This window comes from Zeus faber (genome assembly GCF_960531495.2).
Source record: "Zeus faber genome assembly, chromosome: 2".
NCBI classification, from domain to species: Eukaryota; Metazoa; Chordata; class Actinopteri; order Zeiformes; family Zeidae; genus Zeus; species Zeus faber.
The window spans coordinates 15,824,116-15,968,294 of NC_137189.1; the positions used below are offsets into that span (position 1 = coordinate 15,824,116).

At 42.9% G+C, this 144,179-nt stretch overlaps 3 protein-coding genes across 3 annotated transcripts in view; 2 read left to right on the forward strand and 1 right to left on the reverse strand.

The window, feature by feature from the left end:
* Positions 1-1,399: 1,399 nt before the first annotated feature.
* Positions 1,400-64,403, forward strand: usta (uronyl 2-sulfotransferase a). Its single transcript, XM_080019391.1, has 8 exons — positions 1,400-1,884; positions 36,130-36,173; positions 47,133-47,288; positions 52,183-52,262; positions 52,510-52,663; positions 61,787-61,884; positions 62,017-62,174; positions 62,551-64,403. The coding sequence occupies exons 1-8, from the start codon at positions 1,590-1,592 to the stop codon at positions 62,841-62,843; spliced, it is 1,278 nt and encodes a 425-aa protein (XP_079875517.1). The 5' UTR covers positions 1,400-1,589; the 3' UTR covers positions 62,844-64,403.
* Positions 64,404-88,354: 23,951 nt separating this feature from the next.
* slc22a16 (solute carrier family 22 member 16) lies at positions 88,355-104,431 on the reverse strand. The gene is made up of 8 exons (XM_079996842.1): positions 104,357-104,431; positions 102,475-102,951; positions 99,091-99,208; positions 95,879-96,440; positions 94,722-94,849; positions 89,925-90,034; positions 89,355-89,454; positions 88,355-89,258 (listed from the first exon to the last, which is right to left on the reverse strand). Exons 1-8 carry the CDS (start codon positions 104,398-104,400, stop codon positions 89,028-89,030), a joined length of 1,770 nt encoding a protein of 589 aa, XP_079852968.1. The 5' UTR covers positions 104,401-104,431; the 3' UTR covers positions 88,355-89,027.
* Positions 104,432-140,094: 35,663 nt separating this feature from the next.
* The window catches only part of mettl24 (methyltransferase like 24), a gene marked incomplete at its 5' end in the record, with an annotated part of 29,679 nt that continues 25,594 nt past the window's right edge, over positions 140,095-144,179 (forward strand). The window contains one exon of the mRNA XM_080023078.1: positions 140,095-140,475. Coding sequence (XP_079879204.1) covers positions 140,095-140,475 — 381 coding nt within the window. The remainder of the gene's footprint in view (positions 140,476-144,179) is intronic.

Consider the following 144,179-nt stretch of genomic DNA (forward strand, 5'->3'; position numbering starts at 1 on the left):
TGGGGGGGCCTCGTGAATCTGTGTGAATTATTTTCTTTCATGAAAACTCTGTTTTCCTTTGTTACGCAATGCGATTGGTGCTGTGCGTCACTCACATTCCATGAGTATCCCAATAATTAGATTTAGGAAAAAAGACCCTTAGAGGACGTACAGAGTGGACACGGAAATGGTGGGCGGAGGAGAGTAGTGTTGGGACTTCAGTGATGAAAAGTTAATGTAAATGGAACTCTCGCAGGCTGCTGGGCTTATCGTCCGAATTCATTACATGAGATAAATCAACCAGGTGAATAAGCAAAAGCAACAATAAACTCGCTACATGGCACTACAAGGATTATCATCTGTACAAAATCTAGTCTTACAAATTACATTATTATACGGTTCAAATTGGATATTATGAAATATTCCTTCCTTACGTCCCTTACCCATAATTGCTGTGGTAAAATATATTCCTCCATATCTAGTCCTAAAACAGCCATAACGAACACAATACCCAAAATGGGTTTTAAACAGGTCTGAAACGGTCACAGGTTCAAGTGCTGATTTTCCATCCAAGTCCTGCTCCTTGAACCAAACGATTGGAGAACATGTTCAGGCTTCATGAGACTCAGTGGCTCAAGGAAATAGGTCATTGGATGAGAACGTTCGTGTTGGAGGTCTTAAGGGTTTGATACCAGGTGATCGTTTGTAAGGCAGCAACACAAGAGATCACAGTTGATCACAAGGGCGACTTGGTTGCCTGATGGTGTTGTCACTCATCCACGGATGTCAGGAGGGCAACCGGTTCGATTCCCTCCCTGCCCCAGTAGCCGCTGGGGGGGGGGGGGGGACTTGGTGCTTCTGCCAATGGCAGCCCTAGAGGGATTGGCTGAGTGTGGCTGAAGCGTTGAAACACCTCAGAACTCCCTGTGTACAATCTTGAACAAAAAGGCCTTAATTGGAATTATACTGTATGTTTATGAGGTAAAACAAAAATGGTGTTCCAATGTTTTCTGTTCAAATAAATCCATTTGTATTTTCATGTAGGAGTACGAACAGGATCAACATTTTTTAATAAAAGGGTTTGAACCCTTTCGGTGCAGTTTAGAGAGCCCATCAGCAGCTCTTGGTTCGGGTGTCATGTCACACTTCTGGATTTCATGACATTTAATTGTCAATTGTGACACACAATTGCTTCCGAGTCGGGAACCAGGAAAAGAGCCAACCTCGCCTCACCCCAGCGGCTGTCCCCCCGCCGTGGCCGCAGGGCGACGCTGTTTCGCACGTTGACCTCGTACAACAACAGCGAAAGAATCTCGTGAGGTGGAAGTTTTTCCTCCGCGTTCAGTAACCCGACACCGCGGCCAACCGCCCCCGGTATATAAGCATGTATTTATAAAGCTCCGTATCACAGCGATGGACTCCTCTTGGCCCCATTCGTAGAAGTTCACCCGGCGAGCGCGGACGAGCGGGAGCGAAGCGGATCACAAACGCAACTCGTGGCGGCGGAGGGAGCAGAGGGAGTCCGGTCGGGTCCGGTCCGCTCGGAGCTCCACATGAAGTTCCGCTCTCCCCAGGCGGATGGCTGACTACGGGCTCCGTGTGAGGAGGAGATGATGATGAAGACTCTCGGCGGAGCGCCCCTTCACCACCACCACCACCACCACCACCACCACAACAACAACAGCAGCAGCACCGGCGGCAGCGGCGGCGGCGGCGGCACCCACCAGGGTCAGCCCCAGACCCACGGCAGGAAGCCCGGCTGGCTCCGGGCCGCTCCGCTCAGACCTCCCCTCCGGGGGTACGCCGCCTGCATGGCCGCGCTGCTGCTCTTCTGCCTCGGCTCGCTCTTTTACCAGCTCGAGGGAGGACCCCCCAAAATCCTGCTGGAGATCCGACAGTACCTGGGTGAGAGGCTTTGTAAATCTACATGTTCATCTACGTTTTCCATGCTTTAGTGGACCGGTGGTGGTGGAAACATCTCCTTTAAACTCCCATTCACAACTCAGCTGTACAACCAGCCGAAGTGGTTTATTTATGGACACGTTACTGCTTTATTATTGCTTGTAGGTTGTGTAGGCTACTGTGATCTCTGGTTTATAGTGGTTAATATATATATATATATATATATATATATATATATATATATATATATATATATATATATATATATATACATACACAAACACACACACACACACACACACACACACACACACACATAGTATATGTAGTACTATCAGTCATAAATGTATTATAAAGATATTTTCTTGATTAGTTGTTATCTTTTCAATGTTGAATTATTAGTTATAATATTATTTTTTATTATAAGTAGAATTAAATTATAATTTTATTATACATGATTTTATTTTATTATTATATATATATTATATTTATTATTATATTTTATTATTTGTGATAATACTATTATAAATCATTATACACATTACTATTTTATATTCACAAGATAAGAGAAAAAATATCTATGAATATTCATATATACAGATCATTATCAATAATATTTGTTTCATTATGAATAATGATATTATGATATATAATATCAATATTATTTTCTCATTATAAATAGCAGCGGCCCATTGTACCATTTGTCAGCGCCAAGTGACATGTCAGAGCAGGACTGCGGTCTTATTATGGTAACACAAAGTTATAACAACTGCTGGGACTGATGTGTTGGGATGATGGATGACATCTCTACTGTGCAGCGAGCTGCTGAGCTCCGGGCTCCAGGCCGGAGTCCTAGGGCTCAATGAGCGTCTATTATGCAGATGGATTTAAGTTCACGCTGGTTGGTAACAATGAGGGTTGTGGCTGATGCTCAGTTTCTAGTCAGGGCACGTCCGATCGCATTTTGGGGTTAAACAAACGTTTGGAAAGATGAGTTTGAACAATGAGTTGAAGCTCATCTGAAGGTGAGATGTGGCATCTTTTGGATGCTGTCACTACTTGGAGGATATTTGTAATTATAGGAACACTAGACATAAATTACAGAATTGGACCTTTAGAAGTACAATGGCTTGTCACTCTGGCAGTACCCTGTAAAGGCCAAATACCATTTTTTGTAAGGGTAGACTAGACTGTACTGCTGCCGGTGTGACAAGCCATTGTACTCCTATTAAGAGGTGTAACTCTGCCACAAGGGACCCGGGTGCAAGAAATGCTGGGGCTGGGCCCCTAGTCTGTCTATGGAAAATCGTTTTATAATCCGTATAATGATAACATTGATAATTAATCTAGGTTTGAGGGGTGGGATGCGTGACCGCTGTGAACCCGGGTGCTGCCTCAGGATTTACGCCGACATACTTTATTTCTCAGCGTGCAGCAGTGCTCTTGAGTCAGGCCAACGTGGGTGCATGTTTTGGGCATGTGTCTTGTCTGTGTGTTGGGTGTGCACGTGAAATCCTCTCGTGTCACACTCATACTTATATACATAGGCAGTACCAAAAGCTAAAGCTGATTTCCGATCATGTTTGACACAACCTTTGTCAGCAGCTGGAAATCGTGTGTGTGTGTGTGTGTGTGTGTGTGTGTGTGTGTGTGTGTGTGTGTGTGTGTGTGTGTGTGTGTGTGTGTGTGTGTGTGTGTGTGTGTTTGTGTGTGTTGAAAGGAGGCTGTGTTCCTACCTACTCCCGACAAGGGGATTGGGGCCTTTATGACGTGATAAACATCTGGAACAGAATGAGAGTCACTCACCAAATTGGCCTCTAATCCCCTGGGTCAGATTGGTTTCCTCCAGGAACATACACACACACACACCCTGTAAAGTATTGACAAAAATTCATATTGTGATTCAATTCTCTTAAAGTTGCCATAAATATGGACACCTCTTGATGACTCAGAAATCAATCATAAGCCCCTTTGACCCATAATTCCCAGGAAAATAACTTACTGGGATTACCTTTTTGGCACTGCTAGTGAGTGTCACTATTCACGTATGCAGCTATATTCCAGAACATTGCACCTTTCCACACATACCATGATAATGCCAGAATGGATGGGGCTGGGGACAGTCCAGCAGAAGTCAACCCCCCCCCTGCCGGAAAGCGATGGACAGCGCAGCAGAGCGCATGGAGCAGCAGAGCGCATGGAGCAGCGCATTCACAAAGAGGATGTATGTGAACATATGCGTGCAAATTTTTTATAAAAAATAATACATTTCTGCTGAACCACTGCACAAAAATTGGTGATTGGAATCGGCCATGAAAAATCATCAGATCAAATCGGTGCATCCCTAATATATGCGAGAAAAACAATGTTTTTTCGTGATTTACGTGAGTCAGAAACACACATTGGATACATTAAAAGGAACATTAAAAGAGTGTTGGATGCTGAACTCGACAGAGACAGGGACAGCTGATTGTGATTGGTTCACTCGTTCCATGTGAAAGCGTCTTACGTCAGACGGACGTGCTTGTCCCGGCAATGTTACTGCTTCTATTCACAACACAGCCGTCTATGGCCCTGCTGGCATTTTCCTGGAAATTATACTAGGTCGCGAGTGGGGAAATCTATGGAACGACTTTTACGTGACATCGACACCAGCTTGTGTTCCCACATGACGCCAATATGGAAGATTGCCAGTGGATTTTCAGCTTTCAGTGCAAGTGGGAAAGGGGATATATATTTTCTCAAACTCCATTTGATATGGTATTCTAGAAGGCCATTTGATGGATAATTCTTCAGTCTCGCGGTGAAGTCTCAAGTTGTTTTTGATTAATTGACGGCCCTAATCTATGCACCGTCAGGCTGCCAAGCGCACACACACACTCGCTCTGTCAGTCTATGATTCCGATTGTCAGTTTTTCACACTCAGGCTTTTACTCAGCCGCACTCTGCACCTCAAAAGTACTCAGTAACTTCAACATACACAACTTCTAACCATTCTGGGCCACATACATCCTTTGCAGTCCCATAGTCCAATGATACCTCACTTATAGGTTCCAGGGCTCCCCAGCAATATGATTAATAGTTCAACTTCACAGTTATTTACATTTACAATGTTAGGGTCTTGATATCAGAACGGTTGAGAATCACTGGTCTAGAAAACTAGGTGTTGGAATCCACGCGATGGCTGGCGTGGCTGCTGGGATCCTCCCTGCACTTCTGGCTAAACAGTCGTGAAGGGCCTGGGGGCCTTCTCCAACCCCACTTCCTCTACACAGAGTCTTAAGGAGGGGGAAACGGGGAACCTTCCCGCCAGCCCCAGTTTGATCCTCCTGCTGGGGTTTGATTCAGAGTTCTCTGGTCGATACGGAAATGCACCCGGAGGCAGGAGTATTAAAATGTCGGTCACCGAGGTGCAACCAGAGACAGGTGGCTTTGACTGTGTGCCGAAAGAAAAGTGTGATTTTAAAATTAGACCATACATCCATTCATGCATCCCTCCACTCATTCCTGTTTAGGATTGAGGCTGGCACCTTGAAACAGTTTTCTTGACACTTCGAACGAGTGTCAAATCCATGGCTGGGAAGTTATGGTCACTTTTTTGTATATAATGATTTGAATTATTGAATTAGGGTTATGTCCTCTCCAAAAATAAATGAATACCTTGAGTTTGGGAAAAGGCTTGTAAAGGTAGGAAGGCTCAGGAGGAAAGGGGGATTGAGAAAGGTTGAAGGGTATGCAGCTTTTTGCTTTGCCTTTTTGAAGGACGTCTTTGAAAAAGGGAGACCTCAGCACTCCCTCTCTCCCAGCCGCTCGCAATCCCATCGCTGTCACTACTTCACTAAAGCGTTCAGTCAAAGAAACTCTAGCTCTTGCTCTCATTTCGTTTCTCTTCGCTCTGTCAGTCTTCCTGTCTGTCAACGTCCATTTGCCCCCCCTCCACTCTCTGCCTCTTTTGGTGGATTGGATTAGCGCAGTAGTCGCTCTTGTGAAGTTGCAGGAAACTCAGAGCAACTTTAGAAAAACTCTTTCTCAGCCAACCCTGTCCCTCCCATTGGAAAAGAAAAAGTGGAACCTCTGCGCGCGCATGTATGCGTGTGTGTGTGTGATAGGCCGGCCAGTGGGCCTTTCGGAGAGGTGATCAGTGCATTTATTTACCTTCAGTGGCCCATGTTACTTTTGGCTTCTCTGTGCTGAAAAGACGGTGAGGATTCCTGGGATATGTGTGTGTGTGTGTGTGTGTGTGTGTGTGTGTGTGTGTGTGTGTGTGTGTGTGTGTGTGTGTGTGTGTGTGTGTGTGTGTGTGTGTGTGTGTGTGTGTGTGTGTGTGTGTGTGTGTGTGTGTGTGTTTCCTCAGATCAGAATGTACTGTGGGGGGAACAGAGGCTGTTTTGTCTGGGCCGGCAGGGAGGTTGGTGTTTGAGGGTGTCACTCAACGCATCCGTGCGGTAACCAGAACTGTTACAGTTCACGAGGCCTTTCGAACCTGGTACATTTACAGCCACCTCACCTCTCCGGACCCTCATATTAACACCCCCCCCCCCCCCCCCCCATTATTTATTACAGGGTAGATTGGCGGAGCATTCATTCACTTGCACCACACACAACACACAGCAGACAAAGACTTCCATAAAATCAATGTGGGTTATGGTAAATTACGTTTAAAAACAATAACGGTGACCAATAGTATTTAACTCCTTGCTCTTGACAAAAGATTTAAATTCCCCTGAATTTCCCTCTGTAGGCCCTTCCAAGTCGAGGGTGCAGAGAATTAGTGTGAGAACTCATGTGCTTAACCTTTGCTACTAGAGAAATTGATTGTGTAGCGGCATGTGGGTTTGTGTGTGAGAGTTTTTGAGTGTGTGTGTCTGTGTTTCCAACTTATCATTTCTGTTTAGGAAAAAACATTCAGTATTAGATAGCATATGCAGTATGCTGAATATCCCTGGCGTTTAAATGAGGTAAATGGTCCTTTTAAGAGTCTATTCAATGTATTTGACTGACTGCTTTTTGTTTTATGGGTGTATATGTACTTATGTGGATGTACCAACCATACCTAAGCCCTAAGAGTACAAGCAACACTCTCTTCTTCTCTAGACTACTGTGACCTCAACACACACAGAAGCACATACATACCTTTTAACATTTACACATAACATCTCGCTCTCTCTCTCTCTCTCTCTCTCTCTCTCTCTCTCTCTCTCTCTCTCCAAACTAAAAATGTGCCCGATAGGCACACGACACATTGCAGCACCTGTTGGTAAAAACCTTTGTCAACTTCTGAGAAATATTGAAACACTAACTCGAAATTTGTCATATTTTGCATATAATTGGGATTGAAACACAATAAACTCTAGGGCTCGGCGATATCGACAGAATCAAATAACCCAATTTTTGACAGAATACCTCAATATTGGTAAGATGACTTTATTGTAGGGGAGACAGTTAGGGCTTTAATAAAATAGTTACACACAGGAGAAACAATCATGGTGATGTGGATATTGTATAACCAAGCAGCTCGAGGCGTTCAACAACTAGAACAGTCTAGAAGTCCCGGAAATTGCATTACTTTACTTTAATGCAGCCTTTAAGGGGACCTATTATACTTTTCCTTATTTTCTGTCATATATACAGTGTATGTTATGTGTCATATGTTACAGTGTCGGCTGTTCATATTAGACATGGCCAAAGTGTGGCCAAATAATGAGGCAACCTAATGACAAAGTAATAGCTATGACCAAAAGGCTCAGGCGCTGCTCGGTTTTCAAAGGTTTTTTCTACTCTCTGCACGAGCTGACATCAGCTCGTCACAGATTTCTTTATATGGTCCTCTGCTCCATTGGATCCACTGTGGCTTTCTCCAAACAAAACCAATAAAAATTGTGTGTTTTTATTGTATATGTATTTATTTATTTGTTTATCCCCCCCCCCACCCACCCATGAAACAAAAAATCCCTGCGTGCGAGAGTCCTGGTGCATCACAGTGCGGTGTCAGTGATTCCCACAAGTCTGGAGCACAGCAACCAAAGTCGGAACAAACATTTAAATGAGGCCTTGTAGATCTAATATGAGTGAAGATTCAACAACTGGATTGCTTATTTCTCGCATCAAATCTTTTCAGAAACAGATTGAGGTGGACTAACAAGGTGAAATCAGTGAAAGTTTACAGAATAAATAAAACGGACCCCGGAGTAAAACTCAAACCCCATTGGCTCACAGAACCCGGAACTTGTGCTCAAACCCCATTGGCTCAGAGCTAGGGGTTTGGCTGCTCATTCACAATCAAAGCTTCACACACTGAAACAGCCCGTTTTGGAACAATCCTATTTTAAAGGCATGTCACAATGGCTCAAATGCATAATCGGAGTGATATTTTCAGCAAAAAACTTCAAAAACATGTTTTTGGGACCTCAGAGACCTATATTAACATGTGTAAAAAGGAGCACAACAGGTCCCTTTTAAAGACAAAATTTAACGATATCACAATATCACAACAAAAATGATATGTAGATGATATCTAGCCTCGTCGCACAATATTACCCTAATAAATCCACACAAATAAAAGCTTACAGACTTTCACATTCACACACAAACAATAACATAAAGTAGTAGGCATTGGCACAAAAATCGACATACATGCCTTTGATGAGGCCAATCATGCACGTGTGATTTCTGGCACACACTTGCCCGCCTCCTCACATATGAGCTGGTGAACCCATTCCAAGCTTCCTGTTAAAAGATGTTAAACAGCACATGCTTCTTTTTAATCCAGTTGTATTTAATGAATCGCATGGACACATTTCCTAGTACTTAACTTTAGGCCAGAGGGACTCTGTCCAGTCCTTAGTGCGCAAGGTTACCATGGAAATAAGGCGGGTCTTGGACTAGTCATTTCGGAAAATGGAAAAATACCACTGACATTCTGTCCAATACCTCCTTATACCTTCTGTCCTTACCTCCGTATTTCTTAACGAGCTGGGAAAATCAATTTGAATAGAAATAGGTTTTGCTCCCAGAGAACCACATTTCTCTTTGAAATAATGACATCTCCCCTTAGCGATAACTGTCCTCTAAAAACGAAACCTGGAAGGTAAAACGCATCTATTAGTTTTTATGTAGAAGTTTGTTTCAAGTCCATCAGCCTCGACAGGCTCGGCTTCGAGCTGACATCACATCCAGCCCGAAAGCCAAAAACAATCATTCAGTTGGTAATTTTCTACTTTTCCTACTGTGCAGAAGCACTTTGTTTGTTTACCTGCTTCAAAACACACGTGCCAGTTAGTTAATTGAGTTTTGGGGTCATAAAGTAATAATACTGTAATAATATGATGTAGAAAAAAATGCAAGCCAGAGAACATGAGGTTTGTGGTTCTTCGATCGTAAAAGATGTTTTTTTTTTTGACACACCACCGTGGCAAAAGAGTGTAGTGAATTGAAGGAAAACGTATTCTAAAAATTATAAATGGCCATTATTTGTGATTTATATTTGATCATATTTACTAATAAGTAGATCATAAGCTTGACCTTGATATTTACTTTTTGAAAACAATGTAAAATGTATATTGTAGAATTTATGTTTAAGTCATATTTTTTGTCTAGAAAGTATTTTACCTTTGATTGTTTGAGATAAAGATATTCAAGCGATTGTTTTTTAGTAAACTGTAAGCTTATTTAGAAGTAGGGGAGGGCCTCTTTTTTGTTGGTGTGCTTTCCTTCAACAACTCATCTGCACAATTTTGAAACGTGCTGGAATTGTTTCATTTTACGACAACCACTTATTAGGTAATAGCTGTGATTAGCATCACCAGTTAACATCTACATGCCTGAGAGATCCCTAATGCCCCCCCAGAGAAAAGCCTAAAAGCCAGCACTGAAATACTGCAAGGCAATTATCTCCATGTAGCTCACTTGATTTCTCCACGCTTTCGTGCATGAAGGGAACAAAAATGATAATAATAACAAAAATAAAAAACAGCCAGTTGTCCTAATTGGCAACACTGGTCGGAAACTCACGAATGATCTTACAGGAATTGTGGGAAATAGATGGAGACAGGCACTGTGTCTAGAACAGCATATACACATACTACTTACTACATGATTGTATCATTCTCCACCGTTCTTTATTGTTTTTCATCGCCATGTAGCCGCGCCGCTTCCTTTCCTTCCTTCCTTTTCTCCCCTTTAATGCTAATATGCAATTCCGGACCTTGCGCAGGCATTCTATCTGCTGCCTGTTCATTGGAGAGGAAAGCCTCAAATCAAACATATCAAATGAAAATAATATATGGTATAATAATAACATTTGTATCACAGAAAGTACAATGTTCACGTGAAGGGAATAATATGAACTCAATCCATGACATGAAAGTGTATATCAGACCACCCTATTGAGGCTTTAACAACCACACGTGACTGGAGTGAAATCACTTTGTGTGATTTGACTTTAAAGTGATGTATGCTTGGTATTTTGTATCCTTCTACACATCTGGGGTCTGCATTTCCTATGCAGAGTACCCCCCCCCCCCCCCCCCCATGGAAATCAGTTTTCTTATTAAATGCCACCTTTTGTCAGCCATGACACCCTCACCAGAAGCCATGACGTTAAATCTGGACTTTCTTGTGGAGGTGGTAGAAAATTCTTCAGCTCAATAGCAGTGCAAAGTGCTCACTTGATCCTCCAGCCAAAATGTAAAAATACTAGTTCCTAAATGCATTACAGCCTAATGTTATGGTTTCAAGAAAAGGTTACACACAGTCTTGAGTGTGATTTTAAAAAGGTGGCTGTTTCTTTTCCAGCATGTAGTCATTCATACAGTATACTTGAACCCAGATGTGGCTGTGAATTGCCTCAAAGGCCTCTTAGTGTGTTTCTGTATTTAAAATTGGTTACTAAGACACAGATGATGGCTGGTTGCAGTGACTTCTACATCAATGCTGGTGGCAGTGAATGAGAGGAGGGTGGCACAGGTCCCGTTGCCACTGGGTGGTGTCCCGACAGATGGTAGAAAATGGAAAATAGGGATGAAACACTTATCCCATCATTTGAGAAATCTGTGCCAGGATACTGTTCTCTATGAAAAAGAAAGTTACATGTACAACATAACATATATATTTTATTTCTGTTCAGTCCTATTGGTGCCGAAACAATACCATGTTAACATTGAAAGGAAAGTTCTTATCAACGTCCATGTCTATGGCTTCTATGAGGATCTTTTTCCTTGTCCTCCTAAGAAAGTGATGGCACAAGAGAACATGCAGCTCAGAAGGACGCCACTGTTGGTCGTCGGCCCCCCTTCGTTTCAAACAAGCTCCTCATATTCTGGAGCCCGGGTGCTTTTTGGAATTTGGGTAACTTTGTTTACTTTGGCCACGGTTAAAACGCTGCACATTCCTCTGTTTACTGCCACAAATACTCTCACATGTTGAGCGTGGTTCCTTGCCATAGGCTGCAAACCCTACACGAGTCATCAAACAGTTGCTCTGTCCATGCAATAGCTGATGTCAAGCCAGTGGTTTCTATTTGGATTTAACTTTTAACGATGGATGGGTAGGGGATCTTTCTGTCATGATGGAAGGTGGCCCTGATATCATAACACAGAAACCTAATAATTGGTTGTTAAGGGGCTTGTTTAAATGTAGCCCAGTGGTCAGTACTTACCCTGTTTGAGGGTCTTAGCCTATCTTTATCCTGAGCAATGCACCACAACCGTGTCTGCTAACCTCATTAAATGGCTATGAAAAATATATAGTGGTTTAAAATAGGACCCTTAAATATATAGCAGAGTAGATAGAGCTGTGATGCCCAGCCCATGTCATTAAAACCACTAGTTGCTAGGTTGGGTAAATGTATTGCTGTGCACTTTAAAGTTTTATATAGCCTATGCCCGCTCTGGGCTCAGCTGTGCTGAATTTGAGAGCATGTTGTTGGTGAGATTGTTAAGGAGAAAGTTTTTCCAACCCATCTTTGATTTTTCTTCTATCATCTTTCTTCTATCTGCCATCTTTCATTTGGACATTATGTGGCTATACATACCCATTACTCTGTCCTTTGCCTTTCAAAAGCCTCCCGTTGAACACAAGTTGTTTTTTAAAGAAGACCTCCCAAAATCTTCTTGAGAGTCGCTTCCATCCAACGCCAAGGCTTTGGGGGCAAGACTGACATTAAAGTTTATGAGGTGGAAATCAATTCTGAGACTCAAAGGTGGTGTGTCCAACTGAAGACCAATGGGGCAAAGACCAATAGCAGACCATTACAGCTCAAAATGCAATTACTGCAGTGGTCTATTATTTAATTAAGAGTGTTTTTCTTTGCTTCACTCATTTAAAGTTTCATGAGTGGCAAATGGCAGTTTACCCATTCAAATAGAAATTGGTGTAGATATCTCTTTAACCTAAGTCTAAGATGAGACTTAGGCCCTTTCTCAATCTGCATTCTTGTCTGTACTTCTGTTCTTGTGGACTTGTGAAACGTCATCAGTCGCAGCCCAAGTCCAGTCCAAATGCCCGGAGGTGGACTTGCTCCACCCATTTTATCAAGGATGCATCGGTGGTGACTGGTGTGGACTTGGGACAGCCAAGTATCCCAGAATGCATTTCGCATAATGACCGTCCTGCGTCCTCCCGTCCCCAGGAGTCTGTACTCCCGAGTCAAACTTGCCAAGTCTGAACTACCAAGTCCGCAAGTCCGGACTTTGCGTTCATGGTATTGAGAAACAGCTTTACTCTCACCAGAGTCTTCAAAACCAAGACCATATTCAAGTACTACAACCTTTATCTATATTTTGAATGCGAGACGGACTTTGTGGGATCATACAGACAGTATTAAAAAAACAGGTGTGAAAGGTTATTTTGCCTTGGATCACGGCGGGGGCCTAAAGACCAGGTTTAGGTGTTTTGAGAGCGAGATTTAGGAAAAGAGTTTACTGTCTAAACATAACCACATTCCATAACCCCCCGACTGATCTCATGATTATGGGAGTCTTTTATGTTCTATGTTGATGCTCCAAATCTTTGAACAAAAAATTTGATGAACCGTTTCTTTGTGTGTGTGTATGAGAGATCATATGTGTGTAGTTGTGTTTATGTGCATGTACATGCATACACACCAGCACATACCTTCGAAGGATCCTAGTTCTCCCAAATGAAATATAATCAGGCTCAGATTAAGAAAACACCATTACACAGCTATGATGCAACATTTCCATGAGGTCAGTCACTGCAAGAAAACCAGGAAAATTTAACAAAAAGCAGGTTAGCCAGGAATCCCTCTGGATGCCCCCCTACACACACATACACACGCGCACGCAGGCGCGCACTTACAGAGTTTGCAAGCATTGGTAGTATGCAACGGCTTCAAAACCCCCATACACGTACACATTTTTACCGTGGACTGTTCATCTATTCAGTCTGTGCTGAGCGTCTCTGAAATGCTCTATAACTTTCTGTGCATTGCAAGACACACTCATGCACTTGAGTAAGAAAGAATGTATATATTTTTATTTCGAAGCGGGTTGTTTCACAGCGCCTTTTCATAACTCCGTTTGCCAAGCAAAATAAAGAGCAACGCTGACCGCTGTTCCGCTGTCCCCTCCCCCTTCACCTCTAAACTCTTATATAACTCAGCAGCGCTTTATTTCTGCGTGCCACTCGGAAACTCATAACTGTAACTGTGCGAATGGCCTCAAGTGGAGAGGGGCCCTTACAAGTGATAGCTGAAGGTGTTAAGACTGACACATGAACCATCTGGGAACACAGGGGGAGCCGCTAATTCACTGGTAATTCATTCAATTCTTGCTGTAGGCCCGTTAGCATTGCATTACACAAATATTAGTCATATAGCTCGACATGCCATAAGAGGGAATAATTAACCCTGATGGGTTTATTTTGTAATTCATTTAAAGTCTGAACTAACTGCGGTTAAAAAAAAAAAAAAAAAAAGGTCAAGTGAAAACATGTACAGTATTTAACATGAATCTATTTCCGTGTCTTAATACATCTTGAACTACAAATAGCTCTCAGCCCCACACCATTTCAAAGCCTACCCCTGAAGGCTTCCACATTGCAGTGCACCAACAGGAAAAGCCCCTTTCGCTACGGTTTAGATTGTCAATAGTGCAGGGAGACACGTGCAGCTATAGAAAGCACAGCTGTCAGGAACCAAGCAGCGCACTCCTTTCCCTCAGTAAAATACTATCAGTAGAAACTAAGGTAAGCACAGGCCTGACAAACCAGCCCCTGTTTGAAATGGGCGGAGCATTGGTTGAAAGTGGTAATCTGTTCGATTATTTTGTGAAAAAAATAAAAATAAAACAATAAGAATTTCACATTTTATACTTTCTTTAGCTGGAACTTTATTTTCTAATCCTAACCCTAACGCAGCTGGATGGATTTGATGTCCACAGCTCAAAGTTCGAAACTATACATCACAATTATAAAAGCAGCTAAAATCATTCACAATATGGTCATACTGCTAGATGTTGTTCAGCCTCGCTCAGAAGCAAATGATCCTGACAGACGGATGAACTGAGCAGCAGGAGTGGAAGGGTCCTCGGTGGCCTTTCAAATGCCAGCTCAAAAAGAGGATTTTGTAAGCTTCAAATGGAATGTGGTTCTTTCCTGTGGAAAGCAAACTTCACATTAGCCAAATCTCACACCTCATTCTGAAGAAAATGTGCCCCTTGAACGAAGCCCACCTTTATCCACCAGCGCCTCTTCCACTCTCAATGTCTCTCTCTTGCTCTGTCTTTTACGTAGACACATACACAAATGCATAGCACACACACCTCTCTATCCACCTCTCTTTCAGTCTCCCTTATTCTCTCCCCCAGGCTCTCAATTCTCCAATTTTCCTTTCCCATCTCTTAGTGACTGACAGGAGTACACAGTGTGACTGACAGTACACTTTTCTTCCAGAAACCTTTCACCAATGGCTACCGTCAAACCAACACACACCATGGCTGGGGTGTCATTGACTTTTTTTTGCTTCCTCATTTTAAATCGTCCAAACAAAAGATTCCCCAACTGCTATAAACTCTAATTCAGACATCTTGGCAAAGCTTGAAGCTTCAACTATAACCCTTAAACCCCCTTTTCTATCAGACAAACCGCATTTTTCCAGATGTTCTGACTAGACCTCCTTAGGGGAATCTGCACAGTCCAAAGTTAGCAAAGCTTATCCAAAGACACACAAACAGCCGACTGCAAAGAAGCTGCACCTTTCCGGTAGGCTGTGGCTAAGTTGGAATCCTTATTCTTGTGGGCGGCTTTAAGGAGAGTTCAAAGGGTGTGGCTAGCGTCCATTGATTCGACGGCGAGCTTTATATCCCTGTGACTACTTTAATTTAAATAAAGTCAAGAATAATCAAAGTTAGGGAGGTTATCTGATCGGAATTATATCGTAGCACTTCTAAGCATCGGAAAAGGCCCACAGCGACCCCTGAGTCCCACAGCCGTATAAACCCTCCACGACCGCAGGAAAGCTCCGAGCACCCTGCCCTGCAGCCACAGAAGATCCCCCAACCCCTAGAGAAGCTGGGACCCCACAGAGCAACACCCACGCACGGCGTGGAGCATAAACCAGTCCCCCAGAGCGCGAAAAGACCCTGCACCCCTGAAGCGCACACATACAACCCACCCCCACGTGCAGGCAAAAGATGCAAGAGCAGGACCCGCGGCGTGGGCACAAGGCGCGGACCACAGACCCAGAGCCAGGTTCCATGACAACTGACTGGCGAGCTGATGGGGCCCCCATGCCCACCAACACCCTGCGCAAACGCGGGGCCCGCCATACCGCAACCGGCAACGCAGTTGATCTGGTTGTGCAGTCGGCCGGCAGCGGCCAAACATTCCACTCCAATTACTTTGGGACCTGCCAGAGGAGTTCAGGAATGTAACAAGGTTGTCTCCATGGGCAAAATGAGCTAGAAAGGCTTGCTGGCCTCGAACCAAGGGTCAAAGGTCATGACTGAACCAAGGGTGAAGCCAGCTGTAAGTGAGCTGTTTAGTGCTGAGGTTAAGGTTGTCCTACTTGCAGGTGCTGACCCACCACACCCCCCAACCATCACTAACACACACCCTAGAAAGCTTTTAAAGCACCCTGTGTGCTTTCTTGGCCCACCAACATCTGCATGCTGTACCTGGGCTGGTTTAGGACCGGACAGATGTGCAAATTTAGTGGGAATAAAACACTGAACCACACTTTTTGAGGTGACATGTTTATATACTATATTACTTATCCCCTAATTTGGATCTCTCTCTCTCTCTCTTTCATTTTTCTTTCTTTCCTCTGTAATGGGTGGAAACTTCCACGTTCAACAGATGCAGTCCCTGTTGTCCTCAGTCAGCAAAGCTGCATTGTAACTGCATGTGCATGCAAACACACACACACACACACACACACACACACACACACACACACACACACACACACACACACACTTTGTGCCATGAGTTGCATTTACTATATGCTGTTGCCAGCTGGAAGGTAGTTGCTAATCACTAGGTGTTGTTCCATTACACACTTAGCCGCAGGATTACAAACCTCTGTCTGTAGCTGCGCTCCTGCATCGTTGTTTCTGGCAAAAAAATCTTAAAATAAGTGTGAGTAAACTAATTCTTGCTGCTGGGAGTAATGGACACACAAGACTTGTGAACAATTTGTTCTTGGCCAACAAATCTCAAAAGTGGTCACTCCGGCAAGAGTGAGCGAGCGAGTGAATCCCAGACTCACAAATTGAAACTAATTACTGAAGACTAAATGAAAGTCCAAGGTATTTGGCATAACTCATATGCGTAACAAACATATCTCAAATGAGTCTTGCATAACTATTAGTGGGGCATAATAATAAGTACAGTTATTTCTGTCTGTCTGTCTGTCTGTCTGTCTGTCTGTCTGTCTGTCTGTCTGTCTATGAACCTATATTTGTCAGTGCTCACATATTTTTCTGTACGTCTTCATGGCTGTATGATTTTCAAAGTATGTTTGGAATGTAAAGTGTCTGATTACCACTGTCTATTTGAAAATCATAAGTTATGATAACCGCGAGCAATGCTTCTGAGATCTTTGTTGTTGGTTGATGGGATTGGAACAGTTTGTTGGTGATGATGAAATTTGCTATGGGGAAGCAATAGTTAACTCCAAAGTAATTATAACGTAAAGACAGAAGCTGAGACACTTTTATGGTCTGTGTCTCTATAGGGAAAGGATAGAGGACACGAGGGGATGAGATACAAGAGAATTCAAAAACATTGTGAAATTGCTAGAGATACAAAAAAAACCCAACTTTTTTATTCGCCAGACATGTTTGTTGACTTTCCGCCGGCTGAAATATTGGGGTCACAGCCTTCGGGGATTATCAGCAAACTTTACCACTGAGCGAGAATTAATGGAAAACCCAGATCTGCCGGTCTGTCTGTCTCGGACATTCTCCATCTATTGCGACGTGTCTCTGAAGACACTAGGTTCTTATGGTTAGGTCGCTAATGAATCGAAGGACAATTTTCCTCAAGCAAACCCAATCCAATGTACCTAATAATCCTCTCTCTCTCTCTCTCTCCCTCCCTCCTACTCTCTCCTGCAAGCATGTTTCGTAACAGGATGTACCATGTAGCCCCACGTTAGCCCTGTCTATAATTAGGCGTTCTGATTCCGAGGCGAGTCGCCGACCACTAGCCAGCCCATCCTGCATCGCTAAATTACAGGGAGGCCTGATGTTCAGAGTTGCATTGGTCTGGATTAGTCAGTGCACACAAACACCACCACGAGCGTCTCAGAGTTACCAAGCACACAAACTTCCTAAGGATGAAATTGGTACTGGCGGTTTTTTGTGTCCTTTATGTTAACTCACATTGACCCAAATCATCGTTGGCACATCATTCAGTCACATCTACGACACACAGAGTGAAGACATGGAGTAAGGATAGGGTGTGTTACTTACTGCCTCTCTATTTATAGGTGTAACACATCCCAGTAGGGCTGTCCAAATGAGGGGGTTTGAGAATTCTGTCCTATGTGGCAACAAATGTTTCCCGAAACAATTTCTGGCTTTCCCTGGCGGAGCAGCGTTCCAGCCCGGAAATTCAAACCAATCATCTCGGGATTTGGACCTGCACGTCAGTGTGTGTTGGTCTGAAGCTTTTTTTTTTTTTTTGTGTGCTGCTTAGGTTGATACTTACTTATACTTCTACTGTTTCATTCTCAACAGTGACAGCACATGTGCTGTATGACCCCCCTTTCACCCCATTCTCACCTGGTATTCACAAAATCTGTCACATAATGGAACAACTGATCTGAATAGTCCAAGCAAGGTGTGAACTCACGCAGCACTAGCCCCCTGATTGGAATGTGACCGGATCGGCCGGACCACCCGAGGGAAGTTACCCAAGGTGTAAACACACTTCATTGCTACTATACCTCATGGCTACTGTTAGCAATACTTAAACTGTGAGACTATCTGATACATTTTCTATAGACCATGGGAAATGTGGGAAAACACAATATCCTTTGTTTTTAAAGATAGATAGATAGATAGATATGGAATTTGTAAAATGTTGATAGCAAGTTAATTTCAGCTCCAAATATGATACGCTCTCCTCACTAATAGTTGTGTAATGGAACATAGTTGTTCCATGATCCGTACGCCCCCCCCCCCCCCGCATGTGAACCGCGGATCAATTGCGAAATTGAACCGTCATAGTAAAATACAGTTTTACTGCCGCTGTTACTTTTTAAAGTAATAATTCCATAAATCTCGACGCAGAGTTGCAGTGAAACGAAGAGACAAGACAGGTGCGTGTTGTGTTTTACTCTGAAGCGCAGTGATTGGTTCACGGTACGTCGTGCTGTGTTGCTGCTACTTTTCAACATCGTGAAGCAAATGTCGCCGCTGTGCGTCTGCTCCTCGGCCATGGGAGTGGTCAAGAGCCGCTGGTAAACAACATACCAACATACAATGTGTTTTGAGAGATGCACGCTTCTCTACTAAATAGACTGTAATTCGCATGCGTTCACATGAGTTCATGCGTGCCTCATATAGCAATTTAATTTAAGTATTGGACATCTTGACAAATGTTGACAAATTTCCTTTTTTAAGTGTTTGACAGAATAAATGGAATGCAAAGTTATTTGTCTCCCTTTTTGAAAATTGTTTTGTTTCTGATGCGAAAATGATCCGATCCATGGCTCAAAATCATGATATGATCCAAACTGTGAGTTTTGTGATCTGTTGCACCCCCTACTAATAATTAGTATTGGTCCTGAAAAACCATTTCAGTGGACCCCTACCGCACGCACGCACGCACGCACGCACGCACGCACGCACGCAGGCACGCACACACACACACACACACACACACACACACACACACACACACACACACACACACACACACACACACACACACACACACACACACACACACACACACACACACACACATCAGGCAAACCGATTACAGTCCAAGACTGACTGTCTGTAATATACCGTGATCTTATGGCCAGAAAATACCATGAAGTCACCACAAATACATTTGTACAAATGCTGCAGATGCTTTTATTGACTCTGAGGATAGTGCTGTGCAGCGGTTTAGTTTTGACTTTGTCGCCTATAGGCCACATGTGCCTCGCCTTGTGGAAGGGATACACCAAGAGACTTTCGAAAGACAGACATCTTACATTTGAAGACTTTTTTTTCCCCCGTCACAGTAGTGCACACACTATAAGATTTATCAGGGGATCCCACATCTTGTGATTCCAGGACACACTGTAGGAGCCAAGACTTAGGATTTCAAATAATAACAAACCTTGCTGATATTCTCACAAGTTCCAGACTAGTCTGGGACTGATCACAAGAGTTTCGGACCATTTCAAATCAACGGACTGCTGGCGCTTTTAACAAACCTCAAGTCAAGAGATTTCATCCTGATTTTCTTAAGATCTTGGTTTTCTTGAAAATTTGTCTTGGAGTTGAAAATCCCAGCGAATGTTCTTTTACACTCTGCATTCGGGAAGCTTCCAACCCCACGAATCACTAAATTCATAATGCAACAATATCCAATGGAAAATGACCATTTGCAGCATCTTGTTTATTTGTTTTCACTAGTTCACCAAGTAGCTGTCTATGCAGGTGATGTACCAATATTGGGAAATCTTCAGAATCATTTTAGTCATCAAGCATAATAGCCATGAACAAATTTGTAGCATATCTTTGTACGGACGGCACATACTGACAAGATGAATCTGCACGCACTTATAATCCACAGTCTGGTCGACCAGACCAGTACGACCAGGTCTGGTCTTCCGGACTGCCAGACCAGAATGGACAGTCGGTCACCATAACGGACCTAAGAACAACGATAGCCAACCTTCACTTCCTGCGTATGAAGGAAAAATGGGTTATTTCTGACCGCTTGCATTTCAGTGTGCCCGTGTTTGGTCCGGGAGTTGAAGGGTTGAAGCAGAGCCCATGTTTCCAGAGACCGGTGGAGGGTGAGCGAGTTTCCCTCGGTCGAACACTGCGCAGCTCCACTTCCCCTGCCTCATTTACATGAATCAACAGCGCTGGCGCTTGGATGCCATGTTTGTTTGTTGTGCCTGCACTTGTACAGTGTGTGTGTGTGTGTGTGTGTGTGTGTGTGTGTGGGTGTGTGTGTGGTTGTGTGTGTGTGTGTGTGTGTGTGTGGTTGTGAGTGTTGCGTCCCACTCAGGCTGATTTCGAGAGCGCTGTGTGGGGGGGGCTTTCCACGGTAAAGGGAACCAGTGTACTCCCACGTAACACCCAACCTCTTGAAACGACGCCTTTATAATCCCGCTCCGCTGTGGCCAAGGAGACAGATTTAGCACCTTTGGTCTCCCTCTCAGTCTTTCGGGACCCCCCCCCCCCCCCGCCTTTCCCCTAAACTCCATCCCTCCCTCGGCCTCTTCCTCTATCCTAGATGCAGGAAGGGGATGGGGGGGGGGTCAAAGAGCTTGGTAGTGGAGTACTCCACCCAATGGGGAATGTGAGCCTGTCCACTGTGCCCATAATCTGCGGGTATTCTTTCTTCCTACTATAGACCTTGTGGTTGTCGTGTCACCACTGGAGGAGTGTGAGAAGAAAAGCATGGGAGCAGGGCTCGACAACAACAGTTGCCCAGGGCTCATTCTCAACCATCTTGTGTGGTCTGGTTTCCTCGTTGTCAACCTACGCCGTATACCTTGCCATCTGTTTAGAAATCGATCCATCGACCCATCTATTGATCTCGCTCAGTTATTAAATTATTACAATTTGGCAGCCAAGAGCCGATGCATGGTTGCCAACCCCGGCAACAACAGAGAACAGAGATGCCACAAGGACGCCACACTAGTTAGCACTCAACATAGCCTTTGGTGTGTGCATAGTTGTGAACCTTGTCTCTATTATGAAGGGAGCAGGCATTCAGATATTCCTTCACTTTTTTTTCGTACCAATCTCTTCCCGGTCTTGTTTGATTCTCTCTGTTCTCCTCATCGCTGCTTTTCTTTCCTCTCCTTTTTTTTCACTTTTAATCCATTTGCCTTCCCACTCATCACCTCCTCACTTTTCCTCTCCTCATTCCTCTAGCCTTAAAAATGAATTCTATCTTTAAAATTGTAATCCTCCCCCCCCCCCCGCCAGTTTTATGAGGGCTACCTCAGACAGGGTTTGATTCAGACAGAAAGCTTCCTTGTCGAAGCCAAAACTGTTAAATTCTTGATTTTACAGACGAAGGTGGATTGGATCATCATTTCCAATCCAATTATTTATTTTTTGCAGAAGCTCCCCCCCCTTAGACCCATCAAATATAAGACCAGCGATCAAGTCAGCGATGAATGCATTGGTATTTTTGGATAAGCTCCACTGTGTTCTTCCACCGCACGCCGGTTTTTTTTTCGACCAGCCAACGTGCGCACGTCACACCTCTCTTCATCTCTCTCCACTGGCTCCTGGACCTGCTCTTTCAGGAACACCTGATCTTAGCTGTGACTCACTATTCTTGTTGATGTTGACTAGTTCTCTGTTGTTCTATTGACATATGCACTAACAACAAATTAGTACTTTTGCACTAACATGTAAAAAAAGAGAAAAACATGAAGGTAATAACTAATTACTTTAATTCTGATTCCTTATAGCTGTGTTGCGCTTGTATCAGGATGCATTTAGAAACAGGTGCTCAGCCACTTAAATTCCAGGTTGCGCCAATGGTCGATATGATGTTTTTTTTGTTTTGGACAAAAGTGTCTGCTAAATGAATGTAAAGGAATAAATGTGAATTTAAAGAGGCCATTGCAAAAGACAAAGTGAAGTGGTTGATTCTGCCTCTTCATTTTCTGGTAACTAGCCGTTTGGAGGTTTCTAGCTAGAGATAAGGCAGGATAATGGGAAATGAAGCCATTTCAGGCCAGAGGCAGTCATGGAGTCCAAGGTTGTTGCTCTGCTTCTTTTAAATTTTTTTATTTTTTTTATCTCTCCTCGTTCATTCACCTCTCGTCTCTCTCCTCCCTCGCTGTTCTTATCAGCAGTCTGTGGCTTACGTGGCCTCAAGAGTGTAGTAGAAGGAGAATGGGCGCAAATGTACACTAGGTATCCCCGAGTGTATGCAGGTGACGGTGCTGTTTGAAGATGTGTGTTGTCAATGTTGTTTGTTAACGTTTAGTGTGAAATTGAAATACATGCTGCTTGAAGGTTTCACTTTTGGACATCAGAGTACAGCCTACCTCTTAAGTCTTTCTAAGCTGCTTTCTCAAAGTGCTGTTGTTGTGATGTGTTGAAGCTTTTTGTATTCACGCCTGGGTCCCTTGTAGTCAGTATAGTGCCAAGAAAGTCACATGATTTCACATTTGAAATCCAGATGTGACATTTCACATCTTACCATAAATTGCACGTGATGACATGTAATTCACATGTGATCACATGAATCCGATGTGTAGCGCATGTGAATGAATGGTGATAACTGATGCACTGTAAAACTCTTACTAATGTGACGCACACGTGTTAGGGTTAGCTGTTTTTTTTTGTTTTTTTAAGATATTAATTTATGTTATTAAAAAAAAACTGTAAATAAAATCTAACAAATAAAGGAATTTCCATTCAAAACTAATGATCTCAATATTATTATAAGCATTGGTTTGGTAGTTTAGTATTACAGTTGTTACTGTACTATTATGTGTTCTCTTTCTTTGTGGCAGGATAACCTCGCCAACATGTGTTTAGCACATGGTCGATGAACTGTATTTAGGGAGGGAAAAAATAATGTTTAGTGAAGTGTGTGTGTGTGTGTGTGTGTGTGTGTGTGTGTGTGTGTGTGTGTGTGTGTGTGTGTGTGTGTGTGTGTGTGTGTGTGTGTGTGTGTGTGTGTGTGTGTGCGTGTGTCTGCTATAGTTACCATGATGTCACAGGGTGTATATATGTTAGGCTGCAACAGTTGGCACATCCCGTGACTACCGGAACAGCTCTGTGATATTTCCCTGCACACACACACCACTTCACTTTATTGTCAGTCATGCAATGGGATCAAACAGGCACATACGTAGATGCAGGACACTCACCAGCCAGTGGATATGTTTGTGTGTGTGTGTGTGTGTGTGTGTGTGTGTGTGTGTGTGTGTGTGTGTGTGTGTGTGTGTGTGTGTGTGTGTGTGTGTGTGTGTGTGTGTGTGTGTGTGTGTGTGTGTGAAGCAGATGGAGCTGGTGAATGAAGTCTGAGCACAATTAACTTTTTCCTCGTGCTCATTCCAGTCCAGTCTGCTCCTGGCTCTGCTTTGTTTCCATACAGTAAGTCTCAATGTTTGAAACAACATCAGTTGCATTTGCGCTTATTAACAATGAGTCGATGACATGCTGCCAGTTTTTCGGAAAGGTTAGCTGTCATGTTATCCTCTACTAGTCCGGTGCTCATCCAGTCTGTAGCGGTCAACATTGTGTTTCCCCAGGATATAAACTAAGTACTTTGTTACTGGACTTAAGTACATTTTTGGAGTATCTGTACAAAGTAAGCACCAAGTACATTCCGTTTCTAAGTATATTCAGAGTCTTTTGACTTTTACGCCACTACATTTCAAATAATATAATTTACACTCTCCTCCATTTCTAAGACAGTCATAACTTTAGTTCATTAATCATCAGGATTTATATCTATCGATACACTATATCTTGTATATCTTAGTTTTTCTTTTGGAAATTGTTATCAGGACATGCACACACACTCATCTGCTGAAAGAAGAGGAGGAGGAGGACAGGATCAGAGGACAGGATCACAGAATGGTCTGGAGCCAACACGCAGTCAGTCTTTCTTGCTCATGTAGTCTCTATGTCCCCGAAAAGGCACTGACCACCAAACGAGGGGGTGGTATTGTTCAGGTGCGGTGCGGTAGCGCTGTCACGAGCTGGTGGCCGGGGCTGCAGATCACTGTGGTGTCCTGACGGCCACTTCCCGGCAGATGAGTATTTTTATGAAACAGAACAGATCTCCAACCGCCTCCACTTTGTAATTAGGGAACAGTTCGGTGGGGAGATCCGTGAAACATGCACATGTGAAAATGTGTAGTCATGCATCTGATATAGCAACACCTATCAATGTTTTTTTCTTAATCCGTAAGATTATTTTGATGGAAAAAAAACATATTTGATACCTAATTGAGCTGGAGCTCATTGAGACACTCAAGAAACGGTCAAAAACAAATTTGCATTACACTTGTGCTCCTCTATATTCTGTTTGCAGCCACCTTTCCCGGCTGCAAAATGCAAACATCGTGATCATGTGATAAAAACAAAACAAATCAATCTTTTAGATAAAGTGGCAATTCGACGACTTGTAGTCCCCCCAACACAGATGATCTTATGGATTTCCATTTTAAACTTGTGCCCCGGCTGTGTCAGTCAGATTAATTTAGACAGAACTGCTGTGTGTGGAAACCGCGGCCGATGGAGAGCCCGAGTCATGGTTTGGAAGACTAAAACTATTCCCGAGTAGAAATTAGTTAGAATAAATACTGGCTTTAACATGATCATAATGATGATATATTAGGCAAATTAGAGTGAAGCGATTATCTCATTGGAATAAACTAGAATTCCGACATTTGCAGAAAGATTTGTTGGCATTTGAGCCACTTAGGGTCTGAAGCCATTTAAACAACAGCGTTTCTATGACAACCGCCCTTCAGCCCTACTTAAACCTTATATTCATTCCCAACAACAAGTAGTGGTGTTTTCAGTCCAGCATGCAGATGCTGTTTGCACTAGTTGACTCACGCTGTGGCTTTACGGTCAAATTTATCTCCCTGTGACGCAGAGCCCGGGGCTGGCTGTGCAATTACCCTTCCCCATCGTTAGTATTAGGTTTAAGAAGGGACCTGCGGTTCCTGAACGAGCGGGTCACTGAACTTGTGTGTGTATTGCTTTAGAGATCTCTTCCTTTCAATTATGAAATGTGTCATGAGTTATGAGCATCTATACTTGTGGTCCTCGAGTTTTCTATTTTGTCTTATTTGTTTTACACTTTGACAGCCTGCAGATGGTCAGCAATCGTTGGATACTATCAGGTCAGATAAAAAATGATTAGAAAATAAAATAAAAGTGAAAACAAAGTGCTTGTCAGTTTGCAGCATTTACCCAATATCTTCAAGGTTATATTTGCTTATACTGCTTTTCTTGATCAGCTATATATTGTTGTAATTGTTTGCAAAAAAAAAATACAAATGCTGACAATTTTACTAAAGTAATACAACACAGTCTTATTAAGGCTTGATAATTTATATCCTAAAGTAATTGCGACTTTTAAAGAACATTAAACTCAGACCTCATTCGAAGTGAGATAACGCGCTGCTTCTATATATGAAAAGTTAATGGATGTGTGACAACAGGGAACAACCAGTTAAAGACGTACTGGTTGCATCTGGTTGACCGGTGCAACTCTTGTTGGCCTGTCCTCAGTTTCTGTTCCTGGTTTTCAAACTGGAAAAACGTTGAAGAGCTTGTTAACTTCCTCTGATTTCACTTTAACGCTCCAACAAAATCTATGGAAATGCAATTTCTTTATTTTGTCCCATAACTTTTTTTCTATTCTACAGAGGGCTAGGCGATATACCGATTTAATATCGATACTGTGATGCGAGACTAGATGTCATTTGGGATTTTTGTTATCCTAATATCGTGATATTGTTAAAGCAGTTGCAAGTATACAAGTAATGCAATTTTCCGAACCTCATAGACTGTTCTAGCTGTTCTAATCATTGCCTCTGATTGGTTGTAATATCCACATTACTGATCATTTTCTAAAACATATCTTGTTTGTCAAGCCTATGAAAACACCAATAGTCATCCCCCAAAATGTCGATATTGAGGTATTCATCCAATAATACTGTGTTCTATCTTTGATTTTATACGGTTTCCATCTGTCTCCTGTTTTTCCCGCCTATCCTAGACCTTGTTTTTTTCCCTGTCCTTTCTGACTTCCTCCCCTAAACCTCCTCTCTCTCTCTCTCTCTGTGGTTTCTCTTGTTCTGCTGAGGTTTGGCCGCCACGCTGACCCCACTGCGCTTGTTGTCTAGTTAAGTTTTGACGAGCGGCATTGCTGCGCGGGGCCTTGGGAGGGAGACGGAGACAGAGGGGGGTGAGAAGTTGAGCGAGGAGGCAGAGTTGCATCATAGGCAGGTGCATCGTAAACAATCAAGCTTCCCCTTTGTGTGGGTATGGCTCGTGGTGTGCTCGTACTGGCGCACGCCATGCCTTAGTGGGTGAATTTCAACACGTACTTGCACGGTAGCTGAAGATGCTGTTCTCAACACACACACACACAACCACAATTGCGTTCTGTAGGCAGTTGAATTCCAGTATCTACCTACAGTATCTGGCCACTTCCGGAAGAACTCTGTGTTTTCGTAATGATCAGTGCATCACATTGAGACCACACTCTGTGTCGGGAAGCAATAAATTCTCTTCAAAAGCCCAAAGCCGATGTGCTGAAAACCATAACACCCCATTACACCTCTGTCATAGTTTTGCCACACAAGTTCACTCTTTTCTTTATCATCGCCCCGCTGTGCGCGTTCAATAATATAATACACCAGAGTACATGTTGAGAGAGAGAGAGAGAGAGAGAGAGAGACTAGATAAATCTGTGGCTTTGTAGGCATCCATAACTGTGTGCTTCATGGCAGAATCATCGTCTTTTTGTCTGCAAAAGGAATTTCGGGCCATTGAGAAAAAGCTCACTGCCAGATTTTGCAATTCATCACATTGTCTCACACTCCACCCAGAGTTGACAAAAACTGATTTAATATCAGTTGGTCCCCCCCCCCCCTTCTTCTCTCTCTTCCTCCTACCTCTCTCCCTCCATGTCTTTCCTTTTTTCATTTCCTTCCTGCAAGTGTACAGCAGATGTAGAGCAGATTTTTTTTCTGAACCTTCTTCTTAGTCATCACATGACAACCTGAGGGAATTCTGCCGCCCCCCCCTCGCCACTTTCCTTCATCTGGTGAACTTTTCTTCCCTCACCCTTCCTTCCCTTCTCCATTCAGGAGATTACTGCGCTCCTGCATCCGAGGGTCCCACAGGGGATACGGGCAGTTTGTGGTTCTTTGGTTAGCTGCGTGTACAAAGTCAATGTGGGAGCCTTTCTCATAGGTATGGTAATATTTTGACTAATTTCTCCCTGTCCTCTTTTGAGCCCTGTCCCAAAGTGATTGAGGAAGCTCCAAGTCCTTCCTGATTTTAGGCCCCATTTGGAGCTGTATGTACATCAAAGTATCAGATCTACCGTAAGCAGAGTGTTCTCTGGGGGATAGTGTTGAATCCCCACGCAGCAGTAAGTGTGTGACCTGAGTGTGTGATGGAAACGTCAGATTTTCAAAACTCATGACACAATTATACTATTACCTACATGAGCAAAGAAAATATATTTGCAGCCTTTTGTGACAGTGCATTTAAGTTAGTATTAACATGGCCTGCATGAAATATTGTTGCAATGTAGTTAAATGTCTTGTATAGCACCATCTTTTACTTTATCTATCTGTACCAAACTCATATAAGACCAACAGTATTTTAAGGATTGGAGAAGACCTATTGGTTTTCATTTGGTTGTTGATGCTATCTTCTTCTTCGTCTTCATATTTTTTCTCCATCGCCATTGATAGCAGAATTCCAGGCAAGAGCAGTGTGCTTTTAACATCGAGGCTTCTCACTATGACTTCACCTGACTCGCAAAACGTAATAAATCTTGACAGAGGAAAAAAAGACTGGATTTAAGCCCAGTCAAGTATGGATTTCTGCTTAGCTGTAGTATTGGTCGCAAAGAAAAAGGTCCATTGTGCCTTATAGAGCAAAATAGACCATGTGTGCTCGAAGAGTACAGTTAATAAAGACTATAGCAGTGCTACTTATTTCTCTATATAGTGGTGGGGGGGGGGGGTGGTGGGGGGTAGGCTTCGGCCTCAGTTTGGTGTTGGGGGTATGTGGTGTGGGGATGGTGTGGTTTGAGCAGCCACACCTGACCTGGATCTAGATAACTGGGGATCCAAGATGAGTGTGGCTGCATCTGTTGCTTGTTGGTTTGTCCCCCATCCCCACACGCACTCAGGAGAGGAGCCCCTGTCATGACCCATGTCAATCTGCCGCTGGGCCAATTCCAACTGGCCCACTCTCTACAATAAACTGGTGTCTACAACCCCATCTTCTGTGTCTCTGCACCGGAGCTCCCTGAAAACGCCACTTGGAAGGCACGTGGTAGGCGAAACTGCCACAAGAACAATTCAAAATTGTAAATCATTAGAAATACTAATTACTAATACGATTATCTAATGTTATGACAGGCCAAGTGCAAAGGAGATTAACTTTGTGCCAAAATGAGCGTGAGATAGTTCATCAAAGTCTTTTGCTCCCTCAGATGTCCCTGGATGCTTATCATTGCTTCTCCTCAGCGCCCAAACAAAATGTGTAGGATGGATGGGAGGGAGGCCTCCCACAACCGGCGTCTATTTCATATCCAAATCAACATGATGAAAGGAACTGTTCTGACATGTTAGAATTCCTTTTTATTTCATTCTTGACCCCTTATCTTATTGTTTTTGAAAACTAGACATCGGAAATCTAACACAACACACGGGAGGGAAAGGAGACTTTGGGGAATCATATCGTCTCAGCTGGTGTTTACTCAAGCATAAGTTCATAACATACAGGTGTGACATTTCACAGTTAACCCCCGCTTCCCTGGAACGTTTTCAAAAAACGGCTCTTATCATAATAGGCAGACGTAATGGAATGCCACAGCCACTGCAGCGTAGGGCAAGAGTCTTAAAGCTGTCACAAAACAGAGCTTGTGTTACAAAAAATATTCTTTCAAAAAGCAAATTAGTGAGGATAAGGCTCATGGCCAAGGTAGCTGAACTGTACACAAATAAGTACAGCGGTCTGTTGATGGAACCTCCTTACTAAGTGAAAGCTTTCTATCCTGCCTTTTCCAGTCAAGTCACATACTGTATATGCCACTATAACGTTTAGGCTGCTGTTGGAGTTATAGAGACTATAGCGGGCAGGTAAAGCTTGGTCGTCCCCAGGGCAGCAGTCGTGGGGGCTCGCTGAAGAATTGATACCCTGGCAAGGACAGTTCCTGGCTATTCCTGAAAGACACATTCTTTCAAGTTCTCGGTGCTGCCATGCGAGACCAAGCCAGGAGAGCCTTAAGAGTGAAACTTATGGGAAATATAACCACTTTCTATTTAAAACTGGTGCTTATTGAACTACATTTAGCCTACTACAACTACTAGCCCATTACTAATACAGCCTGTTTTGTAAGACATTGAAAATCAGGTGCACAGCCAATCTGCGGACGACAGAAATCAAGTACACATTTTCTTGAAGGCTCCATTACAACCATTATCTACCAGAAAGAAAGATAAAATGATTTGGAGCAATAGTCTGCTGAGTCAAATGGAATATGAGCACACGCAGAAACAGGGAGCGTAGCACACACTTTTATTGTGTTCCTTTGTGTTCAAATGTGTTAATTAATTAACTTAAATGATTGATAACGAGGCAGCAGTGCATTATAAGAGCGGATAAAGAACAATTGAGTTTAAGGCTACCACATAATTCTATATATTATTGATAGAAGTTATGCTGCATCATTGCGCAACGACTTCATCCACAGTTAGTAGTCAAAATGCCGGCGTCGGTGCACCGATAATAAACACAACAATGCAAACGTCACCAAAAGACAAGTAGTAGGCTGGTGTAGAGGTCTTCACACTTCACCTGACCATCCGAGGCCCGACCTAGGACCCGCACCGGTCCAACTTTTATCATCGCCTTGGGAATACATCAGGTTAGTTCCGTAATATCTGGGGAATTGCAGGTTCGGGGACAATGTCGGGTCCAGGTCTGAATTTTGGATGGATGGATGGCTGCTGTTATTGTAGCGAATGTAGGTGCGCTAGGTCTTCCCTTATGCATTTTATTCTTGCTGGTCTTTCCTGATGTCTTCAGAGTTTACTCCCAGGAGTATAATACCTGCTGCGTTTGCTCTTTCCATTTATAGCAACGTTTATAAGCAAACCTTGGCTGATATACATGTTATGTGTATTGATTTTTAGAAGACTTCAAGGATACCCACGATTTGGCTTCTTTTGTAGGGGTTTATGGGGAAAATCACTGGTCAGTCAAAATGCCCACCGGCAAGCACTTAACCGATAAAACCAGGCTAGCCAGTGTAGACAGGCACGTACCACAATGTGCAGCTTTAAGTTCTGTTTTCTAAAACAGACACGTCACCAAAGTTAGCTGACAAAGCATGTTACTTAATAGAATTCCATGGAAGTCCCACATCCTCTGAGTAACCGTTTCCATTCCTGACCTGTGGGCGACACTCATTAATGTGATAATGGAGGTGAGTTCACCCGCAGGATAGAGGAAGGCATGGTTCGTACATAGCACTTCCCTCACCTGTTGTGTCTATTTTTCCAATGACGCTGACGCTACACTGTGTTGCATTGGGCCTCTATTCATACCTCAATCCAGTTAACCCAATTATCTACTTCACGGCTCATTCCTTCTTTTCAAAGCTACCTGTTTTCAAAGACGAATTGGAATTTATGACAGATTAGTGAATCGCAAGGTCTCATGAGGTTGAGATTCTTACTTCTGTGGAAAGGTCTGAGCAAAGGGAGAAAAGGAAGTTAGGTTAAAACTCCACCAAAAGCAGAACTCAGTGTACCTCTAGAGTAAATAGATCTAAAAAAATAAATAAAAAGAAAGCTCATAATATGCGCCTTCTCAAAGAGCCGAGACTGGAGTCTGGGCAGACTGGTGCTCTGTAACTAACTGCTTCGCAAAGCCGCTCGTCCCAACGATGAGAATCCCCCTGTCCGTGAATTTATTTAGTTTATGAACTCTTGGGACTGGCCATGGGCTGGGTTATGGGGTTTACTGGACCTCACGTGGCTTCTCTGTCTGGCTTAACCTGACTCACTCGATTAAATTCACTCAACTTGGCTTGATGAATATCCATCGACTGCTAATTCTCTTCCTAGCAGCTTCTGCTCATATATGGAAGCACCGAATGACTGATTGGGGTGAAAGCTTTAGTTTTTCAACTTTGATTCAATTCAATTATAATTAAATGCTACGGTTATGTTACTAAAACCATTATTCTGTTTTCCAACACCTAAACCCACTGTGGATAACTAATAGGTAATCAACTGTTAATCTCGTTTAAATCGGAAATAAGCCACTCTATTGTTATTTAATACCAGAACAATAAGAATCAGAGGCACTACCCTTAAACGTTTGCCTGTCATGTGCCACAACTTTAAACCCTGTGACTCAGTTGACTCATTCCTATTTCATCTTTTCTGAACACGTTCAAACCTGTCCAATCATTGATGATATTTTTCTTGCTCCTCCAAATATGTCTCTTGTTTAGATTTCAATACCAAAAGAGCTAAATTTGAGAGGAGCGTAGAATCCGTCTCGCCCTACGTTGATTTGGCCCGCAGGCACCTGCAATAACAAAGCGCCCTGCGCAGCGACTATATTTATATCCCGATGACGGCCGGCCATCGCTCCCATTCCACAAGATTGGCTGCGGGGAGATGTGGAGCAGAACACAGTGGGTGGAGACCCTGACCCTTAGCCTCGCTCCCCTCTGTAATTAGCAAGATGGTTCAGGCCGCCAGTCTTAATAGAGGGGCCACTCCTACACTTCAAATCAAAGGGTTTGGTGGCCACACACATACACACAAACACGCACACCCAGACACAAAAACACACAAAGGTACACACAAAAACCACATTTACACACACCGACTGGAGCTTATTTGCATATGCCCTCTATTTTGGATGGTGGGACCGCCTTGTAATATAGCACACATGCTGTAACTACAAGCTTGGGTTCATCTCTAACTGGGTGTGTTTTACACTGGGTCCGACTGGAGTTATGTAATTTATAACTGCAGCGTCAACTCCCCATCTGAACCGTGTTCAACTGATAGGCCAGTGTCTAGACATATTTCTGTCTGTCTGCGTGTGAACATTTCCACATTTCTTTCACTTTCTGTCGTTCTGTGTTTCCGCCTCTTTTCTTCATGCACACATGCGTACGGTAGAAAATCAGTTTGATGCATAAACCGTCTTGTCACGTGATGAGACGTGTAAACTTTTATACGCTTACAGTAGCACTTGGCAGAAATTGATGGGATAATCTTTGTTTACGTCTTTCCAAATTCTCCTCCAGAAATTCCAGAATCTTCTTCATCCGTGTAAGTCAGGGTCTCACAGTGAATAAAACTTAAACTCTAACTTTAAACTTTAACTTCGAGAAGTTTCTTCAACCACTTGTTCCTTCTTGGTGTTGCCGCAGCAGCTGTTCCTATGTGGTTTTCCGCACCCACATCAGCCTATTATGAGATGTGCTCCTCTCTAAGCCCTACTTAGCTAAGTTACCAATTTCATAAAGCAAATGAAATGCTCCTTGCTATAAATACATGTTTATGAAATTCCCCAAGCTACTGTAACATTCCTGACAGGGGCCAACACCAAAGGGAAAATTCTATCGGATGAAGGAACTGTTTTGGGCTTGTTTTGTCTTCAACGGAGGTGTATAAATAACAACTCTGAATTAAATATTACTTATCAGATATTAAGAATGTCAAAACAAGTTCTGCCAAGTTTGCCAAGGGAAATACTTCATCTCTCTGTCTCTCACTTCACTAGACTTTTTATTTAATTCTATTTATTTCCACTAAATGTCTAATCGCTTTTTCTGGCTTTTACTGTAAGCCATGATCACCCTTGTATTTTAAAACCTATTTTTACTGTTGTCTTTTCTTTACTGAAAAGACAAGCGATGGGCTCAGCCTGCAGTGTGGCAAATTGACAATTGATTGAGATATATATACAGTATCTCTCTCTCTCTCTCTCTCTCTCTCTCTCTCTCTCTCTCTCTCTCTCTCTCTCTCTCTCTCTCTCTCTCTCTCTCTCTATATATATATATATATATATATATATATATATATATATATATATATATATATATACACACACACACACACACACACAGTTTATACAGTATTGTGTAAAGACAGGCCCTACATATGTCAGTGCAATTTAATATATTTTAAGGTAGAAAGATGAATTGAGATTTAGAACATGTGTTTTTGTAATGTGCCTGTTCTTACATTTAGAGAAAAGCAAATCAATTGTGTCAAAATGAATCCTTAAACCTTGGCACCGCTACTGATTATAATTGTCTTTTGCTGATGTATTCATCAGGTAACTCCAATCAGCAGCAGGAATGCTGCCGTGGCAGGTCCATAGATCTTGTGACACAGTAATCCAATTAACAATTGGACTACATGCTTATGCTTTCCCATCACTCCAATTTGCCTTCCTCTCACACACAAAGATGCACAACTCACCCCTGAACAAACACACATGAATGCTGCTTACACACACAAACACATTTTTGAACATGCAAAAAATGTCAATGCATTCTCTTGCGCACAAGAATATTTTAACACAGTGTCTTGCACCTCTGAATATTATTTTTGAAAGGCCTTCCCTGGCCCTTTGCCCCAATAATGTTGTGCTTTTGTAAACACTTTGAAATACTGATACATTTTGAATATATCTCATATATACCTAAAACTGTGACATCACTTCCAAGCCATGACGGTCAGCCCTAGATCCTATACAGTACATATGTAACGATACACATATTTGCACCAGCTGTTGGTTTGTAACAAACTGAACAATTATACAATAGCCGTCAAAACAGTCATTATGCGAACTGTGACTGCAAAACCGAGTCACATATCAAACTGTGGTATTTGTGTGCTGTTGCATCCTCATAGCTCCACATCACCCCAAGCCAACACTGCTGCCATTCAGAGATACATTCATTCTCGATATTGTATCTGTGTACATCTATCCATGCGCATGCAATACAGACTCCAATTCTTGTTATGTCCATTTCTAAACCACAATAAACAGCTGACGGCAGCATTGTAAAAACAGAGAAAAGAAATGTGCTTTAACTGTCATGGGCTGTTGCCTATTGCATCCCGTTCGTGGATTCTTGCAGTATTGAACTTGGGGAAGCCCCCCTGGATCACTCTTCCTCATTCCTACCATAGAATAGTAGTCACAACACGGAATCTTTCTACTATACATCCTCCTCGTGGCTCTTCAAGTCTATTTTCTCTCTCTCTCTCTCTCTCTCTCTCTCTCTCTCTCTCTCTCTCTCTGTGGGTGGTGGAGTTGGATGGCAGCTGTCAGCTTTTATGAGCCTCACACCCTGGAAAAAATGAGTCGCAGTTCCAGATCCAAATCCAAAAGGCTAAGGAGAAGCACACACGTGGGGTTGTGGGGGGTTGGCGGCGGCGGCGGCGGCGGCGGCGGCGGCGGCGGCGGCGGTGGTCGTCGTTGTCGTCCGTGAGGGATGACAGCGACAGGCGTCAAGGAGGTGTCTGCCTGGATGTGTCCCCGCCCTGCCACGACCCCAAATGCCTCGGCACAATCTGCAAATCAGGAATTCTTTGCATTCCTCACGGCCACTGCCCAAGATCATAGCGTGCGTGCGTGCGTGTGTGTGTGTGTGGGTGTGTGTCACACACCTGGGGGAGGGGTCGTGTGCAGTGCAGCTGTCTCACTCACACTGTGTTTATGCACTCCTAGCACCTGATGAATTAAAGCGCTACCACACTAATGCAGGAAGACAATTAGGCTATGTAGGAACCTTGGCCTCAGTCTGTGTGTGTGTGTGTGCCCGTGTGTACATTCTTGTGAGTGTATGTTTTTGCATACGTGTGAGGTTGGACGCCAGGCAAACCACAGCTTATTGGATCGCAGTCTGAGGCTAATTGCCTGAAGCCTCTGCGCCGCTATCTGAAGCATAAACAGTACTTACAGAGTCGCACACAATGCGCTTCCACCACAAGCTCAAAACAGTTTCTCTCAGTGTGTGCCACAGGGAAAGCTTTTTCCGTGCCAGAGGAAAAGTAAGGTATCAGCTCATGATTGTTATCTTGCACCAGTTTCCTTGGCACGACATATTTCCAGCAACGTTTTTAACTCATCTTCTTCAGAAAGATTGTGTTAATTCTCCAGTTTGAAGTCTTTCTTCCTCTTTCCACGCTCCGTGTGAATGTTGTAGTGGCGATGAGAAGTATAGCGTCTCGGTGTCTCTGGACACTCTTTGGCGTGCCGGAGAAGAAAAGGCCGCTGTCTCAAAGCCAGGGTCTGAATTTGGAGAGTGGGCTGAAAGGAGAGGCATAGATCCTCAGTGTGCACGCCAGCCTTGTGAAAGGAGCCCATTGTTCTCACATGAAACAGTGTCGCAGCGCGTTCAATATACTGTATAAATGGGCCATAACTCACTCTTCATCGACATCCGCAACACTTGCAATGCCGTGTGTTTCATGGGGTGATGGTGACAGAAAGCATGGGTGAGTGCCTGCGTGGGTGGGTCTGGTTGCCAAGGTGGGTATATCAGTTTTCAATCATTGTGCTCGTGTTGAGGTAATAAATGAAATTGCCGCCTGTGTATTTTACTTTGTACATTTTACCCGATTCACCTGGCTGAGTTTGAGTCCCAAACTGTGAATGGCTTTCATGTGCTCAAATGTGTGGCATCCAGCCAGTTTGGCGGCTGAGCACCTCAGACGAGTGGTGAGGATTTGAGGACATCGAGGAGTCACTTTATGAGCCTGATTGTTTTTTACTTGTGGGTTGAAAACATACTTTTTTTTTTTTTTTTTTGTTGTTGTAGGTGAATCTACGTTTATGGATGACCACGGCCCCGCTGTTCCAAAAGTAAGTCTGTCTTCCTCTCTCTAATACAGAATACAGTTTGTGCTGCAGTCCCAAATCTTATCTCCCTCTTTAGTTCCCTTCTCTTTTGCTCCTACTTTCACCCCCCCACTCCCGCTCTCTCTCCGATGTGCTGCGCTATGTTTGCAAGCCGGGCCAGTTCTGTCCAGTCGGGATAAGGGTTCAGTCTATCTGAGGGAGCTGCGTGCGAACTTGCTCTCGGTCCCAACGAGAACGGGCTTCATCGCTACAGTAACGCTCTAAACACACACACACAAACACACACACACGCACACACACAGGCCACTGACACAGGAGCCTCTATGCATCCAGCTGCACGCCTGCATGGCTGCCTCTCCTCTATGCCTCCTTTTCTTCTACTTCTGCTGAGCTCTTTCTTCTTTGGACTCTTTTCCGCACTCCCATCCGTTCCCTCTGCTCTATTAAAACCCAATTTCTGCCTCTATTTGCAAATTTCTTTTTTCCATTTTGCCCCTCTCACATTCCATCGTTCTGTGTTTTGATAGATGTCCCATTCCAAATGACTGACCCAATACTTATGATGTGATTACAGTGTGTTTCCCATTATTGATCCACATTTGTTTCGACAGCGAGTTTATGTTGCGTAGAGTTTAATCTTTGAGTCAGGTTGTGGCCGTTGTGAGCGTCTGCATGGATTAAATCTCTTCACATCTGGCCCTTGTTTGTATGTTATGTGTTACTCACTAGGAAAGGCTTGTTACGGACCCCCACCACTAATCCAGGTTATATCTAGGTTTTAGTGTTGTCTATTTTAAAACATTGGCCATGGTTTATGCCAATGCTATTGAGAAGGAAAAGAGAAATTATCTGGCACCATTTGATATAAATTTTCTTTTTTTGGAGGAGATGCTGTTCTGAAAAATCAGGAGGAAAGCCCTATGGCCAGTATATCTATACTATTCCATTCGATCATATTGTAAATCTGTGCACTCCCAGGCTTTGGTGCCGGGGTCAAATGTAAGAAATATATCAGAAATAAGTCCAGGTACTGCTCACTTAACAACCATTCAGTTTCTACAACCAGGTCGTCAAAGGAATTGGTGGATAAGCGAGGAGCCATGTTATTTCACAGTAAGGGGGCGTGGCCATTGTGAACGCTTGTGTAGTGAACACTGACAGACTGCGGGAACGACACTGAGACTGAGAAAGGGTGACGCACGACGAGATGCTTGACACTGAGACGCCGCGCACACAGCGGGCATGCTGCCGTATTGTACGCAGCGCACAATACCGACTGGTCAGAGAGCTGGTCGTAAGTCTGAACAGGTAGGACGTTCAGTGAGAAGTACCTGTATTACCTTTTTCTGTATTTCAAATATAGAAAAAAGCCGAAGCTTTGCAGTTTAGTCTGACATTTGTTACAGTGGAAAGTGGAAGTGTATGCAAAACGATTATCTATATATTAAACATTTGAGTTAAAAGTCAAATATCAATTGGAAAATTTAAAAAGTTATTATCATGTTGGCTTCTTATGGTCTGTGATACTAAGCTTAGTCTGGCTGGTGGGATAAAGTGTGACATGTGTAAACAACATTTTCAAAGCACGGTCCAGACAGAGTAGATTACATCACATTATGGATAAGTAGGTATGATCTTCAGAAAATACAAATATGTTTATTATAATAAACAGCAACAGTTGTCTGTAAAGCAGCAATGTGGTGCTCAATCGATAAACAGTCTATGATACATATACAGTATGCAATTTATGACGCTAAAACCTTCTAAATACATTTTCTGGCTGTGATAGCTGCCTCCACCAGCCAAGACTAAAAGACTTCTCTGTGTGCACAAAATGAGTTTTCTCCCTCTCTGGATGTCGTCATGTGGGAGTCACAGTTGGAACAACTTGGAAGTGTTAGCATTTTAGCTCGGCTAAACCCGTTTTACGCCAAGATGGAGGTTTGCTGGAAAGGTGTGTTCATATCATGATTAACTGTCACATGATTTGAGACCAACTAATTACTTTTCTACTCTTTGGTAAAAGGCAATGAGGAAAAGCAGAAGCAAGTAAGGTAAATAATGCTTAAACTAATGAATTAGGTGATGTTCAGACATGTGACCAACACTTCTTATCCATGTCACAATTAAGTCTCAAGTAATTTGGTCCAAGTCTCAATTAAGTCCCAAGTAATTTTTCCTTGGTCAAGTCGAGTCAATTCCTCATTTAAAGCAAGTCAAGTACCAAGTCAAGTCACTTTTTGCGCTTACCTGCAGTATCCGCTCTTTATATAGAGAAAGATAAGGTATTAGTACCTGTCTAATAATTATGTTATTGGCCATTCTATCTGAGCTGTTCAAAAAGTATGACAATAATTTGAATTAGTATTATAATTATTGACATTCGGTGAAATAAATGTAATCAAACAAAAAACAAATACTTTATAAAAGCTTATATTTCTTCTCAGTCAAAAAAATATTCCCTCCCCATCACTTTTAAACAGTGAAATACTGACAGCCAGACCACACATCAAACTTTGCGAAATTGAGCCTCTGTCCGTCTGTCTGCCTGTTTGCACAATATCTCAAAAGGTTATGAACAGATTTGCAAAAATTTATTTTCTTGAAAACGATTGAAGGAAATTTTTGGAACTGAAAGTGATGACTCTTGGCCATGTTGTGTGTTGTGTGTGTGTGTGTGTGTGTTCGTGTGTGTGTGTGTGTGTGTGTGTGTGTGTGTGTGTGTGTGTGTGTGTGTGTGTGTGTGTGTGTGTGTGTGTGTGTGTGTGTGTGTGTGTGTGTGTGTCCGTAACCAGTGGGACGGTAATGAGTGCTTCTCGCAGAAAAAAACCTCAGGTAGCGAGGAGCTTGACTGACAGGGTAAAACATCCAATCAGGACAATGCCCAGTGTGCGCTGGCATACCGGGTAACATTACACATGTGAACATTGACGTTGAACATTTAAATATTTCATATTTAATATAAGGGTTGTGCGATATGACGATATATATTGTAAGACGGTATAAAAATTGTCTATATATATTTTTGGAGCGCGACCGACGGCACATTTTTAGGTCCGATGGTGATAGTGATTTTGGAGAGTCCAAGCCCACCGATTACTGATGTTTTGACCGATATTTTGTCAAAAAGTGCAGAATTTTTCAATCTATTTGCAAAATGAATATTTTATTAAACTTTCTACATTTGAGAACATTTAACTCATAACCAAACCAATAAAAAGAAAATAAACACATAAAGAACTTTTTGATGGATACACTTTTTTTTTTTGATGGAACGCTTGACTTCCGAAACAATATTTGCTTGGAGAGCCGTGTCCGTGTCTAAACGCAAGTGTAAACAAACATGGATGGATTTATGTTGCCTAGATGGACTTCTGCGCTTATTTTGGTGAATAGCTTAAAAGTTATGTAAAACAGATAGGTACAGAATAAATAATCAGTGTTTTTTTGTTTATTATACCTTTTTGTTTTTCAAATCGGGACACATCGGCTGCATAACTGCCAATCCCGATGTGGTTGAAAAAGTCAAATAACGACTGATTTGGGTCAGTCTGTTAAACCGTTTATAACTATGTCGCAATCAGTGGCAGAACTGTTTCACGGCAATATGTGACGTCATTTGGAGTCCCCGTGCTCACCATTCATGGATTACTACAACATCTGGCCGTCTGCTACCAAACCGTGACAACATGAGGTGAGAGGGACCACCGAGCCCGAACAAAACACATTTTTGTTTTCCGATCGCATTTTAGTTGAAGTTTTAGTGAATGAACATGAACACAAACAAGTCATTCCAGTCATCATGTCTCAAGTCAAGTCATGAGTCTTTAACTTCCAAGTCCAAGTTGAGTCTCTAGTCGTTTATTTTCTATCAAGTCAAGTTGCAAGTTTTCAAAACAGTGAATCGAGTCCAAGGCACAATGACTCGACTCCACATCTCTGGTGATATTGTAATTATCCCATTGTAGGCTATTGATGATGAGTTGGTGATGACGTGAAGGGTATTTCCAAGATGGAAGCTTGCGTTTACCATCTCTCCCAGATGATGTAACTAGTGTCTATATTAGCTGGGAATTGAACTGGAATCCAAGTCTGTCGTCACTCCGTCACGAAGGCAGATGACGCTCATTCCCTGTTAACAGATCGCGCTGCATCATTCATGTCTCTGATGATCTTGTACTCCATAGCTCCACAGAAATTCTGTTGTTTATGTTTTCAACAGAAATTAGGCTTTTATAGCAAACTCCAGCAGTGGCAGCACTTCCGTTTTAACATTGTGAAATTCTACTCTCAAATCATCGAAGTAGAGTAAAGGCTCGACGAAAATGAGAGTGTATGGAAAAACCAAACAGCTCTCAGAATGAATAGCAATCACTCTTTATGTGTGAGGAAGCATGGCAAGAATGCGGCCATGTGTTTTCTTACCCATTTATTTGTTTTCTATATATTCGTTCATGAGCAGATTTCTACTTTGTAGGCTGCCGTTTTCAAAAGAAAATATACAGTATCTATATACGTCTTTGACAAAGTGAGAAGCTGTTTAATTCTACCTCTTCAATTTTCCAGAATAAGACAATACCAAACGGATGTTTCGAGCAGCAGGCTCCTCCCTTTTCTCTCAGGAAGTGAAGATGAGTGAATGGGCCATTAAGCACAGGAGGTGTTGAGCATACATGTGTGTCCTGATTGAGACGTCAACATAGCGCTTTTGCCTTGCTCGTGGTAGAAGAAGCTCCATTAAACTTTCCTGGTAGGAAACTCTGGTGTACCCTACGTCCAAACTGCTTCAGCGGCTTCATTAAACTGCCTCTCCTGCTTCCTAAACAATTGGAACAGCACATAAAAAAGGCATCCGGACTGAAACATCTGGAGCAGGAGCCATAGCGGTAACTTAAAGGCCATTTGGAACGCAGCTACTGACTGAAACCTCAACATGGCGTTCCTCACTTTGTGTGGGATGAAGAACTCAGTGATGGCGGCGAGCCGTGAACCCGGCACAGGCTTAGCTAAAAATGGCAAAGCACAATTTTGAAAGATGTGTTTTCGAAATTATGGTTTTCGTATTTAGCTGCCTTGGATGACTAACCAGAAGGCCAGTCGTTATTTATCCAAACTAGTTAGCAGGAATTTGCCGACATTGTGTGGAAATCGGCAGCTGACAACGCTCTCCGGAGGCCTCTTTCACAACCATGAGACACCCAAACGAAATTCAATCTAACTTAAGTGGAAAACCCAAATAGAAGCTCAAGTGCGTGTTTATGGATGGGGGGCGGGGGGCGGGGGGGGTGGGGGGGGGGGTGTAAAAAAAACGGAAAGGAAGTTATAATAAAACAGGCCAGATGTTAGAGAGGAAACGTGCTAATCTACTCACCTGCTCGGTGTCTGTGGGTTATTGCGGCGCTCGGATAACAGCCCTAAGTGCCACCGAAGCAGCTTGACTTCTGGAAGCACCTGGGGAAGCGTTGACCAGAAACACTGAAGGAAAGAAAAAAACCCACTGTTGCGCAACAGGTTTTTTTTTCTTTGCCCTGGATTAGGTATTGATGGAATTCCCCGGGGGCAGGCAATCCAAACAACACTCACAGCGGAAAGTGGAGAACGACAATAAGACGACTTGAAAGATTATACACTAAAAATTCTCATGATGCGCGTGGTGGTTCTCTAGAGACAGGGACAAAACAGGAAGAACTTCGTTTGATGTTGTTACGCAACACCAGACGAAGGATTTTAAACAGTCGTTCGTCATTAGCGGGGAGTAATGTCCTGCAAGGCCTCATTACGGTGATAGGCTCAGCGTTGTGTGGGGACTTTGCAGACACTGCTATCTCCTATCTGGGATAAATACTTTCATTTTCATCATTGGATTTAATTGGTGTAAACTGGTGCAATGAACCTCCAAATTCTGTATTAAATTCAGGAAAATAAAATTGTATTTCTTTACTTAAAGACAATATTTAACTTTATCAAACATTACGACAACCAAAATCCCAGACGTTATCGAGTCTCATATCACAATATTGGTGTTATTACGATATATCCTCCAGCACTAATCCACATTATTTTCGAGGCTACATGGAATAAAGCATATCTGTCAACTAAGCCTGTGTAAGTAGGTATAAAAGTAAAGTAGCCCTGTCCACTTTTAAACACATTTTTCTCTTATGTTTTCTGCTGATAGCAGGCAGCTTTGACAATCTCCAATGACTTCCTGTGAAAGAAAATCAGACCGGAAACTTGTGCGATAGTACAGGCATAGAGCGTTGGCCCGGCCTCCTCATGATAGTTGTTACAGCTTAGGAGAAATAGAAACAAGGGAGCGAGGCACTGAACCTTAAGAGGAAAATTGGCAAGTTAAAATTGCACAAAATCATAATAACTGACGTGATTTGGCATCTTGCTCCTTCATCTTGTTCAGTTAAGGTTGCCAATGTAATCATTTGGAATGAAGGGGTTTGATCTTTATTTTCAATACAAGTTGAGTGCCTTGGGTCCTCCTCCTCTCTGCTTTTTCCCGATACCGATAGTACGTTTTCAGGAAGCTCTCCCGATAGCGCTCCCGTGTTTTCTCGCTTTTACGACCCCTTCTTCCTCAACCTTGAATCCAGTCATGTCTTCTCCCAGTCTCTTTCCCGCTCACTCTGCTGTCTCCGTCCATTGTTGTGACAGGCTCTGTATTTTTGCTGGCCAGCGGCAAACATTCAGAGAGATCCGAACTGTTTTCACAGAGCGAGAGCTTGGGTGGGACACTGCTTAGTACTGGGAAAATGTACCTTTTCAGCCTAAGAAAGTTTATGCAAAGTCTCTCACACACACACACACACACACACACACACACACACACACACACACACACACACACACACACACACACACACACACACACACACACACACACCTAGGAAGGAACAGACATAAAGTAGATACTTAAGCAGTGTAAAAAGGTCAATTACCAGTGCATTAACCCTGGTATGAACAGACAATCATTCAGGCGGTTCAAAGCCAGTCAGTCAGCTATCACTAAGACTGTTATGAAGGTAAATGTGTTGCAAAATGCAAGAGCTTGTAGAATAGGATGTGAGAACCTATAGCACACAACCACCATCGTCTGACCAGCGATGGACACTTGGTACCAGGTCCCCAGGCGCGTCGACAAATGCTGCCCTCCTGGCTGACCCCCCGGAGGAAGGACAAGCCAGGATGGGAAAAATGCCACATTTCACTGGCCACCACCCCAAAAAGTGTGTGTGTGTGTGTGTGTGTGTGTGTGTGTGTGTGTGTGTGCGTGCGTGCGTGCGTGCGTGCGTGCGTGCGTGCGTGCGTGCGTGCGTGCGTGCGTGCGTGCGTGCGTGCGTGCGTGCGTGTACACACTACTCACAAAAAGTTAGGGATATTCGGCTTTCAGGTGAAATCTCAGGATGAACCTAAAATGCACTATAACCTTTACAGGTGAACTTAGTTTGACCTTCTCTAAACTTTTGAACGCACATGTCCAACTGTTCAATGTTTCAGTACTTTTTGCACAACTTGCTGTTCTCTAAGAAGGAGCTGAACGGCAAAATTCACAACAGGTGTTTGATCCATGAATCGACCAATACATTTCCTGGTTCAATTAGAATTGGTATTTAGACAGTCCTCTTCATCATGCTGTTCACATTTTGACATCATGAGATCAAGACAACACCTAACAATTGATCAACAGTACCTCCCCATTGTGAGGTTTAGAACAGGATGTTGTCAGAGGGAAGTGGCCACTGAGCTTAGTGTGTCGCAGAGTGTCATCAGCAGGTTGCAACAGAGATACAGAGACTGAAGAGTCACAGAAAGGCATAGAAGTGGACGTCCTTTGGCCACATCCCACACTGATGAGGGCTTCATTGTGAACAGTGCCCTGTGGAACCGGATGATGATGCCACTCAACTCCAGGCACATTTAAGGGAGGTGAGAGGCACCTAAGTGTCACGTCAGACCATTCAAAACCGTTGACATCAGTGTGGTCTGTGTGCTAGACGACCTGCAAGGGAACCTGACCACACCACCAGGCACAGGCATCATCGTCTTGCATGGGCCAGGGAGCATTGACGCTGGACGAGGGACCAGTGGCCTCAGTGCTGTTCTCTGATTAAAGTCGATTCACGTTGAGCAGAAATGATGGCCGCCAACGATGTTGGAGACGTCAAGGAGAGCGCTATGCATCAGCCACTGTTGTCACCAGACGAGCCTTTGGTGGTGGCGGTGTTACAGTGTGGGCAGGTGTGTCTAGTCAATACAGAACTGCCCTACACTTTGTGAATGGGACAGTGACAAGCCCATACTACCTGAATAACATCATTAATCCAGTCATTGTGCCCCTGCATGAACAACACAGGCCTCATTTCATCTTCATGGACGACAATGCTCCAGCTCATCGAGGTCGCTTCATTAGGGAACGGCTGCTGGAGACTGGGGTTCCTCAAATGGAGTGGCCTGCACCTTCTCCAGACCTGAATCCCATAGAAAACCTATGGGATCAGCTGAGTGGCCGTGTAGAGGCTCGTAACTCTGTACCCCAGAACCTCAATGACCTGAGGGCCGCCCTTCAAGAAGAGTGGGGGGCCATGCCTCAGCAGACAATAAGTCGACTTGTGAACAGCATGAGACGTTGTTGTCAAGCTGTAATTGATGCTCAAGGACACATGACAAGTTAATGAGACATTGACATTTTTTGTTGTGGTAAACCCACCGCTGTTGTTGGCTTTTGTTTCAATCAATTGTTTGAGATGAGGAAATCACCATTGCATGCTTCTACTTAAATGCCCTACTTTCATGATATAATATCACTGTAGTGTGAACTTCTTACATTTTCCATAAATTTCCCCCGAAAAACAAATATCCCTAACTTTTTGCGAGTAGTTGTGCTGTGACACTCTAAGCTCAGTGGCCACTTCCCTCTGAGAACATCCTGTTTGAAGCCTCACAATGGTGAGGTACTGTTGATCAGTTGTTAGGTGTCGTCTTGGTCTCATGATGTCAAAATGTGAACAGCATGATGAAGAGGACTGTCTAAATACCAATTCTAATTGAACCAGGAAATGTATTGGTCGATTCATGGATCAAACAGCTGTTGTGAATTTTGCCGTTCAGCTCCTTGTTAGAAAACAGCAAGTTGTGCAAAAAGTACTGAAACATTGAACAGTTGGACATGTGCATTCAAAAGTTTAGAGAAGGTCAAACTAAGTTCACCTGTAAAGGTTATAGTGCATTTTAGGTTCATCCTGAAATTTCACCCGAAAGCCAAATAACCCTAACTTTTTGTGAGTAGTGTGTGTGTGTGTGTGTGTGTGTGTGTGTGTGTGTGTGTATGTGTGTGTGTGTGTATATATATATATATATATATATATATATATATATATATATATATATATATATATATATATATATATATATACATATATATATATACTTTTATAAAAAAAATTTTTTTACTTTAGGCCGTTTTCCAGTACAACTACAAATCTCACAACCTCTCGCATTTTTATTACAAGCACACATCTGTAATCACAACCCCTCAAATTGGCCATTACATCTACATTAAATGTCAAATCTGTGGTCCTTGGACTTTTGAAGCACTACTTGCGAGAAATGCTTTACAAAACTCGTAGATGTGGAAGTGAGAGAGTAGAGCGGGGGAGTGACGTATTCAGAAAGCAGAAAATAAGAAGCTCTTTTGTTCTGCTGTCCTCCATGTCTGCGAAGTAAGGGCCGCAAAACAAAGCTTTTGCAAGAAACTTACCCTGGCATGGTGTGTTGGAACAAGTTTTACTGTGTCCTCTCTGCAAAATGTCTGACTCATCACCAAGCATCCAGTTTTATTGGTGACTCATCATTTGTATGTGTGTGTGTGTGTGTGTGTGTGTGTGTGTGAGTGAGTGAGTGAGTGAGTGAGTGAGTGAGAGTGAGAGTGAGTCAATTCTTAAGAACGGAAATTTGTCAATACAACGTCCGTTGATGTCTGTATAGTCCAAAGTTGAAGAGCATTCATTGATTGGCTCACTAAGGCGTTGTGTGTGTGTGTGTGTGTGTGTGTGTGTGTGTGTGTGTGTGTGTGTGTGTGTGTGTGTGTGTGTGTGTGTGTGTGTGTGTGTGTGTGTGTGTGTGTGTGTGTGTGTGTGTGTGTGTGTGTGTGTGTGTGTGATGGTGGGTTCAGCCCTTAAGGAGAATAGCCATGAGAACCAGGGGTCAGAGGTTAAGGAGACAGAGTCTAGTACTCCATCCAGTCATGTTGAGTCAAGTCTATTTGTATTTTGCCCTTCATCACAGTTTGTCTCTCTTTCAGGCTTCAGTGCCGTACATTCTGTGGACACTTTGACCCTTTACTGTAACTCTAAGAAGTCTTCTGATGAACAAGGAGAAACCTCCAAAAAGGAAAAGGAAGACATGTTGAAAAGGGACATATAAACGGGATCTCCCTTCCGGGTGTTGGTCCCAAGTGGACATATATATGTGGATATAAAAACGGCAAAACACACAAAAAAGAGAAGCCTGTCAATTATCTATAGTAATGTAGTAGCATAAAACATCTAGAGCGCAATAGTTTTGTAATTTACTGAGTTATAAAGAAAACGATTTGGACGAAGTGTTGTATATGAGTATATAGCAATGCTAAACACAGCATGATCACATCAAACTCGATTCATTTTGAGACCCATTTTGAGATATTCAAAAGATGCAATACTAGCACTACTCATTTTATTCTGAATTTGTTCGATTTTCATGGAAGGCCATACGACACATTATAATATATAGTCATGGATTTTGTTATACTCATGCAGAAATAACCAATATTTTACTATTATCAAACATATGCCTCAAGTGTCCATGGCCAGTGATATCTGGCATCCCTGTTTGGGAATCACTTCCTTGATTAGTAAAATTAAAAACAAAAAGTATATTTTCCTCCATGTGTCTCTCTGTGCTTGTGTGTAGGTACTGCCGTTCCCCAGTCAGGTGGTGTATAACCGTGTGGGGAAGTGTGGCAGCAGGACGGTGGTCATCCTGCTGCGGCTGCTGGCCGAGAAGCGCCAGTTCAACCTGGTCTCCTCCGACATCCACAACAAGACGCGCCTCACCAAGCATGAACAGGTAAGAAGAGCCATTGGTGAATTTGGTCCATCATGGTTGAAATCTGGATACAACTAAAATACAGAAGATACAAAGCATAATTAATGGTAGTCGTGAGAAGAGAACCTTTAGACGGACAGAAATTCACTGCGTTAGGGATATTCTGTGAAATGACACATAGCATTGATAAAACAGTCAGCGTATTATTGGAACTTTTGCTGTGTCAAGTAATACACTTATATAGTGTATATAATACACTGCTGAAGAATGGAGAAATAAATATTTAGCAGCGGAAAATCCATTTTGAGTCACCTTGGTGATCAGCTGTTAAAAATATAATATAGTTATCGGTGTCAGCCCCAAAATAATCAATGCGTCCCTACTGCTTGAAGGTAGTTCTGGCTTTAGATTCGAGAAATAATCTCAAAATGGATTGGTGCCATGCACTGAATATTGCTGCGTGGTCATATTAAATACGATTTAGAGGAGTAGTATGTTAATTTTATTATTCAGCCTTAGAACAAGCCGGAGGGATCAAGAATCTTTCTTTTATTTCCTGGAGCATCTCACCAGCATGAATGTGAGGCTTTATGGAGGGTAAACACCCACAGCCCTCGGAGACTTGAAGAAACGCAGACCTGTGCCAGTGGAAATGCCAACGCAAATGCCAACTCGAAGCATTTCTGAATGGTGCTGATTCGGAGGGATTAAAGGCGAAATAATCTCACCCTCATGTCTTTTTCCACATTTCCTCCCCTGGGGAGGTTTCGTTTAATTTTATTTGTAATAAAAATAAAAAATAAAACATGTTTTTCCCACAAAAAGAATAGAATTGCTGGTAAGAGCTTTGCACTGGAGACTTCTACTGTGAGCCTGGAACATTTTAGGACAAAGCAGTTGTATTTTATAGACTTGCAGGACTATCATCCCTGACCAGACAACCCCGGTTCAATGAAGTCCATGTAATAGCCCGGACCTGGCTTAACTATCTGTGTGTAAGACACTGAACCTCTTCCACGGTTGCTGTTCTGTTACCGTCTCTGCCAGTTGACCTTGTAATAGAAAGGCGGATGAAGGAAAAAAGAGAATTTCCCCTACAAGGATTATATAACATTAAGCCCAAGTGCCTTTTGTGTGCACATCATTGACACTGATATTGCACAGATGGCTCGCTTCAAAGGAGCAGGTCGGCGTGGTCAGTGTGTGTTTGTGTAAACACCATGCAGGGTAATGCTTCAGGTCCTCTAAAGACTTTTCTTCCAACTGCGTCCTCAAAGAATACTTTTAAATGGCCACCAGATGGTGAATATCCGTGAGCGCTACTAACCCCTGTGGATGTGATTTAAATAGTCAAAGCTAATATTGAGCTAGGTATTTGTCTACCCATTTATCATCCCCTGAAAATCTGTCTGTACCGTGGTAGAACACTGTCAAACTCAGTACATTTTGTAGGCGTAAATATCTCTGTGGATCCAAGCTACATTTCTGAGGGTGTGTGTTTCCTAACTTGCGTGTTTATCTGTATTGATAAGAGTTTTCATTGGTTGGAGTTGTGTTTGGGGAACCTGGGCTCCAGTCGTCCGCTAATGAGTTTGCCCAAAGTGGTTACCGTCCGCTTGGGTCGACTCACAAGGGAGGCTCCTTGTTTAACTTCACCTTCGCAGACAAACCAAACCAGCAGTGTGACCGGCGATCCCCTTTCCCTACCAGAGGAAGAGGCTTTAGTCAGAATAACTTTTTCTTCTTTTCTTCTTTGGCTGAAATAAAAGCGAAACTAGAAAGACAGCAACTCTCTTTCTCCTTCCTCAAAGTTCCTAACTGACACACAGATGCAGTGCAGCCGTGAACCAAAGACTTTGAGCCACAGGCACACATTGACTGAAGACTCTCTGGGCCCTTTGCGACCAAAGACTCCAAATAACATCCCACGATAATCATTTCAACAACTGTCTCCCGATCCAAAGATGGTAACTGAACAGATCTGAATAGCGTATGTAAATAAGATGGGAATTTTGTACAGTACGGGTTAGGTCGTTTGCCGCAAAAAAAATAGCTTCATGAAGTCTTTTAGCGCCGTGACTCATCTGGTATTTTTTAAACTTGACCGCTTTCACTATAGTCAGCAGACATCACTTCGGAGAAAGTGGCTTACGGTGTCCTATACGCGGTGTGTATACTCTTCTTTTTTGATTTTTCTTTTTTTAAGTGAGGCGTAGGAGTGAGCGGGAGTTGAATGCAAGGGCAGCAGCCAGAGCATTCTGTGGGTTTGGCTTGCCGCTGCGCTTCCCTTGATGAGTCCTGTGTCGATGCTGCGAAGGCAGGAAGAGGGAATGAGGTGGAGGGGGTGGAGGTGGTGGGAGGGGGTAAGTGTAGGTATGCCTGGAATCCCAGACTGTTCTCCACTTTCCCTCCAGCTCCCCTCCCCATGGTAAATGATCGGGGGGCATTCGGGGTGTGGGCAGCCCAGACAGATGAGAGGGCTGGCTCAGCAGAACAGTGCCGGATGTGTATTGGGCTTTCCACTTTTACTTGACAACCACGCACACGCACACACACACACACACACACACACACACACACACACACACACACACACACACACACACACACACACACACACACACCTCATTCTCTCCCTAAATGACAGTATGTTCAAAGTCTAGACGTCCAGCTGGAGAGATGGGGCTGGACAGGCCTGTGGACAGGGACAGGGGGTTGGGGAGGGGACAACAGGGGTCAGTTCTCGGCTAATGGGTCTGGACTGATGGTTATGGGGGGGTGGGCTAGAACGACAATGGTCTGAATGTAAAACAGATGGACAGATAATTTCCCTGATGATGGTCACATTTGTCAATCATTAGTCTTTCTATTTTCCTAATTAATTTTTATTTTCTTGTTACTTAAAACGTAAATTTAAGCCAAGTTTCTCAACATAGTGTTGTGCATTACAACAATATAAAAAATGTGAAAATGAGAGAATGTAAAATGTGTGTGCGGACGAGTCAGCGGAATAAAACTTGTTTTGACACCGGTACAGTCCTTTAATGCTGCAAAGCAGGGCTTTTTCTACTTGATTTTAGATGTTGGTGGCAAAGAGATCGAGAGATGGCAAACAGCACAAGGAGAGTCAGTGGAAATGTACTGAGTTTCAGGGAGGGTGGGGGTTGAGCTGGGTCTGACTGGGGGCCACAGATGAACTGGCTTGTGTACATAAACATGCAGACGTATCACAGTTTCTGTCTGTGGAGTCCAGCTATGACGCAACAGGTGCCCATACATACTTAAGTAGGGTCCATTCAAAGAAGCCCTTCGTGCATCATTTCAGCAGTGCTTCTTTACCAAGCAGCAGAGTTGTGTATGTTTGAAGAGTGACTCAGCTTGTGACCGCGGTACTTAGTGCCCTTGATTTTAAAATGTGTCAATGAAATCAAAACAGACGTTTACAGAGCTTAAGAACAGTTTTATATTCATAGTGGGTATTTAATGTCAACTTTGCTATTAAATTGGCTTTCAAAATAATTGGGCATTGTGAAATGAAATGAATGAGCTTACACATCCATATGCAGACTATGTAAAGCAGTGGGGCCAAAAGTATATTGGATTGGTGAATCCCTGAAAGCCCCTCTGGAGGCTCACATCCGAGAGGGCAAATGCACCATCCATAGCTAGTGGGCGAAGTTGTAAGGATTCAAGATTCAAGAGATCTAAACCTAACAAATGCTGCTTACGTACAGACGTCCCAGGCTTTAACTGTGTGCATTCGTAATAAATCATATCCTTCACATCAAGTGTATTTTGCCGAAGATCAGAAAAATATATTTAAAGTATTTATCTTGAGTTACTCTAGATTAAAAACTGATCACTGTCATTTTCATGATTTGAACATTGGCTTTTAGCCATTAAGGATATTAGCTACTTTGAAAGAGCAAATTGGTATCAAAATAACTCCACCTGTTATGTAATGTCCAAACATTTGTCAGAGTGTAATTTGGGTCCAGACGTGATAGACGATTGGACCTGGCAAGGAATTGCACCATTATGTTGCATATGCAAGTGAAAAATGACCTCCCACAGTGACTTTCAGCTCCTGTCTAGCCCTCTCTCTAAGGAGCCATCTGTCCAGCACCTGTTTCTCCATCCAGACCTGGGAAGCCCAATAGTTCTTCTTTCATAATCTCAAAGGAAAAAAATAATATAATTGAGATTAAAGCAGCCTTCCTGAGTGTGTGACATGGCCATGGGAAATGTTCCACAATGATGAATATTCCATGATGTGTTTACAGTGGTGATTTTACATTGAGGGACTGTATAGTTAAGGAAGCTGAAAGGTGAAATATTGTGGTGATTCTGTGAGATAGGAGACAGCAATAGCCAAGCCATGCCACTTCCAAAGAACATTTCAAAGACAGCTATCTGTGTAGTGCACACATTCAGACACTTGCATGAGGATTTACACTTCTACTTGATGTATCAGCATGGCATTTTTGAATTATGTTTAGCTTATTGTTTCACCAAAGCCCCCTGTAACAAACCCCATATCCATCGATTTCTCGAAGCTGACATGTGGTTTGAGTTACCTATTATTAGTCTAATAATGCAGGAAGGACTGCTTGGTTTTCCACTATGACATGACATACTGGCACGAAGAATGGGGATCTCCATTCGTCTCAATTAATAGGTTTGCCAAGGCACGAAATATGACAATTCCGTTGTGGATATTACAGCGGTGACAAATACATTGTCAAGTATTAAAGTAACACAGCTCCATATACAGTATAATGGAACACATAGTCTTTCTGTGACAAAATATTGTCAATGAGTACACACATGAATTAATACATTTCTTTAATGCAGTGCTGAAGTCTGTTTTGCACAAGAAAATGTCATATTTATGTATTATTTTTTTTGTTTTCAGGTGGATCTTATGAAGAACGTCAGTAATATCCCACAGCCATTTCTCTACACACGGCATGTTCACTTCCTCAACTTCACCAGGTACTGCCAACATCTTGTACCAAATTTATTTTGAACAGTGGAAAACATTTTAGGAACCAGAAAGGTATGGTTAAGTGATTTTTGATTTTTTTTTCCCCTGTATTGTGAAGTAATTATTCAGGTGATGCTTTGAAATCCCAGTAGTGATGCGTTTTGTGCAAATAGCCTCAATGCGTCTGCATGTCTTCACATGCGTCAATACCATGCGTTACAGGTCCTAATAGATGTGTTTCTACTTCTGCGTAAGGTTCAGGATAGAGCAGCCCGTCTACATCAACATCATCCGAGACCCCATCAACCGGTTCCTGTCCAACTACTTCTTCCGTCGGTTCGGGGACTGGAGGGGAGAACAGAACCATCTCATCCGCACGCCAAGCATGAAAGATGATGAGAGATACTTGGTGAGACTCTAACTAGACCCTGTTTGTCTCAAGCACCATAAGACAGAGTTTTACCACTCTTTTTTGACTGAGGCTGTCTGTGTGTGGAGATATTTTGTCCGAAGTAAAATTCCCATGTAACCATGAAACATGCAACCCAAAGGATAGGAGAGCCACAACCATCAACCTAGCACTTCTCCAATGTAAATGAGCATTCTAGTATTCTGTCAGAGCGCTTGGAATGCTGGTGGTATTTAGATTATCAGCTCATTAAGCTCAAGGAAAGATGAGCCTTTTGTTCTCAAGTTGTCCTCCAGGTAAGAAACAATCTGTGGAGACTGAAAAGAAACACACATGCCCATCATTCAGGTGGGCTCTTTCAACTGAAAATATGAGAACACATCTATGACAAAAACCTGGCCATGGAAATATGATATAAGTGGCCCTGTGGTTAGACTTGTCCAACACTCATCACGCAAAAACATTCTTCACACTTTTTCCATGTACTTCCCTCCATCCTAGTCAGATAAACAAGACACGTGCTTCCTAAATATACTGTACGGTCATTGATTAAGGAGATATCCTCCTAGATGTACCCCCAATTGAATAAGGATAGATCCCCCTGATGCAGATGCTGCTCACTGGAATCAATAATTCCTCTCGAGATTCTGATTTTACATATTGGATCTTTTAGCCTCCCTCTCTTTTTGTCTCTTATCTCATTTCTATTGCTAAATCGGTGGTATGGATGTTGGAGGTCTGAAATACTAACGGCTTCGGAGCATTTGTCAAAGCTGAGTAGAGCCATTGTTTTATGACTAAGTCAGACTTGCCAAAAACACTGCTTTAAATCTCCTCTCGTTATCTCCGAGAACGTTGCTTGCATAACTCCAATCACAGCTGAGACATAAATTTATATTCTAGTTTGGTGGTGACACAGTCTGTAATTATACATGATGTGTAATGCAACTAAGAACAACACAGATTACAACTTAAGTAGTACAGGGATGTGTCACAATTTATTCTAAGGTATACTGGCTTGTAGATTATCCAATGAGAAAGACAGTAGTAAGAAAACTTTAAAAGTTTCTCACATATTCATATTTTATTTTTAGATGAATTTTTCATTAATTACATTCATTATTAAAAACAACTCTAATAAATAATAAACATAAGAAATAAACATCATTAAAAATCTTTTCTTCTCAGCTATGCTTTTGAAAATGCACTTGATCCTCCATCATATAAGTTGGGATCGTGTATGTTTCACAATCCAAATCATTTCCTTGACTTCTCCAATTATTTTTCAACCCACTCTTAACATTGAGACAATGGTGCTCGAGAGCATTCCTTTTACGCAAGCAATAATTCAAAACACAATGCATTCTCTCTGAAGAAGCAAGGACCCATTATGTGCCGGAAGGGAGGATGGCAAATTCATGGCTAAAATGATTGGCTCTCTGATGCTGTTACAGAAATTCAAGGGTCGCTTTAATCTGCAGTTTATCCGTTGGTGGTTTTAAATAAAGAGGCAGACAGACACTGGTTTTTACTTGTACAAGGGTCGGGTCAGAGATGTGCTCTCGTGCAGCTCCCTGAGTTGAACTGTTTATTTTCAGGGAGTCAGAGAATATGTGACCCACCACAGCAAAAGCCACCATCTCGCGCATTTCTAAAATGGCCAGGAGCAGCCAAATAAATTGAAAAAACCTTTCTTGAAAGAAAAAAAGATTTTTCCAGATTCGTTTTCCTTTGTGGTTTTTTTATGTCGCAACATATTTTCAAAACCAGGTTTGATTTATAAATGTTAAACTGTGGAGTTAAATATTCCCGTTAGATTACATTGGTGGTGACACAGTACTTACTTAGCACCACCTTGCAGTATTTATTGTTACACCAATGTTGTTGTTACACTAATCTCTGTCGCAATGTAGCTGAATGTTATTCTCCCTTGTAAGTCGCTTTGGATAAAAGCGTCTGATAAATGACTAAATGTAAATGTAATGTAATGTACATGGGGAAACGCAGTTCACTTACCGAGACACTGAATAGCGCTGAACAACGCCGATCGATGGTTTCCTTTAAAGTGAGCATCCATGTGAAGGTCATTCATCCATATTCCCTGTGATGTGAAGTCACAATGTGAAACCGTTTTGATAGAATTCAACCTTTAAATCTTCCGTGTTTTATACACAGGGAGACATCGTTGTGGAGGGGACACGCCCCCTCCACAACGATGTCTCCCTGTGTATAAAACACGATGTCTCCCTGTATATTATACACAGGGAGACATCGTTGTGGAGGGGACACGCCCCCTCCACAACGATGTCTCCCTGTGTATAAAACACGATGTCTCCCTGTATATTATACACAGGGAGACATCGTTGTGGAGGGGACACGCCCCCTCCACAACGATGTCTCCCTGTGTATAAAACACGGAAGATTTAAGGGACGTCAGCGTCACTTCCTTAAACAAGACAAGGATCCAGTTTCAATTGTCTGTGAAGACTTTCATTTCCCTGTGTTGTTATTGATTACCAGAAGCGGGTTGAGGAAGATCTAAATCATATCGTAGACCTTAATCTGACCAGTGCGATAATCCAAGTCAGTATAAACAGCGCACACTGGACTATTACTCCGGACTTGGGGAACATTTCAAACAGCGGATTTCAACCATTTACCATTTACCATTCAACCTAAATGTGACGATGAAACGGAATATTTTCAAGAACCGCTGGAGGAGGCCGATGATACGCCTGTTGTTGTTACCATGGAAGAAGTTGATGATGTGATGAAGTCCGTTGGTGATTTAAAATAAAATAAAATAATTCCACTTTAATAAAACATATATATTCTTACTGTTAAATAAAAGCTTTTTTCAAAACAAAGATACGTTCAACGATCCCTCAAAACACAAGAACAAAGCAGTGATTGGCCCATTCATCAGTATATTAATTAGCCGTGTGGCTTTGGCTTCCCCATTTGCATTCTGGGAGCTAGCTGAATGAAGACTATTCTCGGCGAAACTCTCAAGGTGATTATCTCAGAAACACGGTTTGCCACACCCTTGTCATTAACAAGTCATAGCTTTAAAAACATTTGCTTGATTTGCACAAGTGACAATCTTGTTTGGAAGCTCTCCCCTTTCAAATGATGCGAAAAAAAGCCGCCAAATGACCCTAAAGTATGCGGTGGGTCAGTATATGGTACAGTATATGGTCAATTTGTCGTCACAGATTTCTAGGTATCCCAGATATGGTCTCGACACAGTCGTCTTACCCTTGCAGTTGCATCAGTGGGAGGAGGCCGAAAAGACTATACTCCCACTTACACGGTTTGGAAAACCATGGGTTTTGTGCCTTACATTTGTGAGGAGACCTCCCTTGGATCTCCGAAGGCATCTATGTCGACACAGGGGGCGTTATCATGCACTCCCAGACTTATAGTGATGTGAACACGTGTACGCCATTGGTTGTGGGGTTGTAGGTTTGAGGACCCCATTATTTTTAGCAGTTGAGCATATGCCACAGTATCGGGAGTACTATTAATAATGTTGTGATTAGTGTGAATACGAGGGTCCCTCTGACCCTGCAGAGTCGTTTTAATGGGTTAAATGGATGCAATGTGCTTTGCAGGCTCACGGTTTCTGCTGGGTGTAATCACTGGGTGTGAGTACTTAGCTTTTAGCAGTGGTGTTGGCTTCCTCGGTGGATGCAGCGCTGATGGCGCTGGTGTTGTTTTGTCCACACGTTGGCAGGGATGTCGGTGAGCAGGGGAGACAGTCCTGGTGGTTCAGTTGGTTCCGTTGGTTCCGTTGGGGTCAGTTGGGTTCAGTCGTGGTCATATATGGGTTTTAGTTGATAATCAGCACTATTGTCTATGCTAAATGTGTGTAGCTTGGAGTGGGTGGAACTCAGTGTTATAATCTTGCTGTGTGGTGGCTAAGCCGTAGATTCTGGGTGGGGTTAGTCACACACACACATTCACACGTCATCAGAAAAGCGCATGCAGTTGGAATCTCTTCCAGAATCTCCTCTCAGCACGCTCTTAACCCTCGGGCCGCTCACTTCCTCCTATCTCCGTTCGTGACTTTAACAGTCCATTTCTCATCCACGTTTCCATGTCGTTCTATTTCCCTCACAATATAATAATATTTCCGTCATCTTTATCCCAACAGCACTCAAACAACATTCATTTCAGCAATAATGCTGCAACACAAAATACAGTGCACACGATAATAAGATTTATTTTCCTTTCATTTACTTATAGGATTCTTTTGATTCCCTAACTTGTTGATCCTTTTGCAGCGCTTTACTATTCGTGGTACCCATGGTGAAATTTAGTCAACAGTCCCGGACTGCACTCTGTATGCGTATAAGACCCGTGAGGGCTTTACGTCTACAAGACCTGTGAGGGCGATTTCACCGCAGCTGCCTCGCAGTCCCCGACTGCTCACAGTCCCTAAATGCTATTGTACTTCACTGCAGACGGGGCTTTTTATTTTATTTTTTATTTATTTTATTTTATTTTAATATTTTATACAGTCGTCACTGTATTTCCAGGTTTCGTCTGAACCTCGTTTGAAAATTTGAGAATAAAATAACCAATGTCTTCACTTTAGAGACAAAGAGAAAATGGTCAAAATTATAAAAACCCGTATCATAAAATAAATCCTGATTTTTAGATCTGATATAAAATTTTAGAATAAGCAACATTTCTTTCAAACACATCTGTCTTACCCAGCTATCAGGGACGAAGATCGAGGCGGCACCCCAGAGAAGAACGGTCCTCCAAGCGAGGATTTTAGTCTATGCCTAGTCTTGCACAAGGGTTGGGTCAGCTGCTCTCGTGCAGGTCTATGGAGTGGAACTGTTTATTTTCAGGGAGTCAGAGAATATATGGTCAGTTTGGCGCCACAGATTCATTGGTATCCCAGATAAGGCCTCGACACAGTCACCTTGCTCTCGGCGCGGCATCGGTGGGAGGAGGCTGAAAAGACTATACTCGCACTTATACGGTTTGTAAAACCATAGGAAAATAAGAAATGTGACTGAGGATATATGAGGTTGTGTTCTTCATTATGTGTGTGTGTATATATATGTTTATGTGATTACATAGATTTAGATATATTGTTACAATGCTAACCCAATATTTAAATCTTATTAAGGTGCCAGTTGGCGACCTGACTAGTAAGACGACATCACAAGCTTAATTGTCTTTTTAACTTTCCTTTTACAAATCATTATTTCATAGCCTCCATTCACTTAATATCGGGTGTGAGTGTTAGCTAGTGGAGGTGGTTCTCAAAGGTAAACCCAGACCATTAAATTATTATAAAGTTTACATGACATTGTGTAAAAGGTTTCCGTCAAGGAAAAAAAGACACACTACCTTTGGACTCTCTCCCTTCCTCATTCTCTTAAAACTCCAAGAGTTGTCACTTACCCCCGAATAGGAGACAAGGCCATATCTACTATCTTGACGCAAGGCTCGCAGGAGGTGTAAATGTCACTCTGACTGGAGTCTGACTGGGTTTAATTAGGCACCGCACTGTTTCCCCGAGTTCCAGACCACGTGAGGGGAGTTATTAAAGAATCCAAACTGCAGGGGCCCCTCGCTGCAGAGGGTTGGGCGACGTTGCTGTAGTTCAACTCGCCGCTTTACCTGTGTGTGTGTGTGTGTGTCCGTGTGTGCTTTTGTGACAATTAGTCTATGTCTCAATTTGTGTGTCTGTGTGTGTCTCCTGGTCTTTAGTAACACACACAGCCCGTCTGGTGTGAATTAGCCGGCACTCGGCTCCCGCGCAGGAGTGTCAATGAACGAACAGTGTTGGTTTCCTGGGCTGGAATCCCAGGGAACTTGGTGCACGTGTTACTGAGATATTCCTGCGGTGGCCTTAGGTTTTTCCATCCGTCCACCCACCCCCCCCCCCCCCCTCCCTGCACAAACACACGCGTACAGGCCACGCTATATACGCAAATGCAAAAGTATGTGCGCTAAGAAATGTTCACACGCGTACGCCCGTCAAGTGAACGCCGACTGCAGTAGAACACTCAGCGTGATAAAACTTAGAATGAAGTCAAGCCAGTGGTGAACTCATGAACTCCCCCTCTTCAATTTGTGGACATGTGTTAAATTGGTTTTGTTTTAGTGGTGTAGAGTCGATATCTATGAATATCAAAATCATAAACATAAAAAACAACAGCAATAAATGCACCCTGTATTGACACTTAAGTCCGTCAGCTGCCTGTATGAACTTGTTTGTGTGTGTGTGCGTGTGCGTGTGCGTACGTGCATGTATTTACATGGAGATACTTGCGTATATACAAACGTGGATTTTGGCGTATGAAAGTAGACGGCAAGTTCTGGTCTCTAGAATGAACTCAATAGACTACTTTGCATGACCATAGAATAGACCCCGGCCTCAAGAGTTAAAATCAAACCCTCTTCAGAGAATGAAAACCAAAATAATCCACCACAAAGGATAAACCCCAAATGAACGTAAATTGGAGGAACAGGTCTGAAAATAAACTGTCTGAACCCTTTCACACGGATCTTACAAATACATCCAAGTCTGGTCTTGTTATTGGGCCTTACAGTAACAGCTCAAACTCAAACTATGGTCTTCCCACGCTGCAACCAACCCAAAATCATTTGTGTGTGGCAGTATGTCAGAATTACTACGCGCGCACGCACACACACACACACACACACACACACACACACACACACACACACACACACACACACACACACACACACGGCACCAGGAGCTGAGGCCACATCCATCACAGCGTTGATCGCCTGAAGTGTAACTGAAACTAGGCTGTGCCCAACGCAGTCATCGCTTTGTCATTCTTCACTAGACACGTGGCATGACATACTGTAAGAGTTTAATGGGAAAAAAAAAACAGGAAGTCCTAATTTCCCAGTATTTGCAGAAAAAAACCCTCCATGTTCCGAAGCCAAGTTTGACAGATCCCGCCTCTGATCGCATACTATTCGACTTCATAAGTTTCATTTCTAAATTGCACCCAACAATGATGTGCCAAAAGTATTTAAAATCAATCCTGTCTTTACAGCGAACTGCTTTTTGACTGACAACTCGGCTGATGTTATCTGAAGTGGTAATTGACACAGCAACCCCAGTGGCACCTCCAGCAAGTCAGAGCAGAGATGAAGAATTTATTTAATTTTTTTCTTAAAAACAACACTTGAGCCCCATTCTGTTTCCCCTAAGCTCCCGTGACAGGAGTTAGAAAAAATGTCCCACGGGAAAAGAAGGTTTGATTCGTTAATTAATTCAGGCCTACATTCCCATTCCATTCAGGGGAATACGGGAGGCAGTTTGGAGAGATTAGCGCCTTTTTAAACTAGTCTCTGCGAGGGATCCGCTCACCCCGACTGCTCACTTGGCCTAATCCACCAAAAGGGAACAATGCACCCGAGTGTGTGCACTCGCAGGGCTGCCTGACTAATGCTAATGGAAATTCAGAGTGTAAGAGTGTGTGTTGTTGTTGTTGTTGTTGTTGTTGTTGTTGTGGCTGGGCTCCCAGGGGTCTCCTTAACAGCACGCTGTGAGGGATCACTATTGAGCATTGAGGGAATTAGGCGGAGAAGAAACTGGCATCGAGCCTGGCTTAGGGGGGTTCATCGCGTCACATGTATATTTGTTTTTTATTTTTTTTAATTTATCCTTCCCTTTTTCGTCCCGCCCTCACGTTCCATTTCCCATTTGTGTCACTACATGTTTCCGAGAGCTTGTTTTTGTGACACTCTGCGCTCGTCCGCCCGGGGGGCCCACCCCTCCTATCTGTTTGTGCGCTTGGCAAGTCGAGGAGTTGTTTACGTGGAACGCAACCTTGTTTCGCATCCTTTCCACCACTCCCCGAGTCACTTGGCGTTTCAGTTTAGACTAATGCTTAAGTTAAAGTCAAGACGGACAGGATATTGTGTGGAGGCAGTTCTTTTAAAGGTAGGACAATCTGCAGTTCCCTCTGCGTTCCAACTTCTTGAAAATCATTTTAAACTGATTCAAACTCAGGACAAAAGTGCACCTTTTACCCAAATCATCAAAACGTACTGAATAATTATCTTCATCATGAAATATTAATGAGACAGACAAGGTCATCATCGTTGTGGTCTGGAAACGAACCCCTCCAAAATAGCAGAATGTTTGAGTGCTTATTTGTGCTTTTTATTATTTTGTGACCTTTGCAGTCAATTTCCACCCATTACCAGTAAATATGTGACAACCAAGGCAGGAGCCTGTGACAGAGCAGTCAAACATGGAGTTCAAGGGTCCGCCGTGCAGCCCTGCGGTAGATCTGAGAAACAATTGCCCCATTCACCTCAGAGGAAAAAGTCACTCAGCACTGAGACGTAATTGATGTTATCTCGGTTTTTTGACGTATGCTCTTGCTCATACACACTTACAGTTTCAGTCACCTTGAAACAAACCTTAGAATGGGTTGCGGTGTATAACTTGAGAGGAGGACAAAATGAATTCAGTTCAGTATTAGGAAAATCATTTTACGCCAAGGTCCGGATGCATCATCACCTCCTTCATCACCCCTCATCCTTAGAACTAGGCTACACTTCCATTCTGAAGATCCTTTCGGTGCTCAATCTTAACCTCTATAGTAGCAAGTGGTGGCCCTCAGCAGTAAACCATGACAAATGAGTGTTCTTCTGAGAAATGTTTTTTTATATATATATATGCTGGTTGTGAGGCTTTTGAAGTTACTGGAGTGAAGAAGTAGATCATATCTTTGTTTGCAGGATGTAAGAGTTTCGCTTTGCAGATGATGATCAGCGCCACCATGTAGAGTGCCTGCAGTATTAGTGAAGCGCGCCCTCTCGTGGAATTTAAAGGCATTACACTTATGGTGAAATACACCATTTCTTCTGAGGTAGAAGAAATTAAACTGAAGAGGTTTTTCATAACCATTTATGTATTTTAACTAAACAGTATAGACTTAAATTGTTGGTTAACTGCTTGTGGTCCCCAAAAAATAACTGGAACAATCTTCAAACAAAGTTTGGCGTTTCATCTTTACACTACATTTTTCATGTTATTTATCTCACATGCTTCTTCAAAGATCAATAATTACTTTGACATAATGTCTGTCTGTCTCTATTCAGGACATCAATGTGTGCATCTTAGAGAACTACCCAGAGTGTTCCAACCCCCGGGTTTTCTACATCATTCCCTATTTTTGTGGCCAGCATCCCCAATGCAGGTATTTGTAGAATTGTATCTGACATTATTATATTTGATTTATATTTATAATTTTGTAAATGCAGTTATAGTTCATGAGTGTTTCTATTCTAGTGCAGTTGTATTATATTGTGTTCTATTCTCTCTGTGTTAGGGAGCCAGGCGTATGGGCTCTAGAAAGGGCGAAGCAGAATGTTCTGGAGAACTACCTCCTAGTGGGGATCCTGGAGGAGCTGGAGGACGTCTTGCTCCTCTTAGAGAGACTCCTACCTCACTACTTCAGTGGAGTAGTCAACATCTACAAGAGCCCTGGTAGACATGCATTTCTATGCACCTCTTTTTCTTTGGATGTGTCAGTTTAGAGCAGGGATTCTCTACCTTTGGGAGCCTCAATTTGATACACATTGGGCCACAGACCATTTGATGATTTGACCCCAAAACAGTCATCATTGCACATTCTCTAATAGTGTTAACATCTTGTAAATTAAATAATGGTGAAGTTTAACCATTAATCATATTGCTGGAGGCCCCATGGAAACTCTTGATAGACCCCCCCCCCCCCCGGTGTTTCCAGGAACCCATGTTGAGAACCACAGAAAGGTTATATAATAAAGTTAGCTATATATAAAAAATGCATGTACTGTATTTTTTGTCACTGGCTTGTCTCTGTTGTGTCCACCACCACTAGACTATAAGAAGATGGGGAACATGACCGGCACGGTGCGCAAACACACGCCCACCCTAGAGGCCCTGCACGTGCTGTACCACCGCATGCGCTACGAGTATGAATTCTATAACTTCGTCCGGGACCAGTTCCACCTCATCAAGAAGAAGATCGGCCTCAAATCTGTCTCCCGGCCCCCGGCCTACTCCCCCACTTTCCTGCGTGACCTTGCCCTGCGGACCCCGGAGCCCCTGGACGCAGACGAGGAGCTGGACACAGACCTGGAGGACGCCAACAGCTGGTTGGTTCATCCCTGAGGATGGTGCCATAGTAACATTGGACATAGCCGTCAGCAGATCGGCTGGTACTGGCTGGAAGCAGCTGGAGGTGGCCCGAGGGCAACGGAAAACGGGCCCCGTCGCGTCAGCATCCCCAAGTGGCGTGCGGTGTGTTTTGGGGGGTGTGTGGTGTCTGATGCTCGTGTTTTTTACGGGCTCCATTTTCCACCTGTGAAAGACCGCTCAGCGGCGAGGATCGGAGTAAATGGATTAAAAACTGCTTATATTTAAGAACTGCCCAAGGACCATGGAAAATGATTTTTATCTCTACAAAGGTCAATTTAGAGTCCATTTTGATGTTCATTTGAGCTCGTCTTTGTTGGATGTAAGGCGCATATAATTGTTCTAATCTCCAGGAGAGATGAATGCAGAAGGAGTACAAGTAAATCTATTGGGAAACGTTGTGAGCGTTGGCTACGGGGAGGTCCCTTCCAGTGGAACAGAGGAGTGGTAGTTTAACATCTAAAAATGTTACGTCTGTTTAGAACTTGTCCATTTTAAACCATTCTGATCCTTAACTCCGGCCCATGAAGCTCATGTTTTTATGTGCCAAACCGTGCATGTGTTTTAGTCATCCAGGACTGTTTTAAGTGCCAAACCTCACAAGAAACTTAAGTAAATCAGTGCACGACAAAAGAATCAGTGCATGGCTGGAGTAATCGAGACCATTGTTCGTCAATATCAGTGTTTGCTTCATTATATGTGAGGGTCAAACAATAAGCACTCAATTATGAATTCAAAGAATTCCAACTGTGTGTGTGTGTGTGTGTGTGTGTGCGTGCGTGCGTGCGTGCGTGCGTGCGTGTGTGTGTGTGTGTGTGTGTGTGCCTGTATCAATAAATTTAACCAAACCAGCAAGATATTTTGAGATATTAAGTATTTATGCCAGTACATTGAATTTAACTTAACAATTATAGGTTGAGTACACAAAAAGCTGCACAAACCATATGTAGTTCAATCCAAAGTTTTAACTATCAACAAAGGAACTTGCCAAACCCTATTGAAATCTTCTCTACTGCAACCCATTCAGAGCAGGATGACTATATTGCACTTTGTCTATTAGAAAATTCTATGCAAAAATATAATTTGCTGATAGAAGGTTAGCTTGGTCTATTTTGTCCTATCAAAATGAATAGTTACTTTTAAGTATTGGCCAACTAATATGTAAAATCTGCAATTTTCTAAAGTTCAGCACATCTACTAACAATATTTATTTTCGATACACCATTAAAGACCACAAGCGCATATCTGATACAAATGCAAATCCATCATTTATTCTCCATTATGTGTACTCCTTCATTGTCCCGCAATCTGTTCAGTGTTTCCTTTTGACGGTTTAATTTATTGCCTTGTACTCATTTGCATTCTGGATAAGACTCTCAGGAAGAAGAATATTGCCTTGATCATTTGTTATATTTTGATTTCTTGCAGCTATGAAGCTATTCCTGGTATGTACAGTGAAATTAGTCTAAAATAAAATGGCATCAACGGCTGACATCTGAACTGGTTTATCAAATGACGCTGTCAAATATTTTTCAAGACAAGAAATAAATGTCTTCTCGTATTTGCAGATGATGTCTGTTCTTGTCTTTGACATATTTTCTTTTCTTAAGTATTGTTTGCATTGTTTGAGTATTGTCCGTAAAACTGTTGCTGTCCTCCATTTAGCACCCATCCTTTGCGGCATCAGACCCGTTTAATGGTGATTAGGAAGGTCTATGTCAAAATTAAAAACGACATAACCCTCAGTGTGAGATACTATCCCTTCCCTTCCCACTTCCACGGGAAATTCTGACCTTTAACCTGAAGACATGTAATTTCTTTAAGTCTCAGCTGAAGTTCCTGGGCCACGTGATCTTGAGTGGAGATTGATCCCGAAAAGACAGGAGCACTATTTGGAAGAAGTTCCTTTTGAGGTGTACTGCGACCGCGCAGCCTTGCCATGGGCCTTCAACACCCCCAAGACAACCTCTAGGTTAACTCATTGGACCCTGAAGCTTTAGCGCTTCCAATTTTGGGTCCTTTACTGTAAGGCCTGCACGAACGCTGTGCCATATGCTCTCTCAAGGGCCGCAGAACCACAGAGTAAAGTGATGATGGCTTCCTGTGTGGCTCCCAAAGCTGGGTCCTGGGCCACCGACCTCCCTGCCTCGCTTGCAGAAATTGCTCAGGCTCAAGGCCCTGATGACCATGTGCAAGAAGTAAAGAACAATGAACGGCCAGGGGCTCAGCAGGCCAATAGGACAGGATGGGAGATACAGCAGAGGGGAAGATGTATCAGGTTGTGGTGCCTAAGTCTCTAGCCATTTCCTTCAATATTTCAAGACAATCCAATAGGAACCCATCTTGGGCGGCCGAAGACACTTCTGAGGGTGTTGGAGGTGGCCGTTGGTGAGGGAAGATGTTTGACAGCATATCATGAGTGTGAATCCGCTTGGCACCTGCCAGCGGTGCCAAGCTCGCTGGATATCTACAGTAAACTGCGGTGAAGGAAGCTAGAGTGATGATAGTCATAAGCCAACTTTCCACCCAAAGTACCAAACTTTTAGTCCCAGGAACCTTTTTCCAGGAACTGAAAGGTTCCTTCAGCCTGTTCTTGCGTGCGTTTCCACCACGGTCTGAAGACCCACAAAGACTATGCAAATTGATGGCTGTTTTTACACATACGTTTTGCACACGACTATACAACAAACGGCTCCACTCCAGTCCAGTAGGGTAATAGAGAAGACTATACAACAACAACAACAATAAATTGGATAAAGAAAGACAACTAAAGCGATTGTCCAAGAAGATCAAGAATCTTTCTTTATCTATATTATTCTTCTGTCCCTGTAATTACTGTCAAAAGAAATTCACTCTCACACTCAAGATTTTATTTTTATACATGAAACATATTGGAAAACATGAGTTGGCACGTAGGGAACTGAACCTAGGTCTGCTGTGTAGGAGGGCAACATCTTAATTGCTACACTATACACACCGCACATCATATATATATATATATATATATATATATATATGCACTGTTTGTTAGTTTTCTGTTTTTTATTATCAAAATAAACAGAAAAGGGTTGTTTCCTGTTTTTTATACAAACTGAACTTTTTTAGAACAAAAACAAACTGTACATACAGCCAGTTAGCAGCTGAAATAAAATGCTGCGAGTACTTGACCAATCAGAAATGTTGAGCAGCATGGCGGAGCGCAAATCACTGTGCCTCCACTGTGCGCACATCATGAGGACAAGTTCCTCATAAATAAGCGTATCTTGCCCAGACATCCCGCTACCTCAACACCCATTCACGCTTTAAAAAACAAAAAAAACGGACGTGTCTGATAAAAAAAGGGGCACCATGGGTCATCAAGGGGCAAAGGGGCAAGTACCCCCCGCCCCCGCTCTATATGCAAATCTTGTGATTATAATAATATATAATATATAATAATATATATAATAATATAATATATAATAATATAATCTCATAGAGAAAGATTTAGATTTGTTTCGTTTCCTTTGTTTCTCACTTGTATGGAAAATGAAAGTCGTAAATCTGACTCAGAGAATTGGAGCAGAGTTTTTTATATTTTTTATTTTTCCTCCAGCCAGACAGGGGTCCACCAGGCATGCGGGCTAGTTCCTGACTCTCATGTGTGGGGGATCAGGGGGCATAGTTAAGCTGCGGCTGCAGACAGCAGCGCAGCTCTCTTCCCGTGGCCGCACAGCTATCCCGAATCGGCCAAATTAGCGCCCGAGCACCACTGATTCGTCTGATTCGGGGAGGAAGGTTTTTTAACCGTGTGTCTGTCTTGTAGTGAGGATCAGCGTACAGAGCTCAAGAGCCGACCAGGAGCCCAGCCGTTACACCAGGAGTGCGAGAGCATGACACTCCTCCTGCAATTACCATATTGTTTGTTTTGGCCAGCGGGCCAAGTTCAGGGTTCAGGAATACATATATTACCGTACAAGAATGGATACAAGACCGTCTAGCTCCCTGCTTTCAGGAAATCAGATCACGCCACGATTTTGCTTGTTCCCGTTTACAGGTCTCTGATCGCGCGAGAATTGGTGGTGACGAGGTAAGTGAAGCGGTGGACGGACCAATCAGAGGCTGCGCTTCAGGACGCCCCGACTGACGTAGACTGGGACATGTTCCAATCAAGTTCAAGTGACGTCAGTGAGTTTATGGATGTAGCGTGAGCTTCGTGGCAACGTTAGCGGACAGCATCATTCCTACGGTGAAAGTTTGGATATTTTCAAACCAGAAGCCGTGGGTCGATAAATCCATCCGCTGCCCTCTGAATGCTCACACGGCCGCTTACAATGACGGTTTTGTATCCGGTAATATGGACAATTACAAAGCTGCGTCATACAATCTGCAGAGAGTGGTGAAGGATGCTAAACGGACGTACAGAGAGACTGTGGAGCTACAGATGGAGCAACGGGACACCAGACGCTTGTGGGAGGGGCTGCGGACTATAACAAACTACAAGAGCAGCTTCTCCCCAGCCACGAGTGTGGACGAACTGAACTCCTTTTATGCGCGGTTTTAGTCTGGCAACAGCACCGCTAGCTCGCCAGCTAATTGGTGTTACACGGCTGGGGAGGAGCACGCACTCTCAGTGTCCGAGCATGACGTCAGGAGGGCTCTGATGTGGGTGAACACCAGGAAAGCTGCGGGCCCAGATGGCATATCTGGGCGAGTACTGAAGACCTGTGCTAGCCAGCTAGCCCCGGTGTTCACGACAATATTCAACATCTCCCTGGCTGAATCAGTGGTCCCGTCCTGCTTCGAGAGGTCCACCGTCGTTCCTGTCCCAAAGATCGCCTCTCCTGCCTGCCTGAATGACTACCGTCTGGTGGCCCTCACCTCAGTGGTCATGAAGTGTTTCTTGAGGCTGATTAAGGATTATATCTGCGCCTCCCTCCCCCACACCTTGGACCCGTTGCAGTTCGTGTACCAGCAGAACAGATCCACGGATGACGCGGTCTCCCAAGTACTGCACACCACACTCTCGGAACTGGATGGCCGTAAGGGGGCCTTTGTGAGATTGCTGTTCATCGATTATAGTTCAGCTTTCAATACCATAGTCCCCACCAGACTGGCTGTCAAGCTGAAGGAGCTCGGACTGAATACTCCGCTGTGTGCCTGGATCCTGGACTTTCAGCCCAGCCCCAGGTGGTTAGGGTGGGGAAGCACATGTCCAGCTCCCTCACCGTGACCACAGGATCCCCCCAGGGCTGCGTCCTCAGCCCCCTACTGTACTCCCTGTACACACATGACTGTGTGGCCAGGTCCAGCTCCAGCACCATCATCAAGTTTGCTGACGACACCGTTGTCGTGGGCCTGATCACCGACTGCGATGAGAAGGCCTACCGCGAGGAGGTGGCTGACCTGTCACTCTGGTGCCAGGACAACACCCTCCACCTGAACATCAGCAAAACTAAGGAGCTGATTGTGGACTTTAGGCGAGGATTACCACGAGGAACATACCACTGGAACTACACTCCCCTCCCTGCAGGAGTTATACACCAGGAGGTGTAGTAGCAGAGCCCGCAGGATCATGAAGGATCCTCATCACCCCAACAACGGACTGTTCCAGCTGCTGCGGTCGGGCAAGCGCCTCCGCAGTCACACAGTGAGAACAGAGAGACTGAGACAGAGTTTTTTCCCGCAAGCCATAAGAACTGTCAGTGCTGACCTCACCAGGGGTCCTCACTGAGCCACACACATAGGCTCCACTACCTTACTGTACTGTATGTAGCATACTGTACCGCATACTGTCACTGTTCTGGGTTGTTCGGTGTTACCATATTGCTGCGCCGTACTGTTGTATACTGTGCTGTATATTTCACAAAAGCTACCTCACTTTATTCACATGCCACTTCAAGGCACATATCTGTATAGACATAATTAGTCTATCCCATATACATAAGCCTATTCCCTTTATCTATTCTATTTTATTTTATTTTATTTTATTTGATTCTATATATTTTTATTTTATTCTATAGTATTCGACTTACTGCATTACGTTTTAGGAATCAGTTAGTTGGTCTAGTAGAAATTCTTAGGTAGCTACTTCAGTCTAGGACATATTGTGTGTAATCACGGGGTGCGTTGCATTGACATTTGACTGCATAAATGTATGAAAGTATGTATATGTATGTGACGAGTAAACCTCTTGAATCTTGAATATAAATAAACACATGCCTAATGGGTGCTGAGTTCATCTGCTCCTCCACCATCCTGTGAAGTGATTGACCTGTCACAAGTGGCGCCTGAACAGTGACTGGAGCAGCATGAGGCAGAACACCGACTGGAGCAGATGGTCACAGTCCTCACCAGATGCAAGCGGAATAGGCGCAGCAGTTCCGGCAAGGGACTGCAACCTCTTCGGCAAACTCCTGCGGGAGCACGCAACACACCAGGGCGAGGAGCGTCCGGCTGCGCCCCCTCCAGCAACCTGACTTTAGAAGATGACAGGGGACGATGACGCTGAGGCCTTCCTCTCCTCATTGGAGCTGGTGGCAGAAGCCGCCGCTTGGGGCAGTCCCGGACAGGCCATACAACTCATTCCCCTCCTTTCAGGGGAAGCCCAGCTCACCGCCCACGCTCTTCTGCCGGAGGAGGGGGCAGACTACGAGACGATTCTCCAGCAACGCCTGGTTTGAACCGGAGCTTTGGAGGTAGCATATGTGGAAATTTATTGTGTGCATGGGGATGTTCACACTTATCCGATGGTCCAGCTCAAAATTCTTCATAAGGGGAAAAAGCAGATGGTGAAGGCTGCGGTTAGTTCCTGCCTGTCACACTTGCTGATTTTGGGTACGGATTGGCCAGGGTTAGACACTTTGATGAGGGATGCTGGGGGAGTGTGGTCATGGTCAGTAGAGAGATGTGAGTGTTGCGAGGTGTCCGGTGAGGGCTGGAGGGGTCGTCAATGGCGCAACAGGTCCAGGAGTGTGGGGAATCCCAAGTGGAATCTTCCCCAGTCCCATTGACCATGGATGATTTTCCGCTGGAGCAGTCGCAGGACGATACCCTTCGTGGGGCCTTAGAGCCGGTAGTTAAAATAGATGAAGTATTGTTGCACCCAGACACCGGGCTCACTCACCAATACTTTTCGGTGATTAGAGGCAGGTTGTATAGAGTGAACCGTGGAGAGGTCAGTCAGGAGAGGAAATCACCCAGTTGTTGGTCCTGAAGAGCCGCCACGAAATGCCCTTCCAGGCTTAACCAGATAGCCAGTCACCTCGGACACAAAAAACACTGCACCGGATAATGGCCCGCTTCTATTGGCCGGGTATTTGGGCAGATGTACACAAGTGATGCGCCGCATGTCCTGAGTGCCAATTGGTCAACTCTTCGGTTGAGGCCCCTCCTCCTTGTCGAAGTCCTGTTAGAAAGACTCGGTATGGACCTCGTCAGGCCATTAGACCGCAGCGCAGTGCTCGCAGATATTTTTTTGGATAAGTCCTAGTGGATTATGCAATTCAATACCCCGAAGCAGTGCCCGTGTGCAGTATTACAGCCAAAAATGTGGCGCAGGCGCTGTTTAAGGTCATCTCCCGTGTCGGGATTCCAAAGGAAATCCTGACTGACCAGGGCACTTTCTTTATGTCACACACACTTCGGGAACTGTACGAATTACTTGGCGTCCGCTGAATTCGGACCAGTGTTTACTATCCCCAGACAGACTGTCTGGTGAAGCACTTTAATAAAACACTGAATACCATGATTCTGAAGTTCGTTCACGACGTTAGCCGTAATTGGCACAAGTGGTTAGACTCCCTGTTGTTCGCGGTGTATGAGGTTCCCTAGGCCTGGATTTTCTCCTCCTATTTGGCAGGAGACATCGGAGCGTGCTCGACCTCCTTAAGGAAAACTGGGCACTAGTAAGAACGAGGTACACTGTGTTATGGACCTGAGAGCAAAGCTACAGGCATTGGGGCAGTTATCCGCCAACCCAAAGAATTGTGCCGTGGCAGAGAGGGAGGTACAGTGTCCGGGGTACCAGTTGGGTGAAGGTCTAGTCTGACCCCAGCTTGATGAAGCTGCTGCCGTCATGAACAAGCAAAAACCATAGACCAAAAAGGAGGTGAAGCAGTTCTTGGGTTAGCTGGCTACTACAGGAGGTTCATACCCGACTTTTCAGAGCTAACCAGCCTTGTCTGATTTGCCTTGAAAGGGTGCCCCAGCTTGATAAAACCAATCCGGTCATGACTTAACTATGGGAAAACATGGGCACTGTAGTATAGCTATTGCATTGGATGCACTGTGCTGCTGCATAGGAAAACTACAAATCCACATCCATCACCCCATTACTAACGTCAATGACATCCATTAAGTTTTTTCGTTGGAATGTGAGAGGCTTGGGCTTACCAGCTAATCACAGCAAAAGTCACCTCACCAGGATAAACCTCAGAATATGTATTGCAAGAAACTCACCTCACTGCATCCGAGCACCTCAAACTCAAAGCTAAATGGTTTAATCAGATGTTTTCTGCATCATACAACTCAAAAGTAAAAGGTTTTTCTATACTGATCAATAAAAATATACCACATCAGAATAAAACTACAATATCAGACACAGAGGTGCATTACATAATGATTAACAGAATTTTAGCGAAAATCAAATAAACCATAGCTAATATTTATGGCCTCAACGAGGACGACCCAAATTTCTTTAATAATATGTTTTCAAAACTCTTAAAATTCTCTGACTAATTATACTGAGAGGGGACTTCAACACAGTACCTGATCAAAGTTAAGATCGTTCAAAATCTGGAAATAATCACAAGCCCTGGGGTTTGTCAGACACTATAAAACAATATATGAGTGATTTTGCTCATGGCAATTGTTGCCAATCAAATAATCCACATAATAGAGAATACACATCTTGAAAAGTAACTCTGTAATGTCCAAAATCACTAATCATAAAATCCACCCTATTATAATCTCCAATCACAAGCCGATTAGTTTTAACCTCATAAATGAAACCAACTGGAACACTCCCAGCAGGTTGCAGTGTAACACCTCACTTTTAACAGATAAAAAATTAAACCATTTATTTTCCAGAGAATGGACTTCCTTCAATGAACTGAATGACTCTCCAGAAATATCAACATCCTTACTGGGAAACGACTAAGGCAGTTCTGAGAGGCAGTATTATTTCATTCTCCACTCCCAAAAAAAAAGGACAAGAATGCCAAAATAAACTCGAATAACGATTAAAACACTTACTCCCAACAAGCCCACTCACCCACTGAGCAAATCCAAAATGAGATTGGGACAATTACATCTCAACTTGATAATAACACCCATCAAAAGACACAATTCCTCATATAGCGAAAAACAGCAAATTATTTTGGACTCAATGACAAATCAGGTAAATTTCTTGCCAATCAATAGAAACGTGATAGAGGAAAAAACACATATATACTTACAGCCATCAAAGATCAACAGGGTAGGATAACATTCATCAATAACATATTCAGAGACTTTTATAATAAGCTATATCACTCAGATAATGAATCAAATGTGTCCGACCACAGCAAAAGCCGCCATCTCGCACATTTCTAAAATCGCCAGTAGCCAAATAAGTTGAAAAAACCTTTTTTGAAGGAAAATTCGATTTTTCCAGATTCATATTCCCTGAAAAATGTTACACCGTGGAGTTAAATATTCCCGTTAAATAACATGGGGAAACACAGTTCACTTACGAGACGCAGAACAGCACTGAACAACGCTGATCGATGGTTTCCTTCAACGCGACGTCCAAGTGAAGATCATTCATCCATATTCCATGTGATATGAAGTCACAATGTGAAACCCTTTTGATAGAATTCAACCTTTAAATCGTACTACTTTTATACACACGGAGCCGCTGTTGTGAAACAGCGAAGAAGAAAAACCCTTAGCGTCACGCACCTACGTACATCACTTCCGTAAACAGACGGTTAAAGCGCAGCACGGGGGTATTTCGGTCTCACTTGTCTGTGAAAACTTTCTTCTTCGTATCGTTATGGATTACGCGAAGCGGGTGGCGGCAGCTCTGAATCGTATTTCGGACCTTAATCTGACCAGTGTGATAGATCCAAGTCAGTGTTAGCAGCACATACTGGACTTCATTTTCCGCGATGATAGTCAGTTCTCTGACGGCAACGCGGAGAACGACAACGCTGCTGAATCTGATATTACTTCGGACTTGGAGAACATTTCAGAACAGCGGATTTCAAACTTTATGTGATGATGAAACTGAATATTTTTTAGAACCACCGGAGGAGACCGACGATTCCGTTGTTGTTACAACGGAAGAAGTTGATGAAGTCCGTTGAGATTCGGGACAGATTCAGACTCATAATATTGATAGACTGTACATTTTGTTGTGTTGTCCGTACTTTTAAACTCCAAAATAATTCCACTTTTATAAAACATGTATATTCTAACTGTTAAATAAAAGCTTTTTTTAAAAACAAAATTAGTTGTGTGTTGTTGAGCTGTTCGTGATTGGCCCATTCAGCAGTATGTTAATCAGCCATGAGGCTTTGTTTGTCCGCCAACCCCATTTGCATTCTGGGAGCTGGCTGAAAGAACCTAACGTGGGTAAAACTTTGGAGGTGATTATCAGAATCAGAATTATTATCAGAATCACAGTTTGCCACACCCTTGTCATTAACAAGTCATAGCCAAGTCATTAAAAATATTTGCTTGATTTGCACAAGTGACACCTTGTTTGGAAGCTCTGATTCTCCACTTTCAAATGATGCAAAAAAAAATAAAAAATCTTGAAAGCTGCAAAATGACCCTAAAGTAGGCGGTGGGTCACATATATCAAACATTAACTCATTGTTCGATGATATCAACTAAACTATCCACAGAGCAGGCTACCACATTAGATCAACCACTTCTTCTAGAAGAACTCAGGAAAGCTCTCTTCTCTTTGCCCAACAATAAATCACCTGGATCAGATGGCTACCCTGTGGAATTCTATAAACACTTCTAGCACCTTATATCCCCATTATTCATCAGAACGGTTACGGAGATTAAGTCAACCTCCACCATGCCTCTGAACATGAATACTGCTCTCGTTTCAGTTTTCCTCAAATCCAATAAGGACCCAACCCTCACCTCCAGTTATAGACCCATAAGCCTTATTAATTGTGATTTAAAGATTATGAATAAAAGTACTCACCAACAGAATTGAAAAAGTAATTCAATTTATAATTCACCCAGACCAAACAGGGTATGTCAAGGGCAGACACTCAGCCAGCAATATGCGCTGTTTATTCAGTCTGATCAGCATATCTCAAAGGAACAACTCAAATACTGTTATTGCTTCTTTGGATGCCGAAAAAGCATTTGACAAAGTTAATTGGACATATCTGTTTTCCACCCTCAACAAATTTGGCTTTGGAGAGCCACTCATTCAATGAATCAGAATCCTGTACAACTCACCATCTGCTTCTATCATCACCAACGGTTACACTTCACAGCGTTTCACTCTACAGCGTAGCCCAAGACAAGGATGTCTGCTCTCCCCCTTCACTATTCGCGATCTTTATTGAACCTCTCGCGGTGGCCATCCATCGAAACAGTAATATCATTGCCATACAAACAGGAAACTCTGTTCACAAAATCAGTTTGTATGCAGAGGATATTTTGATGTAAATACAATATCAATTAATATCGCTGTTACACTAATCTCTGTCGCAATGTAGCTTGAATGTTATTCTCCCTTGTAACTCGCTTTGGATAAAAGCGTCTGCTAAATGACTAAATGTAAATGTAATGTAAATATCATCCCTACCAGAAGTGTTCAATCTTATATCAAAATGTTCTGCTCATCTCACTTCATCTTAGACTATTCAATAAACTGGACTAAAACCAGTCTTACCCCTCAGTGGGGAAGACTGGAATGCTGTAACCCAGAAACCTCCCTTCACCATCACAACGGGCAACATGGTTTTGATATCTCCACCAATCTGTCAGATTTGTTTACCCTTAACTTTACTCCGTTGCTCAAATCCATTGAAGAAGACCTCACTCGATGGAGAAACCTCCTCATCTTACTAACTGGTAGGACAGCAGCAGTGAAGATGAATATACTATCAAAAATAAACTATATATTTTCAATGACCCCAGTCCAACAAACAGTACATTGGTTTAATACTCTAGACTCAATAATCAATAAATTATATGGGAAATACAAGAAACCGAGAATTAAACTAGCAAACTCTACAGAAAAAAAAGACTGGAGGCCTAACAGTACATAACTTCAGATACTACTATTTAGCAAACCATCTTCAATTTATAATTAAATGGTTACAACCAGAGCAGCAATTGGGCCATGTATGGCGAGACATCGAACAAACAGGAGTTATCAATATCTGATCTCCCATTTCTTACTGAATCAATAAGGGAACATAATTAGCTTTAAAAAACCATTCATCGCAAAACTCTGTCAGCCCGGTGGAAATTCCTCAAACTGAGTCACGCTCCAAACAAATTCACCACAATCGAACTGTAGTGCTCCTGGGGGTTGTCTGCGGCTAGTGTCTTGTTTGTTGGTTTGGGGCGTGGTTGCGGGTTGGTGGGTCGTGTTGGGGGTGGGGGTGCTTGTTGCGGGTTCGGGTCTTGGCCCCGTGGTCAACGGGGCCATGTGCCGCTGGGGTCGCCTGCCCCGTGGGCAGGGGGATGGGGCTTGCGTGTCCTTCTGCGTCTGTGTGTACAAGGGAGAGTGCACCTTTGACCAGAATGTCCAGTAATTCCTGATTCCTGATTACTGATGAGAGTGGGAAATAAACCCGATTATCACCAACAGAATTTCCTTTGTGGTTGGGAACTGGGCAGCGGGGCATATGTCACTGGGACGTGAGAACGTGGTCTAGATCTTAAAAAAAAAATTAAAAATAAAAAGCATACAAATTCAAATGGGACAATATAGTAATACCTTCAGCCCTGATATATTTATATTATATTTATTTCTCTTTTTAGTTTACATATTTGTTATTTTATTTTATTTATTGTGTTTAAGGTAAAGCCATGAGAATACACTTAAAACTGTAAATTGAGCATTATTATTATTATTATTCGATATATGTCATCATAATTATCGTCATCAAATCAATACAAAAAAACATCGGTATAACATTTTTGCCATATTGTTTAGCCCTAAGCGAGCGGGGCAGTATTGACGATGCCTGCGCCAGCTAAGGGGTGCCATGGTGTTTTTATTTTAGATGTAGGTTATTTTATTTTATGTCTGCTTATGGAACGAAACAAGTGCGTAATGGGAACATTTTCTCCGTGACTCTCTCCCCGATCACCCCCTCTCCATGCGTTATGCACAGAAAATAATCATGACTTGAAAAAAGTCTCAGTCATGCCCCATTCCTCCGTGCCCTCTCCCAACACTGTTTTTAGTTGTTGTTTTTAGAGGAACAGGCTCGGTGAGGAACTGGCTGTCGGCCAGGACAGCTTCCCGGCCTAAGGCGGACAGGTGGGGGAATGTGGCAGACAGGGGGTCAGGGCTCCCTTCCTGTGGCCGCACAGCTGTCCCGAATCGGCTGAATTACTGGCCAAGCACCGCTGATTGGTCCGATTTGGGACAAGAAGGGTTTTTTTTTAACCCTGTGTCCTGAGAAGTGACCAACAGCTCACACCGTGCCTGTCTTTTTATTTTGGATCAATTTTTTTTGTTTGTTTCCTACATGCACTGTATGAAAAAAAGGTTTTAAAGATAACTGAGTTAAGAGACTGTCCCATTCGTTGCTATCGAACTTATGCTATGGAACGTAAAAACTGGATGTTTTTGTGTAAATACTTTACTTATAAATAATAAATCCTGAACTTCTGTAACAGGGAGACTGCATTTGCCACATTACATAACGTTCTATTTGGTACCTGGTCAAGGCCGCGTAGGCCGCCTGGGCCTAGCAACAGCCCCTCGGAAAATATATAGACAATCGCCGGTTGTTGGGCTAACAGTTGCTGGTAGGAAAATTTTAGAGATATCAGTCAACTCTAGCGGAGATGCTCCTCCGGTTTTGATACCGGCTTGGGCCGGTGCTGGAGTCCCTCGCAGGCGGGGGAGTTCTCCGTTGTGGTCGCCACTGAGCGATCCCCACACTCAAAACGTTTCATGGTCCCGCATGCGGGAAAAGAGTCGATAACTTCCGATTTTGGATTCAAAATCGGATATTAAATGATCCAATAATACACAGATTTTCTTGTCGTTTTAAGCGGCAATGTTCAGAACTTCAATGAGCACGCATAGTGCTGGTAAAGGGCCGAAAATTAACGGGTCGACCCAGATGTCATGTTTGCATCAGAGCCGATCAGAGGTGGAGCAGATTAAAACCTGTGACTATTGCAGGGTCATTGTCTCTGGACTGAAATCCCGGTTTTACCTTTCCCACTCATGACAAATGACAGATGTAAGCGGGTGTAACTGGGTTTTTGGTGCAGTAGAAAAGGGGTATCAGTGATTTCTTTGTGAATTTACTTTTTCTTTAAATATATTGTTGTGTTAGCATACATTTAAGTTTCCATTTAGTATGTTCCTTTGTTGCTGCCAAGAGGACTTTAAAGGCACTCAAACCCAAATTTCCATATTTAACCAGATCTCAGTAAATAGATCACAGTAGCACTCAATGATAATGGTAACTAAGCTTAAGACTTAAGCTGATTGTGATAAGTATACATTACGATTTGAATGGCAAAACCAGGGGGACTATCACAGGTTTTCAATAATCTCGTTTTTTTCAAGGACATTTCAAGCACTTCAGCACAAAAGGGGCTATTTTCAAGGTATGCCAGTACTTACATTTTTGAACCCAGATGCGTTAAGTTATTCAAGATTTAAGAGGTTTATTCAACACATACATATACATACTTTCATACATATATGCAGTGAAATGTCAATGCAACGCACCCGGTGATTACACACTATGTTCTAGACTGAACACAATAGCTACTGTACCTAAGAATTTCTACTTGACTAACTAACTCATTCCTAAAACATAATGCAGTAAGTCTAATACTATGGAATAAAATCGAATATATAGAATACAATAAAATAAAATAAAATAAAATAAAATAAAATAAATAAGAACTCTAAAGTAATGCAGGGTGGGGGTACACAATTGATAAAGAGAATAGGCTTATGTATATGGGATAGACTTATGTATATGAGATAGGCTATTTATGTATATACAGATATGTGCATTAAAGTTGCATGTGAATAAAGTGAGGTAGTGTTCTTGAGATTTACAGCACAGTATACAAAAGTACGGCACAGCAATACGGTAACACCGAACAACCCAGAACAGTGACACAGTATGCGATACAGTATGCTACATACACATAGTAAGGTAGTGGAGCCTATGTGTGTGGCTCAGTGAGGACCCCTGGTGAGGTCAGCACTGACAATTCTTATGGCTTGCGGGAAGAAACTCTGGAACAGTCGGTTGTTGGGGTGGTGAGGATCCTTCATGATCCTGTGGGCTCTGCTACTACACCTCCTGGTGTATAAGTCCTGCAGGGAGGGGAGGGTAGTCCCAGTAGTACGTTCAGCTGAACGCACCACCCTCTGCACGGCCCGCCTGTACTGAGCAGTATAGTTCCCAAACCAGGCATTGATGTTGCCTGTCAGGATGCTCTCCACTGCTCCACAGTAGAAGGACTTGAGGATCCTCACCGAGACCTGGAATTTCCTGAGCTGCCTGAGGTGGTAAAGATGCTGCCCCGCCTTTCTCACCAGACTGTCTGTTTGTAAAGTCCATCCTCTGTGATGTGGACTTCCAGGTACTTGAAGCTGCTCACCCTGTCGACAGAAGTCCCATTAATCACCAAGGGCGTGTGCGTCCTCGATTGTAATCCACGCAAACTTGATCATGGTGTTGGAGCTGGACCTGGCCACACAGTCATGTGTACAGGGAGTACAGCAGGGGGCTAGTTCCAGTGGTATGTTCCTCGTGGTAATCCTCGCCTAAAGTCCACAATCAGCTCCTTAGTTTTGCCGATGTTCAGGTGGAGGGTGTTGTCCTGGCACCAGAGTGACAGGTCAGCCACCTCCTCGCGGTAGGCCTTCTCATCGCAGTCGGTGATCAGGCCCACGACAACGGTGTCGTCAGCAAACTTGATGATGGTGCTGGAGCTGGACCTGGCCACACAGTCATGTGTGTACAGGGAGTACAGTAGAGGGCTGAGGACGCAGCCCTGGGGGGATCCTGTGTTCAGAGTGAGGGAGCTGGACATGTACTTCCCCACCCTATCCACCTTGGGCCGGGCTGTCAGGCAGTCCAGGATCCAGGCACACAGCGGAGCTTTCAGTCCGAGCTCCTTCAGCTTGACAGCCAGTCTGGTGGGGGCTATGGTATTGAAAGCGAACTATAATCGATAAACATAATGATGATGAATAATGCATAAACATGATGCATAATAGTGCTGAGGAACTATTTCAAAAACCCAAATGATAAAGACACCGCCATGGTCAGAATGCAGGTTTCCTTTCTCTGTGACCTTGTAATTAAGTTGGATATTTAAGTGATTTAATCCCTTGTAGTCAGGCCACTTCACTCCTCATATCGACCACTTCAGTCTGGAATGTTATGGTTCGTCCATTCAACAGGTGTATTTATGTTCATGTTCATGTTTTAAATATCATCACCAAAGTAGAATTACGACACATGCAATGGCAAATATATTTGCATTTCAAATATCAGATTTATAACACATATACTAAATTAAATTACACAGAATTAACAAATAAATAATATTAATTGTGGAACGTTACACATCTTCCACGCTGGATAAGTGCCCTGCCAACACACTGGTCAAGAACATGGTAAACACTAGTGTGTAAATTAACAGAAATATGTGACCCACCGCAGACATAAGGTAAATTTGGTGGCTATTGACCTTTTTTTTGTTTTCACATCATTTGGAAGTGTGGAATCAGAGCTTCAAAACAAGGTGTCACTTGTCCAAATCAAGCAAATATTTTTAAAGCTATGACTTGTTAATTACAAGGGTGTGGCAAACTGTGATTCTGAGATAATACGCCTTCAAAGTTTTCCCCCACACTTGCTTTATTCAGCCAGTTCCCAGAATGCAAATGGTTGGAGGACCAACACAGCCACATGGCCAGTTGACACTTGAATTGGATTTAAGTGTCATAAACATTACATTTTTGTTTTTCAATGAAACTCATGGATGGTATAATGTCTCGGGGCTCTTTGGATCACTGAAATCAATCTCAGGCACCTGTGATATTTAGTTTGCCAAGTGAGCCCAATTAAATGAAACTACTTAAGAAGGACTTTCCATGTAATTAAGCAGGCCACAGGTTTCACGCAATATGGGAAAGAAAAAGGATCTCTCTGAGGCCAAAAGGCGTCAAATAGTGCAATGCCTTGGACAAGGTATGACAACTTTAGATATTTCACGAAAACTTAAGCGTAATCATCGCACTGTGAAGATTGTGGCTGATTCAGAGCACACACGGGTTTGTGCAGATAAAAGCATAATGAGGAAGGTTTCTGCCAGACAAATTCATCGGATTAAGACAGCAGCTGCTAAAATACCATTACAAAGCAGCAAACAGGTATTTGAAGCTGCTGGTGCCTCTGGAGTCCCGCGAACCTCAAGTGTTGGATCCTCCAGAGGCTTGCAGTTGTGCATAAACCTACTATTCAGCCACCCCTAACCAATGCTCACAAGCAGAAGCGGTTGCAGTGGGCCCAGAAATACATGAAGACTCATTTTCAAACAGTCTTGTTTACTGATGAGTGCCGTGCAACCCTGGATGGTCCAAATAGATGGAGTAGTTGATGGTTCGTGGATGGCCACCATGTCCCAACAAGGCTGCTACGTCAGCAAGGCGATGGCGGAGTCATGTTTGGGCCGGAATCATGGGGAGAGAGCTGACAGGCCCCTTTAAGGTCCCTGTAGGTGTGAAAATGACCTCGGCAAAGTATATAGAGTTTCTGACTGACCACTTTCTTCCATGGTGCAAAAAGAAGAACCGTGCCTTCCGTAGCAAAATCATCTTCATGCATGACAATGCACCATCTCATGCTGCAAAGAATACCTCTGTGTCACTGACGCTATGGGCATAAAAGGAGAGAAACTCATGGTGTGGCCCCCATCCTCCCCTGACCTGACCTATTGAGAACCTTTGGAGCATCCTCAAGCAAAAGATCTATGAGGGTGGGAGGCAGTTCACATCAAAACAGCAGCTCTGGGAGGCTATTCTGACATCCTGCAAAGAAATTCAAGCAGAAACTCTCCAAAAACTCACAAGTTCAATGGAGGCAAGAATTGTGAAGGTGATATCAAAGAAGGGTCCTATGTTAACATGTAACTTGGCCTGTTAAGATGTTTTTGATTGAAATAGCTTTAGATTTCAGTAAATATGACCTCCTCCATGCTGCAAATTCAACAAGTTATCATTTTCAGTTCTTTACAACCTATAAAATGTTTTCAAACTCTGTTGTGCATAATAATTTGGAACAGTGCATTTTGAGTTTTTTATATGATTTAGATCTTCCGCCACATGCTTCTCGTAATCCATAACAACACGGGGACTAAAGTTTTCACAGACAAGTGAAACCGGATCCTCAGCTTGTTTACGGAAGTGATGTCAGCATGACTTCTTCGTTGGTATACGTTAGTACATGCTCCCTATACAATGATGTCTTTGTGTGTGTAAAAGTAGTACGATTTAAAGGTTGAACTCTTTCAAAATGGTGTCACATTGTGACTTCACATCACATGGAATACGGAGGAACAATCTTTACCTGGACGGTCGCTTTAAAGGAAACCATCGATCGGCGTTGTTCAGCACTGTTCAGCATCTCGTTAAGTGAACTGTGTTTCCCCATGTCATTTAACGGGAATATTTAACTCCACGGTTTAACATTTTTCTACAATTTATAAATCAAACTCGGTTTTGAAAATATGTTGAGATAAAAAAAAACCCACAAAGGAAAGGTTTTTCCACTTATTTGGCTGCTCCTGGCGATTTTAGAAATGCGATTTTAGGTTTTACTGCGTTGGGTCACATATGCTTTCATTGCTCAAACCAGTGTTGTAACTTTATTTCTAAAAAGCGCCGAACGACAAATTTAGCGACACATTCAGACCAGCAGGAAAAATAAATTAAATATATTTAAATATATTGTATTGTCATTCATTTCCATACACATTAAGATAAGATAGTATTTTAAGATAATATTTTCTTTGATATGTAAATAGTTGGTTCCTTCTCTCTGGATCTCTGGATTAGGGTGTTCCTATAGCTTGTAAATATGTTAATACTTTGTTTTATCTTGTAAATATGTAAATTGTTTGTTTGATCTTGTAAATATGTCAATAGTTCATTGATCTAGCAAATATGTAAATAGTTTGTTTTATTTTGTAAATTTGTAAATAGTCTGTTTTATCTTGTAAATATGAAAATCATTTGCTTTATCGTGCAAATATGTAAATAGTTTGTTTGACCTTGAAAATATGTTAATAGTTTGTTTATCTTGTTAATATGTAAATAGTTATATGATAGTGTACATATGTATAGTTTGTTTTGTCTTGTAAACACCTTGTTTGATCGTGTAAATATGTAAATAGTTTGTTGATTCTTGTAAATACGTAAATAGTTTATTTTATTGTGTAAATATGTAAATACTTTGATCTTGTAAATATGTAAATAGTTTATTTTATTGTGTAAATATGTAAATACTTTGATCTTGTAAATATGTAAATAGTTTATTTTATTGTGTAAATATGTAAATACTTTGATCCTGTAAATATGTAGTTTGTTTTATTGTGTAAATATGTTAATAGTTGGTTTGATCTTGTGAGTATGTACATAGCTCGTATGATCTTCTTCCTCCCTTTGTAATTATTTTTTACATTTTTAACTTCAAATATATAATGTCTCTCTAGCGAGCTTGTGATTATTTGCCCTTAAGATTCCTCTATGTAATATTTGTATGGCTTAAGGTGATCTCTCTTGACACAACCACTAAACTGTATCCAAAGAATGGGGCGATGACGCCATATATGTGCATGTGAGTGCATGACGTCTTCTGGCGACTTTTGGAGCTAGTGCTAGCTACTTTCGTCCGAGTTGGCAACACTGGCTCAAACCGACATCGGTATATAGCCAGACCTGTGCACGAACACATGACATACACTTATTATTGTAAATGAGTACTGACATTAATTCTCAATGCTATGTTTTTCAACATGTCGCCGTGGACGTTGCCTACCTTACAGCGTCCTGAGCGCCACCTGGAGGTTTACTCCAGGCCACAACCTCATCTTAATGACGTTATTTTGTCTTGGAGCAGCAGCTGCCCAGTCACTTATATTTTATGGGTCGATGACAGCAGAACCCAGACATCTCGAGTGTTCCACAATCACAACGACAACACGGCGGAGGGAGCGAAACGCCGCGGGGGTCGCCGCGAGGCCGAAAGGCGACTTGTTCCTCCGCAAAGAAAAATAATCCCCGTTGCTAAGCAACACGCCTTGCCGTTCGATTTTGGAATTTCCTCCGTGAAAATAACGTCAATAAAAGCGGAGCGATAACTTCATTATAAGTTTGATTGGTCGTTTTTTTGTTTTTTTTTTACCTTGACGATGACGTCACTTGGATACATTGCGTCATCGCGTGTCTATGACGTAGTTGCTATCGAGGTAGTCTATTTAATGGAGTCGTGACCGGCCGCGCGTTCAGTCAGTTCATACTACGTCCCTCTGGCGGAACGCCGCGTATTAGGGCACGATGTGTATCCTGGACAAAGTGGTACCTGGTCAAGGCCGCGTGGGCCGCCTCGGCCTGGCGGCGGCCGCCGGCATCGGTGCAGCGACCGCCGCCGTCTTCTATTACCGATGGAAGACAAGCTCGTCAGCAGGTGAGAGGCTTTCTGTCATTCATCAAACCCCATTGTCAACGATAGATACATGAAATAAATCCAAATAAATGTAATCCATTGCAAATCAATTAAACAAAATACAAACATTATAAATGAATTAACCCCTATTATAAACACATAAATATAAATACACTACAGATAAACTAAACCCTATGATCAACACGACAACTACAACAACGGCTACTACTACAAATACTACTAGGCAAGGTGAGTTAACTTGTAAGGCACGTTTCATTACACAAGGGCGTTTCAATGTGCTTCACATCAGGCATAACATACATGATAGAATCGCAAAGAAGAATAAAAGCAGAGAAATAAAAGCTAAACCCAGAATTTTTGCACACTCAAATATGGACTCAAAGCCACACCCTCTCTGTTGTTGAGACTGTACTACTACTAGCAGCAGCAGCAGTAATAGTAGTACTACTATATCTACTACTACTACAACTACTTTTACTAGTACTACTACCGCTACTACTTCTAGTAGCGGTAGTAGTACTTCTACTATTACTACTACTACTACTACTATTACTAATACTACTACTATTACTATTATTACTACTACTGCTACTACTACTACTATTACTACTAATACTATTACTACTACAACTACTAGTACTACTACTACCACTACAACTACTACTACTACTACGACAACTCTTACTTTTACTATTACTACTACTACGACCGCTAGTACTACTTATATTACTAGTAGTAGTTGTATTGGTAGTAGTAGTACTACTACTATGACTACTACTACTATTACTACCTCTACCACTACTACTAGTACTTACCTAGTAGTAGTACCTACTCGTTACTAGTACTACTACCAGTAACAGTAGTGGTAGTAATACGAGTAGAAATAATAATAACAACAGTAATGATTACAATAACAACTACAATTATAATAATCAGCAATGATAATTTGTATTTATTGTGTTTTATATTGACGTATGATTTCATCAGCAAGTAGAGAACAGGACACGAGAAACTGGCTGATATTTTTAAATATAGTCAAAGGGTCATTCAGGGTCAAGTTCATGCTGTCGACATTTATGGTATTATTATTCACTTTAATCCATCATGTTTGTGACTAAAGACCTTGAAATCCCAAACTGACGTTATGCACAGAATCAATCAAAGCCCTTGAATCTGAAGAAACCTCAAAAACAACAAAGACTTCCCGAGGAGGAAAATCTAACAAAGATGCGCTGTCCCCGGTAAGATTACCTTGAGTTTTCCGAGAGTTTGACCAATCTCAGTGGAACATCCCAAGTCACCCATTCGCCTTTGTGTGTGTGTGTGTGTGTGTGTGTGTGTGTGTGTGTGTGTGTGTGTGTGTGTGTGTGTGTGTGTGTGTGTGTGTGTGTGTGAAGGTTACGAGTTCTGAAGAACCAGCGCCCTCCAAAGACTCCGGGCCCCGCACCCCCATCTGCAAGGTGGCTCCTAAAAAGCACCGACGACAACGAAGGCCTCACGACGAACGGGTCGGCTCTTTCGTTCCCTTTATTCAAGTGGTATAGCGCACGGGTGAGCGAGGGAGGACCTCTGCTGAACAATGAACACCAGTCTGAAAAGTCGGCCGACTTTTGGCTTATGAGTTGTGAATGGAAGTGTCGTTTACGTTCGAAAATATTAAAACTTTTTAAATATGATTTTAGATCACTTTATATTAGTTTAATGTGTTTTTATTTTATTTTATCCTCTTCAATAAACTAAGCAGAGCTGCTAGAAAGGTGTCTTGCGTCGCTGGAACTAGAACTGGAGTCGGTTCCCGAGCTGCTAAACTAGAGAGGAGGAAGGACTTCATGAAAACTAAGAATTATAACAATGGTCTTAGGACAACGTCATCCAGTGAAGTTGGCCAGAGAAGTGCTACCGAAGAAAGTTTTCCATGGGTTGTTTTGTTTTAGTGTAAGAGAGCATTGTGCCTAGACCTTTGTGATATTATAATTGTCAACGTTTTGGAGATATGGCGATGGTTTTGTAAGTAAGCAAGGCGATGTGCCAGGTGTGGAGGGGGTCTCGAGTATGGGAAATGTGAGGGTGAAGCACTGTGACTGTGGAGCAGTTCAAAGTGTACCTTACAGAGCTTGTGCAATGATGAAGCAAGATGTATTTGCAAGCCGCTATGAAACCCAAGAAGAAGATGAACTAAAATCAAACCCTTTTTTGCTTGAAACATTATTTCTCATTGTGAGTAGACCTACGGGCACCTCAAAACACCATCGCCACCACCAGGCACAAGACCTTTCTAGTGCTTTCAACATCCAGCCGCTTCTGTTGGCGACGAAGCTCACGTCAATGCAGACAGACCTCAACATGGTGGCCTCGATCTCAGACTACACCAGCGACCGCCGTCTGACTTTCGCGTCACCCCCGGAATGTGCGACCTGCAGTGGATATCCGACGGAGCAGGAACCCCCTTACCCCTGTTCCCATCCAGGGGGAGGGGATCGAGATGGTGGACTCCCATGGGTTCCTGGGGATGCAGGATCAACAATAAACTGCACTGGTCCCACAACACTGAGGCCCTCTACAGGAAAGGACAGAGCAGGCTGTTCTTCTTGAGGAGGCTCTGGTCCATCAACGTGTGCAATAGGTTGCTGCAGGTGTTGTACCATGCGGTGGTCGCTAGTGCACTCTTTTTTTTTGCCGTTGTGTACTGAGGAAGCGCTATCAAGGTGGACGATGCCGACAGGCTCAACAAGCTGGTGAGGAAGGCCAGCCCTGTTGTTGGGCTTGTAAGCCTGAGGTTTACTGGCAGAAAGGAGGATGAGGACGACAATCAACGGCATCCTGGAGAACCTCTCGTCCAGGCTCATCCCTGCACGGTGCACGAAGGAGCTTTTCAGGCATTCCTTCATGCCAACATCCGGATTGTTCTTAGAAATTGGCATCTGTAATACAATTTTAGATTTGAATATTTTGCACATGGAAATGCTTAATTCCACATTGGATTATGAATATGCTTTCATTTATAAAAATGTTCTTGTATTAGGACCATTATTACCATTATCCGTATTTTTGCTGTTAATAATGTGACTGCTGTTATTGCCATGCCATATTAAACTGTGCTATTTTGGCCATTATCTTTCAGTAAGGCTGTAATACTGTCATTTGCACTTGAGTTAAGCAAAACTGCCACCTGCCTATTTTGAGTTCACTAGTTATCATCGTGCTATTCCTGTCCACTTAGTGTACTGTATTTGTGTGATATTTTTTATCTCTATAATTTCTATTCATAATTTCTATATTTTTTACTTTAACCTTCTACTCCAATGTTAGGGCTGAAGTTAAAATCCAACTGATGAACACATTCTAGTAGAATCGGAAGTCCAGGCTGTCATTTATAACTTTTCATAGCCCAACCTCATCGAATGCTTTACTAGTGAGAAAGGTATCGCTCTGCTGCAGCTTCTCACGGTGCTTAAATGCGGTCCAATGGGGTAAACATTTAAGCCTAAAGGAAACATGTAAAATCAACTTTTTGAAACAAAATGTTGCAAAGTGTGCATTTCTTTTCAGATTTTAGCTTTATTGACTATTGCATTTTCGTAAATCAAACTGTAGATCAGTCTTTGTTAGCAAAGTCTTCTATAGGAATAAGTGCCATTGAACGGGTCAATATAGGAGTGTTGTTTTGGAATATTTCACCCAACCTTGTTTTAAACCAGGCCTGCAGTTTTGCCAGAGGCTAAAAGTGGCTTTGCACTGGGAACTGCCACTGCCTCTTACTATAGGCTCGTTGCATTTTTAGAGTATAAGGAATCTTTTAGTTAATCATGTGCGTTGGACCCAGCTTGACACAGAGTATTTTGCTTGTATTTTGCAGAGTATTTTTGGTTGTGATAAATAATACCTTTTATTTTCCTTTTAAAGACCTGCGTGATGTTATTTATTTATTTGTGTGTTTGTTTATTTTATTTTTTTGAGCTATTGAACGTTTTCTATGGCACTCCCTGCTGCATTGATTTTACAGTTACTGCTTTTGACAAATGATATTGATTTTGGCACCAAAATTTCAAAGTTTCAAGCTTGTTAAAATAGCTTATGATATATGAAATAACTTGTGATTATCCACGCTAAGACATGATGTCTGGGCCTTGTATTATACAGGGGACATGGCCTCCATGTGTCATCCTGGACTATAGATGTAATTTTGATATACAGTCTCAACCTACGAGGCGGATAATATCAATCTGGTGGTCATCCAGAACATAGAGCAGCAGGAACGTTTGTATGTCTTAAACCTTTTAGACTTTCTAATGGTTGTCACACAGCTTATAAAGGTATGGTAAAAACCTAACTACATCTTATATATTCCAGAATCAAAGTTAAAGGACACAATTAACATGAATCAAATAGATTCTTAAAATCTTCCTGCACATTAAATTATATTGCTTTAAGTAACTAGGAGCCTAATACTACACTTCTATGATGCTTAGTCTTAATATATTACTTAAATACACATTATTGCAAAAAAAAAAAAGGCCAAACATCAATGTCAATGTATTAACTTTCCTTCAAAATATATTAAAAGAAAAGACCCAGAGGAAATCTACATGTACAAAAACATTTAAAAAATGTTAAGCTGTTGAATACAAAATCTTAATATTCGGACTTCGCACCCGGTTAATTCTTGTAAGTGTTGTAATGCCAGAGTGGGGTTTTTTTGTCCTGTTTATGCTTCACAAACAAACAAAAATCCAAAAAGTCACGTCATGAAATTAATGAATCAAAAACAGCTTCAGCACCTTCTTCCTCATTGGGAATATACACTAACACACACACACACACACACACTCACACACAGACAAGGTATGGAGGTAAAGCTAAGTAAGGAAAGTAGATCAAATTGATGAAATTATTCAAACTGATTGGCAGATATGAAACAGCTCATATTCACAGCGATATGCGAGAAGAGTTAGCCCTAACGCCCTGAGATTTCAAAATGTTCTCGAGGGAAACATTTCAACAGGAGGCACTTCAGCTTCGGCACACTTCACGTGTATACATTAATATTTGTATTGGTGTATGTATGTATCATGTATGTAACTTTTAAATATATTATACCCAAGGGCAGGGCTGAAAAATAATAAAATGCTTCAGAAAGTTGATAAATGCGAAGTACATCAAAAGAAAAGTCCACTGAAAGAGTCCATGAGAGTCTATTACATCAATCATGAAATTATTATTCTTCATCTAAGACTTTGTTCTTTGTTTCCTAACATTCTCCGTGAATGAGGTCTGAGGAAGTCTCTGCAGCCTTGGTTCCGTGCTGGTTCATCTCCAGCCCGTCCTCCGGGTCTTCGCTAGGCACGGCTACATTCCTCTTGCCGGATTTGGTCCCCAGAGCCTCGGCCTCCTCCAGGGTGGTGGTCAGGGGCTTGCCCAGGGTCTCGGGCAACATCAGTGTCAGCACTCCGATGACCAACGCCAGGATCCCCACAATGAGCTACATGGCGAGACCGAGAGGGAGAACATAAGAGTACAATTATGGGTCCTGTATTGAATTCAATATTCAAAAGTGTGCATCTGTGAGTGTGTTTACCTGAGGTAGATACTTCCACACATCAGCCAGGTAGACGCAGAATGGAGCCACCACGCTGCCCACACGGCACATCATACTGCCACTGCCCACAGCCAGGGACCTGATGGGAAATACACAGTCAATGTCACTTAGAAATATATCACGGCACATCTCAAACTTTGACGAATGCTCAGTAACAGACTATGATTTTCATTTTAATTGACAATTTATGACAATACGCACACTACAAGTCCAAGAATTTAATTAAAAACTGCAATGTTTTTTTTTTCTCAACATTAAGGTTTACCCTTGTCTTCGCTCTAAGATGGTCACTTTCTTTTCATGAAAGTCTGCCTTCTTCTAATTGATAGATTTTTTTAAATCAAAACCGCATGTAAAGGGGCATTGAATGGCTGTTTCTTATAAAGTGCCTCGAGTTTGAAAGGAACAGCAGTCAGCAAAAGCACACAGACACACACACACACACACTCATTGTCACTCCCATAAGGGCTATATCTCTAGAAGCAAGTTCATTGGGAAACCTTTTTTGTGTAAAGATTTAACAATGAAGTATTTTTGGTTTTTCCATACCGGATGATGGTGGGGTAAAGTTCACAGGTGTACAAGTAGATAAGACCAAAGGCGATGGCGATGGCGAACTTCCCTGTCATGCTGAGGATGATGGCCAACACCTCAATGTCCTGCAGCATTGAGAGAGGGTGGACAGAGTGATGAAATGTGGGGAAAGGGGAAGAGAGAAAGAAGATAGATCAATGAAGCAAAGTAATAAATAAATAAAATCCATGTTACTTTCTGATGTAACTTAACACCTTTCATTCTATTTTGCTCAAAATATCACAACTACTGTATACTGATACCCAAATCAGATATCCCCAATACGAGGCAATGTCATATCGGCATGTGTAACAGAGAATTGCTCGTATAACAGCCAATGACGCTGAGTCCATTTCACCAGACCAGCAAATACTTCCCTCATCATGTTCCCATATTCCAGTATGATGACACCCCCATACACACAACTAAAAAAAGTTCAAGATGGTTTAATGAACACCAGGCTGCAGTTCACGTCCTCGCGTGACCTCCTCAGTCACAGCGAATAGTACAATGTACCTAGATTTAGCTGTTTTTCTACACACAGTTCAGGGCTGTATGGGAAGCATTCCAAGAAGGATATTGTAGCAGCTGTTCTGAAGCAGAGCATCTATAGAATGTACACACACCTATACAACAATAGGCATCGATCTTATAAGGTTAAAAGTCAACTCCATTTGCCCCGTGTGCTATATGATACACACACACACACACACACACACACACACACACACACAAACATATATAAACGATACACCTGACCACCTAATTTCCACGTACTGCACGGGCAGAAAGTCAAACTGTCTAAACCTGTTGCGAGGAGAACCAAATTAAACACGGACTATCCCTGGTTCACAGCCAAACTCAAATGGCTTTCCTTTGAAAAAGGAGGAGGCCTTTAAGAGTGGCGACAGGGAAGGGTTTAAAGTGGCAAAGTACATGTTTGGCAAGGCAGTGAGGGAAGCCAAATTCGGTCTTCCCATGCCCTGAATCACTTTCGACTTGTAACGGATTAACTCCTCATTAGGTCCTTGATTTAATATATTTCTAGGTTTTTTAGGTTATTTGTAATGAAAAACATGTGGCATAATATCTTTTATACATTTTTTTTTAGTCAGCATGCTGAGCATACAATACAGAGTATTTGTGCCATTGCATCTAGCACAGAGTTAGTCTGCAAGTGGAGTTCAACTTCTCGACCTGCAATGTAACTCTTTATTCAAAAACTCTGTTCTGTGGAGGACCTGTAGGATGACAAGAGCACAGTATTTTTTACACAGAATCGCCATCTAGGGAAGCCAGGGTGAGGAATTTTTCCCACCGGTTAATAAACTCATGACAACACCACCGGTACGGTAACAACGGACATGTCCCCATTATGCACCGGCGCTAATTACGCATGGGGGGAGAAAGGTCCTGATCTAGGCCTGATCAAAAGTCTTCGAGAGCCTTCTTTCTCTCCCCTCCTGTGAAATGTGACAAACTATGTGACTCTGCTGTGCGCACATAGAGCAACTTTCACTTTTGTAGCGTCCGATTAAGTATAACGCGCTTAGTATTTTACAAATTAGAGTTTTTTTTATTTGATTAACGTGGGCGCTGATACAAAGCAAAACGACGGTGGGCAAGCAATGTAACCGGTGTATGCCCGAACACAATGTAACACCGATAACCATAGCAACACTACCGCCACCAATCCCCCTCTTTGGAGAACCATCTTACTATGTTTTGATTTATAAACAACTAATCATCATTACTTTACCAAGAGGGGGAGAATCCCTACGGGTGAGACAAATAAACAAAGAACCAAATAACATGTACATGGAAAAAAGTAAATATAGAAACGTCAGACGAGTAAGTACGTCAGACGAGAGACGAGAAAGTATATCAACCATTCCATGGTTGATATACTGTACTTCTTCAAGTTGGTAACTAATGAGAATCAACGAACCACTACTCACACCCAGATATTTAATATGTGTGTGTGTGTGTGTGTATGTATGTGTGTGTGTGTGTGTGTGTGTGTATATGTGTGTGAGTGCACGTGTGTGTGTGGATGTGAGAGGTTCTCCTGCAAAGAGATATCTTACATCCACCTGCAGCACCATAACTCATGACCTGTTGCCACGGAGCAGCAGATACAGCCAACCCAAGTCGTGAGTCCACGCTCGCTGCAATGCAAGAGCGCTGCTACACAGACACACAATCCCAAACATCATAAAAATAGATTTGGCTGGTCATCGAAACTGTATTTTGCCTGTGGTATTAACTGTGTCGACTTGGAAGTGAAATAATGGACAGGGAGAAAACATATGAAGAAACTAGGCAATGCTTTGTGCATTTTTTATTAAAATGAACCGAGGGGAAAATCAAATCAAAGGTTTTTAAAGCTTCCATGCAGCTCCTAGGTACAGACACTTAAGTACACTGAAAAATACGCTGCGAAAGCTGGGGAAAGTCATCACCACGTTCTAACTTATTGTACATGACATCTTCAGAGAGAATGTAGTGGAAAAAGTCCAGATAATACACTTGGAAGGGCCACAACATATTTTTCATAATATCCAATGCTCTGCCAAGTGTTACAATCTGGTCTGACTGTAAATCCAATTCGTTGCAGTTTTCTACAAACCTTCTCAGATGTTGAATATTCCATAAGTTGTAACAGTCCTTGACCCCTGAATGTATTCAATGCATTAATTGTTATGAGGTACCGTGAATCTAATTAAAAACCATTTTCAATGTTTGCCAAGGGTTTGCGCACATAGCACTAGTCACATGTATAGAATGTACACACACCAATCCAAAAATAGGCATCAACCTTATAAGGTGTGTGAGTAGTGGTTTGTTGGTTCTCAGTGGTTCCCAACTTGAAGTATAGCAATACAAACACACACACACACACACACACACATACACACACAGAAGACACATAGAAACACTTACTGTATATAAACAATATATTCCAACCACATCTTGGTCCACCGGATCCCTGCATACAGGCAGAAAGTCAAACCGTCTAAACCTGTTGCGAGGAGAACCAGGAAGTGTAGCAGTGTTCCAATACTGGGAAAAATGGATTGAGTCTGTGACAGCACGAGATGATTACTATTCATTACTGTATGAAACGGACATGATCCATCAGTATAACGTTTGTATAAATGTATTGATGACAAACTATTTGTTCCCCTATTTTTGTTGCATTTCTATGCTTCTTTAAAGATAATAATAAAAATAAAGTATGAAAAAGTCACGCAGCGGAGGAGCGGCCTGAGTGCCTGGACCGCACGGACTGGGAAAAGGAAGGACATCTTCCGAAGTGGAGAAGAACCAGAACCAGAACCGACAGCCGGGATGAATACACAGACGGTGTGACATCATCTATCAGCTTCTGTGAGGACAGCTGTATACCGACGCGCACCAGCGTGAGTTATAACACTGACAAGCCCTGGTTCACAGCCAAACTCTGGACGCTTTTGTTTGAAAAAAAGGATGAGGCATTTAAGAGTGACAACAGGGATAAGTTTAAAGTGGCACAATACATGTTTGACAAGGCGGTGAGGCAAGCCAAATGGCTGTATTCTGAAAAGTTGGAACAGAAGTTCTCAGCCAACGATTCTGATTGAGTCTGGAAAGAACTGAAGCAGATCACCAACTACAGACATTTTTAACATGTCACTGGAGGCATGCAGGGTGCCAGCCCGCTTCAAAGCCTCCACTTTTATCCATAGCCTCAAAAAGCCAAGGATCACGGGTATTAATGACTACAGACCCATCAGTTTGACCTCTGTGGTGAAGAAGACTTTTGAACGCCTTGTGCTACGTCACCAGTTTATCTCCACCCCCCTCCTGGACTCATTGCAGTTCGCCTACAAAGTCAACAGGTCTGTAGACGACGCAGTCAACACGGCTCTCCACTTCATCCTCCATCAACTGGACTCTTCTTGCACCTATGCTAGGATCCTGCTTGTGGACTTCAGCTCCGCATTCAACACCATCCGCCCAGTTCTTCTCTAGGACAAGCTCCTCCAGCTGAGCATACCAGACTTCATCTACAGGTGGATCACTGACTTCCTAATGTACGGACAGAGACAGTGTCTCAGACCCCCGGACCATCAGCACCAGCGCACCCCCACGGCCGTCTCTTCTCCCCGCTGTTCTTCTCGCTGTACCCCAATGGCTACACCTCCAGACACCAGTCTGTCAAACTCCCATTGTTTGCAGATGACACCACCCTCATCGGACTCATCTCTGAGGGTGACGAGTCTGCCTACAGATGGGAAATTGACCATCTGGCTTCCTGGTGCAGCCAGAACAACCCGGAGCTGAAAGCTCTGAAGACAGTTGAGATGGTGGTGGACTTCAGGAGAAGGCCAGCCCCCCCACCTGCCCGGCCAGCTCCCCCCCTCATGTGCGACTCCACAGTCAACACATGAGTCCTTCCGTTTCCTGGTCACCAGAATTGCTCAGGACCTCAAATGGGGACTAAACATCAGCTGCTTCATTAACAAGGCCAAGCAGAGGATGTACTTTCTGTGGCGGTTGCAGAAATTCCAATTTTTTTTTGGATCGATTGGAATATCTTGGGTGAACAGACTGCAATCGACGAAGAAGCCTATAGACTATCATCCAACACCTCCCTCCCTGAACCGTCAATGACTAACACATGTAAAATGCCTCGTACTCCCAATCTGAAGAATGTTTAACTCCCCCCAAGGCAGTCGAGCAAGACCAGGGAGTAATTGCCCCCCTAATTGCCCCCATCTCATTACATACATCGGGCACCATGATGATGAGCATGCAGGCGATCCCAGCCAGGATCAGCGCCGGGGCACAAGTCTTCTTCCTGCCCACACGGTCCATAGCGAAGCAGCCAACCAGATAGGACGGGATCTCCACAGCGCCTGAAAAAGAGCCAATCACAGTTAAGCTGAGCGTACAGATAGCAGCTAGAAACTCTCCTCTGCAGAACTATGTTGGATCCCATGAGGAGACAAGGCCCACGTTATGTAGGGCAGTGGAAATGAATTCTCCTGCACTGAAGTAACTACTTGAGAAGAGAAGTTTAGTGTCCAGGATGTGTTTATTTACTTCTGAGACTGTGACTATTCCCTAAGCGCCATGATAGAGGCAGAGTAAACTAATCTCGAGAGTAGAAACTGGCATTTCTAGCAGCATTAGAGTCGACAGCATATTCCTTTGGGTCGTAATACCAAAAACATCATGACATTACGTTAGAAATCCTTTTTGTTCTGCATGATACACTGAAATGAAACCATACATTCATTTGAAAAGGAATTCCACATGAGTTACAGAAAGTCATGTCACCAAAGGCGTAGCATTAAGCAAGGCAAGTCAACAAAAATGAAATACTCTTTCCTGCTTCGAAAAAAGTCAGTCTGTCTAATACCCGATTCTAAATGTCCACAGTATGCGACGAAAAGACAACAAACACTGTAATCATCACAGGCAGTCCTGATGCTTTTTCAAATATTCAATTCCACTTGGTAACTGGTAAGCCACCTGGCCTGAGCTATGGGGCAGGAAGCCCATTTGTTTACATGGAAAAAAGACAGTGCCTAGATTTTAAATAGGCTATCCCTCATAGCACACCCACAGCGCCAGACACATACTCTGTATTTTGACTGCAGCCCACAGCCATTACACTGGGAGTCAGAAAAAATAAAGAGATTTCAAGCTGTGACAGTTGTAAGCTCCACAATAACGTAGTATATTCAGTTCAATAATAATGTTTGCATTAGGGATAAACAGGTACTGATATAGATATTAGTCTGATACCAGGCTAAAAACATTGTTTCAGTTTGGAAAATACACATAGAAGCATGTTAATGTTGTCTCCTACTGTCAATAAGTAAATTCCTAAATACACAAATGGAAAAATAAAAAACACACATGGCCAGTTCACCACGTACCAGCAAGGAAGAGGTTGATGTATTGGTTTCCACCGAGGTTAACTGATCCTAGGGAGAAGACATAGTAGCCCAAGCTGCCGATGAACCAGATGGCCCAGACCGTGCACGTACGTCCACCCATCCTCCAGCTGCCGAAGAGATCCAGGATGGACAGCTTCTTCTCGGGCAGTGGCTGGTCCTCCCCCGCGGCCTCCTTCTCCAGCAGCTCTCCGGCTCCCTGGCAGTGTGAGTCTTGGAGGTCCTCTGCCCTCAGCCGGGACTTCAGGCCATTGAAGCGGGCCATGTTGTCCAGCAGGGTCTGGGTGTCCTGGAGCCGGCCCTTGGCCATGAGGTAGAAGGGCGTCTCGGGGAACTTCCAGCAGACGAGCAGGAAGGGCGACGTGCAGACAGAGAGGATGATCTGGTAGATCCACCAGATGCGCACCAAGTAGCCAGTCAGGGCCACCACCATGATGCCAACCGCGAAGACGGCGTGCACGTGCATGGACGTCCAAGTGCGCACCTTGATGCCAGTGAACTCAGTCACGTAGACAAACACCACGACCAGATAGCCGCTAGACACCTTGAAGGAGTAAGGACTCAAGAAGGAGGGAGGAAGAGTAGACAAGCAAAAACTGATTTAGAAATGTGTGAGGGTCGGTCTAGATTGGTCTCACGTGTGGAGAAATTTTCAAGCAAATCAATAAATGAGTGCTTGCATTCACACACAAGCACGCACGCACGCAAGCACGCACGCCCGACGCACACACACACACACACACACACACACACACATACAAACCGAACGGAGTCATTTGAAATTGAATGACGAATAACTGTACATAATACTCTCTCTATTAGTGCCACCGTCACCAATTTGTCAGCCATAACAATCACCCAAAATGTAAAGTTTTGATGCAATATTATGTTGTGTAAATGCCTTCCCTTCTCTTTGTTTCCTTAAGGCTAATAAATTACCAATTGAAAGAGGAGTGTTTGGTATGAGGACCGGGTAATAAACGTGTGGAACTACTCTTGAGAAATGTCCATGTTCGCTCTTAGGCAACACAAACAATTTTATTCACGTGAAGTGGATTAATCTGGGCCGACTGACTTAACAACAAGGACCTTCGGAAATCGCCTCCCAGATAGCTGTGAACTGATTGGATATAAACAACCATATAAACAACATTCTGAGGGTACGGCAGTGGTGTAAAGTTAGAATACTACTAGAATACTACTTAAGTGTTTTTGGGAGTATCTGTACTTAACTTATATTATTGTAGTTCTGTCGACTTTTATTTTTACATATTCTTAAAAATATGCTTTTACTCGCTACAAAATAAAATCTAAGGAAACATTGTACCCAATGATGTTAGTGAAAGCCAGTTATCATGAGTTAATATTAGTGAATCAAGCCTCATAACTAGCAGCAAGGTGAGTGTAAATAAAGACTCTCGAGCCCGCGTTCGGAGTTGCCACGACACGGTTTTCCTCTAAAATTGGGCTACTTCTTAAGTATTGAGGCAGGTTGTTTTTTTTGTCAGGGGGGGGTGGCTTGGTTGATGAATGGTTGGGGGATGGCTGGGTTTGTCATGGAGACCTGGCAACCCTGCCCGTATTAAAGGGGCAATAGACAACTTTTCAACTTTCCCCCCTAGCGTTTCCAAGTGGTATTATTGTTTGTGCCGCTGTCACAAAGTCAAAGTGCTCTGTGGAAATGATCAACCATGAACACTACTTTGGAAATAAGAGAACAAAGAGGCATGTTCACTGAAGAGGTAAATTGAAATTGTCACAGTTTTAGTTAAATTGTATTTATTTTGGTTGTGCAATCATAGACATATATACATAGATGCCGCATTGACTGCTTCAGCCCGTCGCTGCGATACGTCAATGTTGCCGCCATATTGGAACAGGCAAGACTGGCCTGTAAACAAATACAAGTAAACAGAGGAGCTGCATTTTTTCTGTATTAAAAGCACTATAACGTTTACATTTCTCATTAAGTCGTTTTTATATTCAAGGTTTTATGATCTACGTGGAGTAGATTGCTCCATCATCTGCTGTGATGCACTGTCGTAAATCATTTTCCTATGAGTTTGTACCCGGTGGCAGTCCGAATGCATAGTGATATGGAGGCTTATAAGGGAACCAATCTTAAAGCCGTTGGTGTCATTATTCTATAGCCATTACACTGTGCAATCAACATTAAATTCAAAATGATAAGTAAAAGTCAAAAATATGTCCCTTGTCCCTTAAAGTTTTGTTTTTTGGCATTTATAGGCCTGCCCCAGAAAGCCACAATAAGAGCAGTGACGGCCTCCGCCAGCAGTGATGCTCCCCCACCTGCACCTGCCCCCGCAGCGGCAACAGTACTAGCACCTGCACCTGCACCTGCACCTGCACCTGCACCTGCAATGACTGATGGCGGCAAACACCCATTGTCATAATTACAATTATTTTCTTATGTTGGAGTGAAAACTCATACCAAAAAGAAAAAGTCTGGCTTTTTCTTCAGCTACTTTAAGACTTTTACTCAAAAAGTATGGTAATGGGTGACTTTCACTTTTACCAGAGTCTTTTTTTAGTAAGATATCTCTACTTTTACTCAAGTGTGGCTTTCCACTACTTTTTCCACCACTGCGGTATGGCCACAGAAAATGACAAGAGCGGGATTCCTCAGTGATTGGAAAAGCATCCAGAGGAGTTCCAGATCCAGGGGAGGGAATTTTGCTGAGTTTAAGTCTATGTGAACATCGACAGCTGTACAGCTAAAAGTAAGAAAAAAATATCCACAAACCAGCTGAGTAAACCATCTTACAGGATAGCGATAGCGATGGTAGAGGAGAAGTAGAGAACATTCAGAACTCTGGAAACTCCAGACAGAGAGACAGAGAGAGAGAGGTGGAGAATGATGTGATGGCACCCGAGTTCTTCTGGTGTTGCTGCACTAGAGCTATCGGTGATGGCGCTGTTTACCTGCAGTACCCCCTCTCTGCCACAGCGCTCCACAGTGTGTTTGCAATTCATCATTTCTGCTCTCAAAACAAACTGCACAGTTCCACCGGGACACACCCAGACACACACACACACACACACACACACACACACACACACGCACACACACATACACACACACACACACACACACACACACACACACACACACACACACACATGCACTCAGATACACACAGACACACACACACGCACACACATGCAGGACTAACCATGGCCAGGAGGAATCGGATGGCCATGAAGAAGTAGTAGTTTCCCGTGAATGCAACCAACACCCCGAATACAAACTGGCCCATGCTGGTGAACATCAGAATCTTCACACGGCCAACCCTGAGAAGGAGACAGACAAGACAGATAGACAGATAGACAGACAGATGGGCAGAGAGACAGAGGGACAGACAGACAGACAGACGGCAGAGAGACAGACAGAAATAGAGATAGACAAACAGAGAGACAGACAGAGAGACAGACAGATAAAGAGACAGACAGAGACAGACAGACAGACAGACAGAAAGATCATTTCCATTTCGTTTCCAGATCAGGACATCAGAACATGTGTCTAGTTAAACAGAGGGGTGTGATTATAACAGTGGGGGTATTAAAATGAAGCAACATGTGTGTTTGATAATTGCATGGTATTCCCCTCTAGTCCAACGCAGTAAGTGGGGTGTGTGACGACATCTAACTGCACAAAACAACAACAAAACAGTTCCAGTTGCACAAACAAACAGATTGCACTTTATGTTATGCAGATTAAATGTAGTCGTACAAACAGTGTGGGTCTTTATTGGACAAGCTATGGGATTAGTCTCCACCTTCTATAAAACATTGAAGGGATGTAATCGAGTATACCTTCCCTATTGTTTTACGTTACCATGGAAACTGTGGCCGTAACGGCAGCCATCCTTTTAGCCATTGTGGGCCCAGTTGAGATAATATGCAATGGCTAGATTGTTCACTTGACATGTGTGTGGAGTGATCATGCGCCTTTGGTGGCCAAGAGTTCCCTTGACTTCGATTCCTCCCAAATGAGCTGGTTTAGTGTTGGATTTGACTGGGCTCAGTGACTGTCTCACTGCTGCGTTCCAACCACTCTGTTCTTGGCCGGACAGCTGGCCTCCGTTCTGCCAAGTCAGCTGACCTGGCCAAACTATTTCAAGGACGTTAATGTGCTCCATCCTGTCGACACACCTTTTCACCTGCTCTGTTCTTTCCTTCTCTTCTCCCTCTCTAATGCCGCATGTGTCAAACCTAGCCCCTCGTCCCTAAAGAAAACACACGCTTCACATTGTGTTTCTATTGCGGTTACCCCCTACGCTCATTCTTAACGGCATTCTTACCGGACGATGTGCAGATGTGGGGCAACGGCGACTCAGGAGCTAGAGCGGATCGTCCAGTAACCAATGGGTTTCTGGTTCGATCCCCGCCTCCTCCGGGTAGCATGTCAAAGTGTCCTTGAGGTGGAGGTGGAGGTGCAGGTGTGCGCCTTGCACGGCTGCCGGTGCCATCAATGTATGAATGTGAGGAATGTATTGTAAAGCATATTGAATCGTGTGACTAGGATGCTCTACATAAATTGTTTCCATTCGTGTGTAATTTGCACTGCACACATCCCAAGAGAGCTGATGTGTCTTGAAATAACAGTCATAATAATAATCATTAGTTGACGAAGCAAATAACATCTCTTATTGTCGTCCGCCAGTCAGAGCAGTCTAAAACCAAGGTCTAGGCTGGAGCTGCCCGTCTCCATTTCTTTCACTCATCTGAGTTTGCAGGTAAACATGTGAGTTTATTTTATGTAAAAGTATGGTTGTAGGACTCAGAATTCTAAACGATTTGGCTGTTTAGGCCGTCTAGGGCACCAACCCGAGTGGTGGCGCACAAAGGGAGCGATCGGCGCACATTGTGCGCACCTGACTCCCTCTTCAATGCTACCGATGATGTGCGTGCCAGCAATGGGCAGAGTTTCCGTTAGAACAAATTGGTGCTGGCCCATGTGTCCTGGAAGATTTCAACCTCCCGGGCAAATGGGAGAGATTCCGGTTAAATATTGTTTTTCTGTTTATTGAGCATAAAAACAATTGCTACGCAGGCTATATAAAGAATGAAATCATGACAGTATGTAGATTTATAATAAATGTTATGGAATATTCAAAATAAAATAAGTCCGGTCAGTTAAAGCTATTTTAAAAATGAATAAATATTAGGAATATTACGACTTGAAATGCAAAATCTCCATTCATGAACAATAAGTAACAACAAACGAAAATAACATTTCACCCAAATAAAATTTTGATAAAATCCAAAATAAAACAACAATTTCAAGTAGGTCTAAATAAATAATAAAGTTTGTGGTGTTGTCCGTCTTTGTCGGGACGACAAATTTTACAACACAATGAATATTTACCGTCTGCTTCAGTATCCAAAATATCCAAAAAAAACCAGCAAGCTTTGGATGTATGTGTCCCTGTTGTCAACGATGCACCATCTTTCTGCTTCTCCTCAGAGTTCTGGATACTGCACTCTATTGCTGCTCTGTGTGTACTGTGTTTACAAGCGCAATGTCCACAAAGTGTGTTGATGTCCACGAAGGAGGGGGCGGGGATTATTTCTATATCGACAAACGTGATTGGTTAGAGGTGAAAGGTCAGCCTTAGATCATCCAAACTGATTGGCTCCCCTTTACAACTTGCCGCGCGCAGAAATGAAGAGGTCTGCGGATATTTTTTTTATCAAAACGATCCACCCAGCACTAATTCAAATTGTGCTTGGAGGGAATTATTTTCACCAGACATTATGACTGGGGAGATTTAAATATGTCTGACTTTTCCCAAAAAAACAGTAATTACCCAATAACCGAAACTCTGATGATGGGGTGTCCGCCACAGGAGCACGAGAACAGTGTGTTCTTATTTTAGATGTAGGCTATTCTATTTTATTTTCTGCTTATGGAATGAAACAAGTGCATATGGAATAGTATGGAACCAAACCGTGCGTAATGGGGACACTTTCTCCGTGTCTCTCTCCCTGATCACCCCCTTTCCATGTGTTATGTTCAAACAATAATATTCACGAGTCGTGCCCCGTTCCTCCGTGCCCCGTCCGCACACTGTTTTTAGTTGTTTTATTTGTGTTTCTCCGTGTTGCTCTCTGCGATCAGTGAGCCGTGTTCAATTCACACATATTAAAATATATTCATGATATATTTTCATATATATATATTCATTCATGATTCCCCTTACTTATAATTCCACATTGAAATGTCTTCCCTGTGCATTTTCTAAGCTTCTATCTGTTTAATCCTGCAATTGTAACACACAATAACTGACAAAAAAAACAAAACTGCACGACTTTAAGAATCTCAGTCGGCGGGTTTCCGACTGATGATTCTACTCGTTGACTTTCAGGGGGCAGCGCTATGTAAAAGTGTGGAAGTGTAGACATATTGGCCTGTCAGTAATGCTGCCTGAGTTAACAGTGGTGAAATGGAGTTATCAAAATGTGTTCTCTGTGGGTACCAATGATACAGCCAAATCCATATTGTGACACATGTATATGGCGTGTTGAATTGGGAGGAACCAGTATGGACAGCTTACCTATCGGCGATGTCCCCGAACACCAGTGCGCCGATCAGCACGCCGAACATGAACGTGGGCTGGCACAGTTTGGCGAGCCATTCTCGCTCACACACCAAGTTCCAGTCGGTGACAATGTTCTGGTACACTTCAGTGTGGTCGAAAACAAATTCTTCATTGCACGCTGTAATAGATTTATTGCCAGCAAATTCGTACTTGAAGTCTGTTGGGTTAAGGCGCAGTGCACACTGGCAACGACTTAGCTCCCATTGGTCGCCAGTGGCAGTCCTCACGACCATGGGGCCATTCCCTGTTTTGAAGGACGGTAAGACCTCTTCCAAAGTGCTGGCCGTCAGGTTACCGTACAGGATGTCGGTGATGTTGTTGGGCCCACCACAGACAAAGTTGGGAGTCTCCACGAGAAAGACTGAGGCGAGATAATGAATCCCGCAGGATGCAGCCTGGAAGACCACTGCAAAGTATAGACATGCCTGGAACCTGTTGGAGATACAATGGGCTTTAGGGACAATAAACCTGAGGCACAACAAATGCCAGTGGTTGCCATGACAGTGGGATTGTCAGCCCCAGATGCACATATCAGCCAGATACAACACATTGACTACAAAAAATTGGAACTTGGCCATAATTTATATGCATAGACATATGTCTATATATGTATGTATGCATGTGTATATATATATATATATACACACACACACACACACACACACACACAAACACACAGTATATATACAGTGTATATATATATATATATATATATATATATATATATATATATATATATATATAGTAATTCATTCAAAAACAACCTACCTACCTAACAGAATTTCCATTTGGGGATTTATAAATTATTTTTTTACCTTATCTTACCCTATCTTATATTATTTAATTTTGGTCTGAACATTGGTGAGATTGATGTCTCTACCCTTCTGCCCCCCCCCCCCCCTTCAAAAAGTCTGTTAAATGACCGTTTCTCCTGATTTTTAAGGGGAAAAGACCAAACACCATGATCTACACCATCAAGATCCATCAAGGTCTAAATTGATAATCCAAAACTAAAATTTGGTAAAATATTTACTTATTTTATCATTATTCAGTATGCAAATTTCTTTAACTATTATTACTACTATTTGATTGCCTTCTATTTATGTAAGCACTTTGTTATAACAACTATTATTATTACTATTATTATTGTTATCATTAATATTATATTATTACTATGTAGGGGGGAAATTAAAAAAAAGATAATGAGAGTTATCGTTGGTCGGTTAAACCGACAACGTTATCATCATTCATCACGATATGATTATGAGCGGGGTTATTTTACACATTTATTTATTTATCTATTTGTCTATTTGTTTGTTTGCTTGTTTGTTGGTTTGTTTATCCATCTATCCATCTATGTATTTGTTTATTTATTTATTCATTCATTTATGTATCTACATTACATGTGTTGTTCTTTATCATACAGAATTCTACGCCCTTGCTCGGAATAAGACCCGACGTTGAATCGATAGGCATTCAAAGGACTTTAGAATAACTTACAACGACACAAAACTTGATCTGCTGACTGACACATGTATACATCCATTGACAGCCCGTTTTCTGTTAACAGCTGAGTTGCGCAAAAAGCTCTGCAGTCGTCGAAGGGTTTCCACTAAAGTGCTCTAAAAATAGACTTGAACAAATCTTGGAAACGCAGACCGGCCGACGCGAAAACAACCTGTGGCCAGGGCCGGAATACGGTGCCCATTCACACTTAGAATAACCATGTTTGCGTATGTTAAATATGTCTGTTGAGAATATATATTTTTTAAGAATTGTACAAGTGTTTTTCGCCATACAACCAAGGGAGAAAGTGGAAAGGGGGGGGGGGGGTTACCTCTTAAAATGCCCCAGTTCGTCAAAGATCCTCTCCACGGTCATGCTGCCAGCGGTACTCGGTGCGTGGACTCCAGTGCGCGCACGGTGCGCTGCTTGCTAGTGGCGCTGAGGGAGGGCTGCAGTGGGCTGTGTCCACTGTGGGCGGTTTCCAAAAGGGAAAATCAAACTTTATAAAACATAGTACACACGCTTCCACCCCTAACAACAAGCGAGATTTTCTAGGCTTGAATAAGACGTCAAATAAACAATGTCATTTTGGGGTGTTTTTGTAAATATGTATGTAAACATATTTTGTTTCCCTTTTTTTTTTTTTTTTTACATTACCCTATAACTTTTACTTTATTACTTACTTTTTTTTGTACAATTATTACTTTTTAACTTTTTTTTTTACATTTATTTAGCCTTTTTATTATTGTTTTGCTTATAATGCCGTAACCCACTCATATCCTCCATCTTTAATATAGGGTTAGATTTACACAATTCAAAGATGTTAAAAAAAAGTCTTCTTTTGACAGATAGTGCTTCCGGGACGGCTTCTGGGATATCGACGCTGGAATTTGGGGCTGTGTGGATGTGGAAAGCAGCAAGGCGATGTTTTCATTTGTCTTGACCATCGTACTGTGGTTTCCTGGAGCGTTGCCATTGTTAGCAAGGATGCCGTGCGGCGTTAGCTGTGTTGATAAGTTACATTACATTTAGTCATTTAGCAGACGCTTTTATCCAAAGCGACTTACAATCATTCAAACACCGACGGACGCAGCCATCAGGAGCAATTAGGGGTTAAGTGTCTTGCTCAAGGACACTACAGCATGCTATCAGGAGGAGCCTGGGATCGAACCAGCAACCTTTAGATCACTAGACCACCAGCTCTACCGCCTGAGCTACCATCCCCATAAGTTATTCAACTAAGTTACGGTTCTGATGCGCTTACGGTGGCATTGTCGTAACGTGCATCTTTGGTTACTATTAACCCTGTTAATACATGGTTTCTCAAGTCATAAGAAAACAACTTAGAATTCTGAGTAATTATCTAGCAATTGTGGGTTTCCCTGATCCATCAGTAGCGATCGAACATAGAATTATTTCTATTCATATTATAGTATTAATGCTGCTATGCTATTAATCCTGGTGCAACAATCATAAAAGTAATAATAATCTATCATAACACATGTAACATGGCTAACTAACACTACAACGACATAACAATTAACATTTCTGTAACTAAGAACACATAAAACAATCCCCTTCCCCGACCTCAACCCAAAAACACACATACAATGAAGCATGCTGGGAAATCTCCGCCCACCTCTATTCCCCAACACGCTATATTGCCCCCACCTGGCTGGTTAGCTGTCTCCAGCAACCCATGTGTCAACCACAAAGTCTCTGAGGTGTTGGGGTAGTTGACGCTGTCGCCGGGCCCGCCCAAGGGGCCCCTCGGCTGCTTCACGTGGCAAGGCACAGACTGGAGGCTGCCTCTCTGCCCTTGACTCACCCTCAGACGGAGCCAAGGGTCGGTAGGGAGCAAGCCGGTCACGATGAAGAACCACCACATGGTTCCTTTTGATCAGCCGCACTCTGTACACCACATCAGACAGTCTCTCAAGGATCGTACAGGGTCCCACCCAGTGGCTCATCAGCTTCGGAGACAGGCCTTTCCTCTCGGAACTGTAGACCCACACTTGCGCCCCGGAGGCAAAATCCTCCCCTTTGGCGAGCTGCTCGTAAGCCCTTTTCTGACGGTACCCCGCACGGCGAGAGCCTGCCTGGTCAGTTCATGCACCCCCGGAGCCGCTCCCGATGGTGGTGAAAATGGTCCATGCCCAGCTCCCCGGCCACCTCTGGTTCGGGGGGTGGGCCAAACATCAAGTCCACAGGGGTGTGGAGCTCGCATCCAAACATGAGGGCTGCCGGAGAGCACTTAGTGGATTCTTGCACTGCTGTCCGATATGCCCAAAGGACCAAGGGCAAGTGAAGATCCCAATCTCGCTGCTGGTGGCTCGTCAGAATAGCGAGTTGGGTCGCCAAAGTGCAGTTGAAACGTTCAACCAATCCGTCACTCTGTGGGTGCAGCAGTGTAGTCGGGGTCTTTTTAACACCCAGCCGGCTGCAGACCTCTGCAAACACCTGAGCCTCGAAGTTCCGACCCTGGTCGCTGTGCAGCTCCTCCTGCAGACAGAACATCTCGTCCACCAGGCATGTTGCGGTGGTGGCGGCACTCTGGTCAGGAACAGCGTAGGCTTCGGGCCAGTTGGTAAAGTAGTCTATTGCTACTAGGATATAGCGGTTGCCCCGTTCAGTGGCCGGAAAGGGGCCCAAGATGTCCAGGGCTACCCGCTCCATGGGAGCCCCCACCTGGTACTGCTGCAGAGGGGCATTAGAATGTTGAGTCGGCCATTTCTGAGCAGTGCAGGTGTCACACTGGTGGACGTGGAGCTCCACATCTTGACGACACCCTGGCCAGTAGAAGCGGGACCAGAGGCAATGAAGCGTCTTGGTGACCCGGAAGTGACCAACCCTCGTGGAGCCATGGACGAGCTGGAGTACTCTGGAACGTAGCTGGTGGGGCACCAGGAGTTGAAAGACGTCTCGAGATGGGCTCTTGGGGACCATCGTCGTCCGCTCTGTGGTCCCGTAGAGCCGCCACCTTCAACGTCGCTGCATCACATCCCTGAACGCGAGACGGCCAGCTCAGTGGCGAATCTCAAGGTTTTAGTCCTGTAGTGTCTTAGGCCACCGGGCCAGCTGTCCTTCTGGTTCTTTGAAGATGAGGAGCCAGGCGAGGGGATGCATGGTCGGTGTACAGAAGGAACCTCTGCCCGTAGAGGTATGGACGGAATTGGCAGAGGCCCTGGATGACGGCCAGCAGCAGGTGACACAGTAATTTCTCTCAGGCGGGCTGAGGGAGCGGCCAAAGTAAGCGATGACCTGTTCACCTTCTTCACCTTCCTGGGACAGCACTGCTCCGAGGCCCACGTCGCTAGCGTCAGTGTCCACGATGAAAGGTCACCACAGGTCTGGATAGGCAGGCACAGGGGCCTCGATGAGTGTCGACCGCAGCTTTGTGAAGGCACAGGAACAGTCCTCCCCCCACTGGAACGCCTGGCCCTTCTGTGTCCGCATGGTGTAGAGATGGGGGTGGTAGCTCAGGAGGTAGAGCTGGTGGTCTAGTAATCCAAAGGTTGCTGGTTCGATCCCAGGCTCCTCCTGCTAGCATGCTGTAGTGTCCTTGAGCAAGACACTTAACCCCTAATTGCTCCTGATGGCTGCGTCCGTCGGTCTTTGAACAATTGTAAGTCGCTTTGGATAAAAGCGTCTGCTAAATGACTAAATGTAATGTAATGTAATGTAGAGGGTAGCAATGGTGGCAAAGTCTTTCACAAACCATCGGTAGTATGAAGCCAGCCCCAGGAAGCTTTGCAGCTCTTTCACGTTGCAAGGAACAGGCCAGTCTTTCACCGCCACTACCTTGGCTGAGTCAGTCGAAACCCCAGCCGCACTGACGACATGGCCCAGGAACAACGTCTCCCGTTGAAACAGCTGGCACTTCTTTGGACCAAGTGCGGCAATTGGTGAGCTCCCAGCCTCGCGGCCTCGGGTTGGTTGTGCCTGGCAGTGTCGCGGGGCAGATGATAGAAATGGTGGACCCAGTGTCCACCAGGGCTCTGCATAGTGTACGGTTCAGGTTACAGTCCAGGTACAGCTTGGCGATGTAGGCGCCCAGGCTCTCTCTCTCTTTCCTCTGACGGTTGACCAGCTTGTCCTGTGCGTCGTCGGCGTAGAAGCGGCGGCCAAACCGATGCTGTAGCACTCTCTTGACGGTCCGCCATTCGAGTCGTTCTTGTGGCTGGAGGTCGGTGAGGATCTGCAGGGCTTTTCCTTCCAGGGCGAGGGCAGCTTGCACAGCGGTTTCTTCTGAAGTCCAATTATTGAACTGTGGCCCCAGCTGCACTTGGGTGAGGTAGGTCTCCAGGGACGTTTCTCCGTCATAGCAAGGTAGCTTAATGGCTCCCTCTAGTTCTCTCTAGTGGCGCCCATGGGGCTGACGATGAAGCATCGTCGTTGCCGGGCGCTAGATGAGCGGGGACCGGACTGGCCAGAACCAGAGTCGCTGTCTTTTGGCGGTGTGGCCGAGTCCCTCGTTCTCCGCTGGCTGCTCCGGCGGAGATCTTTCACCGCCGGGCAATCCGCAACCCCACTTCTGACACCAATGTAACAAGCTAGGGATTCTACAAGGAAGCAAGCTGCAGAAAAATTCAACTTCGCCACCAAGCATGATTTTATTACATCACAGTGCTCAACTCTCACTCCTGGTGCAACAATCATAAATGTAATAACAATCTATTATAACACATGTAACATGGCTTACTAACACTACAACAACATAACAATTAACATTACTGTAACTAAGAAGACATAAAACAATCCCCTTCCCCGACCACAACCCAAAAACACACATAAAACAAAGCGTTCTGGGAAATCTCCGCCCACCTCTATTCCCCAACACACTACAATACTGTCGTGACCCTGCAGGACAGCATGTGTAAGACTCATGGGGGAGTGGCATTCGATAGGCTAAATGTAATGCCTATCAAGTGCATATAAGAAATTGCTGGAAAAAAAATTGTGAGTCTCAGAGTTATGAGTTTTTGTCTCGCAATTGCAAGGAAAACAAGTTGGAATTGTGAGGAAAATAAATCTCAATTTAGCATATTTATTTTTGTGTGTGTGGCACACACTATGGGCTTCCATAGTATGGACATGGGGAATATAGACATGTTTTTAATGAGAATTCGCAAGTTATGCTATTATTTTTGTAATGCTTGTAATTTCTGAACATGAAGAACTATCTTTAGTGAGTGGGGAAGGCACTAGGACCGTAAAAAAAAACATGTTTTTGATCAAATTACTCAAAACAAAAGCTCAGAAATGAGTGTGGAACTTGAGCGTGTTCTGATGAACACAGAGCTGCTAGTCTGGCTGGAACTGATGAATAAGTACAGCCTTGCAATTCAATCTTGCATCGCAATGTGTGTTTGAGGGGAAGGAACATAGTGGACAAAACAAGCACTTGTAAATATGCTTGTTTCCTTTCCTGTTTGGCGATGTGATGCATTTAGCCTTGTACCTAACATATGTATCCCTCATGATGTAATTCCGTCTCGTATTTGTGATACTGAAGACAGGCTTTCCTGCACTGTATTCGTCATGCTACAATATGCTCATATTGGCTTTTTATCGGTACAGGACAGTTAATTAATGATTGATACGGGGGAGCCTGGCTGTATTGACTTACCGGACCCCTGCCCCGGCTGCATTCAACAGGAAAGCTACAGTAAACCATGAGCCACTTGTTCCACGTGATTTACCTGGTCCAACAGGAGATTTACACAATTTAAATCATTAATAAACAAGGGTATAATTGATGTTGGGCAAAAGATGAACTGTAGAGTTAAAAACAGAGTTAAACACAATCATGAGAATCTGAACAAACTGCTAAATAAACCACTGATATTAATAAATAAATGAAAGGATGCTCTCTGAACAATAAATGAGTGTTGCTCAAAATGATCGCAGATGTATTTTTTTAACCTGTGCTGTCAGCATGCTTGGCATACAAAACAGGGTCATTTGTATGTGATTGCTAGGACAGAATTAATCTGCAAATGGAGTTCAAATTCTCAATTCGCAACGCCAAACTTGAATAATAATCAAGAACCACTTACAATAACTATTACAGATTACCTGTAGAATGACAAGAGGACAGCACTTATTTTATACATTGATGACCGCCACCAATTGACCTCTTTGGAGAACGATCTCACCACGCGTTGATCAGCTAAACAACTAATCACCATTGCTTCTCCGAGAGGGGTATACTCAGCAACATATATTAGACAAAACATAATTAAATCGAGAAAAATTGGAACAACAATTATGGCACGTGGCCTCTTCCTGTAACAACTATAGTAATAAAGGAGAAGAAAATAATACAACAACAATGTGTAGGCTTTATTCAACAATAATCACCATTTCCTAACATTCCACGCTCAATGAGTCTGAAAGCTTCACGTATATGTATGTCTATACGGATCATCTTTATGTACATCTAACATATACAGCATATACTGTATATAGGAAAACTTCACAAGTTTGACAGATGGTTCCCTGGAAGTGCAACCGTTAGTGGAGCTGAGCATTGGGAGGGAAACAAATGTACCAGAGGAGCTCCAGCACCAATGTCCACATGTCCAGAGATCTTCTTACCAAGAAGCACATGCTGCCTCTTGTCCGTCAGGGATTCATTGATCCAAACACAGGTCGGCCACATGAGCTGGGTGAGTTTGTGCTGTGGTTGTGGTGTGTTCTAAAAAATGAAGAAAGCTTGGGAAGTTCACTATGAATTGTTTTTTAATAAATGAGAGAAGGGATTGAGCGGGTTTCAGATGTGAAATTCTCACTTTGTAGTCATCTGCTTTGGTTATCGACTGATGTTTTTGGCCTTTGGTTACATTTGTGTGGAAAGTTTGCTTTTGTGTGTGTGTGTGTGTGCGTGTGTGTGTGTGTGTGTGTGTGTGTGTGTGTGTGTGTGTGTGTGTGTGTGTGTGTGTGTGTGTGTGTGTGTGTGTGTGTGTGTGTGTGAAGCAAACATGCCTTGACCCCGTTCCAGTTGCAACTGGCTGCTTCCCATATTGCACCACATTAACAAGAAAGCAGGGAAATATTCCAGTCGGAGTGGGTCCTGGTTTTATCATGCGCGTTGACATTTTTCTTGTTATTATTTTGTCCTTTTTCAAATACCCACAGAAAAGAGTTAGTATGTATACGGCATGTGTTCTAAGGCAGGGACGCTGGAGCACATCCTAAGCAGCTGCTCTAGGGCACTGGCTGATGGCCGTTATCGCTGGAGGCACGACCAGGTCCTCAAGTCCATTGCTGAGGCAATCAGTAAGGAGATTAAGGATAGCCGACACCTCCATGCTCCAGCCAAGACCATCTGCTTTGTCAAGGAGGGGCAGAAGCCAACTAAAACATCAAAGGTTAACAAAGTACAACATTTCCTATAGATATGGGGTCAAGTACATTAATGTAAACACACAAATAGGAAGATCAAAATGTTTACGCTTATAACATCAAAACATTTAACAGATGTTCTGTATGTCTCATCAATCAACTACACCACACTGTATCACACTTGCCTGTACATTTCATGCAATTAAATAAAACAAAAGACAGTTTACCACACATAGAAACACAAACACAACCAGTTATACAAAGATAGACAAACAATTTGATCAATTGAACATTTGATCAACCATCCATTATCTCACGGTCAATTTACGTTACTCACCTCCTAAAAATTACATATATTATGTGCTAAGCTTTGAACTGCTATTCTTACCTTTTGGACATGGAGTATTCAACTATAAGGAGTTTTCGCTCTGGTGGTTTTTGGCAGCTCGTTCCACCAACGCGGAACTACAAATGAGAATAGCCTGGATTGCTGTGGTTGTGCAGCCGCCAGAGCCAGGCGACGCTCATTTGACGGATGCAGCTTCCGGGGGGTAACCTGTGCTATTACAAGAGCATTTAAGTAAGTGGGAGCATTCCCAACAATCACTATGTAGGCAAGCATCAGAGACTTGAACTTGATGCGAGCGGCTACAGGTAACCAGTGGAGCTCGATAAGCAGCGGAGTAACGTGTGCCCTCTTTGGCGGGTTGAGCACCAGCCTTCTGTATCATCTGCAGTGGCTTCACTGCACAAGCTGGCAAGCCTGTTAAGAGAGTGTTGCAGTAGTCGAGGCGGGAAATCACCAAGGTTTGTACCAGCAGTTGAGTGGCATATTGGGTCAGGTACGGCCTGACTTTTCGGATGTTAAATAGTGCGAAGCGGCACGACCGAGAGACATGGTCCAAGAATGTCAGTTGGTCATCGATAATGACACCTTGCAGCCTTGGTAGGAGCAAGAGATAAAGAGTCAATTTTGATATCAATGTTGGGATTCACCTGTGCACAATATCTTTTTCAACTGTGCGTTCGCTGTACTTGGAGGCCAAACATTTGATGTTTGTTGGTGGAGGGGAGGAGCAGCAGGAGTCAATGTTTACATTTCATTTCACATAACAGAGCTAACAGAACTACAAGGTCTTCACAGACACAGGCATGTCTTTTAGCAGGATATCAGGAAAATAGGAATGTCAATTGGGCTTGTGTGAAAAACCCTAAGGTGCTTAATGTATGTCATACATTATCATAAGATGAAAGGAGAGGTATACCACTGTAAGAAGCAGTGTCATAGAGATAATCACTCCAGGGTTTTCTGACAACCGTGTCCCTGAGTGTTAACACAGTAATCCTTAACTCAGCTTCTGAACATTGCTTCAACAATTAGACTAGACAACTAGAATGTCAAATTAAAATAAGAACTAATCAAGAATTATTCTGGTTCTATAATGCACTCTATAATATCTGATGCATTTATAAATTTTAACGATGGAGCTCAATATGGGATATAGAGCTAAATTCAATCAAGGTCTCTCCATTTATATACTTGCATGCATATCATCTCAAAATAATTCCAATTGAGCCTATTAAATAATCAAATTTGCAAATCAGTCAAATCCAAATAGCAATAATATGAATAATTTTCAAGGACCTTTGAATGCTGGACATGTAATGGCCTTACTCAATTGTAGAGCAATTCTCTTTGATCTGATCTCTTTGTCAGTCCTCCAAGTCTTCCCAATCAGACGCAGGCACATCTACACTGTTAAAACTGCAGACAGTGGATTACTGCTTAAAACTGCAGAAATAAAACACTGAATAGATGGGTTGGTTAATTCATAAATACATCATTACAACATTTATTGATCCACAAGATGGATAAAGGATTATTTTATCTCAACCAGCAGATCACTTTGACATAAGAACACAAAAGGGAAAAATAAAGTAAATCTAAAAAAGAATAACTCTTTATAAACCAAAAACGAATTCATTTCTGTTGCGTCTATTCATCAGTTCTGCTCTCTGCAATGTCTTAAAACATATTTTGGAAGCCATTTTTTTTTTTTTTTATATTGATCAATTTAGTTTTTTCAATTTGGAATGCCTTGCAATTGTAGTTTCTGGATGATTTTGATGTGTTGATGAAGAAGGAGTGACTGCTGACGGTGACTTGATTAAAATAATAATTTTCTTACAGAAATCAGCATCAAATCAGACTTGCCTAGGACGTCCAGGAGAGAACCGAGCCGGAAGTATTCCCTGACGAGTGGCGCTCGGCACTCGCTTTAATAGATTTACAGAGATAACATACCACATCTGGTTCCAATCCATAGGTGTTAACTCAGCCTCTGTCTTGCCATAAATCTAAACATTTTCGCTTCTCTCCTTGCTGGGCCTCCGATGTACACACTCTAAAGTTGACTTTCTCTGTGTAACTTTCGATGTAACATATGTCAATATTATTACCGCACTATATCTCAGTTTTGGGAGCTCAGTGACCTATTAACCTCAAACCTTCCAGACACCTCAGCGATAAAATCTATTAACAAAGCACAAACTACAGTTCTAAAACAAAAACTCACCATACTCCTAACGTTACCAAAGTCCCATTAATTAACCTAGTTAAAACCTGCTACAACTCACCACAACATGATGATCAACATCACAATCATCTCTCTAAACACAATCCAATAGTTCAAACCGTTCAATGTCTATTCATATTACCACTGCATAGACCTCTGTTGTACACCATTTGACTATTAGTTAAATCATTCAGTTCTGCAGCTTCCTCTGCTGAACCAATATCCTACTTAAATGACTTTTACAACTCACTTTGCTCCAAGTTCCATCTTAAACAAAGAATCCCAAATGCATCATGGACAAACTTTCCCACTTTCATTGTCTTTCACATCAACTTCCCTAATATTTTTCCGTCTGTCATTAACTTTACAGCTCTCTCTCTCTCACCATGTTATATAATTTTTTTTTTTTTTTTTTTAATTCAAATAAATTTAAACCCTTACAGTATCCTTTCTAGCAATCTCACCAGATATTTTAGATTATAATGCTACGGAGGTGTCTTGGAATGGGTGGCGTCCCAAGACAGTACCCATTGTATAAGATCATTATTAACAGACAGTGCCAGGGATGTCAAGAGAGAAAGAGAGCCCATTGTCATGGGTCCCGGTGATAAGGGAGGTGAAATGTGAACGGTGACCTACAGTATGTAGGGGAATCAGATGGTTAACGTTGTCTCTGGACAAGCATAAAAGCACCTGCCCCTGTTTCATCCGACAGAGAATCCATCCGGCTCTGTTCTCTCCCAGGCGAACCATGGAAAGACTGGTCTGATGCTGTTCTTTTGTAATAAATCTATTATTTTACTCAAGTCAGTGTCAGCGGTCACTCCTTCTTCATCAACATATCAAGATTCAAGATTCAAGAGGTTTATTCGTCACATACATATACATACGTTCATACATATTCAAGATTCAAGATTCAAGATTCAAGATTTTTATTTGTCACATACATATACATACTTTCATACATATATGCAGTGAAATGTAGTGCAACGCACCCGGTGATAGCACACAATATGTCCTAGGAAAAAATAAATAAAAGTAGAAAATTCCTTTCTAATAGACCGAGTAACTGACTCCTAAAACGTAATACAGTAAGTTGAATACTTATAGAATAAGATAAAAATATATAGAATAAAATACAATAAAAATAAATTGAAATAAAATGGAATAGATAGAAGGATATGCCTATGTATATACAGATATGTGCATTTAAAGTGGCATGTGAATTAAAGTGGCATACATATGCAGTGAAATGTAATGCAACGCACCTGGTGATAACACACAAAATGTCCTAGAGAAAAATTTCTTTCTAATAGACCAACTAACTGATTCCTAAAATGAAATACAGTAAGTCAAATACTTATAGAATAAAATAAAAATATATAGAATAAAATAAAATAAAATAAAATAAAATAAAATATGCGTGTGTATATGGAATAGGCAATTATGTATTATGCAATTGTGTATATACAGATATATGCATTAAAGTGGCATGTGAATGAAGTGAGGTAGTGTTTGGATAATACAGCACAGTATACAACAGTACGGTGCAGCAATACGGCATCACAAGCAACCCAGAACAGTGACACAGTATGCGGTACAGTATGCTACATATGGTACAGTAAGGTAGGGGAGCCTATGTGTGTGGCTCAGTTAGGACCCCTGGTGAGATCAGCATTGACAGTTCTAATGGCTTGTGGGAAAAAACTCTGTCTCAGTGTCTCTGTTCTCGCTGTGTGGCTGCGGAGGCGCTTGCCTGACCGCAGCAGCTGAAACAGTCCGTTGTTGGGGTGATGAGGATCCTTCATGATCCTGCGGAATCTGCTACTACACCTCCTGGTGTATAACTCCTGCAAGGGGGGTAGGGTAATTCCAGTGGTACTTTCAGCTGAACGCACCACCCTCTGCAGGGCCCGCCTGTCCTGAGCAGTACAGCTCCCAAACCAGGCAGTGATGTTGCCTGTCAGGATGCTCTCCACTGCTCCACAGTAGAAGGACTTGAGGATCCTCACTGAGACCCGGAATTTCCTCAGCTGCCTGAGGTGGTAAAGACGCTGCCTCGCCTTTCTCACCAGAGTGTCTGTTTGTAAATTCCATGTTAAGTCCTCTGTGATGTGGACTCCCAGGTATTTGAATCTGCTCGCCCTGTCAACAGAAGTTCCATTAATCACCAAGGGCGCATGCGTCCTCGATTGTAGTCCTTGCCTAAAGTCCACAATCAGCTCCTTGGTTTTGCTGACGTTCAGGTGGAGGCTGTTGTCCTGGCACCAGAGTGACAGGTCAGCCACCTCCTCGCGGTAGGCCTTCTCGTCGTCTTCTCGTCCCACCATCCCACTATCTATCCCACCATCCCACTATCTATCCCACCACAAGCGGTGTCCGCTTGTGGTGGGATATAAACAGCTGTGATGATCACCGTATTTCTGACAAAGAGGGCTTTAAATAGAAAGAGAGGTGCGGGCCGTTGGGCAGAAGTCATTTACAAGACTGTGCCCCTCAATTGTCTCCATGGGTGTTACCTTCAAACAGTGAATTCACAGGTACTTGCAAAGTTTTGTGGCAGATTTTCCGCATCATTTGAAAGTGGAGAATCAGAGCTTCCCAACAAAGTGTCACTTGTGCAAATCAAGCAAATATTTTTAAAGCTATGACTTGTTAATGACAAGGGTGTGGCAAACTGTGATTCTGAGATAATCACCCTCAAAGTTTCCCCCAGACTTGCCCCAGCATTCATTCATCCAGCTCCCAGAATGCAAATTAGGGTTGGCAGACAAACAAAGCCTCATGGCTAATTAACATAATGCTGAATCGGCCAATCACGAACAGTGTCAACAACACACAACTAATTTTGTTTTTAAAAAAGCTTTTATTTAACAGTAAGAATATACATTTTTTATAAAAGTGGAATTATTTTGGAGTTTAAAAGTACGGACATAACAACATGTAGAGTCTATCAATGTTATGAGTCTCAAAAAATCTGAAATCTGAAAATTACCAACCTCAACGGATTTCATTACGTCATCAATTTCTTCTGTTGTAACAACAACGGGCATATCTGTTGTTTGAAATGTTCTCCAAGTCTGGAGTAATATCAGATTCAGCAGCGCTGTCGTTCTCCGCATCGTTGTCGGTGAACTGACTATCATCGCGGAAAATGAAGTCCAGAATGCGCTGCTAACACTGACTTGGATCCATCCCACTGGTCAGATTAAGGTCTATGATTCAGAGCTTCCTCCACCCGCTTTGCGTAATCCATAACAATACGGGAAGAACGTTTTCACAGACAAGGGAGAGCCAAACACCCCCGTGCTGCCCTTTAACTGTCTGTATATGGAAGTGACGTAGGTGCATGACGCGAAGGGTTCTTCTTCTACGCAGTTTCACAACGATGGCTTTGTGTGTGTAAAAGTAGTACTATTTAAAGGTTGAATTCTATCAAAACGGTTTCATGTTGTGACTTCATATAACATGGAGTATGGATGAATGATCTTCACCTGGACTGTCGCTTTGAAGGTAACCATTGATCGGCATTGTTCAGCGCTGTTCAGCGTCTTGGTAAGTGAACTGTGTTTCCCTATGTAATCAAACATGAATATTTAACTCCACGGATTAACATTTTTCTACTATTTATAAATCAAACTCGGTGTTGAAAATATGTTGAGAAATAAAAAATAAAAATAATTTTTTCAACTTACTTGGCTACTCCTGGCGATTTTAGAAATGCGCAACAATGCAGGTTTTGCTGCGGTGGGTCACATATTTGATTATATGCATTTTTCTCTCACAGGCAACATGTCGTTTCTCCACCTCCCCAGAGGTTTCTAACCTCCAAGCCTCGCTTCATTGCCACGCGCTGACACCCAAGTTGGTACTGAACTTGTTGTGCGGCTCCAGGTGAAGTTGTTCTTTGTTGAGTCGCTCCTATATCCACCCCCCTCTCTTTCCTCTCGTTCCCCTAATTTTTCTATTCTCAGAAGGCTCAGCTTTCCATCTTGGCCCTCAGCCTCTCTCTCTCTCTCTCTCTCTCTCTCTCTCTCTCTCATTTCTCTCAAAAAGCTGGTATACACACACTGTTGATATTTTTTCAAATTAGTCAGCAGAGCCTTCCTAAATAAAGAGGGTAGTGATACAGCTAAGACCTTTAGTTATGCATCATTATTGTGATCTGCAACCGTAATTATACACCCAAAACGTTTTTGGCTCATTAGGTTGAACCACTCGCACAATTGTATTTTTTAGGGTTAGGGTTAGGTTTTTTAAATCGGAATGTGCTCCTCTGCAGTATCTGACATACGGTGGGGCAAAAAAGTATTTAGTCAGCCACCAATTGTGCAAGTTCTCCCACTTAAAAAGATGAGAGAGGCCTCTTATTTTCATCATAGGTACACTTCGACTATGAGAGACAAAATGAGAAAAAAAATCCAGAAAATCACATTGTCTGATTTTTAAAGAATTTATTTGCAAATTACGGTGGAAAATAAGTATTTGGTCAATAACAAAAGTCCATCTCAATACTTGCTTATATACCCTTTGTTTGCAATGACAGAGGTCAAACGTTTTCTGTAAGTCTTCACAAGGTTTTCACACACTGTTGCTGGTATTTTGGCCCATTCCTCCATGCAGATCTCCTCTAGAGCAGTGATGTTTTGGGGCTGTTGCTGGGCAACACGGACTTTCAACTCCCTCCAAAGATTTTCTATGGGGTTGAGATCTGGAGACTTGCTAGGCCACTCCAGGACCTTGAAATGCTTCTTACGAAGCCACTCCTTCGTTGCCCAGGCGGTGTGTTTGGGATCAGCTGAAAGACCCAGCCACGTTTCATCTTCAATGCCCTTGCTGATGGAAGGAGGTTTTCACTCAAAATCTCACGATACATGGCCCCATTCATTCTTTCCTTTACACGGATCAGTCGTCCTGGTCCCTTTGCAGATAAACAACCCCAAAGCATAATGTTTCCACCCCCATGCCTCACAGTAGGTATGGTGTTCTTTGGATGCAACTCAGCTTTCTTTCTCCTCCAAACACGACAAGTTGAGTTTTTACCAAAAAGTTATATTTTGGTTTCATCTGACCATATGACATTCTCCCAATCCTCTTCTGGATCATCCAAATGCTCTCTAGCAAACTTCAGATGGGCCTGGACATGTACTGGCTTAAGCAGGGGGACATGTCCGGCACTGCAGGATTTGAGTCCCTGGCGGCGTAGTGTGTTACTGATGGTAGCCTTTGTTACTTTGGTCCCAGCTCTCTGCAGATCATTCACTAGGTCCCCCTGTGTGGTTCTGGGATGTTTGCTCACCGTTCTTGTGATCATTTTGACCCCACGGGGTGAGATCTTGCGTGGAGCCGCAGATCGAGTGAGATTATCATTGGTCTTGTATGTATTCCATTTTCTAATAATTGCTCCCACAGTTGATTTCTTCACAACAAGCTGCTTTCCTATTGCAGATTCAGTCTTCCCAGCCTGGTGCGGGTCTACAATTTTGTTTCTGGTGTCCTTTGACAGCTCTTTGGTCTTGGCCATAGTGGAGTTTGGAGTGTGACTGTTTGAGGTTGTGGACAGGTGTCTTTTATACTGATAACGAGTTCAAACAGGTGCCATTAATACAGGTAACGAGTGGAGGACAGAGGAGCCTCTTAAAGAAAAAGTTACAGGTCTGTGAAAGCCAGAAATCTTGCTTGTTTGTAGGTGACCAAATACTTATTTTACTAAGGAATTTACCAATTAATTCATTAAAAATCCTACAATGTGATTTTCCTGGATTCTTTTCCCCCATTCTGTCTTTCATAGTCGAAGTGTACCTATGATGAAAATTACAGGTCTCTCTCATCTTTTTAAGTGGGAGAACTTGCAATTGAAATTGGTGGCTGACTAAATACTTTTTTAGCCCACTGTATTCTGTGTTGGTGATCAATGGCATTCTTATATCGCAAAGCAAGTCATCTTTATTGTAAACATGGTTCTATAAACTAGCTCAATCTTAATTATGAAAAAGAGTATTAGCAGGCCAGTCACCCAGTTGTAGGTCAACATAAAAGAACTTTTCTGGGGCCAACAGGTCAAATATGTGGCCTACTATCGATACCATATCTCACGCATTGCTCAACCAAAACACACACACACACACACACACACACACACACACACACACACACACACACACACACACACACACACACACACACACACACACACACACACACACACACAGATACACTGGACATTGTTGAAATTAATGTCCAGTGGAGTCAACATTTAACCATGGTTGGACTGTGTTAGTGACAGAACGTTCATTTCTCACTTGGGGCTTTTCTTCTGGATCTGATGTGAGAGAGAGTGGGGCAGGGGAGCGGCTATTATTTAAGTCTCGCTGCGGAACTGTGTTCCAGGGTTGGATGATTAACAGGACGATGGCAATCATGATGAGAAAGATGATCACATAGGCATTGCCAACGCCCGGTTGACGGGACATAATCCTTTTCAAGTAGAAATACTGTCAAGGCATATCCTCTTCGCGGGATCGAGGTTACTAGCACATATCCCGCAAGGATTGTGATCTCAGTTAACGTCCAATGATTCTCCGTTGTTGTCGTTTAACTGGTCCTCTGGAAGGTTGCAGACTTTCTTGCAATGGGATGCGTGTACCCACGTTGGTCGTTCTGCCACCTTAACTGCCACTGCGGTGGTGAGGAGGATCTGGAACGGTCCCAGGAATCTGGCCGAGTTCCAGCCTTTCCTCCGGAAGTCGCCACCCAGTCACATGGTCGGAGGTGGTGTAGTGGTCCTTCGAGTGGGATGGGTAAAGCTGCTTTGACCTGGGCACATAAACTTAAACACTTGGGTGAGAGACACACATTTTGACAACATTGTTTGGTCTAGGTCCATGAATGTAAAATAGGGTACGTGGAATAATTCTGTAATTTTCCAAACAGTTATGTTGAATAATAGACTACAGACTCAGCACAAAAAAATATGTATGCACCCTAATGTAACAACAATCACAATCTCTAATATGTAGGAGACAATGTCCATAGAATCTCGATTAGGCTACAAAATAACCGACAGTGTGTACATTATGCAACGCTTTTCAAATTTTCTGCGAACGCATTTCTCGACTGACAATGATAAATACTAAACTGCACAATCTGATCACTACTGGTTCACGTGATGTAATTCATATGTGGCTTTTGTTGACAGAAGACAGACTTAACCGCATTGGTCTCCTGGTCAGCAATTCATGATGGAACAGTCCTGTCGCAGCATGTGATCGTCCTCGCATTCCCATCATCACTAATGAAAGGAATGAAAACTCAGTAGAGCTTACCTTTACTGGGATTCCATTCAGAAAAACATGTCAATTTTCACCAAACAATATTTTAATCATGACAAAGCGTGAGATTAATAAGTCCATCATGAGGTTCCTTGCATTGTTCTAAGCACAATCATTATGTTTACTTAATTCTCTCTTATATTATATTTATACTTATACCCCTCCTTTTTGACAAATGGTACCTACCATAAGTCAAACAAGTAAAACAATGAAAAAAAAATTGTGGGAAAGATACAGCTCAGTACATACTGTACCAAGCGGCTCTGCCACTCCAATAATTTAGTGCAGGATACCTTTGAGTAGAGGAAAAAACAAAGTTAGTGAGCCTGTGTCCTCTAATCATCTGTGGAGGAGACAACCATCATTAGACAGAGCAAAAATTGGGTACGGCGGCTTTGTTGGCTGCATTGGCTCCAACATTTCCCATAGAGATGGGGTCAAGTACATTAATGTAAACAAAACAAATAGGAAGATCAAAATGGGGGGGGGTTATGACATCACAACATTAAACAGATGTTCTGTATGTCTCATCAATCAGCTACACCGCATCGTATCACACTTGCCTGTACATATTCATGCAATCAAAATAAAAACAAAAACAGTATACCACAGATAGAAACACAAACACAGGCGGTTGTACAAAGATAGACACACACTGTTTTCTACAAAAACAGATGACGGACAAACAAACCAAACAAAAACCCTCCTTTTTGTTGTACTCATAAGTTTAAATCATCGTAGTTGAACTTTTCAAGAACTTCAGTAGCAAGATCTGGGCGGGGCGAAGTCACAAGGGCTATCGCTGTCAGGCAATCATGTGAATCTCCATAAGAGTGAAGAAGAGAAGTTGGAGTATGCAAAATGAAAGTTGCACATGTTGATGATGGAGAGGTGATGTCTTAGAGAAATGAGCCGGTTTGCTTCGTAGCAAGATAAAGGCTATTCTAATAAGTGTGCTGCCATTGATAAATTCAAAATTAGTCAAAATAAATTTCCGTAATGTGGCAGAAGAAATCATTACCAGAGGCGCCACATAACTTCAACAATGAGTTAAGCAACTAGAGAGGCTTAGGAAAAATGTGATTCACATACTAAAACATTTTAATATTTAGTGTTCAATACTATATTCCTATTTTAATTTATTATTTATTTATTTGTATAATTCTTGCTTATACCCTTAAAGGTACAATTATTAACTGCAAACAATAAGCCTGAGATGTCAGCAGTCACCAATCTTATAGAACCCTAACGTCATCAATATAATAGGAGCCTAACTGGCGTTGATAAATAACATTTGAACTATCGATTATCTCATGGTCAATTTACGTTACTCAACTCCTAAAAAATACATACATTATGTGCTAAGCTTTGAACTGCTAGTCTTACCTTTTGGACAGGAAGTATTCAACTATAAGTCCCATCATTATGCAGTCTGATTAGAGAAAAATGGAGAGGTTATTTGGCATTCCAAAACACCTTTTTAAAACAAATATATATGTATAATTACAATAACATAGCCAACATTCAAATTGAGACCATAAAAACCTAGAAGGGCTATCATAACATATTTGTCAATTAATGAAATAATCACTTTCATGTATAATCTGTGTACTATCAGTATAGACATCAGCATAGTCATTCCACAGCTCTCAGTTAGGGAAGAAATTCCAATGGCAGTCATTCAGTTTCATGTTTTGTCTGATGCAGTGACATCATCGAATCCAGTTCCAAAGGAGCACAGTTGATTCATTCAAGATTCAAGATTCAAGATTCAAGAGGTATATTTGTCACATACATATACATACTTTCATACATATATGCAGTGAAATGTAATGCAATGCACCCGGTGATTACACACAATATGTCCTAAGAAAAATTTATTTCTAATAGACCAACTAACTGACTCCTAAAACGTAATACAGTAAGTCGAATACTTATAGAATAAAGTAAAAATATATAGAATAAAATAAAATACAATAAAATAAAATGAGATAAAATGGAATAGATCGAAGGAATATGCTTATGTATATGGAATAGGCATTTATGTATATACCGATATGTGCATTAAAGTGGCATGTGAATAAAGTGAGGTAGTGCTGGGGATAATACAGCACAGTATACAACAGTACGGCGCAGCAATACGGCATCACGAACAACCATGAACAGTGACACAGTATGTGGTACAGTATGCTACATATAGTACAGTAGGTAGTGGAGCCTATGCGTATGGCTCAGTGAGGACCCCTGGAGAGGTCAGCATTGATAGTTCTAATGGCTTGCGGGAAAAAAGTCTGTCTCAGTCTCTCTGTTCTCGCTGTGTGACTGCGGAGGCGCTTGGCTGACCGCAGCAGCTGGAACAGTCCGTTGTTGGGGTGATGAGGATCCTTCATGATCCTGCGGCCTCTGCTACTACACCTCCTGGTGTATAACTCCTGCAAGGGGGGGAGGGTAATTCCAGTGGTACGTTCAACTGAAACCACCACCCTCTGCAGGGCCTGCCTGTCCTGAGCAGTACAGTTCCCAAAACAGGCAGTAATGTTGCCTGTCAGAATGCTCTCCACTGCTCCAGAGTAGAAGGACTTGAGGATCCTCACCGAGACCCGGAATTTTCTCAGCTGCCTGAGGTTGTAAAGACGCTGCCTCGCCTTTCTCACCAGAGTGTCTGTTTGTAAAGTCCATGTTAAGTCCTCTGTGATGTGGACTCCCAGGTATTTGAAGCTGCTCGCCCTGTCAACAGAAATCCCGTTAATCACCAGGGGCACATGCGTCCTCGATTGTGATCCTCACCTAAAGTCCACAATCAGCTCCTTAGTTTTGCTGACGTTCAGGTGGAGGCTGTTGTCCTGGCACCAGAGTGACAGGTCAGCCACCTCCTCGCGGTAGGCCTTCTTGTCGCAGTCAGTGATCAGGCCCACGACAACGGTGTCGTCAGCAAACTTGATGATGGTGTTGGAGCTGGACCTGGCCACACAGTCATGTGTGTACAGGGAGTACAGTAGGGGGCTGAGGATGCAACCCTGGGGGGATCCTGTACTCAGGGTGAGGACGCTTGATGTGTGCTTCCCCACCCTGACCCCCTGGGGGCGGGCTGTGAGCAAGTCCAGGATCCAAGCGTACAGTGGAGCATTCAGTCCAAGCTCCTTCAGCTTGACAGCCAGTCTGGTGGGGACTATGGTGTTGAAGGCTGAACTGTAATCGATGAACAGCATTCTCACATAGGCCCCCTTCTGGCCATCCAGATGCGTGAGTGTTGTGTGTAGTACCTGGGAGACCGCGTCATCCTTGGATCTGTTCTGCCGGTACGCAAACTGCAACGGGTCCAAGGTGCGGGGGAGGGAGGCGCAGATGTAATCCTTAATCAACCTCTCGAAACACTTCATGACCACCGAGGTGAGGGCCACCAGACGGTAGTCATTCAGGCAGGCAGGAGAGGCGATCTTCGGCACAGGAACAACCGTGGACCTCTTGAAGCAGGACGGGATCACTATTTCAGCCAGGGAGATATTGAATAATGTAGTGAACACCGGAGCTAGCTGGTTAGCACAGGTCTTCAGTGCTCGACCAGATATGCCGTCTGGGCCCGCAGCTTTCCTGGTGTTCAACCGCATCAGAGCCTTCCTGACCTCAGGACCTTCCTGACACTTAGAGTGCGCGCTCATCCCCAGCGGTGTAACTCCAATTAGCCGGCGAGCTAGCGGTGCTGTTGCCAGACTCGAACCGCACATAAAAGGAGTTCAGTTTGTTGGCAAGGGAGGTGTCCACACTCGTGGCTGGGGAGGGGCTGCTCTTGTAGTTTGTGATTGTCCGCAGCCCCTCCCACAAGCGTCTTGTGTCCCCCCGCTCCATCTGTAGCTCCACAGTCTCTCTGTACGCCCGTTTAGCGTCCCTCACCGCCCCCCGCAGATTGTACGACTCCGCTTTGTAATTGTCCATATTTGCGGATACAAGACTGTCGTTGTAAGTTGGTTGAGGGAGGGATCAGCAGGAGTCAACGCTTGCATTTGAGTTTCCATAACAGAAGCTTTTTCGTTGTTCAGAAAATGTCCCAAGTTATTCAGCCTGACGTTGGCCAAACTAGATCTCGTATACAAGTTTTTCACAGACCTTCTCGGAAATGCAGGAGTAGGCAAGTCTCTCAGCAGGATATCAGGCTTTTGGGCTTGTGTGGAAAAACCCTAAGGTGCTTAATGTAGAAAGAAAGAAAGAAAGAAACAGTCTTTAATCATCACACGACACTCCACAACACATGCTTGCACACACACACACATGCACATGCTTGATGGTGGCCGGTGAAATGGCTCCTCTGCTTTTGACCCATCCTGGCTTGTCCTTCCTCCGGGGGCACAGCCAGGAGCAGTGGGCAGCATACGTGGACGCGCCCGGGGACCAGGTGATAAGTGTCCATCGCTGGTCAGACGATGATGGGTGCATGTTTTTGGTGGGGGTCCTTACTGACGTGAGGTGGAGGAAACCCCATGTGAACACGGGGAGAACATGCAAACTCCACACAGAAAGGCTCCTGTTTTTGGAAGATAACCCGCCGGAGCACGGTGCCAACAGCGCCCCAGGCGGGAATCGAACCCAGGACCTTCTTGCTGTGAGGCAGCAGTGCAATATTGTTCTCATACAATATCATAAGATGAAATGAAAGGTATACCACTGTAAGGGGCAGTGTCATAGAGATAATCACTCCAGGGTGCTCTGACAACAGTGTCCCTGAGTGTTAACACAGTAATCCTTAACTCAGCTTCTGAAGATTGTTTCAACAACTAGACAAGACAACTAGAATGTCATGTTAAAATAAGAACTAATCAAGAATTATTCTGGTTCTATAATGCACTCTATAATATCTGATGCTTTTATAAATTTTAACGATGGAGCTCAATATGGGATATAGAGCTAAATTCAATCAAGGACTCTCCATTTATATACTTGCATACATATCATCTCAAAATAATTCCAATTGAGCCTATTACATAACCAAATTTGCAAATTAGTTAAATCCAAATAGTAATAACATCAATAATTTACAAGGACCTTTGAATGCTGGACATGTTATGGCCTTACTCAATTGTAGAGCAATTCTCTTTGATCTGATCTCTTTGTCAGTCCTCCAAGTCTTCCCAATCAGGTGCAGGCACATCTACACTGTTAAAACTGCAGTCAGTGGATTCCTGCTTAAGACTGTGTAAATAAAACACTGAATAGATGGGTTGGTTAATTCATCAATACATAATTACAACATTAATCGAATCACACGATATTTTCAAGTTTAAAATTAAAAATTTGAATGTCAAAATTAAAAACAACATCTAAATGGCCAACATATTTCACATTTATTTAAGTGTTTCAGTTTTTAGTAAGTGAGGTGTCTTGGAGGGTGTGGCGTCCCAAGACAGCCCCATCGTATAAGATAATTACTAAGAGACGGTGCCAGGGGTCCCAAGAGAGAGAGCCCATTGCCAGGGGGCCCGGAGATAAGGGAGGTGGAATGTGTCCTGTGACCTATATAGGGGATCAAAGTGGTCACCATTGTCTTTGGGCAAGCATAAAAGAGCCCGCCCGAATTTTATTTGGCAGAGAATCCTTCCGGCTGGGTTCTCTCCTGGACTTCCTAGGTAAAGTCTGGTCTGATGCTGTTCTTTTGTAATAAATCTATTATTTTACTCAAGTCAGCGTCAGCGGTCTCTCCTTCTTCATCAACACATTAAATTCATCAAGAAACTACATAAGCAGACATACACAATCCATTACCTCTCTTGTATACAAAACAAAACAATTATTCCTCTTTGTTAAACTACTTGTTAAGTATTATACTGTATATCAACATCCACCTTATTCAATGTCAAATTGAGATGACTTCCAGAGTAAGACAAAAATAAAAATGTATAATATTAATAATGTTGTTGGATTATACTTAAACAATCAACAGCCTTACTGAGAAAAACAAAAAGAAATCGCTAGGGATTTGAAACCTACAAACACAGTTGTATATCACACCCAAACTAACAATTCACTCATGCAATATCGTTATTTAATGGATAGTGTTTAATCTATACTATTTAGTTATTTATATCCATTGATTAAGAATTACCAATTTACTAATGCTCTGTGCCATTGTGCCAATTTGTTACTGCAGTAACACTGCAGACTATCCCTCTGTGGGATAGATAAAGGATTATCTTATTACCAGCAGATCACTTTGACACAAGAACACAAAGGGAAAAATAAAGTAAATTTAAAAAAGAATAACTCTTTGTAAACCAAAAACTAATTAATTTCTGCTGCTACTATCCATGCAAAACATATTTTGGAAGCAATTTTTTTTTTTTTAATATATTGATCACTTTAGTTTTAACAATTTGGGATGCTTTGCGATAAAATCTATTAACAAAGCACAGACTATAGTTAAAAAAAAATAAAAAATAAAATAAAAAATCTCACCATACTCCTAACCTTACCAAAGTCGCATTTAATCAACCAAAGACATTTTCCAGCAACTTAAAACCTACTTCAACTCACCACCACTTTTATTACAATCATCTCTCTAAACACAATCCAACAGTTCAATCCGTGCAATATCGATTCATTCAATCACAGCATAGACCTCTTTTGTACACTATTTGACTATTAGTTAAATTATTCAGTTCTGCAGCTTCATCTGCTGAACCAATATCCTACTAAAATGACTTTTACACACACTCTTCTCCAAGTTTCATCCTACACAAAGAATCCCAAATGCATCATGGGCAAACTTTCCCACTTTCATTGTCATTCATTTTCACATCTCAACTTCCCTAATCCTTTCAGTCCATCATTACCTTTACAACTCTCTCTTGCCTTGTTATATATAAAAAAAGATGTAATTTTTTTTTCCCAAATTAATTTAAAACCTTACGTCTCCTTTCCAGCAATCCTACCAGATATTTTAGATTATATTGCTACTTTTACACCAAGGACTCATGTGTGAAACTAGTTTGGCATGTTATGTACAGCACACATACCATGCTTATCTTGTGTTTATACTTTCGCTTGTTTCATTGAGATTTTTATCAGCCAGGAGGCTTAACAAAGCCCAAGAAACTGATAGAATCTCTCCGAACTCATCTCATCCATACGTGTTCCAAAGTGATCAATCGGGCAGACACCAATTTGATCACACAGGATTCATGTGAAAGTGTATTATACTGCAAATAGAGTTACACAATGAGCCCTTGAACTCCATTGTTAACTATTTAAAACTTACTGAAACTAGTTAGAAAGTAAGTTGCATAGCTAGATTATCAATAGCTCCAAAATGAAATCTAAACAAAATAGTAAAAACAATAAACAAAGAAATAATTAAAATATAATAATAACAATTATTATTATTGTCTTGATTTTATTTTTATTCCCTTTTTTTTTTTAATCACTTTTATTCTAGTTATTAATTAATTTTATTGTATTTCTACAATACCAGAAGTTTCTCACCTTCCCTCAACGCTTCTGCTAGGTGGAAACAAGAGAGAGAACCATTCTGACTTTATTTATTAATTAATCTAATGTAATCTTGACAATAACAGAAGTTTCTTGCCTATTCACAATGCTTTGCTAGGAGGGATCAACAATACTCTATAATATTATGTATTTAATAATGTTGAGTTATTATTGAATAAAAAAATAAATAAAAAATAAAGATAAAAACCCACAATCCTCTTGATCGATATAATATTTCCCACGGTCCTCCAGACCAATTATCCACTACCCCTTCCTAGTTGCGCCGCACGCAAACAGGCCACTGAGAAAAACAAAAAGTAATCGGTAGGGATTCAAAACCTACAAACACAGTTGTATATCACATGAAAACTAACTATTCATTCATGCAATATCATTATTTAATGTATGTATCAACATCTGTATGTAGTCAACAACTGACTGTCAAATCAAGTACAGTTCAGTAATATTTCAAAAAATGTTATGATTAGTTTTCACATTGAACTGGAGGGATTATAAAAAATAAGTACTTTAAAAATAAATAAATATTCTTCTAATTTCAAATAAAATAAGGGCTGCATTTAAAAATAAAATACATAACAGAGCTTTTCAAAGATGTGCATCTTAAAATAAAGTGCTTAATTATAAAAAGTGCAGCTTGAGTTTACCTTCCCCTTCTTTTTTGTTAACTCCATTTCACATCTTAACTAATCAAACAAACTTATTTTCTTATCTAAAATTTTAAAATAAACAATCCTAACAATATGAACAGCTTTAACACAAAAGTGAGCTTTGGCTTGTCCTGATTTTAAATCTGGACTGGAATGGTGTTAGGGCTATTCTCATGCACATGTGAAGGTGCTTATTGGTGAGCCTGGAACGATATTTGGTTTTGATAATGTTTAATTGCGGAGAAAGCTGCCTCACAGCTGTATGTGGAGCCGAACGTGGCCAATATGTACAAGGCTACATTCCTCAGACCTGGGAAAGCTGTCTCTGAGACCATTTGGAGACAGAAAGTGGGAGGGTCAGTTCCTCCAAACTGCTCTTTCAGGACCACATTTAGTTGGAGATCAACCAGTTGCATTTGGAGAGGCCCAGCATTTGCCTACTTGAAGTGCTGTGTGGCTTCCTTTGAGGACCCGCTGATATCCTTGATGAGGAATGGGTTCTGAATGAATGAGGTGAGCTGTTGTCCAAAGCTGTCAAAACGTTTGCTGAAGATGACAATCAGCTTGTCAACAAAGTCTACAAAAGAAGACACCACTCTCTCACCCTGAACCTGTTCCTGGACTGTTGGGAAGTGTGCAGTCTCCATGGAGGTCTTTCTTTAAACACCTCAGTTTCCTCTGGAAGGAGCAAACCACTGTCATCAGCGTTCTTTGCAGCTGCTCTTTTTGTTAACCCTCAAATAAGGTTTCAGCTCCTCCACTCACGCAACCTCTCCGTCAGAAAATGTTTTTTTTTATGTTGACCCAAAATCCAAGCAACTTTAAGGGAAGGTTCGTAAGCACATTGTTTGGCAGTCAATGAACGTGTTGGGAGTTGTTCTGGTGGCTCGATCACGTTGGGCTTTCAGATCGCTTATTTTCTGCGCTCTCAGTTGGGGTTTGATCGGGTGTGTTTGTTATAAAGATTTGTGCTTCGTCTCATAGTGGCGCGTCACGTTGCCGTGGTCTCGAAACATACGAGACAAACTGGTTTTGAACTGCCTGAAGAATGAACATGTGACAATTTGTCCATTTTTGAAGAAAAGCTCTGTATCTCTGTTTTAAGAGCACGCCATGTGAAATGACTTCTCTCTGACTGACTGACTTGGTTCTTTACTGTGCGACTCACCTCTCCCGTCTTGTCTCTTAACTATGTGCAACAGTGAGACACTTGTCGGAATGCACGAATTTGATTGGCTGAGTAACGTCACGTGAGATGAATTGGTCCGTGAAGTTCCTGGAACGCTCCTTCAGTACCGTAAAGTCAATTCAAGTCAAGTCATTCTTTATTTATAGAGCGCATTTCATACCAGGGCAACCCAATACGCTTAACAAAGAAATTCAAAGAAGAAAGACAGAACGTAGTTGTCAGCTGGTCATTACAAAATAATGCCCCAGAAACAACAGCAACAACAAAAGCAACAAAAAAGACAACAAAAACAACAATAAAAGCGACTCCAACCACAGTGGCAGCAACAGCAACAGAAAACAACAACAACAGCAGCAGCAACATCGACACCGGCAGCAGCAACAACAACAGCAGCAACGTACACGCAAAGACGTCAGCTGAACTGGAAGTGGTAGCTCTCACCGGAACTGGAAAGATCATTCAGGTTAGAGATGGTTAAGTCGAGGTAAAAGGCTGCGTTAAGTTGAGGTATAAGGTTAGCAGCAGCAACGACAACACCAGTTAAGGTATAAGGTTAGCGGCACCAACAACAGCATCAGCAGGAGCAGCAACGACAACACCAGCAGTGACAATACCAGCAGCAGACAACAGCAGCAACAAAAACAGCAACAGCAACAGCACACAAGCGAAGATGTCACCGGGACTGGAAGTGGTAACTCTCACCAGAACCAGAAATCTCCTCATCTGTATTGAGTCAACAGTGTGTACCATCTCATTTTAACGAAATAAAGCACAGCAAAGACGTCACCGGAACCGGAAGTGGTAGCCCTCACCGGAATCGGAAATTTCAACTGTGTGCACCATCTCATCTTAATCCAGTCACGGTCCTTTAATAAGCGACCCTAAATTACGGGTCAAGTTTTCAATCAGACCTCGGGAGGGAGATCCTTTTGACTCTCTCTCTCTCTCCGAAAACACACCCTTCTTATGATCCCCTCACTGTAATATCACAACAGAAACAACAACAACAGCAGCAGCAGCCACAAAATAACAACAACAGCAGCAGCAACATCCACTCCAGCAGCAACAACAACAAAAAACAACAGCAAAAAAGACAACAGCAATGCACACGCGAAGACGACAGAACCGGAAGTGGTAGCTCTCATCGGAACTGGAGAGAGTCATTCAGGTTAGAGACGGTTAAGTTGAGGTATAAGGTAAGAGATGTTTAATTTTTAGATATAAGGTAAGAGAGGGTTAAGTTTAGGTAAAGGTTAGCAGTAGCCACAACACCAGCAACACAGACAGACAGACAGACAGACAGTCATAGACTGTAGTGTACAGCAAGGTTTTTAACCTGCTTTTAAAAGTATTCAGTGTGGGGGCCTCTCTCAGGTCCCTCGGTAGGGTGTTACATTTACTTGGTGCATAGATACAGAAGGCAGCCTCTCCTACTTTAGATCTTTAGTTCTGCTTGATCCTCTAACTGTAATATCACAACAGAAACAACCACAACAATAGAAATAGCAGCAACATCAACACCAGCAGCAACAACAGCAAAACCAAAGCAGGAGCAACAACAGCAACACACACTGAAAGACCTCACCGGAACCGGAAGTGGTAGCTCTCACCGGAACCGGAAAAGTCACTCAGGTTAGAGATGTTAGGAAATGTTGAGTTGAGGTACAAAGTTAGAGATATTTAAATTAGTGTATAAGGTTAGAGATGGTTAAGTTTAGGTCTAAGTTTAGGGATTGTTATGTTTAGGTATAATGTTCGAGATGATTAGGTTAAGGAATAAGGTCAGAGATGGTTAAGTTTAGGTATAGGGTTAGCAGCGGCAACGACAACACCAGTTAAGGCATAAGGTTAGCAGCACCAACAACACCACCAGCAGCAATAACAACACTAGCAGCTACTGTACCAGCAGCAAAAATAGCAGCAGCAAAAACAGCAGCAACAGCAGCAGCAACAGCGCACAAGCGAAGACATCATTGGAACCGGAAGCGGTAGCTCTCACCGGATCCAGAAATCTCATCTGTATTCTGTCAACAGTTGTCAGGGAACCAACGCACAGCAAAGACTTTACTGGAACCGGAAGTGGCAGCACTCACCAGACACTGAGATTTCAACTGTGTGCACCATCTCATATAAATCTAGTCACGGTGGATGGTTAAGCTTAGGTATAAGGTTAGCAGCAACGACAATACCAGCAGAAACAATAGCAGCAATCAAAAACAGCAGCAGCAATAGTAGCAGCAACAGCGCACAAGTGAAGACGTCACCGGAACCGGAAGTGGTAGCTCTCACCGGAACCAGAAATCTCCTCATTTGTATTGAGTCAACAGTGTGTACCATCTCATCTTAAGGAAGTAACGCAGAGCAAAGACGTCACTGGAACTGGAAGTGGTAGCCCTCACCAGAAACGGAAATTTCAACTGTGTGCATCGTCTTAATCCAGTCACGGTCCTTTAATTAGCATCCCTAAATTACGGGTCAAGTTTTTCATTCTGACCTCAGGAGGGAGATCCTTTTGACTATATCTCCGAAAACACACCCTTCTTATAATCCTCTCACTGTAATATCACAACAGAAACAACAACAACAGCAACAGAAATAGCAGCAGCAGCAGCCAGAAAACAACAACAGCAGCAGCAACATCAACTCCAGCAGCAGCAACAAAAAACAACAGCAACAAAAACAACAGCAACGCACACGCAAAGAAGTCACTGGAACCGGAAGTGGTAGCTCTCACCAGAACCGGATAAGTCACTCAGGTTAGAGACGGTTAAGTTGAGGTATAAGGTTAGAGGTGTTAAAGTAAGGGTATAGGGTTAGAGATGCTTAATTTTAGCCATAAGGTAAGCAAGGGTTAAGTTTAGGTATAAGGTTAGCAGCAGCCACAGCACCAGTACCAGTAACACAGACAGACAGACAGACAGACAAACAGACAGACAGACAGACAGACAGACAGACGTCAGTCAGTCAGTCATAGACTGTAGCGAACAGCAAGGTTTTTAACCTGCTTTTAAAAGTATTCAGTGTGGGGGCCTCTCTCAGGTCCCTCGGTAGAGTGTTCCATTTACTTAGGGCATAGATACAGAAGGCAGCCTCTCCTTCTTTAGAGTTGGTACGAGGGATAGTTAAAAGACCACTGCCTGTGGACCTGAGAGTTCTTGCTGGTTCGTGTATAATTAGCATTTATTTTATATACTGAGGTGCACGGCCATTTCTAGCTTTATATACAAGTAGCAGAATCTTAAAATCAATTCTAGTTTTGACAGGGAGCCAATGTAGAGATCTAAGAACAGGTGTGATATGTTCAAGCTTTTTTGTCCCAGTGAGGACGCGTGCAGCCACGTTTTGGATTAACTGTAGCTGCTGCACCGCTGATTTCGGGAGGCCGGTGAATAGGCCATTACAGTAGTCCAATCTACTCGTTATGAATGCATGCGCACGCGCACGCGCCCTTGTGGATTAATGGGACTTCTGTCGATAGGGTGAGCAGCTTCAGATATCTGGGAGTCCACATCACAGAGGACTTAACATGGACTTTACAGACAGACACTCTGGTGAGAAAGGTGAGGCAGCGTCTCTACCACCTCAGGCAGCTGAGGAAATTCCGGGTCTGGGTGAGGATCCTCAAGTCCTTCTACTCTGGAGCAGTGGAGAGCATCCTGACAGGCAACATCACTGCCTGGTTTGGGAGCTGTACTGCTCAGGACAGGCGGGCCCTGCAGAGGGTGGTGCGTTCAGCTGGACGTACCACTGGAACTACCCTCCCCCCCTTGCAGGAGCTATACACCAGGAGGTGTAGTAGCAGAGCCTGCAGGATTATGAAGGATCCTCATCACCCCAACAACGGACTGTTTCAGCTGCTGCGGTCGGGCAAGCGCCTCCGCAGTCACACAGCGAGAACAGAGACACTGAGACAGAGTCTTTTCCCGCAAGCCATAAGAACTGTCAATGCTGACCTCACCAGGGGTCCTAACTGAGCCACACACATAGGCTCCACTACCTTCTGTACTGTATGTAGCATACTGTACCGCATACTGTGTCACTGTTCAGGGTTGTTCGTGATGCCGTATTGCTGCACCGTACTGTTGTATACTGTGCTGTATTATCCCAAACACTACCTCACACTATTCACATTCACATGCCACTTTAATTCACATGCCACTTTAAATGCACATATCTGTATATACATAGCCATATTCCTTCAACCTATTCCATTTTATTTCAATTTATTTTTTATTGTATTTTATTCTATATATTTTTTATCTTATTCTATAAGTATTCCACTTACTGTATTACGTTTTAGGAGTCAATTAGTCGGTCTATTAGAAAGGAATTTTCTACTTTTTATTTTATTTATTTATTTTTCCTAGGACATATTGTGTGCTATCACTGGGTGCGTTGCATTACATTTCACTGCATATATGTATGAAAGTATGTATATGTATGTGACAAATAAAAAATCTTAAATCTTGAATCTTGAATCTTGATTAATTTTTCGGAGTCTGCTTTTGACAGGAAGCCTCTTAATTTTGAAATGTTTTTTAGATGGTGGAAGGCTGATTTTGTGATTTGATTTATATGGCTCTTAAAATTTAGATCGCTATCAACGATTACACCCAGATTTTTGGCTTCATTCTTGCTCTCCAGGGACAGGAACTAAGATGAGCTGCAATTTTCTGTCTTTGAGCCTTTGCACCAAAGATGAGTATTTCTGTTTTGTCTTTGTTCAGTTGTAAAAAGTTCTTTGACATCCATTCATTAATATCATTAATACACTGAGTGGGGGAGTGTATGTGTATGTATGGGGACTACGTCATCAGGAGATAGGGATATGTACAGTTGTGAATCATTTGCATAATTATGATAATTTATTTTGTGTTTCTTTACAATATGTGCAAGCGGAAGCATATAGAGGTTAAATAATAATGGTCCCAGAATCGAACTTTGGGGCACTCCACATACAATATCCACTTTGTTTGACACAAAATCTCCAATGGACACAAAGAACTGTCTGTCCTGTAGGTAGGTTTTGAACCAATTTAGAACCGGGTCAGATAGGCCAACCTATTTTTATAATCTCGCTAATAAAATCTGATGGTCAACAGTGTCAAAGCCAGCACTGAGATCCAGGAGCAGAAGAACAGGTTGTTTTTTTGCATCAGTGTTTATGTGTAGATCATGCAGAACTTTAATAAATGCTGTTTCTGTGCTATGGTGAGGTCGAAAGCCAGATTGATAGGTCTCTAAAAGGCTGTTTGAGGTTAGATAGTTGTTAAGCTGAAGGTAAACTGTTTTTTCAAGCATTTTGCTGAGGAACGGCAGGTTGGAAATGGGCCTGTAGTTGGCAATAAGTGTTGCATCGAGATTGCTCTTCTTCAGGAGTGGTTTAATGACATCTAATACCTCATGTGCTGGGCAGTTAAAAACTGTTTTAAAAAATGTGGTAGGGAGGGGGTCCAGGCAGCAGCTGGAGGACCTGAGCTGACCAACAATATCGTCCAGTCTTTTTATGTCTAAGGGGATGAAATGAGACATGGCAGCAGTCATATTACTGGGGAACTGAAGGGTAGGTTCATTTCTGGATGTTGAGGCACAAATATTCTGTCTGATAGCTATAATTTTGTTACTGAAGAATGTAGCAAACTCCTCACATTTTTCAGTGGAGAGCGTCTCTGACGGGGTCGTGGATGGTGGATTAATAAGTCGATCAACAGTGAAGAAGAGCACTTAACTATTGTTGAGGTTTTCATTAATGATTTTAGAGAAGAAAGTCTGGCCTGTTTAATTTCTATATTATATCGATTGAGTCAATCCTTGTAAATTTCATGATGAACCTGAAGATTTGTCTTTCTCCATTTTCGTTCTGCCTGGCGACACTCTCTCTTAAGCTGCCTAATAACTGCTCCATTTCTCCAGGGGGCTTTTTGTTTTTCTATGTTTTTAGTTTTAACAGGTGCAATCTTATCAATGATATTTTGTATTTTGGAGTTGAAGTTGTTCACAGGATCCTCAGTTGATGATGCCATGAACAGCGGTAACTTATTTACAATTCTCTTAAAGGTTTCAATGGTATTATTGTGAATGATACGTTTTTTAATTGTTCGGGTACCCCTCTATTGTACAGGAAGAGCAGACACGTCAAAGAAAATGCAACAGTGATCTGAAATAGCAACATCCATGACATAGGGTACAGTGATATTTAATCCTTTTGATATGACTAAATCCAGAGTATGCCCCTTATTGTGGGTGGGTCCAGAAATGTGCTGAGTGAGGTCAAATGCCTCCAATAGGCTAATGAAGTGTTGAGCATCTGGGTCTGTTTGACTGTCAACATGAATGTTAAAATCACCTGAGATAATTACACAATCATAAGCAGTGGAGACCTTGGACAGTAGTTCAGAGAATTCATCAAAAAAGCCACATTTAGATTTTGGTGGCCGATAGACAGCGATGATTAAAATCGGGGCACTGCAGTTTATAGATATAGCAAGGTGTTCAAAAGACGTGAATTCTCAGAGGAGGATTTCCTTGCAGGTATAGATATCAGAGAAGACACCGCCTCTCTGGTCAGCTCTAGTGGTTTGGATGAACTTGAAATTAGCAGGTGCTGTCTCAATGAGTGCGACTGAGTCATTTCTATCCAACCAGGTCCCAGTTAGTAGAGCGACATCCAGTTTATGAGTACTTATAAGCTCATTAACTAAAAATGACCTGTTAGTTGGTGACCTTACGTTTAATAGAGACATTTTTATTGTTCTGGGTGCATGGCTTTGCGGGGTACTGAGAGTTTGAGTCCGAACCGGTAGTAAATTGTTTAGATTACTGTATATTACAGGGATGTTATGTAATTTTGGTCTATGCTTTATAAATACAGGATTTTGTAGAGCAGAGTGACAGTCATTAATGTCAGAGTGGATTGGACTCACCAAACATCAGCAGCGAACAGAAGATTTCAGCGTAAGTTCCATGTTTAAGGCGAGGAGGCGTGATCCCTGAAAATTTGGATGAACTCCATCATGTCTGAAGACGTTTGGACGGTTCAAGAAGGTGCCGAAGGAGTCCACAAACGGTATGTTGGGGGAGCAGCAGTATCCCTTGAGCCATGTGTGTTGTTGAAGGACACGTGAATTTTACGTCTCCAAAGCTGGGGCACGGCAGTGGGCCGGAGACGATGAACCGACGGTCTGACTGTAGAAGACTGTCAATAAGCTTCGTAAAGTCTTCTTTAAGTGTCTCCGATTGTAGAACACCGGAGGCAAACGGGTTTCGATCCAGCAGCTGTGGGATTCTTGAGTCTATTCCCGGATGAGAGCACCCGGGTAGCAGATGGTTCAAGAGGGTGCCGATGGCAACAAAGGTTGTGCCCATTAAAATAGAAACGCTCCGTCAAAATGTATTAATTATCAATCATTTCTGGGTCCGGACAGGTCCACCAATTAGTGACCTCATCGATTTTTTTTTTCCAGTTTACCTGTGGGTTAAACCGAAAAAAAATATCGATGTTTAAAAAGATATGCTAGAACAGAGACATCTAAGCACTAAGATGACAAAGATAATGGCCTTTTTCGTTTCAAAACCAGATAACTATACTTCTTGCAACAGAAAGCCCATTATATGGACATGTACCTTCAAACAAATAGAATCATACACACATCCTGACATCTGCAGGTGTATCTGTGACATTCCTACTTCCTAAAGACCAGTCTCATGACTTATTAGATGTGATCACAAAATGATTGCTCAAATTAAATCAATTTTAAGAACTTTTTTTTTTCAGTTCAAATATCCATATTAATCTGAATTTTTAAAATTATTTTATTAAAGATTCTTCTTCTTCTTCTTCTTCTTCTTCTTCTCCCCCTGATTCAAGTCATCCATATCTGCTTATCTGAACCCACAGGGTGCAGTAGAGAGCTGCGTATCAACTCAACCACAGCAAGCTGAAGGCCTTATCTGAAAACATTCCTTTTAGATGTGTTCTTTGTCAGGCTGCTTGTTCAAGCAATTCCCGGTTATAACTGTCACAGAAATCATCTGCCTGGAAGCCTCAGTGGTTTGGGATCAGTATGAATAACATATATCTCCTAAATAAATGGAAGCACCAAGAGAGGGTCTGAGTAACATATTGTTCACAAGTAAAAAGGTTTTGTCTAAGCCTCTTAAAAGACATTTATTTATATGTGTATATGTGATTGGAATTTTTGAGGTGATGATACTGATTGGAAGACAGCTTTAAGCGCACACAACAGGAATAGGCAACTCATGAGAGGCTTAACTTTGTGTGAATTTGGCAATTGGCAACTCCGCTGGGACAACTCAAAATTCTGGAGTGGTATTTAACTTTCTGAACATGGATTTTCCACCACCTTGGAATCTACAGTATATTTTATGACTGATTTCTGTTTCTAGTCAACTCTTTTAATTCTCCACTTCCCTCCTTCCCAGATGCAATTTTCTGTGCATACACCGTGAAAGCAAAGACTCAAGCATCCTCTCTCTCTCTCTCTCTCTCTCTCTCTCTCTCTCTCTTGCTCTCTCTCTTTCTCTCTCTCTCTCACGCTCTCTCTCTACCTTTGTACTCTTTCTCTCTTTCCTTTCTCTCTTCCTCAACTTGGATATTTTTGTCTCCCAGACTCTCTATTGTCTGTTCTGTTGGAGAACGCTCTCTCACTGGGTGCAGGGGTTGACAGCGGCGAGTGTCATCCAGCGGTGGATCTGCAGACCCTGCCCATATATAGGGTTTCACAGAAACCTGAGACCCAGAGAGAGAGAGAGAGAGAGAGACAATGAGAGACAGAGACAGAGACAGAGAGAGAGAGAGAGAGAGAGAGAGAGAGAGAGAGAGAGGGTGTGTGTGTGTGTGTGTGTGTGTGTGTGTGTGTGTTGTGTGTGTGTGTGTGTGTGTGTGTGTGTGTGTGTGTGTGTGTGTGTGTGTGTGTGTGTGTGATTAAGAGAGGGAAAAAAGAGGGGCGGAGGCAAGCTAAAAGGGGTGTGAGGGCTCAGTGTGTATGTGTGTGTGTCTGTGTGTGTGTGTATGTGTGTGTGTGTGTGTGTGTGTGTGTGTGTGTGTATTGTGTGCAGAGGCGGTGGTGGCGGTGATGGGGGGTACTGAGTGTCAGGAGGGAGTTCCCAAAGTTTTAAGTTCACTGCTGTTTTCATTTAGTATGCAAAGCCTCATGCGGGCACACACACACTCAAAGACAAACACACACCACATGTGTTACGATCAAGACACACACACAAACACACACACGTAGACTGCTTGACGAGGAGCGGTGCAGGGCTCAAAGCTTCAACACGCTGCAACCTCCCTGCCTCACACACTGGACTTTGGAATCGAAGAAGAGGAAAGAAGGGAGAGGAAGTCGTGAGAAGAAGGAGTGCCAGACGGAACGTTGACAGGAAGAAAAGAAAAGATGGGATAGAAAAAGAGAAGACAAGTTAACACTCTTTGGAAGCGAGAGAGTGAGAGGGGCGGGGAGGGGATGGTGAAGCAGAGGCAGAAGTGGACGGACTCGGGCCTTACCTGGTCGCTGCTGCTGCGTGGGTGCGTGCTGCTCGCTGTGCTGTGCGTTTGCGCGCACGTTTACCTGGAGAGCATGCAGGGGGGCCCGGCAGCGGCCCTGCCCCCCGCCGCGGTACGTCCCGCCCAGGACCAGGCCGGGACCGTGGCCCAGCGCGGCACCCCATCCAGAATGCCGGAGGACACCAGGGCTGTGAAGAGGAGGGTCTCCTACGTCCGGTCGCAGAGGAAGGAACCGCCAGCCAGACAGAGGGATGGAGGTGATGGAGGGGGTGGAGGGGATGGAGGGAACAAAGTGGACCACCCGTTCACATGCTGCCCACCTCTTCGCCCACACAGAAAGGTAAAAAAGTATTTAAGTATTACGCATTCCAATGAAAATGTATATTAGTGATCTTCAGTATATCAGTGAATTATTCATCAAGAAGTGAAATCAACAAAGTTGTTTCTCTCTCTCTCTCTCTCTCTCTCTCTCTCTCTCTCTCTGCTGCTCTCTCTGTCTTTGGGTGGATCTGTGGCAGGTGCTTATCTGAGATCCTCGAACCGCCCAGAAGTTCTTAATGGCCGCGATTAAAGTTATCTGATCCTAAATCAGTGTTGTAGCCGACAGCAGGGGCTTGATAAGGAGCGCTCACTCCGTGGAGGCGGCTCAGAGCCGACGGGCTAATCCCTCTGGGAGTGATAGAGGGAGGGATGGAGGGGCGGAGGACGACAGGATCAATAGATGATCAGTCTGCTTCCGCCTTGGTGATCAGAGGGACGTTCTGTCGTCACTGGGGGGCTTCTGGTGGCACAAGGTGATCTGGAGCGATTCAAGACACAAACACTTACAGTATGTGCACGCACACACACAAACACACACATTCACAATATTTATATTACTGTAAATACCATAAGAAGTTGCGTGTCGAGAGTCAGGCCTCGGCAAAAGGCCATTCAGATACCTCATCTAACTGGGCTGACAGAGCTATACACACACACACACACACACACACACACACACACACACACACACACACACACACAGACACTCTAAATCCCGGGGCTTGACCCGTGACCGGCTGAGGGTGTGTTAGAGAGCAGTTCAACAATGCCCACCGCTTCCTGCTTTCTGTCCATCACTCTTTACCTTTTTCCCCCTTTGACTCGTTCCTCCTCCATCACTGAATCCTCCATTCTATCCATTTATCCATTTATCCATTTATCTCGACTTCTTCTCTCCCACTCCATTCCCATTTCAACCCCCCCCACCTTCTATCCCTTCCCTCTCACCTTCCCCCTCTATCTCTTCAAGGTTTGGAAAGGTTTGGGGGTTGGGTGGGTTGCCTGTTCTGCTGTCGTCTTTTAAATCTTTAATGACTTTAAAACTGACTCCGGGCTGAGCTGCTGTTCTTCTACGCCGCAGAAATCACCGCGGGGGCAGTTGCGCCACACACACACACACACACACACACACACACACACACACACACACACACACACACACAAACACACACACACTCAGGGCAGCATCAATATTACATAACACCATATGTTTGCACTCTGCCTGTCTTAACACACAATTTGTCACATGTGAGCTGCCCCCTGAGGACCCCGCCCCTCCCCCAACCTCCTCCCTCCCTCCTCCACCCATGATACTTATACGCGTCACACTCTCGCTCTTGTTCTTATTTAAGTTTCTCATTACCAGAGTCTCTCTATCTCTTCATTTCACACACCCCCTCCCCCGCTCCCCTCATCCATCCATCCCACACTCTCCCTCAAAGATCAGTGAACCTCTCTGGCTCTGGCACGGTTCCCTCTCTCTCGCTTTCTCTCTCTCTCTCTCTCTCTCTCTCTCTCTCTCTCTCTATCTCTCTATCTCTTCCACCTCTCTCTCCTCCAATGCCCTGTTTCTCGTTCTCTTTCTTTTATTACCGTCATACTTTTAACCCCCAACTCCCACATCTATCCCCCCCTTCTCTCTCTCTCTCTCTCTCTCTCTCTCTCTCTCTCTCTCTCTCTCTCTCTCTCTCTCTCTCTCTCTCTCTCACCCACTCCATCTTTGTACCCCTTTCTACCTCCACGCACATATTTATGTGAAAGGAGTTAGAAATACACCGTGGAGTGGAAGGCGCAGTGTATGCTCGCAGAGAGAGAAAGTGAAGATTACGAAAAATGACCTTGAGTGTGATAACATGACTGCTATGTAGCGCACACACACACATACAAAAAAAAGCACAAAAAAATTAAAAATGCAAACACTTCCGTATCCCAGCTCATTGAAACATTACATTATCATTAAATTATTTTTTTCTCACTTTAGGCTCCATTAGCAGATGAAAAATGCATGTGGATACGTCTCTCTAAACTCGCTCAAGACACTTTATTAATGAAAGGGGGTTCATCTCCAGAAACTGTAAGGGCATTTATCTGTGCGGTTGTGTGTGTGTGTGTGTGTGTGTGTGTGTGTGTGTGTGTGTGTGTGTGTGTGTGTGTGTGTGTGTGTACTTGTGAGGACCGGTTTCCGAATTGACTGTTTTTCGGTTTAGTATTGCACCAGAAACCTGGGTCCTCACTTTGATATCAGTACGAGAATGTGTGTGTTTGTGACATCCTAAGGGTCTGTATTGGTAATTATTAATCTAAAGGAGAAATAATCACTTAGTTTGTCAGGCAATACGCACACACACACATGCACACACACACACACACACGCGCGCGCACACACGCATAAGCACACACACACACACACACACACACACACACACACACACACACACACACACACACACACACACACACACACACTGTCTTTAACGTTTTACCTCCTCAAGGCTCTCCTACCGGCTGGGAGAATGCAGTGGCAGGTTGAGTGTGGAGAATTATAGAAGGTGAATGTGAATTATGCTTGGAGCGAATGAGTCTGAGAAAGAGAAGGTTAGTGAGAGGGAGAGAGAGGGAGAGAGAGAGAGGACGGAACAGTGCTGATGATGCTGTAAACAGTGATGAACAGACTGCTGCTCCTGAGATAAAAACACAGAAAGAAAATAAACAAAAACACACATCTTCTTACCTGCACAGAATACGTTTGAACTTAATATTAACACAGGCTCACACCTACACACCCACATGCATATATGCATTATAAATAATGACACATTGCAAAATCCATTGGCGCACACACAGTTACACACTCAACACTCAATAAAACTCAAGCACACATGCACACACAAACCATTATGCACACACACACAGACACACACACACACACACACACACACACACACACACACACACACACACACACACACACACACACACACACACACACACACACACACACACACACACACACATATAAAACACCTACTTTCTGACTTTCACACAATCCTATCTCCCTCCCACTTCTCTATTCTCACTCCTCTGCCTCCTCTCCCTTTGTGCCCGTCTTCCCGGCTTGCCTTCCTTCCTTCCTTCGTCGTGAGTCCTTATCACGTGAAATTACTCTCCAGCGCCGGAGATTTCTCTCGAATGGACCAGCTGTCAGTCATGTGTCGCCCCCAGTTACTGTCAAAGCCCCCACAGCGGCATAATGGAGAGGCTAGCCGGAGCCGCAGATCCTAAAAGTCAGACCCGGCTCTGCTGAGATGAAGGAGCTTGACGAGCCGTCAAAATGACCAACCACAATGTAGGCAACAGTCTGTAGAGAAGGTTTGTGTCGAACTTTAAAATGCACTAAAACAATATGTAGCAATAGTTTTTGCAACCAGATAGAATATCACCATAATTAACCTTCAATGGGTAATAAGGTTTATAGATTCTGTAGTGGAACTGTACGAACAGCGCATACGAATAAGCAAAGCCTCGGAGTTAAAGCTCCACATCCACAGCAGAGACGAACAAATGGAGAACTCGCCGTAGATAACATCATAGGAGTGATACAAAAACACAAGATAAGCAAGATAATTGGATTTCATTCATTAACAACCTGAATCTAGCACGAACAATGGATGGGAAGTTCATATTAAACATGATAATTCTTACCATTTTTTGACCTGGAGCTCA

What these genes read in the sequence shown, in the direction of transcription:
- usta (XM_080019391.1), top strand. Translation starts at nt 1,590, where the DNA reads ATGATGATGAAGACTCTCGGCGGAGCGCCCCTTCACCACCACCACCAC. An exon ending in CACTTCCTCAACTTCACCAG is followed by an intron (nt 52,263 to 52,509) that starts GTACTGCCAACA and finishes CTTCTGCGTAAG; the next exon opens with GTTCAGGATAGAGCAGCCCG. An exon ending in AAGATGATGAGAGATACTTG is followed by an intron (nt 52,664 to 61,786) that starts GTGAGACTCTAA and finishes GTCTCTATTCAG; the next exon opens with GACATCAATGTGTGCATCTT.
- slc22a16 (XM_079996842.1), bottom strand. Translation starts at nt 104,400, where the DNA reads ATGACCGTGGAGAGGATCTTTGACGAACTGGGGCATTTTAAGAG. An exon ending in GAACTGGGGCATTTTAAGAG is followed by an intron (nt 102,952 to 104,356) that starts GTAACCCCCCCC and finishes TATCTCCAACAG; the next exon opens with GTTCCAGGCATGTCTATACT. An exon ending in CATCAACCTCTTCCTTGCTG is followed by an intron (nt 94,850 to 95,878) that starts GTACGTGGTGAA and finishes GCTCTTTTTCAG; the next exon opens with GCGCTGTGGAGATCCCGTCC.